Here is a 140,818-nt window from a genome sequence, read left to right on the forward strand (position 1 = left end):
GCATCTGGTCAAGCAGTCTCTCCCCTCCAGGCTGACTGCTGACAAACTGAAATAAATCATTTCCCCCTTTTCTGTTTCTCTCTTTGATGCTTTCCCACCTGTTTTTACTATTTTAGGTTTAGTATCCTTTTATCCAAAGGAAAGGGGTCTTCTGGTGGCATTGTTCACCCATCCCTCTCCTCTGTTTGCCACCCGATTTTCTTCCTCCAGTTTACACAACTAAATTGTTACTTTGAGTCTTCCTCCTGTCACGATTTGAGGAGATGGTATATGGCATATTCTCCAAACAACTGTGCTTGCTCTGCTACCTTAAGACAGACTCCCCTGAAATTTACCTAGCCTTTCCAAATCTCCTTCTTCACTACTTCACCCATGAAGACTCTCCTCTCCACTGCTTTCATCATTCAGACTCACCCATCACACTTAATTCTGGTGACCCAATACAGTCTTAAGATTTAAAACACAGAGCACCGTAGATGTGTAAAGGGGATCAGCTTAAGTGCGGATGAAGTAAGGGTGGAAATAGGCAGCTAAATTTCACTTGCTAGAAGCTATAGAAACCTCAGATCCCATTGCCAAATTTCAAAGCCAGGATGATGGACCAAGTTCAAAATCCAAGAGTGGCTAATCACTAAGGTATTCAACAGATGCTCATATAAAGAAGTCACAAAAAAGGGATCCTACTAAAAAAAAGCAAACATTCCTCCTTCATTCTCTAAGTGCCATGTTTATAAAAGAGGATATTTCATAAAAAGCCTGAAGGGATCATCAACATTTACCCTCACTGCATAAATAGTCTTTGAGCTAGACCAGAATGCACCAAATTGAGCTGGCCTCTGCTCCAGTTGTGATGGAGCCATCCTTCGCCCTGAATAAGGTCAAAGCACCGTACAGAACCATCTGAAATTTAAAACACACTCAAACAGCCACAGTGGGAAATAGTCAATCCCTCCATTCTGAGGTTCCAGATTTCATCTCTTGGAGTAACCAAGTTCTGCACTGGCAGAGTAAAAACCAACACTGAACTTCTTTTAGAAGAGAATCTCAAACTTTTTTTTATCATTTTTTATCCCAGTAGCTGGATTTCTCCTTTCAAGGCATCCATTGCTAGCAACATGCCACCAGCGCCAAGGTTGTTTTCCCTACTTAGCTCTGAGTCAATGATCCACTCCCATCTTACTCCTTGGAACAGATATACAATATTTCAATTCTTGTAAAGGTCTTGCAATATTCACAACAACTTGACAAGATGGCTGAACTTTTCCAGAAAAGAGCTTGCTGTTTACTTTTACAGGATGGCGCTTAGAGAACCTCTTTCTGTTCTGTTACACAGTTCCAGAAGGGCAAATGCAACTACAAGTGAACAGTTCAGCTGTCAGTAAATGAAGTCCAAAGCTGAGGAGTGGATATAAACAACAAATCTCCACTGGGAAAACAAAGCACTGTGGTGTAGCCGTGTTAGCTCTGGTTGCTACAAACTGGATTACTCCTCTGCCGAAGGGCCATGGATCTCTATGGTCTCAGTTAGCCCTGCTTCAGCATGCCAGACTTATTGATAAGCACTGTGTCAGTTGGCTAACCTTAATTCAAGAAATGTAAAAGGCATGAGTTGTCAGACTTTCAAACCCCTGCGTTGAATTACATGGGTATACCAAAAAGGTCCCTATAATTTCTATTTGCAGAGTCCACTGCAGTTAAAATCCCAAACAAACCACTTACTGGAAAGGTGGTTTTTGTTGTATAGAAAAGGGTAGGCTAAGATATGGTGATTGTCCCATTGGAAGGTTTGCTTGATACACTGGTAAGATAGGACACACTTGCAGAGGGACAGGAAACTTGCTCGGTTACTTTTTCCTTCAGACAGTGGTTAGGATACTCTGATCATCTGTGTCATTGCTTCTTCATTTGCCTGAGTTGGATCCTGTAGATACAAAAGACAAACAATACTGTGACCCTGAAGTATTTTCCTTACAGCAAAGTACTTCTACTACAGCAGCCAATCCTCGAGGGCAAATATCTCCCTTTGTCCAAAAGAAAAAAATATATATGAAGAGTTACTGAGCCAGAAACTCAGCTTAGTATAAACCAGTGTAGTTTCACTGACTTCAGTGGAGCTAACCCAGTTTACACCAGCTGAGGTGCTGGTTCATAAAACCTACAGGTTAAGAAACTAACTCTGCAAGACTCTTCCAGTCAAACAGCACATCTCCGGTAGTAAATGCAAGACTGCATGATTGGGAAAAGATAAGTAACCTTAGACGACAAAAGTAGCTTTGCCAAACAACCTTTTATTGCCATAGTTAGACAGGTGTGAGACCTGCCAAAATCTCCAATATTCAAAGCCAAGTGATACTGTACCTTCAAGCGGCTTTAGAAAGCCGTTGAACGCAAATGAAGCATGCAGTTAGAACAGTGATTTTCAAACTTTTTCCATTTGTGGACCCCTAAAAAATGTCAAATGGAGGTGCAGAACCCTTTGGAAATCTTAGACTGTCTGCGGACCCCCAGGGGTCCATGGACCACAGGTTGAAATCCACTGAGTTAGAATGTGGGATTCTAATTCAGAGGAACCAGTGAAGTTTTAGGTCCTGGGAGTAAAGAGATATTCCTTAAGGAAGGAGAGCCTTAAGTTAACAGCTTAAATCGCATCTCCCCTTCTCCCTTAAGGAGTAACATCTACATCCCTTTAAGTTTAAAGTGTTGACAGCATTACTCATTCCATCCCCGGAAAATTAATCCTCTCTTTACTACAGACATTTTCCTCACATTTTCTAGGGACACTAGGATAGAAGAGGCATAAATTTACAGATGACAAGAACATTGTATCACACATCATAGAGAATTATGACTTTTAAACAGTACATTCCAGTCTACAGTACTAAATTAGATGAATTTCAAGCAAACCAGCTCTGTTCTTTGACAACAGCTCACAACTCAAGCCAATCATGTACGAGACATGGTTGGGAAGGAGTTGGTATGTACTAAAGAGGTATCTTATCCCTAAAGAGAATGGATCTCTTAGGTTAAAGATACGCTCCTACCTCGATGCTGTAAAAGGCAATGGTGCTTTCTATTTTCTACCCTATTATATTCACTTTTCTGAAAGCCTCTCCTGCTCCTTTCACTTCATTTAAAACAAGCGTGAAATATTAAAGCTGTAATTTTAAAAATAAAAAGAGCCGAACATGCCCACTTCTGAATTTCACACTGCGTGCTCCTTGACTTTCATCCATCTTTCACTACCCTATTGAGGCAGTTGACAAAAGGAGCAGCTGACTGCATCTTTCTGTACAGGCAAACAAATACAGCTATTACATTTCTCTCCATTTATAAAACAAACTTGAATACAGGTTTATATTAAGATTACTATGGCCTAGCTACTTGAGGACATGTTCTATACAGTAAGTGAGATAGGAGACTTTCCACATAAAGCCTGAAATGCGGATTGGGGAAAAAGGCCAGGGGCTTAGCCCAACAAGGTCAGGAAAGCAGCAGAGGGCTACTCGGAAGGCATGTGCAAATTTCAGCCATACAAAGAGCATAGCTGGAAGCAAAGGTTTTTCTCACCTGCATATCCTTTTCCTTCGGTGAGAAAAAACGCCCACCTTCTCCCCGTTTCCTAGCCATGGCATGACGATGTCTAGACTCATGCAAGTATTTCTGCAACAATAAGAAAAAGAATAGCCAGGAACCATTCAATGCTTTCTAGCTCAGTATTATTACTGCAGCTGAGCACTCAGAACCAGTTCCTTCTAATGAAAAATAAAGAGTGCCTTTGAGGAAAGTCAGTGTACTCGCCAGTTACAATACGACCACATATACTTTCAACAATTAAGAGCCAAGGAAGTAAATAGGATTGCAACACATGGACTCAGAAATGGCTCTGATGCCTGTCAAAGACAAAATGTGACAAGGAATACCCATCGGTGAGACAGACATATGTATGTTGCACAAGGCAGGAAGAAGTCTATTAGAATCAACTCCAATGTTCTCCATATCACCCAAAATGTCTTCTATACCCTTATAATGCAATGTCATTCCTCCACACTGTGTCTAAAAAGTAACCTTGGATTATATACTCACCCTCCTCTCTTTGGGGATTTTCCCCTCAGCTTCCAGCTTGGCTCGTGCCTGCCTCCTCTTCAGGATTCGATGGTACTGCTTGGCATTTACATAGAGAGGCTCCTCTTCAAGCATCTCTGCCCCTGGCAATGGAATCCTCTGAATAGCTGGTACTGATCCAGCCCCTGGTACCATCTGTGTAAAGAAGAACACTCTCATATGCATACGGTTCACAGCAGAAGCTACATACACAAAAGGAGATACGATCAGTCCAAAAATATTAATGTAGAAGTAACTGAAAAGATGCATGGTCTTAAAAACAATTGTGTCTGCTCCAAAGTGACGGAGTATCAAGCCAACTGCACACCACTCAACAAACTGTCAGTTACACATTGCCAATGTTTCTGATATTTTGTTGTTTGTATAAAAAGCTAAATGTAAATAAATATTACTGTCTAAAGTTTCTCTAAACAAATGTTCACTTTTGAACTGATTGTTTTGTACCTGACATTTACAGGACGATATGAAAACCTGTTCAGATTCCTACATAACCAGATTTATGGTAAAAGCTGCACGTCGTTTTCCTGTACAACGTAATGTATTATACACATCTCTTCTATTTGTATTTTATTAGTGTATGTTCTACTTGTCTAACTATTTCTGTATGTTTATTAAACAAGTGCTACTTATAAAATGTCTGCTGCCATCTAATGGAGCTGAACAGTAAAACACAAGCCAAGAGGGAATCTCAGCACAAATGCAGTAATAGCATGAGCAGAACAAAGCACTTATTTACCAGAAAAACACATCTATGGGATACTGAAGAATAGCATGTTTTTGCTTGAACCTCTTCAAATTTGTATGTATCTCTAATAAAAGTTCCTTTATATTAAAATTTTGAACTTCTTTGAATTCAATAATAAAATTATAGGGGAGAGGAAGCATGATCTATGTAATAACTCCCCACAGAAATTAAATCCGGGATGGTTCTACAGCTAGATGAGTAAGGCGGCCAACTTCTAGGGGACCCCATACCTCGTGTGTGTGAGTGCTATGTTCTGATTGGCTAGCTGGTGGGTTTTTTTGGTTTGGCTTTGGGCTTTCGTTTTTTTTTTTTTTGTTCAGCCACTCAGGCTGGTGGGGGCAATGAAAATGTTTTCTGCCCTGGCCAGCAAAATGGCTAGGACTACTCCTAGATTAAATATTACAATCTATTTATTCCAGTTTTTTAAAAAAGGAGAGTTATCAGAAGAGGAAGCATGACCTATGTAATAATTTGCCATACAGATTCAACAGTACAATTATTTACTCCAATTTTAAATCCTTATTAAACCAAAAGGAAGTCCTAATTACAACTAATTTCTGAGAAGACTGAGCATATTAGGTGAAGCTAACATGAATCTCAAGCCGCAGTTCGAAGACAGAAAACTTAAAATTTAACTTGTAAAATGACAAAAAAAGTGAAAAAACTTGGACATTCCATACATACCATAACCATTCCACCTGAATTGACCACATTTCCAGCAACTGGTAGCGTCACAGTTACAGTCCCTTGCCCACTGCTAGTTGTATTGGTGTTGGCTCCTGCCTGGACAATTTGTGCTCCTGCCAAACTGGCTGCTGGGATGGTGATCATGCCTGTAACAGGGACTGTAACTTTAAGAAAATAAAACACAAAACAAAAACACGCACACAGAAAGAACGAAGGGAACACAATTAGTCCCACTTCTATTTTCATTCACTCGCTCTTGCATAACGTACAAGAGGATGGCAAAAAAATGTGACAAGCAAACTACTAACCAAATCCCATCATCTGTCCTTAATACACAAATGCACTCAACTTTTCAACGTGTTTATTTGTCACATACATTGGAGTCACAGCCCATATTGGAAGCCATTTCTCTGCAAGCTCAAAAACGAAATGTAGATGCTTGCACTCTCCACTGACAATTTGTCAGGAACCCAAAGCTCACATTCTATTTAAACATTAAACCTGCAAGTGAAGAACTGAGTCTTATTCCGTAATCCCATTTGCACTTTCCACACCAAAGAGCTTTACATTTATATTTGCAGATTCCTAGTAACCAGCCCTGCAAAGGGCTGGGGAGGGGAGGATTAATTTATCTGCTTCACTGTGGTCTGGGGAAAAGGATTTCTGTAGCTATTTAAAAAGATAGCTCTACAAATGTGAATCTATATGGTCAATGTGAAAAAAAAATCTCCTGCGCTTATTTGTACATTTCAAACTCTGCATCACAGCTGGTACAACACATTCTGTTACCAGCAATATAAGGCACATCAGAAAAAAAAAATCTTACTGATGTCAAGAGTAGTAAAAACCTACAATTCCAACTCTAAAGACAGACAGAAGGAAGAGGAACAAAAACTTTTGCTCTTCCAATTGTCACGGTGTTTCTCAACACTAAGCAGCCAAGAAGAAATGAAATAGTATGTGTCTCTCTGGAAACTTTCACTGTAACTTAACAGAATGTGCTGCCCTTTATAAGCCAAAGTTCACACCTTGTTGAAGAATAGTTCCATCAGCATTAACAGGCTGATAGACAATGGTCTGGCCTTCTGCTGTCTGTGCCACCTGCTGCCCTTGAACTGCTATCTGCTGCTGGGTCTAAATGGAACAAAGATCATCACAAATTACAAATTGCTGAGAAGTTAAAGATTTCCATCCCTGTTAATGTCCATATTGAACCCGAGAACGTGAGTCTCCTTTGATTTTATTACGAATACTCAGAATAGAACTGTGTATTTACACGCCAATTTCAACTGAAGAGTAAAAGATACTTAAAATATATACAAAACTTGTACTTAAATTTGTTGTAAGGAACAAGAGAAATGCGGGACTAAATTAACTGATCAAATCCGTAGATGCATCAAGAACTTCTTGTGATATTATTGTGTAATAGTAGTAGCAACCGCAAGTTTTTCAAAAGTTCACAAGAGACATCACAGAGTTTAAAAAGGGCAGTTCTACATACACAAATATTTTTAATACACTGGGAGTATTTTTTTTTTTTAAAAGATCTAGGTCTCATATTTCATGATCAACATGTTAAACGGATACTCAAGTAACAGTAACAAAAAAACCCTGTTCCTAAATAAAAAAGATTTCACAAAAGTCTAATGTAACTATAACTGTTGAAAATTTTTTGGGGTGAGGAATGTTAAATTCAACAGTACTTTTCATTTTAAAACATTCCCATTCAGGAAATCCCAAATCAATAATGTACAAATAAGAACAAGTTGGTGAAACTAAGTGACAAATACGGTTATTCTGTCCCAGCAAAGCGATTTGCAAAAAAGAAAATAGCATAAAAGGTGAATTTATTTCAATATCAGATGGTTCTGGAAACTAACTTTCTAAAATTTTCTCCCTTATTGTAAGCCCATTACAAATCCTTTTCATGCTGGTGCAGTTACCTGTGTCTGGCCAGCAGTAACTGCAGTCTGTGGCTGCTGAATAATGATCTGCTGGGTCTGGCCCTGTTGACCCTGCACCTGCACAGCCTGCCCACCTTGAATCTGAATCTGACCTGGCTGGACCAACTGAATCTGTGGAAGGAAGAGTCAGAAAGGAACATTAACTAAACCTGTTAGTTTTTTCCCTTTGGCCTCGGCATTATCAAATCATCTTCCAATAGTCATCTACTGCAGCCATTGGGGAAAAACCCCACTAACTTTCCTCTTTTAATGGAGAGGGTTTGTTTTAATTTATTCCTGCCCTGTGACATAGTAATCACTAATGCAAGGGAGGATAAGACTAAGCAGAAAGAAGCAAATATACATGCTCATGTCATCATGCCCTGTCAGCTCTCCACTGTTTACTAAATACAGCATAATCAGAGAGAGAAATACACTAGCTTTGAGCATGAGACCAGGGATAATACTTACCTAAATCACAGGAGGAATGGGACTTTACGGGTTTATTAAGATAGCTGTAAAGTATTACAAGTGCTAATTATCAAGCACATAAAAGTAGCCTGGTATTACAAAAGTGTAAGACTAACCTTGCAGAGAAGAGATACTTTCCACCCCTCTTGGTGCACCTCTCAGGATAAACTGGAATACCATCAGCCCCCATTGCTGAAAATCCCAATTACACACTTTCTTCAAATATATAGGCTGTATAGAGTATGTTACACTGAGGAATGGTAAGTGTTTTCCTAATAAATAGTGCCTTTCAGCCAAGTATACTGAAGTATTTCACAAGTCACTAAATAACCCCATCAACACAGCAAGTTAGTGGCATGGCACAGACAAAAATTCTGCGATGCCAGACTCACAATCCCCATGCTCTAACCACCAGACGACACAAACAGAGGAACATCTTTTGCATGAGTTGCTTAACTTTTCCACCCTTTGTTTTTGAGGAACACTTACCAAGGCCGTGCCTAAAACCAAATGATAGTTCTATCCAATGTGTATTACTGAAAAATAATCCTATCCCACCAAGTACTATTACTCTCCGTGAAGCCAGAGGTTTTAAATTCTCCTCCAGCCTTCATACATCGGAATAACTGAACTTCATGTTAGTCCTGAAGCATTTTCAAGGAATCCTATATTTTTATGGGACAAGCACATGAGTAGGCATGGAACTGCTGTGTGTTACAGCTGCCAGGAACCAGAAAAAGCTCTGGCTGCATTTCAGGGGACTGTGCTGAGTATATTTGCAGCACCCATTGGAAATATACTTGAAATAGAGAAGAAGCTTCACTTTTAATATTTGGTTGTGACACAGAGCCTCATGGGGGACAGCTGGCAAAGAGTTCACTGTTACGTAACAGCAACTCCTAACAGGACTGACAAATGCACTTACACCTAGCACCTGCTTTCACAGTATTTATCCATAAAGAATGGCATGTGAGGTCTCTAATAAAACGTTTGTGTCATACTGATCCTCATAATCATTGCATGACATATGTATGAATGATATTTAAGGAGTTGTGTATACATATTGAAAATATGTTTTGAAGTCTGTCGCTGACCAAAGAGAAAAACAGGTTTCTTCAAGAAAGGAGGTAAGAGTATATCTCTCTGTCAAATATAAATTAACCACTGGAAGCCAACACAATGGAAACCCCTTTTAGATATGAAGTCAACATGGACACAAGACACTGGAGACAGAACCGCAGGGGGCTGTCCTGTCTCTGGGAGCAAACAATGAACTTTGGGGCAGACAAGGGAAGGCAAAAAGACTATCTTGCACCTGGGGAAGTACACAGCCAGTGCATCTACATTCATGAAAACGGGATCTCAACCAGGCTAGGCTGAAATGCTGCAGAAGACATCTGGGGTGAGAAACTTCCTTAGACAGAACCTTAGCTTGCTAAATTAAGTTTAATCTCTAGAAAGTGAGTGATGACTTGGTTTTATACGTAACTGGTTTCCATGATGTTTACTTACTATCTCTTAAAATTTAATCCTTGATAATAAATTCATGTACTGTCATCACTATAAATACAAAATATAACTCCATGCTGTAGTATTATACAAAGAGCTGACGCTGGGTCGAATCATTCAAGCCGTACACAATTGCCTTTGGGGGACAGCTTACCTGGAACTACTATCAGGGTTCAGTCAATAAGGGGCTGCATACTACAGGGGGAACACTTCAAAGTGGCTCAGAGATTGGGGTGCACCTATTATTAACCTGCATGGCAAAGTAAGGGCTGGCATAGCCCTGCGGAAAATATTTAGAGGCTAACAGACTGGAGGCTTCAGGTACCTGGCACAAGTTAAGCATATTCAATTCTTCCTCTCGCGAGAGGGAGGGAGACGTAACAAGGAGACTCTCAGTCCTGGGCGCCTCAAGAACTGTCACAGTGGTTCATACAATGCTCACTGGGGCAGATCCTCAGCTGGTATAAGTTGTCATGGTTCCCTTGACTTCAAAGAAGCAATGACAATTTACACTAGCTTATGATCTTCCCTGTGACAGCCATAGTTCATTCCTTGACCATTATGATTAATGAAATTAAGAGTATACTGACCTGCTGCAATCCTTGCGATCCAGAAACTGGGACTTGCATGATGGTCTGGCCCTGGCCCCCGGGCACAGCTTGCACCATGATCGGCTGGCCGGTTGATGTGATCAGCTGACCTCCGCTTACTTGTACCATTAATGGCTGACCCTGGACCTAGAGAAGGGAAGAAACAACAAACAAAACAATGAAACAAAGTCAGATGATAAAAAAACCTTACGTGAAACTGATAAATAGAGGGCTAAATGTTTATTTATTTCAGTGGAAGGGCCATGAAAACTAAATAATAGTCTCTAAATTGTTTTTATGCACAACTTCCAACAACTAAAATTTTGAAGTGTCTCCATCTTGTGTTGCAGAATTTAGTAAGTTGTCCTTTTCTGCTACTGCCTAATCAAAAACCACAAAGTCCAGATACAATGAAGCATGTACAATATTTATATAGTACATCTGGCTAAACTGTGCATACACTAATATAGACAGCCTGAGAACTGGAACCTTTCAAAAAAGAGCTCACAATCCACAATAAGTTTTTGTATTTCATTAAGATGCAGATGAGTAAAGGCTCCAATATAAAGCTACCTTGGCAGGTGGGGTTCAAGAAATTACATTCTCATTGCATCTTAATTTCCAGATGGATATAGCATACAATGTTCTTGGAGCATCTTCTTGTGATCATAAAGGGAAGTTGTACTTGTACCAGCAGGAAGTATGGCTCAGAAAGGAAGAGTGGATGAAAATGTGAACCAGCAAGTCTTGGACTGGTGAAGGTTTCTAGAACAGACATAAAAGCCCTTACAAATATTCTTTGGGAAGAGGCCTTGGGGAGAAAGGAAGGCAACGGAAAACTCCATTCAGCTACATTTATCTAGCAAGAAGGAAAAGCCATCTGCCCAAAAATATGCCATTTGAAGAGCTGAATAAAAGCCACATCTTTACGTCTTAAGCTTGGAGTGGGAGGCAATGGACAACAGGATTATTCTTCACTGCACTTAACATATTTCGTAGTGGGGAAGAAAAAGCATAATAGAGCAACCACTGAACTCTAATTTCAGTTAACATGGAAACTTCAAGGGCTTTCAAAGGCCAATGACCATCACCTCTGACTTCTACCTCCAGATCTCTCTTTTTTGACACTTCTATCCCCCGGCTTTCAACTAATTACAGTGCAGGAGACCAATCTGTGACTGAATCATCATCAGTAAAAAAAATTTCAGAATTTATGAAACTATCTAAAATAATAAGGTCCCTTAAAGGAAAAAGCTCCACTTTCTATATGCTGAAATGCATTAGTGGCTTATACAATGACACACCCATCAGCAACCCTAGGTATGTATCAGCAGTCAAGCTCCCAAATAGGATATCCTGGCTTCATTAAGTCATCTGATAGTCCTACTACTCAGTCTCTTCCACCCACTGTTCCCAACATATAAAAAACCACTTTCAATAATGAGAAGTGAACAGTATGCATTACAATATAGTGAAAGAGATGCAAGCATGCATACAACAGCCACAAAGCAGCAAAAAGTAATTAGCAGATATGCTTAAATTGAAATAAAATGATATCATCAATCTAGGATTTTTGTTAATGTATTTTTAAAAACGCAAGCGAAAAAGGAGAGATGAAAAGCAAACTTTTCCGCAATAGGACTGTGATACAATCGAGCTTGAAGAAAGCCAATTCTACCAGCTCACCCTCTTTCACATTTTAGCTCACATCAGGAAACCACTGCATATACTTCATTATTCGCAGGACTATTCTGACCATCCAGAGCATTTTTTCTCCAAAGAAAAGAGGAAGACCCCCCAGCCCCACAAAGACCCCCGACATGGGTCGAAAAAGCTGTATCAATCTTGCAACATCTACCATCAAGGGGTTTTTCATCCCTTTAAAGACCTGCCACACAAACCAATGAGATGAAGCTTGTAAGATGTGGAACATTTCACATGAACAGAAATCAGGGTTTGAAATAACCTGCATCCCTTCCCAACTGGTAGTGGGTTTTGGTAGTAATTAAGATGCAATTTATGGATCTGCTCGTGTTGTCACAGTAGAAATACGTGGTCAGTAATTATCTCAATCCCATAGCAGGCAAGAAAATCCTCAGTTTTCGTTTCTAGTCAGAAAAAAAATTCTCTCTTCAACCCCACTTTGGCTTCTTTCCACAGAGAAGCCACACAAAAAGTCTTCATAATCACACCAGCAGAGAGTTTTCATGAATGGATCAGGGTTTGGCTGCATGCATTTTAGATCCAACAAACAGCTCTAACCGCTTCATTCCTTTTATTGAATGAAACTGCAATTGACATATGTCCCAGCTGCTACAGACCAATGACACTGCCACTAATTCTGTCCCTATTTCAAACCCTGGTAGAAACAGAGCATTAGAGATGAGGCGATGGGGAAGTTCATGCAGTGCGCACATAGACACAATTAGAGAGATCACCACTACCTGGAGGGTCTGGACTTGCTGGCCTGAGGCAGTTGCCACCTGGGCCTCTGTCTGCAACTGGACAGCAGTGACACCACCCTGCTGCTGGGAACAGGAACAGGAATAGCTTGAAACTTAACAACAAGGAAATGCAGAGCTCAAGACAAGAGAGAACCTTACCGATGGGACAGGGAGAACTTAAAGTTCTCATATCACTTGTTCTTGGAACACAGGAATGCTGAACATGCTCACATTATCTTAGGAAAGGAATACCAGCAAACCCGATGTGGGCTCACTGGCAGGAGTCAGCAACAAACAAAACATAACACAAGTGACACTGTCAAAGTATTTTTCAAAATTTGAAGTCTCTATTGTTTTTTAAAAATTATCCCATGTTTATTTAAGTATTTTCCCTTTAATTGCGCATACTCGTTATTACAGAAGTGCAGCTGCTGTCAGACCCCGACTCTCAAATAAGTGGCTCCAAAGTCCTTTATGCAACAGAAAAGGCACAGCATGAACAGCAGCAAGGTAAGTTTTACATACCCAGCCCATGTGCTTGAGGGGCAATCTGAAGAGAATAGTTTAATCTCTAATGACCCATCCTATCTCTAACCTCTTAGGAGAGATTCCCAAAAATAATCAGTGCCAATTGCAGTAGTGGTTTGTGAGACATGGACATCCATCCACAGAGAATTAGACTAAGACTGAACCATTCACGTTTTGTTAAAACCAGCATTCAAGGATTCCTTTTCAAAACAACCACCAGTACTACATTAACTTTGAAAACCAATACAAGAAATTAAAACTAGGTCAAGGTTTGGTCATACTGCCTTTTGCAAAGTGTTACAGGGCAAAAGATGACAAATCTTTATAATTACAAAATGTCAATCTACCAATCAAAAGTGTCTGATTTTAGCCATCTATCAGCATCAGCTACATGGCTCTCAACTTTCCACAATTTATTTTCTTTATAACTTAGTGATGGTCTCTGTAAGGGCCACGCGCTGTTCCCACTGAAGACAAAGTCAATTTCCACAGTGGAAGTAGGGCCTGGCCTGAAGTGTCTGGTATTTACACTGCTTGACAACCAGCAACAAAGTGCTATTTTAAATTGAAAGTGTGATTCATATTGTCTCACTCATGTGCATAGCAGAAACAAACTAAAGAGCTCACTTCCACTGTCCCAAACACAAGCAAATAAGGCTTAAACACAGCTAATCCACATAACCAGCTTGAAAATTCATCACAATATGAGGCTAGGTAAAGATAATATTTTAAAAGCATGTCTAACACTTTCATAAAAGCAACTCTACATGCCTGAACATTACTGTACACAAGCCAGAAGTTAGTTTTTGGCAGAATGATTCAGACAGAAACAGTCCAGCAAATGACAGATTAACCAGTACAAAGCAAAAGGCCTTTGTTGCAATTACTTTGTCACCCTGATCTTTCAGTGGGACCAGGAAAAGTGATTCACATGAACATGATTGTGAAAGGAAAGCTAGAGAAATTCTCAAAGTTTGCTTGAGACAATCCTATTTCAACCCTTGAAGATAAACACCTGTTTGTGGACATTCAGTGCTTAAATTTACATTGTTTCATTTAAGATCTTAATTTTTATTATTTTTGTTCATGTCAGAATTTAAGGATAAAGTCCCTAATCTAATTCAGCTTTGCATTGTATGTATCAGTTGTTTCTATTATTTTATTTAATATAAATTACAATTGCTAATATTCAAGCACACTCCAATGATACAATGAAACTGCTGAGCAAGAGATAAAGACAGTCAACCAGCCATGCATCCAGTCAATCTCACACAGCATCTTGATACCCCGGTCGAACTGTAGAGAGCATGACACGCCTTGTAACAAATATCAGGACCTCTAGCTCACCCTTTAAGAGAATTTTTCCATACCTGCTGCTGAATCTGTCCAGCTTGCACAACGATCTGTTCTGTGGAACTGTTGCTGTTTGCTGTGTACTGCTCCATAGTGTCTCAGTTCCAATCTTGTACCCAATGCACCTGTCTGGATATCTGACAAGACAATAAAAAAATGCATCATTACTGCCCCAATGGCTCAAGATCAGAATCAGTTTACAGCAACTGGAAAACAAGCCATCTAATGACATTTAGATGACACGCCTTAACAGTAAGAACATCATTGTTTCAAGTAAAGGACCTACATTACGTCATTTTCATTTGTAGTAAGAGACCACATATTTTAATGTGAAAATTATGTATTTTCCAAAACTCGTGTGTAAAAAGAGGCAGCATCGTCCAACGGCTTGGGAACCAGACTGGGATTCAGGAGAACAGGGTTCTATGCCCAGTTCTGCTGCTGATCTTGGGCAAATTATTCCACCTCTCCCATGCCTCTGTTTCCCCTACTACAATTTGTCTGTCTTGTCAATCTAGATTGTAAACTCTTGGCCAGGGACTGTACCTTACTATTTGTATAGATAGCACTTCGCGCATGGGGAACTCAATCTCAGTTGGGTCCTCAATGCACTACCATAATATACACTAATTATAATTAATAAATAAAACACTGCAGTGCAGAAGAGTTTACTGTAATCATCACCTGACCACCAAGCTACATCTCAAGAATTTCATAGATTTTCAGTTAGAAGATGATGTAACATGAGGGGCTGAAATACCCTGTGCTCTTAGGAATGAACAGTTCTCCCCATTTCTTTTCCTGCTTGTCTTTTAACTTGAAAACAGACTGGTTCTCCCATAGCTTTCCTTTTCCTGATCCCTCACTCCAATGCACAGCGGAGAAAATGCTGAAGTAAAACCATTCGTTCCACAGCTCTCTTTATTCTCATCTCCATTTCTTCATTTCCTAGTTGATTAGCAAATGAGGAATTCTGATCTTCACTTGTAATGAAGCATTTGTTCTACTCTACCATTGAATAAGTCACTGCTATCCAGTTTCATAGCCACCCTAAATTTTTCAGCAACTTTAAAAAGAAAAATAAAGGAATTAGATTTGATATCTGCACAGGATTTAGTCACAACACCCACTGACTTCAACTAGCTCCGTCATGTAAGAGACGAGGTGGGTAAGGTAATGTATTTTATTGGACCAACTTCTGTTGGCGAGACAGAGACGCTTTTGAGATGCACAGAGCTCTTCTTTAGGTCTGGGAACTTTAGTTAGATTCCAGATCTGAAGAAAAGCTCTATTTAAGCTCAAAAGCTTGTCTCTTTCACTAAACAGAAGTTGGCCCAAGAAAAGATTAACTCCCACACCTTGTCTCTCTAATATCATGGGACCAATATGGCTACACCATGTGTAATGCGACTCAGTTAACACTGCAACGAAAACTTAAACCGTTATAATTCCTGGCCTTTATGTTTATCTTTGCAACCTAAGACGCATTAGTTGTTTTGCATTTATCATAAAGACCATTGCAAAAAGGCTTTTTATTGATTTACTCATCTTTCAAAATAGACTGATTGCTTCATCTATTTTTGGTTAATACAAAAGAAAACTGCAATGTAATCTAAGACTTAGTTAGCTCACTCAAATGAATATAATCAACATGCATCAGGCCAACAAAAAAAACCTATGTGCAGTATGCACCAGACAGACTACGTGGTCTAAATGTGGTAACAATTTGCTTATTCCCTCTGTCAAAAGCTTTGTTTGGAATTAAGAAATAACACTAGCCCCTCTGACCAGAGCAAAAATCTGAGTCATAGCACAGAAAGATACAACATTTTGCTGCAACTGTAACTTTATCTGTCCCTGGCCCAGTTAGAGAGAAAAGGTGGGTGAGGTAAAATCTTTTAAGGGGCCAACTTCTATTGGTGAAATAGACAAGCTTTCAAAATACGCAGAGATCTTCTTTGGATCAGTAGTGTTTTTCATGGCCCAGCAGAATAAGAGTGAATTTTGGCATGGATTTCAAAACTAGACATAAATATGGTTGCATTTTAGAAAGCCCAGCGAACAGATAGCCAAACACTTTAAAATGAGGACCTAAGTCAGACCACCTCAGGCTGTGTGCTTTTCTGATCTCATGAACTAAGCAGGGCCAGGCTTGATAACTATCTTGGATAGAAAACTAAGGAAAATCCAGGATATTGCAGGAAGTGGTGGTGGCAACATGACCAGTGGCACTGTGACTTCAAAGAGCATTTAAACCTGTCTTCTGCTTAAAATGTAATGCTGAAATCCTGATTACGTGGCCAGAAAAAATTCCCATCCCCTTTTGCAAGAGTATAATCATTAATACTGATACTAAAATGAATTTCTAGTTGTTAGTTACATTCTGCCTACCAAAAGTTTTCCCTCTAGTTTCAACTGCATACAGTATTCTTCACTTCTGTCCTAAATGCTTGTGCAGTATCACATGAAACAGCTCCCACATTCCATCCTTCAAGGTGGTATTTCAGCAGTGAGTGCCTGCCTGTTATATAGCACATAAGCCAAGCGTAAGCCAAGCACATACTCACAAGAAGTTCCTTGGTTTCATCTACTCTACAACCAACCTTTAAGCAGAGACCTATTATACACTAAGATCCAAATGCCAGGCCCCTTCTTCAATACCTAAAGTTCTGGGAAATTTCTTCTCAATCCAGCTTTTTTGGGTGTCAGAATAAGAGAAGAGAATGAGGTTTTAGACATGCAGGATCATGACTCAACCAATGGTGGGGACAAAAGATCTACTGAGGAGGGGAAGCAGCACGGGGAAAAAAAAAAAAAGACTACTTTTTTTTGTTTTTTAAATACAGCTTATTTGTCCATAGACACTCATTTAACATTTTGTTGCCTCATAAGAAGGAACAGAGAGAATTTTCGCAAACCAGAATTAATTTTTAAAGATTAATGATTCTGTATTATGCTGCATGCGCCTCCTTCAAACTGCTGGCCTGACTGGTCACAAATCCTGTATAACTTGGGACTAAGTTATTTTCTACACTAGAAACAGTTTGTTGGTATAACTATACAAGCAGACACTCCTCGCGTAGATACAGCGTATACTGACAAAAGCACGCTTTTGCTGGTATAGTTTATATGCCAGTTCCCTGAACGAAATAAGCTATACTGGCAAAAAGTTATTTTGACAATATAACTGCATCTACACTAGGATGTTTGCCCATATAAAATGTTGCTTAAAAAGCCCCCCACACACACCTAAGCCACATTACCATACCAGGCAAAGTTTCTAGCGTCAACATGGTTTAAGTGAAATGAAATGAAATGATGAAATCAATTATACCTCATCCTGTACTTCAGCAAGAACATACATGACTAATCACATCCACTCTCTCCAAAGTGCATCAGTGAAAGTCAAAGAAAGAATTCAGCCAAAAATAGCAGCTCAGGAGAGTCATCTCGTGTTATTCTGCAGCAATGGGGACGCAGCGGCCAGTTTTCATGATTAACCTCGTACAGAACCTGCAAGTCCGGGTGCGCCTCCAGAGATTTTCAGTCCAGTTGAGCATTATGTGCCATTTGTCTAGAATGGGCTTTTAACTGTGGTGAGCTGCCGACAGCAGGATTTTCTTAGCCCGCAGAGCGCTCGGCGCTGATGAGGGGAAGGAAATGGCAGGGGAGCCCCTCTATGGGACAGAGGGAGACAAGCGCCAAACTGCTCACCCCAGCTGTTTTCGCTGCACGGCTGTTCTCCTCGGGGAACGCGGGTCGGGCTGCTCTGTACTGTGGGGTCGGGGATGGGGTGCACGCAGCTCCTAGCCCCCTGGGGAGACGGGATGCACACAGGGTCGTGCCCCTCATGCTGGCCACAGCTGCACGGGGGAGGGGAAACCCTGGCGGCTCCCCCCGCCCAGGCGCGGGCTGCAGCCGGCTCAGTAGCTCTCCCCCGCGGGGGCACACGCAGCTGGTCTCCGCTGCGCGAAGGGGGAAGGACGGGGCGGGGGGGGGGGGCGGGCCCTCGCCCACCCCGAGGCCCATGTGCCAGGGAAGCCAGCGGGGACCCGCCAGAGCCCCCTCCCCGGCTCGCCCAGGGCGGGGCCCGCGCAGTGGCGGCTCCCTCCGTGGCGGCCCCTTCTCGCTGCACGGAGCTCCCCGGGGCACAGGGTCCCCAGCCGGGGGACGCCCCAGAGCCGGGCCCCGCCGCGGGCCGGGGCGGGTGCGCCTCCCTCTCCCGCGGGGGCAGAGCCCGGCCGCCCCCTCCAGCCTGGACGGCGACCCCCAGGCCGCGTCCCGGGCCCTCCGCAGGCGGCGCGCCCGCCCCAGGCCCAGCAGCCGAGCCCCGTCCCTCCGCTCCCCCAGTGCCCGGCCAGCCGGCCCTGCGAGCGGCCTCCTGACTGGTCACTCGGCCCCGCCAATCCCGGCGCTAGGGCCGGCGCTCGGGGGCTCCATATTGGCTGCTCGCACTCACCGTGCCTCGCTCCCCCGGTTCGGGTCCCGCTCTGATTGGCTCCGCCACCGGCCCCCGAAACCCAATCAGCGCCTCCACTCAGCCGCCGCGCAAAATGGCGCCCAACCCTGAACAAAGAGAGGACGGAACTCAGGGCGCATGCGCCGAATAGTTCCGCCCGTCGCTCCTCGGCAGGACACGCCCACCCGGCCCGACCTAGCCGAAGCTCTTACGCGTGCGCTAAAAAAACACGTTGCCGCTAGGCAAGGCCGCCAATAAAGCGCACGCGCGGACAGACACCTCCTGCTTAGGTCTTCTGCGCATGAGCACATTGGTAGGTAAGTTCTGGTCTGCTCTGCTCTGCACCGCCGAATGTTCTGGGCTGTTACCATAGAGAGGGTGCTCCGCCACTCAGCCTAGATAGGTAAATGGATGGAGGTTGCCATCTTTGATGTCCCACTAGACTGTACCAATGCGTGGGGGGGCTGTTTAGGAACTGGGTTTACCCACGTCGTGGCCTGTCGTTTGGGCTCAACTTGCAGAGGTGTGTCAGGTGCTGGGGGGGGGGGTCCCGCGCGGCGCGGGGGCCGCGTTGAGGGGGCTCTGTGGTGGGGCCCGCGCAGGGGGTAACTAGGGGTTGTCTCTGGTGGCCGGTCGAGGGGCTCCCTCCCCGGGGGGGGGCGGCTGTGGAGGGCCGGCCGCGTGGGCTCCCTCCCCTGGGCGGGGGGTGGGGGTGGGGCAGCTGTGGAGGGCCGGCCGCGTGGGCTCCCTCCCCTGGGGCAGCTGTGGAGGGCCGGCCGCGTGGGCTCCCTCCCCTGGGCGGGGGGTGGGGGTGGGGCAGCTGTGGAGGGCCGGCCGCGTGGGCTCCCCCAGCCCTCCCTACCCTGGGGTGGGGCAGCAGCTGTCGAGGAACTCCCTCCCCCAGTGGCTCTAGGCCGGCTCCTTTGGCTTTGGTATGCCCTGCGGTGGGCCTTGAGCATGGCATTGTGTGCGAGACTCTGCCTGCTCCCCAGCCCGAGCAGCCTGGAACCCGGGGGTCCTTGTACCTTGAGCCTGCTTGATGCAGGCTGATTTTCTGGGGGGGCGTTCTTCCCTCTGCTTGCTTCTGCCTCGTGGGCACGCCCTCTGGGGGAGGTTTGCTTCTTGTCCTGGTCTCCCATATGTCGTCCAGCCTAGTTCTGTATACTTATCGCTCATCTTGAAAGGCTTAATAATCCTGTTTCTTTTCTTTAACCTTCTTGCAGCAGACGAAATCCTGGAAATAACCTCACGTTGGCATGGCCAGTCCCCCCTCCAGGGATCGGGCAGACAGAGTATGTAGAAAACTAACTGTTTCATGCAGGTTCCTGCTATTAAATACCCCTGTTTTTAGTGACAGTTTCCTCCTAATAAAGTTTTCCAATTGGCATATGCTCTAGAGTTGTGATGTAAGAATATTTGGTTCTGGGGCATGGCTATTTTTGGGAAGTGGCAGTCTGACCACATCAGTGGTTACCAAACAGTAGATTGTGATCAACTGGTCGATCCTGGAACCTCTGACAGCCAATCGCAATCTCCGGCCACTAAAAGTCTGGCGGCACAGTTGGGCTAAGGCAGGCTTCCTGCCTGCCCTGGCACCGCACCGCTCCTGGAAGCGGCCAGCATGCCTCTGCGGCCCCAGGCGGGAGTGCAGAGGACAGGGGGTTTTGTGTACTGCGCCTGCCTGTAGGCACTGCCCCTGCAGCTCCCACTGACCACAGTTCCCTGTTCCCAGCCAATGGGAGCTGTGGGGGCAGTACCAGCAGGCAGGGGTAGCATACAGACCCAGGTATGCCCCTCCAGGGGCCATAGGGGCATGCTGGCGGCTTCTGGGAGCGGTGTCGGGCCGGGGCAGGCAGGGAGCCTACCTTAGCTCCACTGAGTCGCCCAACGTAAGTGCCACCCGGTGTGAGCCTGCACGCCTCCCTCACTCCAATCCCCACTCCCTCCCATAGCCAGCACCCTGTACCCCCCTCCTGTACCCCAACACTCTGCCCTAGCCCTGAGTCCCCTCCTGCACCCAAGCTCCCTCCCAGAGCTTGCACCCCTCACCCCCTCCTGCACCCCAGCCCCAGGCTCAGCCCAGAGAGCCCTCTGACACTCGAAACCCCTCAGTCCCAGTCCAGAGCCTGCCCCCACACCCCGACCTCCTGCCCCAGCCTGGTGAAAGTGAGTGAGGGTGGGGGAGAGCGAGTGATGGAGGGAGGGGGGATGGAGTGAGCAGGACGGGGCCTTGGGAAAGGGGCGGGGTAGATCCTGGGTTGCACTTAAATTCAAAAAGTGATCTTTTGCTTAAAAACGTTGGAGACCACTAGACTACATTAAGGAAATTTGCACTAGTTTAACTATATAGATGTGATTAAACTGGTGCAGACTGTTACTACAGAGGCGCAACAAAAAGCGGTTCTCAAACTGTGGGGCTCAGACTTCGGCTTTGACACACACACCCCCTCCGAAACCCAACCCCACCCCACCCACTGCCCAGGGCTGAAGCCCTTTGTCTTTGGCCCCACTCCCACCCAGGGCAGCGGGGCTCAGGCTTCACTCCCCTCTCCTAGAGTCATGTAGTAATTTTTGTTGTCAAAAGGGGGTCGCAGTGCAAAGAAATTTGAGAACCCCTGTGCGACATCAACCCAAAGCACAGTTTAGCCTAATGCTGTTTACTTTAATAAATTACTGAATTAAGCTGCCCCATTCAATATGTTTGCACTAATTCAACCATACCAGTCCAGTTTTCTTTAATTTAGACTGGTTTTTCATAAAAACGAACTGATCGCACATCATGTAGGTTTTGCAAATGATGTGTAGGAAAGGCTGTGCAGCACTTAGCTAATCTTCATTCATTTGTAAACACTCTCAGTCCAGTCCCCTATCCACTGTACCACCCTGCCTGGGTTAACTTTTTTTTCTTTTGAGATTCTGCACATTGAAGGTGGGCCAAAGTTTATTTCTCTCATTCAGCTCCTATTTGTTTGTTCCTTTTTCAGATCAAGTACATAAAAGGGGACCTTTTTACCTGCCCCAGAAGGGATTCATTGGCTCACTGCATCAGTGAGGACTGTCGCATGGGCGCAGGGATAGCTGTCCTATTTAAGAAAAAGTTTGGTGGCATACAGGAGCTGTTGGATCAGCGTGAGTGATATATGTGGGGAGGGGAGGCCACGTGCAAGCCCGAATCTCTAGTAGTTGTTAGAAGAAGGAGTTGCAACTGTAGCACTGTAACGTAGATACTTTCTGCAGCGGTGGAAGCGGGATTTCCGTCACTATACCTAATCCACCTCTCTAAGAGGTAGACCCGAAGGCGCTGGGCGTTAGGCCGACCTAATTATGGGGCTCAGAGATGTATGTTTTTCACACCCAGAATGACATAGCTAGTAAATTTAATTTTTTAGTGTAGACTAGACTTTAGACCCTGACCTTCCAAGCTAAAGCATGTGGATGGACCCCTATATGTGTGACTTCAGGATGCCGATATCACCATATGTGGAGTGACTTGCATGATCGGGGCCTGAATTTACATCTTTTGAAGCATTATTTTTGTGTTTAATGAGACATTTGTAATGTCTCTGGATCCAGATTGTCCCAGGGGCAGCTTCTGGGTGTGTCATGCAGAGAGGGAATACTTTGTATTACTGTTGCTAGGGGTTGTGAGGACACTGAACTTAATTAGATATGATAAAATCTTAGGCCTTAATTCTGTAAACACTTACACACGTGCTTTAACTTTAAGCATTCATTGACTTAAGGACTATTCTTATGCACAAAGTTAAGTATGGGTAAATGATTGCAGGATTGGGCTTAGGTGCCAAATGCGTTTGTAGGATTTACTGATCAGTTATTTAATTTTTCCAAAGCCAAGCAACTGCTAGTGTACAGCTTATTTATATGCAAAATGGAGGGAGGGTTTTCTTTCCTCAGCCACTTTTGAATTTAAAGGGACCCCATTAGGTTAAAATCTAATGAGATTAAAAAGCGAAGGTGGTTTTTTTGGTTTTTTTTTAAAAGTGGCTTCAGCCATCATGTCTACTCCTGAGTCATCCTGTTAATTTTTATGATTTAGCAATCACGGTTTGCCATGTTTTTCCTCTCCCCAGCTGCTTTATAAAAGATCTATACAACAATAGGAGAAACTGACCAATTAGCCAGGGAAAGTGGTGTAAGTGACTATACACAAAGTTCTGTTCCATCCACAAAGTAAACAAGCTGAAAAATAAACACTTTTGTCTCTGATCTTTTAATTATTTGTAAAATAGGTTTGTTTTAGAAAATTCTTTATAACATATGTGAATTCATTTCTAATCTATTCAGCAGGAGTTGGGAGAATCAGCAGTGAATTATAAAACTTTAAACAAAACGAATGTCAATGCTGTGTTTCACATTTGTTTCAGAGAAGAAGTCTGGAGAGGTGGCTGTTCTGAAAAGAGATGACAGATATATATATTACCTGGTAAGAGAGGGATGAGAGTCAGGCATTTGTCATAACGGAGCCCCACCTCATTTGCATTGACTGGAAGAGAGGTTTTTCTCTAGATTCTCAACAGACATCTCAGCCTTTTAAATAAAGAGACAGATTATGAGGACAAGCCAAGCTAGATTTTCCTTTCAGAACTAAACTCAGTACAGCTTCCTAACAACAAGTAATTGAAGTACATTTGAACAGTACATTTCATTTGTGGAAGTTACTGTCTGACAGTTGTTCAGTAGCCTTTATGTGCAGTGTTGGTGTGCTGGCAGGGTAGTGGGGAGATTCTTGTGCTGTTGCCCTCCTGCAGTTCAGTGTTTGGATGGCTCAGTCTCAGGAATGTTGATCTGGTCGCCTTCATAATTTGCTTTAAAATGTAAGAGCATACAAATGCACATGCATTTTGATATTTTTTTAGTTCACTGAACTAACTCCTAAAATTTACTTTCTAAATCCTGGGTTGTGATTTCTCCACCTTCTCTCTCTCAAACTATTGGTAATACCCATTGACATATATCCTGCTGGTGGCCTGAAAACTGGGCCCTTGGTTGTTACACTTGTGCTGAAAAAGCCTCTCTAGCATGCTCCAGTAGGAAGAGTCTGCTTTTCCACTCCCTGCTTGAAGTGTGGTGTTTATGCTTTAAAGAGTTTGTTTGAAACAGGAGCTGCTTGTTTTGGTTTTTTTTTCAACAACTTCCCTGAAAGTATCATTATTCAAAATATAGGTCAACTGCGTGAGACAGATGTAAGCATAACCCCAGCGTTTGATAATGAGAGATTGCGTTTTATCTTTGGACAGAAAAATTTTGAAGGAAAAGTGTTTTTCTCCAAACCAGATTATTGCCTTTTAGAAATGCAGCATTTAGTGTCCTGACCTGCTGTGTCATGTGGCAGAAATTGCAACTAAATGTCTACATGGAAATGGTTGTACATCTTATATTGAAATAAGTAGTTGAGTCCAGTCACCATATACTAAGACGTAGTTGATTAGTAAATTGTGGCCTGGATTTTGGTAGAGGTAAGGAGAAAATAGCTTGTACTATTGTTGCTAATGCACTGTTGAACTTTTTAATTTGTACACAGATTACGAAGAAGAAAGTCTCCCACAAACCAACATATGAGAATATGCAAAAGAGTTTAGAAGCCATGAAAACTCACTGTTTGAACAACGGGGTTACTGACATTTCTATGCCTAGGTAAGGGAATCAGATACTAGAAAGTAAACATTTCATTGTCCCTTGGGAAGAATGGATATTTTAGGAAGTGACCATTTACTGTGAAATAGTCACATGCCCACTCTTAATATTGTTATATTCTGTTGGGGTTGTACAGCTGAAATCTGATCACCAATGAAGTGAGTTCTGTGGCCAGCAAATAGGCCTAGTTATTTCCACGTTTTTGACTGCATTAAGTTAATGTCAGATAAATTTAGTTACTGCTATGTAAATTGTAGCCGCTTGAAATTGCTGAAATATCACAAGTTGCAACATAATGGAGAATGGGTCACCACACCTTATTCAGCAATATAATATTGAATGCCTGTATATGTCTAGCTGGGAACGAATCCCATCGTTAATTTAAAACAAGCCTGGGACTGAACTAGGATGGAGAGAAAGGGGCTTATTTCACCTTTAATTAGGGTCCAATTCTGCTGCAGACAGAATTTACACTAATTTAGTGGTTTTTATTTGTAAAGGCTGCAGGACAATGTGCGGAGATTCCAAGATCTTCTAAGGGAATCTGGAACTTTGTCCCATTTCTTACTTCTGCAGTGTGTAGAGACTGCTGGAGAACACTTTGCCTTTGGGACAGCATATGCTGTATTTACGTTCTTTAGATAAATTAAGATATAATGGAGAATGTGAATTTGTAGTATTCTGAAGCAGAGCATCTATAACTTACAGAAGTGCTGAATCCTATTGAGGAAATGCTTGATAAGTCTAGGTCTCCAAACAGATTATCACTGCATGTTTGGTCTTGTGACTTACTCAGATTGCTGGCTCACCAGTAATTGTATTCATAACTTACCTCTTATCCTTCCTTCTAGCACCAAATTTGCTGCTTTTTCACACCGGTCTTGTGAAATCTTACTTTCAAAGGGACCTTAAAATCATAGTTACATAGACAAGGTCCTAGGCAGTAATTTACTCTGTTTAGTTAACCTTTGTACAGCATTTTGAAGATGTGCAGTACTCAGGAACTGTTGTGTATTGTTACTGCTTTGTTCATGTTTAAGTTGGCTGTCCCACAGAGAAATGCATGAAACAGGTCATCAGATACCTTCTCAATAAGGACAATTGCAAAGTGATCCTTCCTGAGTGGAGTAATCAGTTACACACATACAAAATGGGCAATGATTGCCTAGGAAGGAGTACTGTGGAAAGGGATTGTGGGGGGGGTATTAGTGGACCACAAGCGAGTCAACAGTGTAACATTGTTGCAAAAAAAGTTATCGTTCTGGGATGTTTTAGCAGGAGTGATGTAAGCAAGACACGAGAAGTAATTCTTCAGCTCTACCCCGCGCTGATTAGGCCTCAACTGGAGTATTGTGTCCAGTTCTAGGCGCCACATTTCAGGAAAGATGTGGACAAATTGGAGAAAGTCCAGAGCAACAAAAATGATTAAAAGTCTAGAAAACATGACCTCTGAGAGAAGATGGAAAAACTGTGGTTTGTTTAGTCTGGAAAAGAGAAGACTGAGAAGGGACATAAGTTTTCAAGTACATAAAAGGTTGTCACAAGGAGGAGGGAGAAAAATTGTTCTTAACCTCTGAGGATAGGACAAGAAGCAATGGGCTTAAATTGCAGCAAGGGATGTTTAGGTTGGACATGAGGAAAAACTTCCTAACTGTCAGGGTGCTTAAGCACTGGAATAAATTGCCTAGGGAAGTTGTGGAATCTCCATCATTGGGGATTTTTAAGAGCCAGTTAGACCAACACCTGTCAGGGATGGTCTAGATAATACTTAGTCCTGCCATGAGTGCAGGGGGCTGGACTAGAGGACCTCTCGAGGTCCCTTCCAGTCCTATGATTCTCGGCCCATGTGAGAGAAGTGTTTGGTTTGGTTTTTTTCTCACTTTACTTAGGCAAATGAGTTGTAATTGGAGTAATTTCACTTTCATATTCATAGATTTTAATAAGAGACCATTACATCAGCTAGCCTGACCTGCTGTATAACATAGGCCAAAAGAATGTCACCCAGTTATCTATCTGTTGTGCCCAATAACTTGTTTGACTAAAGCATATCTTCCAGAAAGGCATCCAGGCTTGCCTGGAAGCCATGAAGAGATGGACAACTTCCATCTCCCTTGGAACTTCCCTTGGAATTTTATTCCAATGAATGATCACTGTCACTTGATTTTATTTTTATTTTTAAACGCCTTATTTCTAACTCCAACTTCTGTGGTTTTAACTTCTGTTGGTTTTTGCTATGCCTTAAAAAGTACCCAGTATTTTCCCCTTGAGAAGGCACTTGCACCCTCGAATCAAGTCCTTTCTCAATCTTTTTGTGCACTTGTTTGTGAGCTTTACAACATACTCCGTCAGAAACAGCTCATCACAGCCACTTTGGTGTCTTTGTTTTCCAGGATCGGATGTGGACTTGACCGTCTGGAATGGGATAAGGTTTCAGCGCTACTTGAGGAAGTGTTTGAGGACACGGACATTAAGATCACAGTTTATGCTCTCTGAACAAAGAGGCCTTATGGAGATGATTGTTGATTTCCCTTGCTGTAGATTCAGGTGGCTTGGGAATTGATTTAGAGAAAAAGCTGTGTGTGAAGCAGAGCCCATCTCCTCTTTGGGGAATAATTTACCATTCGGTTTTTCCCAATGGCAGGCAGTTGCTTCCAGAGAACCGGCTGGTTTGGAATGTGTTGATCAGAGTTCCAGAAGTGAACTATCTAGTATAAACCTTCAGGGTTACATATATCCCTCAGGGATCCTCGCCTGTGAGTCACATAGCCAACCACCAGATGTCACTGTTCCTCCACCCTTCAGAATACCCATCTGCTCGTAAAGAAATCTTTTTCTTATGGTGGTAGTTTGTGCGTGTGGAAGTTTGAGCTAGTTTGGCACTTCTTAAAATATTCCAGATCTTTGAATTTAAGAGTTATATGTATCTGTTTAGTGTTGTTTCAGAATAATGAAGTGAATAATTTAAAACAGTACAGTGTTCAAATCAGACGTGCAGATTTCTTCTGTTCTTTGAGTTATTAAAAATTAAAGTATTATGTTTTGAAAAGATAAGTGAGGTTCCATGCTTTTATCAGGAGTGTCTCTCTTAAGCATCATGCTATCACGTCTCAAGTATGTACCTTTTTAACTCTTGCTGTTGAACCAGAGTGCAACCCCTATGTAAACCCAACTACACCTCTACTCCGATATAATGTTGTCCTCGGGAGCCAAAAAATCTTACTGCATTATAGGTGAAACCGCGTTATACCGAACTTGCTTTGATCCATGGAGCGCGCAGCCCTGCCTCACCGGAGCGCTGCTTTACCGCGTTATATCCGAATTTGTGTTATATCGGGTCGCGTTATATCGGGGTAGAGGTTTACGTTTACATTTCTCTCTGCCTTCTGTAGGAAGGCTGAAGTTCTCAAGGGAACATTAGTGTATGGGGCAGAGATTCCTAGGAAGTTCATTTTGCCCCACATAGTACAAGTATCAGCATGCAAGTGTTCTGAGAGAGACCACATATGAGTGGGCTAGGATGAAATAAAGTGGGCTTAGTATTAAATGCATGTATAGGTTTTCATCTTTACTTTTCATCTAAGGTATTTATAGACTGCTAGTCATTGTGGGGTGTAAGTGCCATTCTGTTTCCACATCTAGCATTGCTAAACAGCAATGAACAAAGCATTAATAGCATATTGAATCTAGCAGGCCAGCAAAAGGTAGTCCATTACTTTGTCGTGGTCAGTAAACTTCAGCTGGAACATCAGTCCCCCCATCCTTACAATAACTATCAGGTCTCTTTCTGCAGCATTTGGTTCAAAGGTTATAATTCTGCTGATTTTAGAATCTTATACTGAAGTGCTCTACCATATACTCTTAGTACTTGTATACGTTTTACTTCTGATCCTAATTGATTTATTTTTAGGATGCCCATTACTATAGTAACTGAATGCCGGAGCAGGAATTCTAGCATGAAGTAGAATCCCTAATAGAGATCATCTTTTTATCCATGTAATATGTGGAAACCCTTCTCTGTTCAGAAGCTACTAACAGCTTGTGTTGTGTGGGATTCGTTACATAATTGATGGAGCTCTGCAAATCCCCTTCTCTAATCTTTAAAGATGTTACTCTCCTCCTTTTCAGTTGAAAATGATTGAATCTTTGCAGATCATGAATATCACACTCTAATTGGCTAGAGGGGTCGCAACCTGGTGATTCTGTCCTTTCACTCTTGCGTGTATTTGTAACACCTTAAAAAACAAAGCCCACATGATTTGTTGACTGCCCTTTTGTCCCTTGTAGAGTTGTTTTGGGTATAGAATTGCTGTAGCCAAACACGGAAATAACTTTAAAGGATTGAGTTTGACAAATAGAAGCTTGGAATATTAGATCTGTAAACAAGCATAAATATGTACCAAAAATATGTGCATGGATTTAGGTTTTTGTATCTCATTTATATTTTGTCTAAATCTGGTAACAAACACAAACAGTAAATCATTAGCAACTATTTTTGTCTGCTCTGCACACTGCTGGTTTCTTATCACTATTCATGTCCTTTGTATTGAAGGCTTTGGCTAGGGTTTGGTGCCCGTGGGACACTGACATGTAAAACTGTTGGCCATACTTGTCTTTTTCCACCTCTCTTACCCTCCTATGGTCTGCTGTCCCTTTTGATATTGCTTGGTGCTGGTGATACAAAAACCACGGTGAGTCAGAAATTTAGCTGGAAGTATGAACCCCATCTGATTCAGCATCTTGGCTGACCAGCCTCCCTATGAGCTTTCCACCCATTCTGTGTAGACTTTAACTGGCAAGTCACATGCCCACATTTTTCTGTTCCCCTCACACTCATGCTGGCTCTTGAAATTTCTTTGTACCTGGGAATTCCCTCTTCCTACTGCACTGTACTTTTTCAAGTGTGAAACATTTCATGGGTGGGTTGTAAGGCCATGGTTCTTCCCCATCAGATTAAATGTAGTAGCCCCTGTATGGAGAAGGGGATGGGGGTGGAGTCATGGCTGCTGTGAGTTTCTGCAGGGGCTACCAATTTATTTAACTCCTTTGCCCTTCCCAGTTTTGTAGCATGAGCATCTCATAGGCCAAGGGGAGAAGATAAATACTTGAGGCATTCAGAATGTCACCAGAAGACTCCAGCATATTTCCTGTAACAGTCTAGAACCCCCACATTGAGCTTTGGATTATCTATACATGGTGGAAAATGAATAATTTTGTTTTCTATAGACTTATGTGTTTGTCTTTGAAAAAGGTCCTTGGCATTTATAAGACATACGCTTGCTCAATACATTTATCGAACTTGCAGCTTTGATCTAAAGTGGGGGGGGGGGGGTACGCTAAAGCTGCCCCTGCTCTCTCTCCTGCCAATCCACTGAAGTCCACTGCATTCATATTGTTAAGCACAGCACATAGCCTTCTCCTGTCCTGCTAACAAAGACAGTGCAAGTTTATTTTAAAAATAAAAAACAAAATGCCTAAATGTAGTCCGATTCCATCAGGGCCATGTCTGCTAAAGGTTTTTGTTGCATTCTGCCTGATTCAAAGCAGCTCTGAAAAGCTGAAGGCGTGTCCCAGATGTCCAAGTCTGTCATGCCTGTCTCTCCACTGGGTGACAGATCTCTTACAAGCTGGCCCTGGAGAGATGAGAGAGAGAGACACGTTACCAGCTTCCGATGTTTCAGGGCTTTGTTGCTCAAAATTAGTTATGCACTCTTCAAGCTTTGTGTGTGGTGGAAGGGATGACATACTATAATAGTGCCCTCCTCTGATATTTTTCTAGGGGACTAGAACCACTCCTCCTCTTTCCAGTTCCGTTAGATGTGCAAACATCACCCATCTAGAAAAGAGTGGTACGTTCTTGCTATATCTAATGACCCTCCCTTTTGTTTCCTAATGAAAAGTGATTTGGGGCGGAGGGGTGAAATTCCGAGAGATACTGACAAGTCCCTGCGAGGGAGAGCGCTCAGTATGCCTCTACATGCCCTATAGTGGGGACGATCACACTAATGGATTGCTAGCTGCAGTGGGTAAGGTACTACCTAGGCGAAGTTCATGATGCTCATGTACTGTCAGACCGAGGGGGAGCTGGAGTCACAGATGGCAGTGACAGTACCCTGAAAAGCCTCTTTCTGCCTTAAGATGTGACACGAGTCTGTCTGCCATTAAAGCAAGAAGCTAAATGAGCAAACTGAAATCCTCACGGTCATGGGTGTCAGTGCAGAACCTCTGATAACTTCTCTTCGTAATACAGGAAGTTCTCTTGTATGTCCTCCCAGGGCTCGAAGGCCTTTGCCTCTCCTTCTTCCTGCTCTGCAAAGTTCTGCCAGATATACTCAAAGTCTTGAGGCTTCATAATCTTCAATTTGCATCCAGATGCCTTCAGCTTCTTCAGGGCGGCCTGCATCTCCGGCTCCTCCCACATGAAGAGGCGGCTTACCAGGATGGAGAGGCGTAGGTTCTTGTTCTTCTGCAGTACCTGGGCTATCCGGTCAGCACAGGGCACACAGGGGCTGGAGGAGACATACCAGGTGACGTTGTAGCGCAGGTTGGGATCGCATGTGGGCAAGATGTTGTTGAAGAAAGCATCTTCGGCATGGGCTGCTGCATGCTCATCCTCCAGATACCCCTGAAAGCTCCCCGGCTCTTTGCCTTGGATCTCCACAACGTAACATAGGAAGGTCTTGTTCCTGCCTGAGCTGTATTCTACGTTCCTGAACTGGAATTTGAAAAAGAAGGCGGGGAAGCGTTCCCTATGGAGAGGGGGAGAGCAAGAGAAATGCCTCAGTGTTAGAACATACCCTATAATAACACACAGCCTTTAAACAGCAACTCTCAACCAAAGCTCTCGACAAATGTTAGTCAAGCTGCACGCCCACCCTGCTGCTCTCAGAGTGGAAATAGAAGTACTATCTTTTACAAATGGGGAAAACAAGTCAAAGAACTTGTGACTTGTCCAAGGCTCCCAACTAGTCAGTAGCAGAACTGGAATGAAGAATTAGGGCACTGGACAGGAACTCGGAAGTCTTGGGTTCAGTTCCTCAGCTCAGCCACAGACTTCCTGTGTGGTCTTGGGCAACTCACTTAATACCCTGTGCCTTGGTTCTTCACCTGCAAACTAGGGGCTATATCTCCTGCCTCACCTGGGTGCTGTAAGGATGAAAAATTGTGAGGTGCTCAGACAGTCTATATAGTCATCAAGGCCATATAAGTACATAGATAGGAATAGAACCTTGGGGTAGTGGCTCCCCGTCCCATGTTGTCTCTGCCTGGCTTCTTTGGGTTGTGTGTGACGCATCCGTCCACCCTGCGAATCTCGGTATATTCTCTATTAGAGTATTTCAAGACCAGTCAGCACAAGGAGTGACTTTCTTAAAGCTACTTCGGTGTGTTATTTGAATGTTTCTTTTTTTATTGCTGCAGGAAGCAGGATACAGGGTACAGGTCTGCTAGAGCACTTCAGATCTGAGCTGCACACCTGCCATTCTAATGTGAAGCCTCTCCACAGCTCTGCCAGTGCCCTTTAATGGTAGCCTACAGTACCCTTACAGTCCAGAACTCTGGTCTGTCAACTCTTCTCCATCTAGACTGACTTTCTTCTGAACAGAGGCAGATGACTGGCTAGTATTAGCATATAAATGGCAAGCTTCTGCACACACTGACGCAAGCGTACTTCAGTCCTGGCGGTTAGCCTGCTGTTCTAGTTCTGGTCCTCTAACATCAACCGTGCTGTGGTTTTGTTGAATGTGGATATAGGAGACTAAATCTAGCCCTGGTATAAATAGGTGCGTCTCCCCCTGAAGTCATTGTGAACTGTTCCTCCCCCAGTTTCCAAATTTAATCTCAGTGATTTGTCACCGCTGAGATGAGTTTGCTTGTGGTCGTTTTCCAGAACAGGATGTTCTCTGGAATTGTTTAGGGGAGTTATATTTAGTTCCCTAAAATGTTGTAGCCCTGGTACCTCTGACACTCCCCATTTAAGAGGGGAGGGATGACATTCAAGATGTGACCATGATCTCCTGTTTGGGACCCCATTTTGCTAAGGGCTTACATACACCTAGTCAAATGACAGCCCAAACCCTGAATATTTTATAATGTAACTTAAAGTTCTAGGACTGCAGTTCAAATACTCTGCTTCACATTTCCCAACAGTGCTGCTCCATGGGTGCTAGCCACAGTGCAAACTCTGCTATATACCGGCTGCAGGGGATTAGGGCACTGTGTTCTCTAATCCTCCTCAGAGCCAGTCTGCGCAACACAGTGGTTAAAATGGTGGTGGTTGCCAATGAGGTGTCTGTTGCAATCGCTGGTGGTACTGCCTCAGTGTGAAGAAAAATAGTAAGGTAGACAAGGCCTCTCCGTTTTGACTGAGGAGCAAACAATTCCTCCTGTGTGGAAGATGCTTTGGTGACAGGGCAGTCATAGAGGATTATAAATATAGTGAGGCCAAGCACAAGCTGGAAAATGTAGAACAGGCAGAGATTTGATTCTAGTATTGAAAACCGCTGAATATATTTTCATTCAAAATATGGGTAAAAAGGAAGAACACTTGGGTCCAGTGCCCCTTGGAGTCAATGGAAAGGCTCCTGCTGACTTCAGTAGACTTTGAATTATGCCTTCATTGCCTATTTTCGTGTGTAATCAAAAAGAAAGGGCCAAAAGGATCAAGGGCTTGTCTAGACGAGGGAAATTTGCATTGATGCGGTTATACCAGTTCAAACATCTAATGTAGATACGCTGCCCAAATGTAAGTTCCGTTGTGCCCTCGTGCAATGCGTCTACATTAGGAGTTTTCACTAATACATATCATTGCAAATTTCCCTAATCTAAGCAAGCCCCAACAGACCAAGCAAAGTGACCTTCAAAATTCCTCCTCTTGACAATACTTTCTCCTTCTTTCCCCCTACGAAGATTTAAAGGTACCTCATTAAGAGCCTAACCCTGTTTCTTTGTAAGTAAACTGCAAAACTCCCACTGATTTCATTAGGAGCAGGATCAGACCATAGTGCTTCCCTCGCATGGACTGGGTGAAAGTCCTACTCTCTCATTCCTTGAGTCTAAAAAATTTACATTTGTTTGGTAATAGCAAACTTCATGACTTTTTACCTCTGAGATAATTAGTGACTCCTTTTAAAAATCAAAAGGTTCCACCCAGCACAAGCCATCCTCCCCTTGTTTCAAAGGTTTGCAAAGCCAGAAGACATTATTTTACAAGAAATTAACATATATTTATTTAAAAATTTAACAGATATAATAGTTGCATACAAATTCATCCCTGATATAATTCTGTTGACTTCAGTGAAGTTACAGCAGGGGTGAATGTCTCTTTATCTTTTAATGAGTCATTTAATCTGTGAGGGCCAGATCCAAAAGCTCTTAAAGTCAATACAAAGACTCCTATTGACTTCAGAGTGCATTAAATTGGGCCCTCCAACCAGACCTTAAATAAAATCTCTTCCCTATCATGTACTAGGCTGGCTGGGATTACCTGGGATGTTAAACCAAATCTGTTTTCCTAGCAATGTGGAATATACACTAGATCACTTTATTTCCAGTAAAGAAGCCTGTAAACAAACCTCGAGAGACTATCTAAGATTGTTCATGGCTGGCTGAGATCTTGGAAATCGAAACCCTTGCTCATTATGGGTGCAGAGAGTACTAATTCTTGAAAAGGGATTGGCTTAAACCCATCTCAGTCAGAGCAGGTTGAATATTCCAGCACAAGTATGTCATCTAAACATCTGTAGTGGGAGAACTTAAATCCTTGTCACAGGACTTGTAGTCCCTGTTCTCAGCAATCAAAAACTGTTCGAGTTGTCTCTGACTCTATGGCTGTGATATCTATTAGCAAGTGATTCAGCAGGAAAAGAGAAAACCACATGTACCATAAGATTGTACACACTTTAGACCTCTGCCAGTGCATGGTCTGACCTTTGAGCATTTCAGAAATGTATAATAGTAGGTAATTATGATACTTTGCATTTCTATAGCATCATTCATCTGAGGAGGTTACCAGCACTTTACAAACAATTCGTTAAGCCTCACAATACATCTCTGAAGTAGCTAAGTAAAGGGGCCAAATGGTAAAGAAGTGGCTGGTTCTCAGGAGACTTGGGTTCTAGTTCTAGCCCTGATATTAAGTTGCTGTGTGACAAGGAACAAGTTATTAAACCTCTCTAGGCATCAGTTTCTCTGTGTGTAAAATGAGGATGATCCTACGTATCCATTTTTGAATGAAAGGTGTTGTATAAATGTTATGCCAAACCAACCAATAGAACCCAGGAGCTATGGTCTCTGGTTATATAGGGCCTACACAAAAGCAATGTTTCATGCTTCCTTCACTGGCTCTGTAGCAGCCATTCAGTAACAAAACTGTGTGGGGCTCATTGATGACAATGGCACAAGGATTCTCTACTGGACCTATCCTGCTCTGTCATGACTGGAGCCTACCACAACCAAGGAAAAGGGGAAGGATTTGCCACTGCCTGTCTGTGCTAGGGATTCTCATTTTCTCCCCAGAGGAATGTAGTGTAAATTAATGTATCAGTTTGAATCCCATGAAGTTGTTACAGCCAGCTGAATCTCGCTGTAACATTGAGAAAAGGATTTTAATGTTCTTAAGTGTAAAGAGCGAATCAGGTTGCCAGCCCCATTTGCAAAGCATAGACTTCTTGGGGCTGTAGGGCAGCAGCATCAAGCACTTGGCAAGGGTCATAAAATATCCCTAATCCAAGGTTGACAATTGACATGCTTGAACTGTACACAGTGTAATTGAGCACACATGCTGGGGCATTTGGAGTTGTAAATTCTCTCATTAGCCAGATAACTGGCGCTCTCTGCTGAAATTTTATAAATAACTAGAAAATCCAAACTGGGATCACATCCAACAAAGGCACAAAGAAAAAGATTCCCATCTGCAGTCCCAGGACTTCCAAATACAATATCTTACACATTAGGGTAAGTTTGCTGGATTTTTCAGTTTCTTCTTGAGAGTCCTCTGTGATCTCCCTGTTTTCTTCCTTTGCTTTCCCACTTCTCACCCTTAGGAGCCCAGCACATCAATAATAATCCCAGGTAGCCATATCTCCTGCTGGACCTCGTCGGACAGCAAAAGGTAGATCTTTGGGAGCAATCCTCAAATAGCACAGTGATTAGTAAGGCATAAATACCTTGGGTTTTATGGTCTGAGCTCAGTTCCTAGTGGACGCACAGTTCCCCGTCCACATCATGAAAGCCACCATAACAGCTGGCACCAATTGTTCCATTTGTTGTCAGTCTCAGTACAGAGGCCAAGGAGTAAAGACCTTTGGTCTCATGATCTCACCCTGAGAGCTGGTCTCCAGAACAGAGATGAGACCCACTGGTGGGGGGGTGTTGGGGAAACTTTCACCATTCTTGTCCAAAGTTTACCCCTCCTGTGGATAGTAATGGACAGAGGATAGTCCCCGAAGAAGGGCAATCCAGCTAGGCCTGGAGTCTCCCGGAATCGGCATCCATCTCTCGGTGACTACTGGAAGCAATCCAGGAGATTTTAATAGGATAGTTTAAGAAAATGACATTGTCATGTTGGGGGGGAAAAAAATCTCCCGGAATAGCTTCAGTCAGAGTTGGCAATCCTAAATCCAGCACCTCTGACTGGGCCTCTGTAACAGCCATCCGATGTCACAGAAATAAAAAAGTACCTTTGAGGCCACAGGGCCAGATTCTGCCTTGTCACACACCATGTGCAGTAAGTTCACTAGTGCAAAATGGGTGTAAAGTGGAATGGTAGCATTGTACGCCCACTCAGCATTCACTTTATACTGGTGAATATCATGACACTTGGTAGGATTTTCAGAAGCACTTTGCATTGGTCCAACTCTGCTTTCATTGAATACAATGGTACTGACTTAAAAATCCTACCAAGGGCAAGATGGTGGAGAATTGGGTCCCGAATGTGGCCTGCTATTTTTAAACCATCAAAAATGACAGAAGACTTTTAAAAGACATTGTGAGACCAGAAAACAAAATTATTCTCAGGTGAAATCCAGAGAGAAAAACAAGTATTAGAATTTAGGGATGGAGCAATTTAATGTAATTATTTATATCAGAATATCCATTATAGTCAGCAAAGTGACAAGTCAAAATGGCGTCTTGTTACTCAACATGTTTGCTCGTTGTGTATCTTTGAATCACATCTGCTGATTTTTTGCACCAAAAGCTTTCACTCACTTTAGCCCTGTGTGGAGGCAACACAGAGAAGGGGGAGAGAGCCAGAGTATATCCTGCCTTATGCATCATCATCAGAATTGACAGCTGAGTTCTGATGGTAGAATCTTTCTTATTAGTGATGATATAACAGGGCAGAAAGGCCCCAGTTGGATTTTCAGTTCCCGGATTGAAGTCTGTGTTAAAGGCTGCTGGAAAATAATCACATTTTGGTTTATTAATTGAGCACGTAGGCCTGGCAACCTTGGGAGAGAATAAATACAGAGCTAGACCATAACATTTTTACAATGGCACTTTTCTGGTTAAGCCACACTTTAAATTATGTATGGTTGCCTCTAGATAGTACAGTGCCAGGCATATTAGAAATGCTTAGGGATGGTAGATTAGACAGACAGATTTTCCTAGCCACGCTTTTCCCTCATATGTTATTAATGTATAATCATTTGTCCATTGATTAATCATCATTCCGTGCTTGTATTAGCTGTATGGTTTATTGTATTGGGATCTTATAAGGATCCTCTTGTAGGCTGTGATTTTTCAGAAGGGCTCAACACTCAGAACGTGAGCCAGATTTCCCATAGAGCTCATCACCCATTTAGACTCCTAAATAAGTGGCCAGATGTTTAAAAGACCCCCATGTCCAACATGCTGAGCTGTTTGGAAAATCTGGCCCTCAGTGTCACAGTGGGAGCTGCTGAGTCAGTGCTTAATTTGTGCCAGGGCTGAGCTTGGCGGTTCATAATCATGCCACCTCTGGGCTTTGCGGCATCAGTTATGAATATAAAGAAATGGCTAGGGCCCCGGCACCTCTTTCATTACAAATTAAGTGCTGTGCTGAGTACTTTTGAAAACTGACTGATGATCTGGTAGCTAAATGTGAGCGGGGCTCTTTCGACAGTCTGGCCCCAGGGATGGGTGCTGAGCCCGAGAAAATCTGACCCCTCATTTGAAAATCTAGCCCATATGATCCATAGCGCAGGCAGAACACAGCAGTGGGTATTTTTCAGGGCTGATTCTAGAGTCCCATTATTGGGGGAGCAAGTGGGTATTCTGGGTCCCTATTTAAAAAACAAACAACCTTCCAGGAGTCATGGGGCTCATTAGACCCGTGGGAAATCGTAGATTTTAAGAGTTTAAAAAGTAAAATTTGGCAACCGTGCCTGTATTTTGCTGTGATTTACAATTCATATAAAGGATGAAGGCTCTCCAATCTGTGGCTGTTCCACTGCTTAACGCTGGATTACTTTGTACGTATTTTGGCCTTTCTGACAATAATTTGGAGCCCTTTGAAGATTGTTTGGGGAGGGTGGGTGTTGGGGAAGCTTTCACCACTCTTGTCCAGAATCTACCACTCCTGTGGATACTAATGGACAGAGGATAGTCCCCAAGAAGGGCAATCCAGCACCTCTGTAACAGCCGTGCGACTCCACTAAAGTCAACAGTCTCCTTTGCTTGCCCCTCTCCACCCACCCCATGAGCTCTGGGGCCGGTATTTTTCCTAACCCAGCAACAGAGGAACTTGCAAACAAGACCCCTTCAAGAAATCAATATTTCTTCAAGGGCCCAATTCTTCCACCCTTACACTGAGTAGTACCTTACTTGACTAGTGATCCCACTGAAACCAGTGGGACTACTTGCATGTTAAGTGACTTGTCAGCATTGGCAAGAGAGAATTGGTAGAATCAGGCCCATAAATGTATCCAGTGAGTTACACGCTGATCAGAATCCACCCTACACTTAGGCAGTGAAACTCTCTTCACCAAGCAACTTTACCCTAGCCACAGGTTCAGCTGTAGGAAGAATTGCAACCTGCACAATATAAGAAAAGTTCCAAAAATCCCTTTCCAGACTTGCACTGGCCCCAGATTTCATCCTTATTTAACCAACATTAAAACTTCAGGCAGAGACCTCACCCTGGACAGACTGTGTGAGAAGCTAAGTGGAAATGAGTCATCCTGGCTTTCTTTACTCACTGCCGCTTTAAAACTAAACTCCGTGCACTGAGCTCTCTTACCCTCTCACGATTTCAAAGGGCGGCAGTTTCTCCAGCTCCTTCTTCTTCTCCTCAGGCTTCTCTGCATTTTCAGGCTGCTCCTCACCATTCTGAGTGTCGCTGGGCTCCTCCTGGTTTTCAGCCATCCTCTCGGGTGCTGGTGCACTGGGTTCAGACCACAAGGAAAGAGAGGGAGCAATTTTTCGAGACCAGTGCAGGGAGCAGAGATGGGGGTGGGGGGTGGGAAAGGGAGTTGGGAGTTCCAGTCCTAGACGCAGTTGTTGGGAGCTAAATATGGAACAATGCTGCAGTGACAGTGACTGGATGGGGTGACAGAATGATCTGACAACTCTCAGATATCATCACCCGCCCTCGCTTTTGTGAAGGCCTTTTATCAATCTCCCTCGCTCCCCTTTTGCATTTAAAACAAAGTGACGAATTCACCATGGGCGGGTTAGGGCATGGATGGAAAACCCAGGAAGTAGAAGTCACCTATTTATCCACAGGCAGGACAGAAAACTGGCAGGCTGCAGGACTGGCCTCTTTCCCTCCTGCCCTGAGTTGCCAGCATTCTATCATCCTGCCCTTGAGGAACCACTTCTAGAGTGGGCAGGAAGGAGCAGGAAGAGTCCCTGATTTCTTTTATGTAAAGATCACCCTGGATAATGGATGGGGCTGAGCCACACTTCAATGTGGCCCCCTGCAGACATTACAGCTGGAGCCCTCCCAAGAGCCTGAAAATTACACCCTCTGCAAACCGTGCTTTTGTGGAGCGGGCACTGAAAGACGGGGATCCAACAGGGGCGAAATCCTAGTCTCATCAAAGCCAATGGCACAATCCCCACTGATGTCAAAGGGTCCAGAATTTCAAGTCAAATATTAAAGTCAGCCGTGTACAGTTACACAGAGGAAATATTTGGGGTGTAGGGCTGGGCCAGTTTACACCAGCTCAGGATCTGGTCCTTGTTCCCTACATTTCTCTCTCCTTAGACTGTAAGCTGCTTGGGGCAGAGACCATTTCTTCTTGGATGCGTGGAAATCGCACTGCAAACAAATCATAAATAATTAAAAGACTTCTCAGTTATTCCTTGGTTTGTTTACACCACCTTTGCGAACACCGGATCAGTAATTGCATCGGGTGGAAGGCAGTCTAGAGACTGGAAGTGGGAGCCTATGGTGGGGTTGAGGATCAGGTTGGAGTTTGTGTGTGGGGCCAGGAGGTTGTACTGTAATAGATCAGGAGTAAGCAGCAGTGGGATTGGGAAGTGGGGTCTAGGACTGACATGTGCAGTGTGTGGGAGGTAGAGTATGAGATTGTTCAGGAGAAGTTCTGAGGTGGTGTTTACTGTATTTTGCCTGAACCAGGTTAGCATGGAATCCAGCTATCCTAAAAAGACCACGTAGAATAGCATTAGGGGGTTTATAAAGTTTTTATTGATACAAGTTTGGGATGTCTGTATTGCTCTGCAAAAGTGGGGAACCCAGGGCTTGTTTGGGTTTCTTGTAACCTCTAGAAAGGTTTGTTTTTTTCTGTTGAGGATGGCGTGAAATGTTTCCAAATTTCACAAAAAAATCTCATTCTGAATTTAAAGGGGAAATTGATGCAAATTCCACGTGCTTCTCACTTAATCGAGCTTGAATACAGATTAATCTTTGAAAACAGTTCCTGACATGCCTCTAGGTTGAAAATAAATAAGAAGCATGAAGCTGCTGTGAATTCACATTTTACTCCTCCAGAGCCAGTTGGAAATCAAACCTCCAGCATCTTGACTGCTGTGCTAAAGGTCAAACCCATAATGACAGAGGTTCAGCCAACCAAGCTATTAAATATTAGCTCTGTATTCAAGGAGTAAGTGCTGTAAGTTTGGGGAGGATACACTGCATTCTGCATACATATCAAAGAGGCTGAATTTCTGCTTTCAGTGTAATCTTAATTCAACTTTAACCACGGTGTTGCATTCAGTGCCTCTGTAATTTTATGGTGCCACACATCATGACGGATTTGGACCATTCACACTTGTTCAGTTATTTTTTCTTATTGCACATTGTTCAGTTTTTGTCCCTTTACTAACAATGATCTTTCCTTTCTATAGCATCTCAAAGAATCCCAAGGGTCTTCCCAACTCCCCACAGGCTGCACCACTGAAATGCAGCTACTTCTGGGGCAGAGAACAGCAACCACCCTGCTGCACCAACACTGTTTGCTGAAACTTGGTGAGTGGTAGTTGTTTATTTGATGACTGACACTTCTGGGGTGGATTGTATTGTGACAACACGACACTAAGGGATTTGAGAAGTTCTGAGACAGTCTGTCCATGGGATATATATAATTTTTCCTATGCTTTTTTTTAAAGCTTGGAATACTTTCCTTGGCTAGAGGGTAGAGTATTGTTTTTCCTCTTGACTGGTAACTATGTTCAAATTCCAGATCCCTTGTCCAGTCATTCTCACCTTTGACATTTTGGGGAGAGATTTTGGGGATGGGAATCCTCAGCTGATGACTGACTGCTCTTTCCTTTTCTCCTCCCACCCTCTAAACAAAAACTCCTGTCCTCTCTTGTATCCCCCAACCCACTGCCTCTATTTCTGGGAGATCTCAACAGCTAGATTAATCATGGTGCCACTACTCTTGCAGTCTTTAGCTTTCACTGGCCCAGCCAAACTGCAAAGATCAATGCGAGCTCTCATCTAATCTCCGGAATGTGCTGCTGGGATTCTGGTTCCATCCAGCCTTTCCCCAGCTGCTGCACAGTTCCATCTAGGGCAGTGCACTAAGTAGTCACAACCCCCACCAGTCTGTGCTTGGGCCAAATATGTAAAGGAATGCCAGAGAGATGCTGTCAGTCTGACATTTGCTTTAGAACTGTAGGGGGAAAAGCATCCATCGGTCTGGTCCAGGCTTTTTGACCAATGGATAGCTCCCCAAAAGCGTGTGTGTGTATACGTGCGTATGGGTGCATGCCTAGTGACTGCACATAGTAATGTCATGCTCAGCACAGTAATTTATTTTTCCTTCAGCTAGTCAAGAGAGGGAGACTTGGGCCTGGGTCCAGCAGATGTGCAGTTACTGTCATTACAGGCTGGAGGAACAGGGAACACTGCAGGTCAAGGAGGAGACACGCACGCAGAGCTGTGGGGGGTACAGGCCAGGACAGGGAATGGTTGCTGGACAGTTGTAAGTGGGGACACTAAGGTGACACCCAGTTCTGGATAGCAACTGGAGGTTTGATCCTTTTGGCTTTTGTGGGTTTTGTCTCAGACTTTTAGAGCTTTGCCATTAACTTCAATGGGAGCAGGATCAGTCCCTTAAATTCATCTGACAAACAAAATTCTTTGTCTTTTTTTCCCGTTTATTAATTTCTCATGTGGGGGAAAAAATATAATAAAACACACCCAAACCCTTTGACCTTTCTCCCATTCAGATCCTTTGTCAGTAGCCTTCTAATCATGAGCATTTATTTTCTGAGGTTAAAATGTGTGCACGTGGCTCTTATCCTATGGTGAGCACACAGGGGGCATCATCTACCAATGCTGAAGCCTCCATTCCAGAGGGATACTCGCAAAGGGTCAATTCACCTGTCAGAGAGCCAGAGGGTTATCCATTTGCATTAACAGGAGTCAGGTGCTAAGGGTTTTGCGTCATATTTGCAAGAAATGTGAGAGAGCAAAGGAGCCATATGTCAGATCAGACCATTGGTCCATAACTCCAGTATCCCATCTCTGGCAGTGGCCAACATCTGATGTTTTAGAGATAAACAGCTTCCAAGTCCACACACATAATGCAGCTGGCCAGTTGTGCAATGCCACACAAGTTCCTTCCTGACTCCAAGCCAGGGATCAGCTTCTGCCCTGAAGCATGAGATTTAGTTGCTAGAATTTTAGTTGCATAATTACAAATGTATTTATAATCTGATCATAACATTATCCAGCATTTTGAAGGGGGATTCAGGAGTCTGGGAATGGAGGAGAAGAGACCTGGCTGCAAAGAAGAATCTTGCTAGGGAGTTCATTGCATTCCTAGGCCAGAGAAACATTCCTTGGCCGGATCCAAGAGTGAAATAAGACACTGGCTGTATTAGTCATAGCTGGGACGTGTTCTTTATTCCAAGGTGACAGCTGATGGCAGTAACAAAACATCTCCCTAGATACATTGTTTGGCAGTGATCCTCCTCCTGTTTTTCCAGCTGTAACTACCGTTACTCGATAAATAAATACCCCCCACCGACAGTGATGTGCAGAGCCAGCTTTCCTTCTCTCAGCCCCCTTGGCCCATCAGCTGTCTGCTCCCTGTCTTCCTCCCCTCTTCAAGACCAGGCCTCATACTGCAAAGATTTCCAAAGGGTCCTTGTCATAGATATAGTCTAAAGGTAGGGATAGATAGAGAGATTGGAGGGAAAGAAGGGGGAGCGTTTCCCCCTATAAAACCTTTTAGCTTTGTGCAAGAAGCTGGTCCCAGTGCATTTCTTCGGCTCCACACCAGACAACTGGTATTAATTGTCTCAGGAGAGAAGCCAAGATTTGAATCTAATCTTATCTATTGTCATTTTGATATCGTGCCTATCACCATGTTATCTAGGCATTATATAAAAACCTTTAGATAGATAGATAGATGAATGTATGGCAAAGAGCTTGCACTGGTGTTGTCAATGCTGTACTTGTTGGACCATGTTCTGCTCTCAACTAGGAAGATGCAACTCCCTGTAGTTTCAAAGAATGTTGCACCCACGTAGCAGAGAGCAGAATCTGATCCTTTCTACAGATGCATAGAGTACTTCAGTCTCCAGGGATGTCTATTCCATTGCAGGCTTGGAAGGATTCATTTTTTATTAGTAAACACCAATTTCACCATACACACACAAACCAATGAAAAAACTGCCTCTGATAATAATTGAAATTTACAGATCAACGGAGTAAGAAAAATGCTGCTTGAGCTCTTATTAGTTTAAGGATATTTGTACATTTTGACATATGATGGTGACAATTTGTGTTTTAATGGTTATAAAGCTTTAACTTTCTGAATCTTGTCGACTGCCATTAAATAATTATTGTCTGACCCCCCCCCATTTTCTGACTCCGCCAATAATTTCCCCAACTGTGAAAACTGAAATTCATAAACATTTTAAAAATGCTTAAAAGCCATACAATTGTGCCGCTGTGAAAATGTAAAATGATAAAAATTGAAAAAAACATTCTTAGAAATAAACATTGATATTATCCCGTCAAAATTACAAAACAATAAAATAAAAGTTCGGCCAAGCATATGTAGGTTTCTGTATTGCACTCATCACTGTGTAGGTGAGCATCGTCCAGCAGGGCATTGAACAGTGTGACTACCATCTGTCATGTGTTTGTCCTTTTGTCCTCTCCAGAGGGGAAGAAGTGTGTGCAATGGGTGGAGAATTTTTGTATATATATAAAATACACACACACACACACACACGTTTCAGAGTAGCAGCCGAGTTAGTGTGTATTCACAAAAAGAAAAGGAGGACTTGTGGCACCTTAGAGACTAGCACGTGTTACTCTGTGTTTAGAGAAGTCAAGGTCAAAGAAGTGCACCTTGCACTTGGAGGAGAAGTGATGGGGTTTGTCTTGGTCCTTAGTTCCTATGGGAGTTCATTCCATGTTGGATCATATTAAAGAAGTTCTGTATTAAAATCACAAATGAGTTTGATTCCCCATAGTTTAAATTCCAGGGTATTACTAATTAAGAGGTCTCTTGGTTTTTGGTACTGTTTCTCTCCCTCTGTGTGTGAAACTTGCAAGCTGCTAATTGCGTTAGTACATTCTAAGACAGAGTCTGTTCTCAAAGCAATTCACAGAGCGAGAGACTCCAAGCAATACTCTAACAACAGAAACAGCACCCAGAGACTCCCCGCCCTTTTGTTGTATTAACAATTGTGATTAAAATAGAGAGAGAGGATGTATGTGGATGGATGCTTGGTGTGGATAATAACTGAATGATCAGGGAGGTGCCAGCCTAAGAATCCAGTGTCCATCGGCTGAAGAAGGCGTCAAGTGGAAATAACCAGAGGACCCCCGGAGGGCAGACTGGAATCCACCCAACAGCCTCAAGAATGGGAGACCCAAAGAACAAGATAACATCTGGCAGCACGGAGCCGTCAGGAATGTGCCATCTGCTGATTGATTCAGTAACAGCATGATGAAGCAATTCCCACAGACTGGCCTAGGAAGAAATTCCTATAAAAAGAGACTCTAAAAAGTGAGAACTTTGGGGGTCTGATTCTGCAAACCAACTTCCAGGAGCATCAGATGAGCATCTGACAAGGCCCTGCTCCCTCCTCATGTCCAGGCCACCTGGCTAGTGGCTTGGCATGAGCAACTCTAAGGCTGGTAACTATGATAACAACTTTGCAGAACCTGTGTGTGTGTGTGTGTGTGTGTGTGTGTGTAAATGTGTGTGTGTGTGTGAATGTGTGAATAAATATGAGATTGACTGGAATGTTATAGCTATAACTAACTGCTTACTATGATAACAACCTTGCAGAACCTCTGTGTGTGTGTGTGCGTATGAATGACTGTGTGAATAAATATGAGATTGAATGGAATGTTATAGCTGTAACTAACTGCTTACTATGATTCTTTCTGTATTCACAATAAATGTCGTATTTTGCCTTTTTCCCTTTAATAAGATCCTGCTGGTTTTTATTTTATTGGTATAGCATTTTGGTGGAGAAATGCGAAAGGGGGAATATTGGTAAAAAACCTCAGTTATTGTAAATATTGGTGTGCACATCGCCAGCTCTATTGAGCTAGGCATTTTTGTATATATATAAAATACACACACACACACACACACACACGTTTCAGAGTAGCAGCCGTGTTAGTCTGTATTCACAAAAAGAAAAGGAGGACTTGTGGCACCTTAGAGACTAACACGTGTTACTCTGTGTTTAGAGAAGTCAAGGTCAAAGAAGTGCACCTTGCACTTGGAGGAGAAGTGATGGGGTTTGTCTTGGTCCTTAGTTCCTATGGGAGTTCATTCCACAGGGCAGATCTACACTACTGCTTATGTCGATATAAATTATGTCGCTCAGGGGCGTGAAAATGCCACCCCGCTGAGCGACGCCAGTTCCAGTAGCCTAAGCGCTGTCCACACCAGTGCTATGTCGGTGGGAGGTGCTCTCTCGCTGATATAGCTTCTGCCTGTCACGGAGGTGGAGTAATTATCCTGATGGCAGAGCTCTCACCCAACAGCATAGAGCGTGTTCACCAGACTAGCCCTCAGTCTTGGGTTGGTCCCTATAGTGGGCCAGCTACCTCCCGTGTGCCCCCCCTTGGCCTAGGGTCCTTCTACAAGCATCCTGCCTCAGTTTTCCCTCTTAGACTGTTCAAGAAACTGAAAAACACTTTTGTCCATTCCCATCCCTTCTCGGGTTGTGCTTTATTAAATTAACAAACTTTAAAATAAAGTTTCAAAGTCCATCCAAAAAGTCCATCCAAACAAAAGTTTCTCATGATTCCTCTTCATAGGCCTTCCTGCCTGGGGTCTTTCCTGCTTTGGCAGGCACTTCCAGCCCTCCCTGGCTGGTGTTTCAGTGCTGATGCTCACGCCTAGCAATCTCTAATCCCTGAGCATTGCCCCTTCGTTGCAGCCTTTTGCTACTCTTTATAGGACAGTCACCCAGGTGTGGCTCACTCTGTAATCAGGGATGGCTAGCCCCAGCCCTCCAGCCCTTCAAGAGTGAGCCACCTGGTTACAGTCCTCAAGAAACCTCTTTCTTCTGCCCAGCAAGCTTTACCCTTATGGCAGAGATCCGCTGTGTCGTGTAATACCTTTCACCAGTGGAAAGGACTGATGGCAAGGTTGGATCAAGGTGAGGAAATGAAGTACAGGGCCAAATTTTCAAAAATAGCCACTGATTTCAGGTGCCTTGATTTGTAGATGCTCATTTCACCGTGGGCCTAGTTTTCAGAGGAGCCAAGCACCTGCCGCTCCTACTCACTTTAGTTGGAGTCGTGGGAACGCAGTACCTCTGAAAATCAGGCCCAAGATGGGCACCCAAAATTAGAGGGCCCTTTGGAAACTTTTGGCCCTACTGAATTAAAGGCGTAGAAACCCAGCCTAGTGTCTCCCAGGGAGGAAAAGGGAGTCCCTGCTGTATTTGAGATGTGGCTTCCTCCATAACCTTTCTCATGGCCAGCCATCTGGCCCCATCCTATTGGCATATCACCTCTTTCCCTCCCTGTGGAAGACAAGATTACCATATCAGCTCGAGCAGGGGGTGAGCAGTTTCGTTTACTCTAACCTGTGCATTGAGGAGCTTTTTTCCACAAGGTTCAGTGGGTTCCTTGGAGCCTTTCACAGAACTAGTGCCTAATGCCATTTCCCCTTCCTTCTGAGTTCCGTGCAAAAGCCATGGGCTCTAGCCAGGGTTCCTTGAACCTTTCCCAGCCCTTTTGCGAACCCAGAACCACAAACAATGGATTTTTTTTTTTTTGCAAACAAAAAATCTTGGTTTTATTAAAAGCAAATACGTCTCTACATCTGCAGTTCAAACTACACTACCCAAAATAATGCCCTTCACCCTGACAATCAGCTGCCTGTAAAAAGATCCATTAAAGAGATCCATACATGGTTTTTATTTCTTAAAAAAAAATAGTAAATCCTCTCTCTAAACAGGGAACATCTAATGCCTAGACAGCAGAAGGAAAGATCAGAATGGGGGAGGTTGGAATGGACCTTCCTCTAATAGGGCTGCCAGCCCTCCAGGATTGTCCTGGGTTCTCCAGGAATTAAAGATTAATCTTCAGTTAAAGATTATGTCATGTGATGAAACCTCCAGGAATACGTCCAACCAAAACTGGCAACCCTATGCTCTAAGGGTGTGTCTACACTGCAATTAGACATCCACGGCTGGCCCGTGCCAGCTGACTCGGGCTCACAGGGCTTAGGCTAAGGGGCTGTTTAATTGCAGTGTGGTTCATTCCCCCCTTCCACCTCGCAGGGTCCTAGACCCCAGGCTCTAGTCCATGCCCAAATGGCTACACTGCAAGCACTTTCTCACATGAGCGGTCCTTATGGGCCTATTTGTTCCATGAATCAGGCACCACTTCCACTATCCTGGAAAATGCCAAAGTGGTACTGCCTGGGATTTTAAAGGAGTCAAGTGCTCAATTTCCACTGAATTTCAATGGGATTTAGGCATCTAACTCCCTTGTGCACCTTTGAAAATCCCAGCTGCTGTCTGGTAGTTTAAGGCACAACATTTAGAGGGGTTGGTTTGAAGGTTTTACAAAGCATATTAGCAACATAAATGTGTCAGTCCATGTTTGGGGGTTGTTTTATTTCAGTGAATGCAGAGTGGGGGGAGGGTTTGTGGGGAGGGGTATTTTGGAGGTGGGACAGATAAACATTTCCCTTCAGTACAGTTATTTGTACTCCAGTCATTGCAGCATTGTACAGGGGCATGAGAACCAAGAAGCACAATAGACTAAAAGCGGAAGATGAACCTGGCCATTTTCATTTCGCCGGCAGAGAGAAAGGCAGGTAATGAGCTAGATGGTGAGAAGTTAATGGCTAATGGTAAAAAGTCCAAACTGAGTCCTATGCAAAAATTAAACAGCAGGAATGGCAAAAAGCTATTAGGTTTGTAAAAATTGTCCTGTTTTAATCATCTCAGGTGTTTTTCGTCACACAGGTGAGAATTTTTTTGAATGTATGCGAGCAAATTCTGCTCTCAGTTGCACTGATATAAATCCAGAATAACTCCATTGCCTTTAGTGGAGTGACTCTGAATTTACAGTGGCATAACAGAGCAGAAATTGGCCTATGAGATTTAACTTGTGTCCCTTTAAGGCCACCATACAGCTGTAACCCCAAAACCCCAGCATTGTTGGAGAAAAAGAGAGGCAGGGGTTCTCAGGTTAAAGGTGTATGGTAACCTTAAAGGGACATCCCATTGCATTGTGCAAAATTTTCCCCATGCACCCTTTGCAAATGATATGTATGTTCAAGTACCCATCTTAATAAAATTAACCACCCCCAGGCTATCAGCTCTTGGTCCACCACATCAGGATGGACTGGTTTCATAGAATGACTTTATTTCACCAGCTTCTCTTTGTCTTAGTCACTCTTTCCTTTTTCCTCCTCAGGATTGTCCCTCCAGATGCAGAAGGTGAGAGAAGAAGCCAAGGTCAGCCAGGCCAGGTAAGGCACCATCAGCATTGTCGCCATCTTGTTAATGGGGTACCAAGAGTACATGGTGCCAAGCACCAGGCCGTATAGGCACAGGATGTCCACCAGAGCCTGAAGAAGAGAGAAGGAAACGATTGAGGCATCGACCACTGGGATCGTATTCTCCCTATGCACTGTAAGAGTAACACTTATCGAAGGCAGTCCAGCGAGAGTAAGGCTGTTATAGACTCTCCTGTTGACAGTGTATTTTATAGCCTGATAAGCCATCCATGAATAGTGTGGCCCCCTTGAAGTTCATGGCCCTGCCTCTGGTTGGACTAGGGTGTGACACTCAAGGAGGCTTATCTCTCGCCGTAAATTCTTAACAGAAAAATGCAGCAGCCAGAACACTGGCTCCCTAACCGCCCTGCTTTTCGGGTCAGGAATGCGAGGGACTGATAACACGGGTTAGAATCAAGTGCGGTGTGAGCAGATGCAGAGCTCTGCTAAGATGCCTTTACAGTTGACACAGGGTACAGCACTACTTGGGGCTCGCTGTGGACCCTCCTAAAGGCTCCAAACCAGTGGCGCAGGACACAGACAACACAAGACAAATATGCACAGACACGTTACCAGTTTTAGCTTATGAGCTCCAAAGAATAGGGGAGTCCAAGCCCAGTTCAAGGCAAGCTGAGCCCCGTAGAGGCCCAGTGGGATGATGGCTTTGCTGTTGAAGCCCCTTAAGTCGCTCCACACCAAGTATGAAGCATAGCTGTGAAGAGGAAAATCACAATTAACATTTTGCTGTCCCACCTGGCTTCTCTCCACGATGCTGTGGGATCAGGCACTATTCTATTCTACCGGATTTTGCGCCATAGAATTCTTATTACTGGAAGACAGCTCCAAGGGCAGATCCCACCCTAGCCAAAGGCAGCTCTTATGGCTTGTCTACACTGGGTTTTGAGGGTGGGGGGGCAGGGTTGCACCAATGTAGCTACACTGATGCAACCCCTAGTCTAGACATACCACACTGATGCAAAAGTGACTTGCGGTAGTGGGTTTGCACCAGCGCAGCATTGGTGCACCTACATATGTGGCCTGGCATCACCTCAGACTCATGATCTTTCTTATCTATTTAGGCAGTAAGTTCATCTGGCAGGGAATGTCTCTGTGTATGTATACAGCGCCTAGCACATTGGGACCCTGATCTTAGCTGGGTTCTCAAAGTTCTGCAGTTGTCATCGTGATCCTCAGTGCAAAATAAACCCAGTGTAGACAAAGTCCCCGGCAAAAATAAAAGTTCCAGGTGGAGGCGATGAACTCAGCTCAATACCTAGTGGGGTGTTATGTTCCTCTTCTGAAAATAAACGTCCCTTTCCTGCCCACTTGGTCCATGAGAAGGAAAGCTCCAAAATGAGCAATGGAGGAGAGTGAAGTAACGTCTCCCCTAGAGATAAAGACCCACAGAAGCAGAGAAGGAGTAGTACACGGAACCTCACCCCATGCCTGTGTACAGAGAAGGAGTAGTACACGGAACCTTACCCCATGCCTGTGTACAAGGTAGTCCACATGACCGGGAACATTTTGTTGGGTGGACGCCAAGAGGGTTTCTTCAGGCTTTCAAACCAAGTAGGCACTTCCTTTCGTGTCAAGAACCAGCCGAGAAATCCCCCAATATGAGGCAAGGCAGAGAACCCAAAAGCATGAGCCCACATCCCTCCTTACTGGATTGAACTGCACTTTGGGTGGCTGGTCTGGGCCTTTTGTAACTGAAAAGCAATAAGTGAGCATCATTTACAAAGGACATTGGTTATTTCCATATTGACCAAGACCTTTCCATATTGACCAAGACCTTAGCTTTACTCTAATCCCCACTCCCTGTCATTGCACTGGCTGCTGCAATTTCATTATTTACCTAACGTGGCTGCATTGAAACCATCCTTAGAAGACAGGACTGAAGACACTTTTCTCAGTGCTTGTCGAAATGCCACAGCTCACAGAGTGGGCAAACTCTCCTGCATGTATGCTGCTAGACCTCTCAATGCAGCTATTATCTCTCTGCTGCATGCTGCTCTCAGTAGGAAAAACAGGCAGTTTGTCGTGGGACCTCCATTTTCTTCTCTCTTCAGCTAATCTCTCACCATATATTTGTATTTTAAATAAACATCTGTAGTGAGCGTTTTTTCATCACAATATTTCAAAGTGCCTTACTAACATTATTTAATTCTTCTTGCTCTCCTGAAAGGCAGAAAGGGATTCTTATCCCCCCATTTCGAAAAGGGGTAAACTGAGGCACAGAGGGGTTGATTGACTTGTCTAGATCATACAGTGATTCCCTTCCAGATCCAGGCACAGAACCAAGGAATGTCGAGTCTCAATCCCCTGCCCTAGCCATTACACACGCCCTCCCTTTTTAAAGACAGTCGCACAGTCGTTACATGACTATGGGCAATGTCTAGCATCAAGGCTAAGTGTTCCCCAGTCCTCAACATGCTTCTCACTCTCAGGGGCAGATTGATATGTGCCTGTCTAGCCTCTCAGTGGACCAACCCTTTTCTTTTTGGATCCATTCATAACTTTAAACCCAATCTCATTAATCTGCAGGAATATGTGGAATGTTCTTCCTGGCAGTAAAAGATCATACCTATCATGCTTAGCATCACTGTGGGAGTCTGAGCAAAAGACTTCAAAAAGATGGTTGTCTTTGGTAATGTAAGGGAGGGCAGGGGAAGAGGTTCAGAATACATCTTTCAGAAAAAAAAGTCCCTGGGCAGGGGTGCTGGAACAATTTCTATAGTGGGGGTACTGATGATGGAAACCATGTATTTGGTGTTTGTTATTACTACTTCAAGGCAGGGGGTGTGGCAGCAACCCTTGCACCCCTAGCTGCAGCACCACTGTCCCTGGGAATCCATCTATTCTGTTACTTTGCACTTGTCGGGGGACATAGATCAGGAGAAGAGCACTGACCTGAACAGTCTTCTCAGTTTCGGACTTTGATCCAGAACTAACGCTGACAGCCCATACTCATTATTAATATTATGTAAGAAAAGGTCATCTTAAAAACCCGGAGCCAACAAGCAAAGGTCTGAATCAGTGTAAAGACCAAATACACACAGGCGTCATAGCAAATAAACAAGACCTTTACCAGACAGTTTATGGACCAGAAAACCTGCCTTGCGCTGAGCAAAACAAGAGGAGTTGATCCTAATTTAAAATTATATAAGGGCACAGGCTGCATTTCAATTTCTCTGCAGCAGAGCAAATTGTTACTGCCAGGGTTTGCAAAACAAACAAACAAACACTGGAAATGCTAGGCTAATTTGTTACAGATTGCTGAAGTAACTAAGGGGTGAAACAGACACTTCATTGTTATAACATTCTAATTTGAAACACAGCTGCTGATACTGACAAGGCTAAATCTGTAGGAACAGCAGCCTTCACTCACCTTCTCCCAGTTGATTTTCCCCCTTCGCCAGGAAAACACAACAAGCAAACAGATGGATTTCTGAGGCCAGCCTCTGGCTCTGTTCCTGCTTCTACACAATGAAGAAATTGTCATCGGAGTTACGTTGAAGTAGCACAGAAAGGGGTGCGTGTGTGTGTGGAGCCTGTAGTCTGAAAGAATTATTGAGGATCCCTTCAGTGGTGTTTGTGTAACTGTCTGCAGAGGGCGGATCCAACCTGTCAAATTCACACACACTCAGGCAGTATGTGAGAATCTACATCTCTGCTTGATCCGATGAGGGAATCCCTCTGAGAGTCAGTGTGTGTGTGTGTGTGTGTGTGTGTGTGTGTGTGTGTGTAAGAGAGAGAGAATGTGTTTATTCTGTTTGTGTATGTGGTGTGAATGCGTTGTGTATGAGAGACCATGCGTAGAGTATTTGAACATGCGTGAATGGTGTATATATGAGTGTTTGTGCATGTAAGAGTGTGTATGTGTATGAGTGTTATGTGAAGAACTTGTATGTCGGTGAGAATGTGTCCTGTATGTGGGATTGTGTATTTGTGTGCTAGTGCATTAATGAGAGAGACAGATGGCCCGATCCTCATCTGGTGTAAATTGGAGTAACTCTATGGATATCAATAGAGCTATGCTGATTTGCACTAGCTCAGGAGCTGGCCCAGTGCAAGTCTGTCTTCTCTATGTACAACAGTGTGTGAGTGAGAGAGAGAACATACTCTCTGTGTGTGAATGGGTGTCTGCAGTTTTAATCATCCATGTGCTGTATATCAGAACTTTCATTAACCAGAGGCTCTCTGTGATCTCCCTTCCACTTCCCTCTTAGCCAAAATTGGCAAAAGCCTCTTGAATCTAAAGTAAAGACATTACAATGCACGTTAAATGGCAGAGGGAGGGAGGGAGGGAGAGACCTAGAAATCATTAGGAGGCTGCCTGCAAGGGATGGAGAATTAAACACTAATTCACTTCTGCTATGGGTCATTACCTGAATTTCATGGTCTGAAGCAATGTTAATGTCTCTTGGGGGAGTGTAATATTTCCATTATAACGCAGACCCAGTCAGATCCTTTAATTTTATTGCACTCAGAAGGAGCAGAAGAAAATTACTGTTTTGCGAAGGGTAGGGAGAAACCCAGACTCTTAGCGTACGTCTACACTGTGCGGCACTGAGTCTCAAAGACCAGGTCAGATGACGCAGGCTGCGGGGCTAAAAATAGTGGTGTAGATGTTCAGGCTTGGGCTACACTCTGGGTTTTTAAACCCTCCCCACTCACAGGGACTCAGAGCCCGGGCTCCAGTTGGAGACCAAATATCTACATTGCAATTTTATAGCCCCGCAGCCCGAGCCCCATGAATCTGAGTCAGCAGACCTGGCCCAGCAGTGGCCGCACCATGGGTCTTTTATTGCAGTGTAGTCATTCCCTTAGCTGCTGTAAATCAGCGTAGCTCCATTGAAGTGTTGTGTTTCCATAGGGTAATTAAATTATCACTGTAAAATAAGACATGCAACACATACATTAATTGAACAATAGCCACTTGCATCTCATTTTTGGATCCCACCCCGATGAAGATGGAAATGGAAAAGCCCATCATTCAACAATGCTGCTATTGTGCATGACAGAGCAGTTTCTAGTGCGATCAGCTGGTTGGCTGCTGATGTTCCAGTCGAGTAGGAATAATGCAGATCACTGGCTCATGCTTCCTTCATGACTACGCTGGAAAGTTCTCTGTCAACAATTTTTAGCTGCCAGTGTTTCCTTCCCAGGGACAAGGTGCAAAAAGATCACTGTTCAGAGTAATCTGCTACTTGATGGATTTCGGTATAACCCAGATCATACCTAGGCCTGGGTCTGTCAAATTCCTAGCTCATTTTACAGATTAGGATGCTGGTGAAATTAAATATTTCATCTAAAAAATTAATGGCCCAGTTCATGAGAGCCCTGGCTTCACTGGCACAGAAGCTATAAAACCTCTGTAACTGGCCATGGAGAATTTCCCTGTGTAGGCATATAGCTGGCACAATGGCACTATGTGTACGTATGTAAGAAGTAAGTACGGCACGGCATGGTATTGCCACCTTTACTTCTTCGCTGCTGCCTGCAGAGCTGGGCCCTCAGTCAGCAGCTGCCGCTCTCCGGCCACCCAGCTCTGAAGGCAGCAGCGCAGAAGTACGGGTGGCCTGGTAGGGTATTGCCACCCTTACTTCTGCGCTTCTGCTGGCGGGGCGCTGCCTTCAGAGCTGGGCGCCTGACCAAAAGCCGCCACTCTCCGGTTGCCCAGCTCTGAAGGCAGCAGCACAGAAATACGGGTGGCAATACAATGACCCCCCCACTAAAATAACCTTGCGGCACCCCCTCCGCAACTTCCTTTTGGGACAGGACTCCCAATTTGAGAAACACCGGTCTCCCCCATGATATATGTATAGTATAGGATAAAAGCACACAAAAGACCAGGTTTCATGGGGGGAGACCAGATTTCACGGTCCGTGATGCGTTTTTCATGGCTGTGAATTTGCTAGGGCCCTGTTCATCAGTCAGTTTAAATCCTCAGCTAGTGTGCACAGAAACAGCTCCATTGACTTCTACAAAGATATGCCGATTTATACCAGCTGAGGACCTGGTCCTGTGCATTTGGGATTTTTACATTTCTTTCCCTGCTGTTAGTTTTTCTTTCTCTCTTTGACACCCTCCGCCTTTCTGCCAGAGAAAGGATCTTGGGCAAGTCAGAACAAGGTACTGTTTACAAAGCAGCCTTTGTCAGTGAATTCGACTCACAGCAGGTATGAGCCAGAGACAGGGGGTGTAGACAACATTTTTTATTTGGGGGGAGGTTAGTTAAAAATAATAAAATAATAGCTTATGAATATCGCTCTAATGAGCAGTTTTGTGCAATCACTAAATGGGTCCTTGTTTTAAAAAGTGTGCTAAATAAGCTTCCATTCCAAACTCAATGTTTCCTTTGTTTATTAATGCAATCCTTAAGTTGTTTTAGAGGCCTAAAGCCCCACTGAGTGCCCAGCTGTCAATGTCCTGAACAAGAGGCCTTTACAGGAAAAAGCAAAGCCATTCTGCGTGTTTTTGCTGGGCCCACAGCACACCCACCCAATTGGTCCATTCAGAGAGAATATTTCCCCCTCGTGTTTTATGGCAGCATTTGCAAACTCAGCCTCCTACATTGTACCTTTAAGTGCGCTACATGTAAACAAGCCTTTGTACCAGCCTCCAGCATTTGGGATGGGCACTAAGCAAGTCAACATTAATTAAAGGAAGCACCAGCACTTTAAGGTATTGCGGTGAGTAATCTTATGAGTTGCATCACTGGAGAGGAACAAAGGGAGGGTGGAAAGCCAGAGCCTGATAGAGTCTGATAGAATCACTGCTAAATACTTAGCCCATCAGCATTGCTGTTTGTGATTTGCAGGGGCAGTGGCCCTGGGACGGCCAGAAAAGATCTCCCTGGTGCTAGTCTGGGACCTATTGGACTCTCCCCAGCTCTCCGGCTCAGAGGCCCTCATCAGTCCTCTTGTTTACTGCAGGCCCCATGGGACCCAGATTTTCCAGAAGCCCTGCTTGCTGGTGTTCAAGCACTGTTCAGGGAACGCGACCCAGGCCCGGGCTTGCACCAGTAACACTGATCTCCTCAGCAGCAAGACCTGGCATCCCGTCTGGGTCAGGGAAGGGATGAGGGCAGAGACCACCAGTGATGAATGCAGGATACACCTCTCTCACTTCAGGTCAGTGCTTTTCTTCTGCCTTCCCAAATGTCTGCTTTGCATCACCATACTTAGCATCCCAACCAGCTTTCCGATCTGTGGGACCAGTTAGGAAGCAGTGTTATCTAGAGATTAGAGCAGGAGATTGGAACCTCAGGACACCTGGATTCTAGCCTCAGCTTTCTCACTGACTCGTGGTGTGAGCTAGGGCAAGTCATTTCCAGCAGCATTTTCCAGGAGGGTGTCTAAAATCAGGCACTTAAATCCATATTCAGAGAGTTGAATTAGTGGCCTGACTTTCAGAGGTACTAAGTACCCAGAGCTCCCATTGGCTTCAATGGCTCAGCCCCGTTAGAAATGAGGCTGCTTATCCAGCTGTTTAACTGGCCTTGTACCTCAGTGTAACTCTATATAATGCGTATTGTGGTGCTTGGTGCTTTCCTGAGACACACTTCAGAGCAATAAGAAAGTCTCCCTCATGTGCTGGTCTGTAAGGAATCTCACTGCAGGGCCCGGAACCTGCTGGGGCAGAAAGCAGCTGCTCCTTGTGGGCTGGAAGGCCAGGAGGAGATGCGATCCCTATGGGGATCATAACACTGACCTGCCTCACTCATGCCGTGGGAGGCTGGGCTGTGAGTTGCTTTGAGATTCCCAGCTGGAAGACGTGTGGTTCTGTTCATAATACTGGAGTTAGTACCGTTTCATTGGCATGTCCAAGAGCCACATTTGGTTCTTATAGCCCTTTACCAAAGCCCTGAGTTATCCTGTCCCCCTTTGATTTCAGCTGTCCACACTTTGGCCCTGATTCTGCAATGCAAATCAGGAATAACTCCAGCGAGATTCATGGTGTAAATCCTGAGTGAGAACAGCATCCGAGTCCTTTAGTGCAGGGTTAGTATCCACGCGGAATGCACCAGTGCCCTGATTTAGCACAACTTCGGTCACCCTAGAGCATTGGGCAGATATTGCAAACAGTGTTCTGTGACTCTTCCTCCCAGTTCTTATACACACTTGCTTTGCCCGGGTTCACGCCTGTCTTGTGTTCACTTCCCTCAAATAGTCTAGCGAACAAGTTGACTGTCAGGGATGTCCATGAACAGAGCAAATTTCAAGCAACTATCGGGCAATTCCCAGAGAGGGAATTGTGAATTTGTAAAATACAAGTGTAACACACCCTGCCACAATGTAGTGCTGTCTCCTTTCATAGAGGTTTATGAGCCCATTACTGGGTTCGTGCTAACAGAGTTGGATCTTTTCGCTCAGGCAGGACAGGCTCATGCTTTTAGACCCAGACCTCCAAGGTTCAATCCCAATCCAGGGGCATCGGGTCACATTACACAGGTATGCACCTTGACTACCTGATACAAAGAGTTATGCGCATCCAATCAAAGAAGAGGAAGATACCATGTGACCCATGTAGCTATTCAAAAAATTCTAAATTTTAAATGCTTCCAAGAAGCCACCTGCAAATCAGCAACACAGCAAGAATTAGTCAAGGACACTGTTCAGAGAACGTTAGATAAAACATTAGATAAAACGTTATCTGCTTACAGATGATTCATGAGGAGGAAAAGCAAAATTGGTCTAATAAATAATCTGTTAAGAATTATTCTTCCAGTTTTATCACTAATGCACTGTTGCTATAGGGTACATTAGGGATCTTTATTGTGAATCATTGAGTAATGCAATATTCCTATTTCTGCTGAGAGATCAAAGTCCATGTATCTCAGTGCTCCCAGTTCCCAGGGAATCATAGGTATCAGAGACAGGAAAGAAGTGAGATTGGTGAATCCATTGCTGTGCATGAGAGAGGGAGCAGGTACTAGATATTACACTGAATCTCAGCCAAAATGCTGAGGTTTTTCCAGGCAGGTGACAAAACTACAAGTGTCAAGCAAAGAAAACTCATCTGTGACTTGAGAAGTTGTATTTATTTTATTGCTGTTAAATAAAATTATGATGACAATAAAAATCAGTGCAGCATTCTTGGCTCGTGCCAGCTCTTGTTTCACTTCCCGGTAACTAACCAGAAAAGCCCACAGACTTTGACCTGTGATAGTGCCTAGATATGAATGACTGGGGGCTGAGAAGAGTGCATTGCCAAATGTCATGCCCAGGGAATATCTTTCCATGCAGTTCACTGGGTCTTTGGAACAACCAGAGAAGGGACAATTGTGAGAAAATTCTGACTGTGATTTACATGGAGCCTGGTGCTGGCTAAGAAAGGACTTTGAGAGCCAGGTCCTCAGCTGGTGTAAATCAGTGTAGCCCTACTGAAGTCAATGGAGTTGCATGGGTTTACACCAGTTGAGGATCTGACCTCGAGAGCATAGTGAGTGCTGTGTGGATCCCCATGCACAATCAGTCGTGCTCAGAGTCACGCACCTCACTGCCAAGTTTCAGTGCTTTGATTCAAGGAACCTAGGGACCAAACAGGGCCTTTACTAGTGGAAGTCATGCTAGGCATCATGCTGAACCAGTGTCATTTTAGAGCTTGACTGTAACCACTTTGCCCATTGCAGGCTGGAAGAACATGGATGACAGCAGCTGCCAGTCCATTCCTCACCTCCACATTGGGCACGGAAAATGCCCGTTTCGCTCCTTTTGTTTCTGGAGGAAGCAGGTAGCTTCCGGTCTGCAGCAGTTTGCCTGACTCTGTGGTTTCTGTCAGTGTAACTGCTCTTGGCCATTTCTCATTCAGAGCAGCCCGTGGAATTAAAAAGTCTCTTTGAAGGGTGTCACCTAGTGGTTAAACCAGGGGGCACTGGAAAACCAGACTCCTGGGTTCACTTCTGGGCTCTATTATTATTTATTATTTGTATTGCTGGAGTGCTCAGAGACCCTAGTAACACACCAGAACACCATTGTGCCAGGCATTGCACAGTAGAACCCAGAGTTACGAACCCCTCGGGAACGGAGGTTGTTTGCAACTCTGAACTATTCATAACTCTGAACAAAACGTTCTGGTTGTTCTTTCAGAAGTTTACCACTGAACATTGACTTAACACAGATTTGAAACTTTACTGTGCAGAAGAAAAATGCTGCTTTTAACCATCATAATTTAAATGAAAGAAGCACAGAAACAGTTTCCTTACCTTGTCAAATCTTTTTTTAAACTTCCCCTTTATTTTTTTTAGTAATTTACATTTAACACAGTACTTACTGTATTTGCTTTTTTATTTTTTTTTGTCTTTGCTGCTGCCTGATTGTGTACTTCCGATTCCAAATGAGGTGTGTGGTTGAGTGGTCAGTTCGTAACTCTGAGGTTCTACTGTATAAACACAGAACAAAAAGACAGTCCTTGCCCCAGGGGTCTAGGAACATTATCTAGTGGGTATAGCAAGGGACTATGAGTCAGAGGACTGGTTTTATTCCCATCTCTCTCATGGACTCCCTTTGTGACTTTGGGCAAATCACATCTGTTCTCTGTGCCTCAGTTTCACCGCTTCAGAATGGGTGCAATAAGTACCCACTTCCCAGGGGGTTGCCAGGGCTAACGAATGAATGGCTGCAGGATTAAAGGCATTGCAGAAGGGCAAAGTATTTAATATTTGCTAAGCAAGGGAAAAAAGAAACAGGCTCAGGTTTCTTTTCTTTATTATGACGAACGTTAACTGTTTAGTTGGGGTTTTATTGAGATCATCGTTTTTTCTGAACTGCTGTTTTGACTTGTTTATTTTCTTTCCATTTGAGCCAATCAGAATGAAGAATGGACAGCACTGACCAATGAAGTCATTGTTACAAGGCACAGATAGTGTGAGTTCTAGACTTCGGTCTAAATAGCTACTCTTCCTGCTCAACCCAGCTACCGACCTAATCTAGCTACTGAACCTAGCTACCTACTTCACCTGTTTACCCATCTCTTCTGTCTACCTGCCTGTGTACATACACAGTCCAGCACCCGCCTACACAAACAGTCTACTGAACCTAGCTACCTACCTAATCTGTTTAACCTAATTTAATCTAGCTACCTAGCTACTCTGTCTACATGCTTGTTTACACAACCCCAACTAATCCCTGCCTTCCTACCCACTTAACCTATCTACCTACTTAATGTACTTCCCTGTCTACCTTTATACCTAATTATCTCTTTACTTCCCTCATTAATACTGTTTACCTACTTACTCTGTCTACATACGCTATCTAGCTAATCTACCTACCCAATCTATTCTGGGCATTTATAATGTGCCCATCACTGTAGCACCTGAGCAGCAATATCTGTATGTGCCAATCTGTGTTATACCTGAAGCACTGAGCCTCCCCATGCTGAGGGGGAGACGGTTTTCCCTGTCCAGCATGCACCAGCCTGAGGTTATTTCTCTGTGCTAATGAGCGTTAAGCTTCACTGTTTTCTTTCACACGGCCCATCTGACCTGCTGAGACCCAAAGATGCCATTTCCAGTGAGAGATGGGTCTGAGTAGCAATAGTTCAGATCTGTTCCAAACAGCCTCAAAACTCAGGGCAGCTCAGATCCAGAGGTTTTGTTCGGCCCATGATAGAGCTAAGAAACTAGTCACAATGCCCAGATCTGGGTTCAGACTTGCCCAGCATTCCTGGTTCTTGGATCTTGAATTCTGGCCCAGGCCAGTGTCTGTTTAAATTAGTCAAAAAAGAATCATTAAAATGATGTGACCTTTTATTTCTGTTGGTAACTTAATTCAGCTCAAGAGAAGAAGCCCAAGCTAGTGTTATAAGCAGGAGGCAGGATGGATTACAGAGACAGTTGACTTTTTTATTAGGGCCATTTATCTTTTGTAAAATTTAACCTTCCCCTGAACAAAGAAAGTGAGCGGTGGCAGGGTAGCATGTGTATATTAAACATGTCAGCTAAGTCAGTCGTTCAGAATGAGATCGCATGACCAGGAATACATTGTAACCTCACTTGGGTTTCACTGTGATGGCTCTGAAGTGCCAGTCTGGCAGCTCTGCAATAAAGGTATTTATAGAAGATGGGAGCAGGGGCTGGGGGATATTGTAGCCGCGAGGTTTCTGAAGGCTGTTAGCACTGGGAGGAGCCTGAGCCCCACTTCTCTGCACCAGCAATTGTTAAATGGAGCCCGGAGCCCCCTGATTCCCAGGGATTCATGCCATGCTCCACCGGCGGAGGGGATTGGCTTTCCCACCGGCTGCACCGCCTCACACTCTATTCCTTCAGCAGCACCCAGTCTTTATTGCCTACTTTTATTACAGGGGTTCCAGAAGTAGGATCCCTAAATCCAGGCCCCTGTAACATGTTTCAGTGGGAGCTGGAGTGAACAGGCTTTGGTGCTACAGTGATGGGTGCTATAGAAAACTCAGAGACCGAGAGATACCCTTGCAATGTCCAGGGGATGGGGAGGTATTGAGCAGCTCTGATTCACAACTAACCTGGCAAGAGGATGGTGGCCTTTGTTTTATATTCAGGCTAGACAGTTGCATCCAACCTCAGTGCCCAAAGCTGCGAGTTTTACGCTTCAGTTGTGCCCACCATACCCTGGCATAGTGCAAACTAAGGCCAGCTTCAAATCTGGGGACCGTATTAATTGTATGCTCTCCCCACTAAACACGTGAGTGTGTGTGTGGGGTGGGGGATGTACAAAAGACTGAACAATCCTGCCCCTGGAGTAGAGAAACAATCCCACTAGCCATGCAGAACTTCGTGAAGGGTTGGTAGCAGCGCTCAGTGCAGGTGTGGGAGGAATGTCCTCCAGTTGGCACAGGGGAACAGCATTAGCTGTAGAGGCCCAGATCCTCAGCTGGTGTAAATCAGTGTCTCTCTTTTGAAGGCAGTGGAGCTATGCCGATTTACACCACTTGAGGATCTGGCCCTGTATGTAAGTGCAGGATGAGAGCGAGGAGGAAGTCGTTTCTGGCACAAGGGCAGGCTGCATTCACGATCACTCCTGGCCCTGCATCAGGAGCCACACGTGTGAACTTCCATGCACCCTCATTCCCAGCCCTGACTCAGCAGCGCGATATTACCAGCCGGGTACAAAGTCCTCCCATAGGCTGCTTTCGCTGACTCAGTCGCCACTCTGAAGCTGTTAGCGCTCTGGGGCTGATTTTGATCATAGCCCCATCAGCGTAAGGCCACTGGCTGCAGCATATTGGCACTGGTGTGCACGAAGCAGACACAAGCTCTCTGCCATTGCACCAGTAATCTCAGAGCCAGGATGTGAGCCAGCCCTGGGAAGGCTGTTCCCCAGGGCACGCATGCACAGTTCAGCGAAATGACTCTTACTCTGCCCTGTCTCTCTCATTTTCCCCCTTGCTTCAGGGCCTGGAGACGAAGTATGTGGAAATCTTGAGATTCCAGGCCCCAGGGAGCGGCTCTCCGGTGACCAGAATCTCTTCCACCCCTCACTGTAACAGGCAAGTATGGGGTCTGCTGAAGAGAGGTGATTTGTACCTTACTTCTAGCGGCTGCTGGGCTGGGAGCAGTCTCCTTCTACCGAAAGCACTTCTGCCCCATTCCTTACAGCAACTCCGACTGGGGGAGGCAGGGACCGTGGTAGTCATGAGTTTCCCCTCCTAGCCTGTATCCCGCACTGGGTGACATAGGCTGGGACTGGCATATCTGAAGGCACATACCAGCCAAAGTTCTAAGGACCCATGAACTCAGATCAGGAGACTTGCACTCCGTAGCCGCGTGGAAATCACTGGTGCAGAAACAGATCCATATCGATGGAGCTGGGAAGCAGTATCCTCCGTCTCAGAGGCGATGGTCCACCTCAGTATTGCCTGGCCCACAATGGGCACAAGTAGTGGGTTCCATGAATGGTCCACCTCAAAGGGACGTGGTGGCTTCTATGACCGAGACAAGCCAGAAAGCTAGAGCTAAAGCAGTGCCGGTGATGGGCTGGGGTGCAGAAGAGTCAGTTCACTGAGCTAGCACCAGGCCTTCAGCTTCAGTGATCCCACCTGGCTGGGTGATGCTGAAAGAGCTGTGTGTTTTCTCCCTTCCAAAATCTCCCGCGAGCATTTTGAGCAGCTACAGGTGCTGCTGGACCCAAATAGCATCAGTGGGAACAACTGGTGCAAGCTGGCATCCAGGCTGGGCATGTGCGGGATGAAAATCAGATAACTTGCAAGACTCATCTCAGGTTAAAGGAGCAGGATGGGATGGGGGAGAGAGGAGACCAGGTAGGACCAGGTCTCAGTGAGGGCAAGTACAGTACAGTAATACTGCGTTTGTGTTAAACAGGAAGGCAAAGGCCCTGTATTTGGATGCTGTTCTGTAGTAGTTTCATAATAAAAGGAGAGGTAGGGAAGGGGGCAGAACTAAACAGCAGGAGCCCAGAGATCTGGATTTGATATTCAAGAAAAATAATGGGGAAGACTGTGTATAGTAAATAGTTAAAGTACCTTATAAGTGCTAAGTACCATAATTACAGCCCCCTGTGGCCTGTTCCATCCTACCTCCCATCACTCAGCTCCACCATGTAACCCCTCTCTCTCCACCATCATTTCACGGCTATCAGCTACTGGTAGATATTATTGCCAACCAGGCTAGCTCTTCACCAGGAAGCCAGTGGCAGCTCTGGGTCTTGTATGTGTCAGAAATGTCCCTGTGTGGCCTGCCGCCGATAACACTGGCCACTTGGAATGATCCCCCTTCGTGTTCCTCTGTCATTGGTTTTCACCAGCAATTTCCCTTGTTGATTGTCTTGAGTCAGCAAGGTGTGGTCCTCTCAGAGATAAGATCCCCATCCTCCCAGCCAGTAGAGCCGAGGGGGTGATGACACAGCACATACTTATGCAGCTGTCCTTGGCCAGGCAGAGGGGGTGTCCTTGGGAGCCAGAGAGGGTAGTGCACCAGATCTCAGCCAGATGGGAGACTGGGCCCGGAGGACATCTCCTTCTGTCTCATTCTAGGCTTCAGTAATTACTGGAATCCAGAGTTCACTTGGGACTGAGCACCTGCAGCTCCCGTTGAAGCCAAGGGTAGCTGTGGGTGCTCAGCACCACCGAACATCAGGCCCTATGTAACAAGTCTGGGAACAAGAGAGCCCGTGTGATGTTCTGGACAGGCAGGCAGAGCCTGAGAGGCTGCCCTTACCGTGAGATGATGGAATTGCACTTTGGCTCCTTCACGCTGCATTGCTGGGGTTCTGGTGGCACAGAGTCCAGCTGAAAGGCCATTCAGGGCAAGCGACCAAGGTGGGAGGGGCACCTACCTGAGCATACTCTGGCATCTGGGCCCCACACCTATAGGGCTCTGTGGGCTAGTCTTGCTGAGGGCACCAGCAGCTCCATGCTCCGGGAGCGAGAGGGGAATTCAAGGGCTGATTCAGGAGTAATGCCACGGTGGGCATGCATCAGGAGTAATGCCACGGTGGGTGCTCAGCAGCTCTGAGAACCTAGTCAAGATTGCGCATCCAAAACCGGAAGAATATGGAATCATTAGCCACTGTTAGAAAAGGTGGCTGTGTGCGCCAGGACCACTAAATGATCACTCTGTGTGGTCTGTTTGCCCCCTCCCCAGGCCAGCTTGGGGGGATTTCACCTTCCTCTGCAGCGTGTGGGTCACTTGCCAGGATTCGCTGGGTCTCTCTCCATCATTTCCTTGCCATTGCAGGGCCTTGAGCACTGGTGCATCTCAGTCCCTCCTATTCTCTGCCTGTGGCACAGAACAGCCCAGTCTCCTGGGGGCTATAGTATTTTGGTCTCACATCTGTGGGTGGGTTTAGTGTGCGAGTGCTGGGTGATATTGGTGGCCTGTGATGTGCAGGTCAGACGAGATGTTCTGGTGCTCCTTTCTGGCCTTAAGCTCTATGGATTTCAGTAAACACTTTTTCCGGACAACAGGCAGAGTGGTGAAGACACCGACTGGAATAGCTACTGCTTCAAGCTGAGTGGAAAGTTAATGATGAAATCTGCTTTTCCCAGCAAAAGCTGTGGCGGAGAGTTTCCAGGCAGTCCTAGAGGACTTAAATGCGGTTTTATTTAATGAATGTGTCTAAATCCCCTTTGAAAATCTCAGGCCACGTTTTGTCCTGAGCAGGCGTTGCATCTGTTTCCTGTGATTATTCACAGACTAGTTCAGAGTCCCAGCTAACTTGGGCAGCTAGGATTCTGCTTGGAAAGTCAGCACGTGAAACAACACTAGCCAGAAACCTGGACTATGAACTGACGGATCCTCGGCCTGATTCTCAGAAAACAAGTGAAGAGATGCACCAGAGAAACAGGATTTTGCAAGATCTGAAGTTAATAATTATTCCCACAGTGGACCTGCCTGTTGGCTTCCCCACCTTTCATCTGCTTTTCTGTCAGCCTTGTGGAAGACTGGTTATACTCTGGAGGTCAGCCAGCTGACTGGAGGGGAGAGAGGCTAGACTTATCACTCCAGTGCCCTGAGTGGTTACCCTTCTGACTGGAGGTTCCCTTGTGGTGGGAGAGGAATTTGATCTCCCCTGATCAGCTCCAATGCTCCTTGACAAGAGGAGGTTTGCCACTGACTGCAAATGGGTGTTGGATCAGGCCCCATGCTCCCGTTTGCTGCTGGGCTACGCAAACACGCAACCACTGGCCTCCCCACTCGGACCGTTGTATAGAAAGAATGACATCCTTGGTCAAGTTGCCATGGGAGAAAAGTTTTGGCTCAGAAATGAATCTCTCTCCCGTTTAATTGTGATTTGAACAGTTCGCACTTGTATAGAGCTCAGAGCGCTTTGTAAGGGCAGGAGAGATTTATTTATCCCCATTTTATAAATGGGGAAACGGAGTCACTATGGGGATGTGACCTGCCCAAGGATAGAGGGAGTCATTGGTAGAGCTGGGAGTGGAACTCAGGTCGCTTGAGTCCCAGTCCTGCACTAGCCACTGTCTCCATTTGAGCCTTGTAGTTCCCCACCGTCTCCCCGATTCTGCTTGGTCCAAATGCAGTCATGTGGAAAGCCTGGATGTTCTGACTGGTCTTCCTTTCGGCAGGTATTTTGCATGCCAGCAAAGCCCTGCGGCTGCCATCTTAGAGGTCTTTGAGGAGCAGAATGGGAACCTGAGGGATCTCTACAACATCATGGTGGCCATGGGCAGGTCGGACTGCGCCTTGGTCATTGAAGGTTTCCTGAATGGAACAAGCAGCGGGCACTGTTGCACGCTGGCCACCAGTGCCCCTAGCCAGGCAGGCATAGACAGACCTTGGAACATGAATGGCAAGAGCACGGGCAGCCCACAGCCTGGTCCCCTAGGACAAGGATCCTGCCGTCGAGAGCTTACGAAAGGAGAATGTCTGAGCTGCAGTGGCTGGTGCTCCCCAATCTGCACTGGCTTTCCCCTCCACTTGAATTCTGGAGGCAGGCTGCATAGATGCTAAGGGGGACTCTGGAATGAGCTGGAAGAATCTCACCCCTGCACCATTGCGAGCAACAGGAGCACAGAGAGCCCTGCAACTCCCTCCCTGTTGGCTAGACTCAGCTTCTCCATGCACGGACACTTGTGCCCCGTTACAGCCTGTGGTCACTCCCCAGCCATCCTGGTTCTTCCCTGACGTCTGGGAAGCCTCTTGTGCTCTCTCCCAGCCATGTGGTTAGTAGGCATGCTTGAGGGGGACGTTTCTGAGGCTTGCCAGTGAAGCGAAGTGTCCAAGGGAGGGCACCAGACTCATGCTTCCAGGCAGCAGAAGGGGGAGCGGGGTACATAGAGGGCAATCTCTGTCTGTCAAGGGGAGGGACGTCGTCGTTCTGCTTAAAGGTGAAGAACTGCAGCAGCTCTTGTGTTTGGGGGACAGCGTGAGACCAAGCATCCTCTGAGCTGGGACCCCTCTTCCTCGCTGGGTATGCATCCCCCTTGTGGGCTAGCTTTGCTCCTGTTAATGGAAACAGGAAAGCTCCTCCCAGCTTTTCCAAGGCAGTCCCTTAATTTGACAGCACTGCCCCATTGGGGGTGGCTCGGGACATTGTAACTGCTACCGCTCAGTAGCATCAAGTATGCAGCTTTTGGGTTTTTTTGGAAAGCTGGTACTTTGTGCAAGGGTCTCTCCCTCAGTGAGCAAACGGGCTTGCTGTGGAGCGGAGGAGATGGCATCCTAGCCCATGCAGCAAGAGTAGGGAATAGACAGAGTCTGGCTCTAGTAAACACGGCCTTCTAGAACCCTAGCTGCAGGTTGCCCATGTCCAGTCCACAAGCTGCAACTGCCTTGCTCAACCAGGCATCCTTAGGCCCTCATAGGCTTGGCTAGGCCAGCGCACCCTCGGGGAGGGAGAGAGAATCGTTATCTCCCATCTACAGTTAGAATCTGGGGGAGAGTAGGGACCTGAACCCGAGTTGCAGGCTAACACCTGAACCGCAAAGGCATCCCTCCTCCCACTCTGAGTTGGCAAGAGCTGCGGAAGTGGACTAGAACTCCTCTAAGAAAGCCTCACTATACATATGGATGTATGAGACGTGCGCGCACACACCAGTGTGAGGGAGACCAGTAAGTGCACATAACTTTTATTTTGGAAAAAAAAAAATAATTTTTTTTAAAGACTATTTGCAAGGAAATGGTTTTCCAGGAAAACAACCCAATGTGTTCGACACCTCTTGCCCCTGAGCTATTATTAAAGATGGTTTACATACATGGGGGGGATCAAAAGGGGATTACCCATGTCTTCTTCAGGGGTACAACCACCACCATGCTGAGGGAAGATACCGCAAGCTCCTCGTCATTTGAGGCGGCATGATGTGTGTCTTACTGCTCCCCATGTACTGTATCCCCTTATCCCCTCACTGGAGGTCCCCCGCTACCCAGTCATATTGGGGCAGTCAGGAATCACTGGAGGGCTCAGAGGAAGTGATCTGTGGAACAACAGGCTTTCCAGGAACCATTAATAAAGCAAAACAGAGTCAGTAATAGCTACAGTATGGCTTTCAAGTATACATGTAACCCCTCCCCCCATCCCACACCCACAAAGTTTCACAGCGGGCCGCCACCAGTCTTGATTGTCAAGGGACAAGTCCCCCTCTAGGACAGTGTTGAGCCCTTCCATGCTCTGCAAGCCAGACTGGCAGGACATTACGAGCTTCTTCCTGAAATCCGCCTGTCACTGCGTTTTCCCCCATTCTCGGCCGTCTGGAATTGGGGATGTGGCTGCAAGGAATGGGTGAGTCAGATGTGATCTGTAGCTCGAGCTAATGCCCTTGAACTCCTGACCCTCTTCACACATCACATCGAGTGCTCTGATTTAGCTTTCACATCTCCCCGCTCTTCTATTTTTGTTTCTACTCCAAACAAGAGTTCTTGGGCCAGATGCCTAGCGCCACTCCGCTCCCTTAAGACCCTTCCTCGGGAGTCCCCAGCAGCCACAGAGCCAGCCCTTGCCACAAAAGGCACATCAGGGACAGGAAAGGGAAGTGAGGTAAGCATGGTAGCTCTGACAATCCCCAGCTGATGTATGGCCTCTATGGGGACCAGAGCCAGCTGGCACAGTCTGGGGGGGATGGGGAAGCTGCTCTAAACTGCTCTGGGACCAAGGCAGAGAATCAGGGAGCTATAACTGGCTTCCTGCCAGCCACCTTTCTGCTGCCACTGAGGCTTACAGCTTACGCTGGGCACTGTGATGGCTGGACATTCAGCAGGAAGGGGTGACAGATGGGAACCCTGTGGGCATGCCGTACTAAGGAGTCCATTAGAGGCATGCGGGGAGGGCAGATTACTAGGCACAGCCCCTTGGGAGAACCAACCCCTGCCTAACCTCCAACAGTCAGTAAAACCTCATGGTCACTGGTACCAACGGTTGGGGCTAGAGCTGAAGCTGGGCAGGAAGGATTGTTCCTCAACCACAGTCGATCTCCTGCTCAAATGGCTTTTCCCCTCTATAGCTGGCTGCCAGTTCAGCACCTGATCAACACCCAGCAATCTGTATTAATCCCTCCCGTCCCACGCCCGTGTAAGAACTAGATCACTGCCCAGCATTCCTCTTCCAGCACCCACCTGTCTCCTCCTCTCCTCCTGAGCCCCTCACTCGGGTCCAGAATTTTGCCTGTCCCCACTGTGGGGACGAGCATGCTGTACTAGGTATTGCTTTTGTAGTGGTTTGGCCACAAGTTAGTATCCCATGGCGAGGAGCATTACAGTAGGACTCTGCAGGGAAACCCCTGCTGTTCAGTGCAACAAACACCCACATTTTCTGACCAGGAGCAAGGAGGAGATACGGAGGCAGGCTGTTAGCCTCCAGCGTACACTCAGACAGTCCACTTCATCACCACCCATCACGGGCATCTTTACACGCTGGCTGCTTTCACCACAGGTTTGTGGGTTGGGATTATTGCAAGGACTGTAACCAAGTTCCCCCTTCGTAGGGTTTTCATTTCCTTAGAGCAAGGAGGGTTCCTTTCAAGGAAAGAAAAGAAAAAAAAAAGGGGGGGGGGGGGGAAAGAACTGGTGGCATTGTTTAACCCAGAGATTGAAATGCTCTGTGCACAGCACAGGCAGCCAGGGGTGTCATTTGCTATAGGGTAAGGGGGGCAGTTCCCTCCCCTCCTCCAGATTTTTCATAGGTCTGTATGCCCCACCCCATCCCCCAATCCTCTCAACTTTGCAGGCTATAATATAATCACATATAATGGTCTATATGCTGACACAACTTTGCCGCACTGCCTGCCTCTCCCCCTCCTCCCCCCGCCATTTTTCTGAAATAACACCCCTGCAGACAGCCCAGCTGCAAGCTTCCCTTGCTGAGACAGCTAATGAGGGCCAGTGGTGGTGGAGGTTAAGGTAGACACCTGTCCACAGCTCTCTGGACTGAGCTCACCCACTTGTTCTACAGTTTTTTGGTCCTCTCTCTTCTGCGCTGGTGTCGAACCTGCAGGGCGAAGGAGAAAAGGCTATCCTGGCCCATTCCCAGCCCTGCCCCCAAAGCATCCAGTGCCTCCCTGACCAGCAGCCCAATTAAAAACAGATGAAAATGACATTCTTATTTCAAAGCAGCTCCCAATGGGTGCTGGGTTTAGCAGATGAAACATGGGGCCAACTGAACCAATGTAAGACACTGTTAAAAATCACACAGCAGTTTCCCCACTGGATTCTCTCCTTGTTCCAAGGTAGGTTCCAAATAAACTTAAACGTAAGATATCCCTTCTCTGCTCCTCTCAATGCCTCTGGTAGCTGGCTAGCTATGCAACAGTGCCAGCCAGAGACTGAATACAGTACTGCAGATCAATCATTCATTTAGCAGCTCCTTGCCCTATTTGTCTCATCTCCCAGTTCAAACCTGCCTTCTGTCCACTTAGAAATTAGTGCTAGCAACAGGGATGATTGTCTAGTAAGGTTACGGGGGTAACAAGCAAATGCCCCGAGACAGTCCTTGCAGTGGGTTGAGTTTGACGGGGCCCAGTTGAATATTTTTGGAGGTGGCAGAGAATAAAAGTGGTAAACAAAGCAAAGGTTCAAGTTTTAAAGGTTCCCTTCTTGGGTCCCATATGACTGACTCCACTGGGACTCGATCACTTACCATAAAGCATCTTATTTTAAAAAAAATCTATTAGCCTTAAATCTGGTACCTGGGAAATTGGTTGAAACAAAAAACAGATAACTCACACATCTGGCAGATTCACAGATCGCAAGGGCAGAAGGGACCACTATGGTAATCTCGTCTGACCTCCTAGATTGCCCTAGCCATATAATTTCTCCAAAATAATTTCTAGAGCAGATATTCTAGAAAAAAAACATCTAATCATGATTTAAAATGGTCACTGATGGAGAATCCAGCATGGCTCATGGTAAACTGTTCCGGATCAAGATGATAAAGTCTAACCAGCATGGTTCTTACAAAGGAAAATCATGTCTCACTAACCTACTAGATTGCTTGGAACTTATCAACAGAACCAGTTGACATAATTTATTTAGATTTTCCAAAGGCCTTTGACAAGGTCCTGCACAAGGGGCTATTAAAGAAACTAATTAGTCATGAAGAATCATTGGCTTGGGTCAAAAAGATTAACAGCAGGGTGCCTGAAGGTGCTGTGCTAGGGCTGGAGTTCAGTGTCCTCTGGAAGAAAGGGTGAGCACTGCAGTAACAACATTTGCAGATAATACCCAGTTATTTAGGTTAGGCGAGACCAGAGAGAACACTGAGGAATTCCAGAGGGACCTAATCAAGCCCGATGAATTGGCAACATGATGGGAAGTGATGCTTAGTGTTGATCAATGCAAAATAATGCACACTGAAGGGAGGGGAGGGGGGAGAAAGAGCTACTCATACAGCTTACAGGGTTCCAAATTAACTGTATCAACTCAGGAGAAGGGCCTGGATGTCACGGCTCAGTGAGACCTTCACTCAATGTGCAGCTGGTGAAAAACGGCGAACAAGATGGCAGGGTGTATAAGGAATCGGATGCAGCACGCTATGGAAAATATTCTGTCTTTAAAAATCTGTGGTTTGCAGATACTGTGTAGTACGTGGCACCCCATTTTCAAAAGGATATTGACATAACAAGAGGGTGGGGACAGGGTCCAGAGTGACCTAGATAAATTGGAGGATTTGGCCAAAAGAAATCTGATGAGGTTCAACAAGGAAAGAGCCCAGCGGAGGGCAACAAAAATGATTGGGACTGGAGCACATGACTTACGATGAGAGGCTGAGGGAACTGGGCTTGTTTAGTCTGCAGAAGAAAGAGTGAGGGGGGATTTGAGAGCAGCCTTCAACTACCTGAAAGGGAGTTCCAAAGAGGATGGAGCTCAGCTGTTCTCAGTGGTGGCAGATGACAGAACAAGGAGCAATGGTCTCAAGTTGCAGTTGGAGAGGTCTAAGTTGAATATTAGGAAACACTATTTCACCTGGAGGGTGGTGAAGCACTGGAATGGGTTACCTAGGGAGGTGGTGGAATCTCCATCCTTAGAGGTTTTTAAGGCCCGGCTTGACAAAGCCCTGGCTGAGATGATTTAGTTGGTGCTGGTCCTGCTTTGGGCAGGGGGTTGGACTAGATGACCTCCTGAGGTCTCTTCCAACCCTGATCTTCTATGATTCTATAGGAGGAGGTTCAGAGACAGGTGAAGAAAATGGTCAAGGGCCTGGAAGAACACTCATATGACGGGACGTTTGCTACCATTTTACCTTAGAAAGGAAAAGAATAAGAGAGGACAAGTATATAAAATAATGAATGGTCTAGAGAAGGGGAGCTAATGTTCTCCTTTCTTGGAACAAATAAAAGCTGTGTCATTCTAAACTGATAAAAGGAAATACTGTTTCCATATAAAGTATAATAAGATAGAGGAACCAATGCAGATGTTGCTGATGATTAGCATTTACCAGGATTCAAAGAGGGTGTGGGAATTTAGATGGATAACAGGAACAGCCAGAGTTATCACAGTTAATGCTAACACAAATTTCAGAAGGGATATTAAACCTCATGCTTCAGGGTTAAAGCCAATCTCTTAACTATTAGGGATTAGGATGAGGCCTTCATGGGGGCAGATTACCCCACATTTTCCTACGGCGGGCTTCTTTCACTTTCCTCTGAAGCACGTCTGAGCCAGGTTACCAGACTAGACAAGGGTCTGATGCACTCTGGCAATCCCTACGAGATCCGCCACTGCAACTGCCTAGAAGAGTAATCACAGCATCCCTTTACCAGCCATCCCAGCTGCCTCCTCCCGTCCTACTCCAGCAAGCTGTGCACCGCAACCAGCAAAGGTTCACGACACAGGCAAGAACGGAAAAATCCCTGAGAACGCTTGAGATACTTCTAGTCTTATTGCTGCTGCTTCTTCTATCCAGTCTCCAAGATAAACTTAAGTAGCCTTGGCCCCAGCTACAGTAGCCTTTAGACAGGAGCCAGCTTCAGGGCACTGAAGCCATGTATGAGCTGAGACCTGGCTCTCCCACTCTCCTGCTCCCTCCCCACTGGCTGGCCGAACAGCGCTAGAAACAGGGTTAGCAGGAATTGGGTCTGAACCCAGTCTGGGGCCCAGGTGGACACAGCCTAAATCCAGTCACAGTTTGCAAGCTTTACACAGTAACCAGAAGTGGGAAGCACAGATGGACCCAAGCCTCAAGGCTCAGAGCCAGATTTAGAAACTCCTGCACTCACCGCACAAAAGCTCAGGGGATTTCAGAGCGTGGACTCTGCTTTGCCACCACTCTGAATAACAGCCGACAGGGAGCGGTTTACATCTCCAATCATGCACAGAGATACAGAAGTCAGGTAAGAGGGGCCCCGCCAGACGGATTCTCCATAAAAAAGTTTATGTTTGGATGAAGACCATCGTCTGCTGTGCCTGTAAGCCAAACACCACAGACTTGGGATGGTGCATCGCAACCCAGGACATTCACTCCTGATTTACCCCAGGATTTTTAACCTGACTGTATTTTAGTGTTTGAAAACAAGCCGTTCCTTTATACATCTGCTGCCACCCTGAAGTTCAGGCTTCTGCATTCCCCTAGGAAGGGCTGGCAACCAGGACAAGTAGCACAGTCCTAGGATGCTGCTCTGTTTAGGTGTCTGTGATGTTCCTGGGTGGGGGGAAAAAGCACATCTCCAAATTCAGGTCCTGACAGGATCAGTCTGTCATTTTGTCTGGGGGCAACTGGATTTCTAGTCATGACTGTCACATGCCAAACAGTGTATTTGTTTAGAGGTGGACAGGGATGCTTTTTAAAAGCAACTGGGAAAGCTAAGAATCTGGGGCTTGGTAGGCTGGGAGCAAGAGAAGGTAAGAGCAAACCCTCCCTGGACTCTCCAGCACTGGCTGACCCCCTCCAATGACTTACAAGCAGAGACTGTAACGCCTGTGGCTGTAATCCTGTTATGTGAAGGCCGGCGAGATCTGGGCTGAGATCCATTAGAGGATGTTCCGTGCCTTTCCTTGGGAGGGCTCTTGAGAATGCCACTGAGTGGATGCGGGAGACACGTGCATTACCTAAACAACATGTTTGTTCCTCTAATGGGGCTTCTACGGTCTCTGTACACTGCAGAAGCCTGTAACCCTCACCCATCGCTGCATGCTGGGAACGTCATTGCACTGATGTTCCTGACTGAAGCATTCAACCTCTGGATGAGATCATCAATCCCTCCCCACACCCCAAAGCCCCCCATTAATGCCTCTCTGTGTAGTTCTTGGCAGTCTCCCCACAGATGGCAGTCTCTCCGTGGATGGTGCTGTCTCAGAAGAGGAGTCGTCATATCCAAACTGCTCTCCCTTGTTTGTTCCCTGAGCCCCTCTCTCTCAGGAGATGTCTTTATGACGGAGTGGACTATTGAGAGAGAGTTTGGCCGGATTACCGGCCTCGGCCTCCACTCCAGTCATGGGCTGAAGAAGCGTCGTACCACCAAATGACCCAGCAGGACCACGACCAACACCCCCATCATGTACAACACGTAAACGTTATCCAACTCCAGTGCTGCCACCTAGCAGGAGAGAGAAGTGGCAGGTGAAAGACACAGCAACAGGATGATCCAATTGCACTTGTGTTGCTGGCATGCCTGGCACTCAGACATCACCTGGGTTGCTTTTTGCACAAACTTGGCAGCATTGGATTCATTAAAATATGCTCGTGCTCCGTCCTGCAACTGAATAAACCAGATTCTGATCTGATTTACACCATGGTAAATCCACAGTAACTTCAGATCATTATCAGTGAATAAGCTTTTACATCTCCCAGCCAGCTCTTGGGTACACACAATAGGCATGCCTACCGCAGCTAAGGGGTCCAATCAGCCCTTTACTTTCAGTGCAGCAGTTTCGATATAAGAACGGCCAGACTGGGTCAGACCAATGGTCCCTCTAGCCCAGTATCCTGTCTTGTGACAGTAGACATTGCCAGACGCTTCAGAAGGATTGAACAGAACAGGCAGGGATCCATCCCCTGTCATCCTTTCCCAGCTTCTGGCAATCAGCGCTAGGGACATCCAGAGCATGGGGTTGCATCCCTGACCATTTTGCTAATAGCCATTGATGGACCTATCCTCTATGAACTTATCTAATTCTTTTTTGAGCCCCACTATAGTTTTGGCCTTCACAACATCCCCCTGGCAAGGAGTTCCACAAGTTGACTGTGCATAGTGTGAAGAAGTACTTCCTTTTGTTTGTGTTAAAACTGCTGCCTACTAATTTCATTTCCCCCTTCTCGTAACACAAGAATTAGATTCTCTGTTTCTTGTGTTACGAGAAGGGGTAAATAACACATCCCTATTCACTTTCTCCACACCATCCATGGTTTTTACAGACCTCTATCGTATCCCGCCCCCATTAGCTGTCTCTTTTACAAGCTGAAAAGTCCCAGTTTTCTTAATCTCTCCTCATATGGAGGCTGTTTCATATTCTTAATCATTTTAGTTGCCCTTCTCTGTACCTTTTCCAATTCTAATATATCTTTTTTGAGATGGGGTGACCAGAACTGTATGCAGGTGTGGGTGAACAATGGATTTATAGAGTGGCATTATGATATTGTCCATCTTATTATCTATCCCTTTCCTAAGGGGATATGGCTCTCATCTCTTCTATTATCGGACACTCACTAACATGGCAGGGGAAGGACCTCACTCAGAGCTACACTTTCTACGCTGCACTCAAATTTGGAGTGCCTCATTTTTCAGATGTCCAGCTTTAAACAAGCAGGGTGTGATTTGCTGAGCACATTCAACTCCCACCGGAGACAACAGGAGCTGTGGCTGGCTAGACCTCCTAAGAACTGGGTTGCTTGTACACACAGGGAGGGTGCTTAGGATACTAGACTAGGGGTGGGGAAACCCCGGTTCAATTCCCTGCTCTGCCACAGGCTCCCTGTGTGACCTTAGGCAAGTCATTTAGCCTCTCAGTGCCTCAGTTTCCCACCTGTACAGTGGAGATAATACCACTGGCCTGCTACACAGAGGTGTTGTGAAGATAAATATGGAAAAGTTTGTGAGGTGCCCAAATATTATGGAGATAGAGGCCATGTAAGTACCGTAGATAAACAGATACTGGTGTTTAAGTGTGGATTAAGTACCTAATTTTAGGTTCCAAGTTTGAATATTTTGGCCTAACTCCTGAAGCATCCGCACAGCTGGCTGCATTCTGAGGCCTCCCCCTCTGCGTCACGGTACCCCGAACTGGTCAGAGCTCAGCGGCAAGCTCCTCTGACTCAATTTGACCAGCAACACTGCTCACAAGCCCAGCTAAGCGAGGAATCACGCTGACCCTAGCTCAGCCCAGGCGCCCGGCAGAGAAGAAAAGCCAGGCTCACTTACCCATCCTCCTTGGTCGGCAATCCACTGGGCGATCCGGTTGCGGAGCACGAATTCTGCCACGTAGCGAGCGATGCTCCGGAGGAAGCCGGTCACCCCGAGCTGGTACACATGAATCGCCATCCGGTAACCGAACCCCAGCAGCGCAATCACCCTGCCCCAGTTAATGCCGCTGTCAAACAAGCTGTAACAGAACCAAACCTCCTGGTTAAAAAAAAAAAACACAACACGCTGGCTCTGGCACTCTGCCGCCCCCTGTTGGGCTGCTCCGTCCATTCACGTTACCCTGCAGCTGGTGGAATGTCCAGGGGTTCACAGGCGTGTCCTCTGCACACCTGGAGCACTCTGGGCCCTCAAGCTACATCCTACCCAAAAAGAAAAGGAGGACTTGTGGCACCTCAGAGACTACCCAATTTATTTGAGCATAAGCTTTCATAAGCTACAGCTCACTTCATCGGATGCATAGTTTTCCACTTTATGCAAAACTTTATGCATCCGATGAAGTGAGCTGTAGCTCACGAAAGCTTATGCTCAAATAAATTGGTTAGTCTCTAAGGTGCCACAAGTACTCCTTTTCTTTTTGCGAATACAGACTAACACGGCTGCTACTCTGAATCCTACCCAAACAAATTTAGTAACAGCTTAGTGGTGAAAAACAAACACAACTAACTGCATAGTTCTGCTCTCCCACACGCTCAACCACAACCACTAACAGTTTGCACTCTGTGAGCTGTAGCTATCCTGGAAGGAACACATTCGCCCTGGGGCTTTATCTATGCAACAGAGATATGCAGGTTTGAACCGGACAGTGGCCCAGGCGTATTAGGACATGATTTTTTCTTCGCCTGGATGCATAAAAATTAAATACCTCCCACAGGGCTGGATTCTGATCTCACTTTAGCCTGCCAGCTCTTTAGGGCAAGGATGGACTTCCAACATATATCCATGCAGCATCAACCCAATGGGGTCCCAGTCCTGATCTGAGCTTCCAGGTGCATACAAACAACTGCCGTTTATATGGGGTTTCGCACCAGTGTCACTATACTGAGTTACTCCTGATTTGCACCAGAGTATGTGTGACAAGAATCAGGCCCTGGGTTTTAACCTGGGTGCCTGTCATGTCTATTTCTGTTCGCACCGCTGCAGAGAAACTGTTCTAATGCAGGTATCTGTCCCGACCCACAGCACAAAGATAAGGCTCTTCAGAGTGCAGATGGGGCATGTCATGGAAAGAGGCGAGTTAGTGGAGACGGAGGAAGGAACAACACTGAAAAGGCAGGATGGAGAGTTAGTGACAGAGGTTAATTTACCTGTTTGCTGTGCGTTACCCGCCTCAGGATGGCAAAGCGTGGCTTCCCGAAGAAAGGGAGCAGGAAGAAAGGACAGAAGAGACAGTTAGGCAATGTACAGTGTGTGCCCGGGGGGAAGGCTAGGAGAGGGGCGTTGGTGTGGAGCCTGTCAGCGTCAAGACACTGGGCTATTATTTGTACAAGGCCTGGCCTAACGAGGGAGGAAGTGGACTGGGAATTAGACTGGGCCTCAAGTTTCAATCCCCAGCTCAGCCTTAGGCAAATTGCTTCATCTTCTCTGTGCCTCTGATCTCCATCTGCGAAACAGAGCTAAGCCTTCCCCCCATCGCAGGGGGCCTGCAGGGATAGAATCCATTGGTGGTTGTGAGGTGCTCGGATACTGTGGCGATGCAGGGCATGACAGTACCTAGACAGAATGAGGTCATGACCTGGCTAGCCTCTAGGGGCTACCACAAAATAGGGGAGATAGCTGGCGGGCAAGTGGGAGGGGAACCACAGTCTCCACAGGGGCCTTTCCCTGCTGCCACCAAGCTTTGGGTTCACCAGACATAGAATCATAGAATCATAGAATATCAGGGTTGGAAGGGACCCCAGAAGGTCATCTAGTCCAACCCCCTGCTCGAAGCAGGACCAATTCCCAGTTAAATCATCCCAGCCAGGGCTTTGTCAAGCCTGACCTTAAAAACCTCTAAGGAAGGAGATTCTACCACCTCCCTAGGTAACGCATTCCAGTGTTTCACCACCCTCTTAGTGAAAAAGTTTTTCCTAATATCCAATCTAAACCTCCCCCATTGCAACTTGAGACCATTACTCCTCGTTCTGTCATCTGCTACCATTGAGAACAGTCTAGAGCCATCCTCTTTGGAACCCCCTTTCAGGTAGTTGAAAGCAGCTATCAAATCCCCCCTCATTCTTCTCTTCTGCAGACTAAACAATCCCAGCTCCCTCAGCCTCTCTTCATAAGTCATGTGCTCTAGACCCCTAATCATTTTTGTTGCCCTTCGCTGGACTCTCTCCAATTTATCCACATCCTTCTTGTAGTGTGGAGCCCAAAACTGGACACAGTACTCCAGATGAGGCCTCACCAGTGTCGAATAGAGGGGAACGATCACATCCCTCGATCTGCTCGCTATGCCCCTACTTATACATCCCAAAATGCCATTGGCCTTCTTGGCAACAAGGGCACACTGTTGACTCATATCCAGCTTCTCGTCCACTGTCACCCCTAGGTCCTTTTCCGCAGAACTGCTGCCTAGCCATTCGGTCCCTAGTCTGTAGCGGTGCATTGGATTCTTCCATCCTAAGTGCAGGACCCTGCACTTATCCTTATTGAACCTCATCAGATTTCTTTTGGCCCAATCCTCCAATTTGTCTAGGTCCTTCTGTATCCTATCCCTCCCCTCCAGCGTATCTACCACTCCTCCCAGTTTAGTATCATCTGCAAATTTGCTGAGAGTGCAATCCACACCATCCTCCAGATCATTTATGAAGATATTGAACAAAACCGGCCCCAGGACCGACCCCTGGGGCACTCCACTTGACACCGGCTGCCAACTAGACATGGAGCCATTTATCACTACCCGTTGAGCCCGACAATCTAGCCAGCTTTCTACCCACCTTATAGTGCATTCATCTAGCCCATACTTCCTTAACTTGCTGACAAGAATACTGTGGGAGACCGTGTCAAAAGCTTTGCTAAAGTCAAGAAACAATACATCCACTGCTTTCCCTTCATCCACAGAACCAGTAATCTCATCATAAAAGGCGATTAGATTAGTCAGGCATGACCTTCCCTTGGTGAATCCATGCTGACTGTTCCTGATCACTTTCCTCTCATGTAAGTGCTTCAGGATTGATTCTTTGAGGACCTGCTCCATGATTTTTCCAGGGACTGAGGTGAGGCTGACTGGCCTGTAGTTCCCAGGATCCTCCTTCTTCCCTTTTTTAAAGATTGGCACTACATTAGCCTTTTTCCAGTCATCCGGGACTTCCCCCGTTCGCCACTAGTTTTCAAAGATAATGGCCAAGGGCTCTGCAATCACAGCCGCCAATTCCTTCAGCACTCTCGGATGTAACTCGTCCGGCCCCATGGACTTGTGCACGTCCAGCTTTTCTAAATAGTCCCTAACCACCTCTATCTCCACAGAGGGCTGGCCATCTCTTCCCCATGACAGACAGCAGGAAGACATGCCTGCTGTCTTCCCCTTCACGCCGGGGTAAGCCACCTCACCTGTGGCCAGGCAAGCAGTAGCAGCTGAGAGGTGAAGCGCTTTCCTCTATCTCCTCTCTGATATGGGAGGGACATCTAAAGGGCAGGTGGGGCCACTGGACTGCACGGAATCCAGCACTCTAGGAAGCTGCCCCGATCCCCCTGCATCTCTGCAGCCATTTCAACACAGCATGCATCAGTCAACGCGCCAAGTGCGTCGGGCTGCTCTTGAAATCGGAAGGTTTCCGGGCACTGCGGGTCCGTTGCTCGGTTTTAGACAGAGGGAGCAGGCTTCTCCCCTGCGTCCAAGCTCTTCTCAGCATAAGGGGCACCGGGAACCGATGAGAGGGTCTATGCCAGTCCTGGTGTGAGTTACAGCAGCCTGGGAGACTGAGGACTGTTGTAACAAAGTGGAGCTCTGCCCTTCCCCCTCCACAGGGGTGGAGCATGCCCAGCCCAGGAGCCAGCGCCACCAGCTTTATGCCAGCTCAGAGTTCACACAGGGATGGTCAGTTACAGCCAGAATCCAGCCCCTTTTGCACAGCCTGAGGAGCTGGGAGGATCACATGGGAAGATCTCGCCTTGTGCGTTTTCTGCACTACCAGACCAGGCTCCCTCTCCACCCACTGACCTCTGAGAGAGACTCTCCTCCCGCCGAGAACGAGCAAGCTAGATGATCAGAGTCCCAACTCCTCAGACTCTCTGCTTTCACTTTTCACACACCCACACCCCAGAGGACGGACAGACAACACCTTCCTTAAGGGACTGTGGAGTAACAAGGTCTGCATGGTACCTAAGGTCAAAGGCTGGACTGAGCTGGTTCAAGGCTGATTGTCAGAGGCACTGAGCCCCTGCAGGGCCTGCTGCCTGAAGCTGTGTTTGCTTAGCACAGACTGGAAATCAGGCCCTGCGCTTTTAACCGTCAAGCCTTTCTGACTGTGAAGAAAAACCTTCCCAATGGGGGCTGACGCAGGGCTGCCCAGGAATGAAACAGTGACTATATTCCCCTCTCGTGCTGGTTTTACACCAATGTAACTCCAGACATTGGTAAACTCCCTCCTGATGTCACAGAGAGGAGAGCCAGGCCCCACAGCTCTGCCCACTCAACCGGCGTTTAGTTGTCATGATTAGGCTTGAGAGTGATGGGGTAGATTTTCACGACAGGAGGCCAGCAGGCCATCCATCCTTCTGCATGCTCACTAGCACGTGCAAGGCCTGCCAGTGCATTTAAAACGGGACCGAAGACCCATTTACATGCTGCCAACATCTGACATGGATGTACAATGACAGGCGCAAGAGCAGACAGGCGGAAAACACGGGCTTATTTTAGACACTGCTTCATGAAACGCCAGCCTTCCATTATGAACTGGTTCACGGCTGATACCAGCTTCTCTGGGGCTGTGGGCTGGGCTTGGGGGCAGAATTTGGGTGCCAGCTGTCCTGGCATTGTGGGCAGAGCGAGGGTAAAACAATGCCAATTTTCGCTCCTCTGATTTTCACCCTGCGTGCCAGTCGGACCCACTCTGCGACATCACCAGCGTTCCTTGGGAGTGCAGGGAGCTGGCTGCCTTACCTGGAGGCTATCTTAGTGAAGTACTCGTAGGCATTGTCCTTCGTGGGCTGCAGGGTCTTCAGCATGTTCCGGAACTCTGCGTCATACCGCATGTTGATGTCATCTCCGATGATGGCCAGGCGCCTACCCACCTGGTTGCTGGTGCTGCCAAGAGGATGGAAAGCATTAGCGATGGGCCCAACTTCCACGCAGGGCCAGGAGGATGCAGGGTCAGGCCACAAATAGGGTGCGAATCCCACCCTGAACATGGATTGTGTTGGGGGACGTACGATTCAGCCTGTAATGGGAAGAGCTTTACCTGCCCGGCTCCTGCTGGATCTCTGCAATCTCAGGGTCCATCGGCACCTCCCCTCCACCCTCTTCCCTCTCCTGCTGGTAGCGGTAGAAGGCATAGCTCCGGAACACCTCCTCGGTCTCCTGGGCCACCTGATCTTCTGAGGGAGAGACAAGGATTGGCAGGGTCAGGCGGGCAGCTCCCTGGGGTGCGCAGGAGTGAGGAAACCACTCCTTATCTTAAAATACTGGGGAACCTGTGTGGCCTCCCCCATATCCTTTGAGACAGTGTGTCCCCACGGCACTAACCCCTGTTCTGCTGCATTCTCCGTCATTCTGATGGACCAAATGACCACTGTGCTCCTTAGGCAGCACGCCCTTCGCACCAGGGACTGGCTCTGCAGATTGGTCTGCACAGGCCTGCTGTGCTTTGGGGGCTCTACAAACCAGCAGAGGAGCCCTCTGAGGCTTGAAGCACTGCCAAATGCCACGTGAAACACCAGCCGGGCTTGCCCTCCATGCAGAGCTGCACCAGTTTGATTAAATTAAACCAGTGCCAAAGGCAGTCGGGCTGCCCTTATTCTGGCCTGACCCAGTGTTGTTTCAGTTTAGCTGAAGTCAATTAGAAAGGGGTTTAAAATGAACTGAAATTATAATACTCAGATATGCTTTTCATCTCTCTCTCTCATACAGAGGTCAGTATTATCATCCCCGTTTTACAGATGAGGAAACTGAGGCACAGAGTAGGGACATCACTTGCCCAGGTTCACCCAGCAGGCCACTGACACAGCTAGGAACAGAACCCAAGTCTCCTGAGTCCCTGTCCAGTGCACTCTCCACTGTCCCATACTGCCTCCAGTAATAAAGCCACTCAAACTGAAATAAGCATTTCCACACAGGACTTTGTACCCATATAACTAAACCCGTGCCATTTTTTAGTTAGACAAGGCCTTAGCAACAAGCCTCGCTACAGGATCGAACGAGGGCTGAACTTGGACCTTGGAGGGTACGTATCAGTGGCAAATAGGGTAAGAAAATTAGAGACGTTCAAAACAAAACAAGTCGAGGGCTAACTGGGAGACCCTTAAAAACAGGAGGACTCCCATGTCAAAGATACAACCACAGACCATGGGGCTCCCACCCAAAGTTACATGCAGAGAGCACGCTCCAGAAGGAGAGGAATTCAAACAGATACGATGCAGTCACATCTCGGACAGCCTGTTTTTTGGCCGCTTGACTTGAGACTTGGATTTTTCAGAAGTGCTGAGAACCCATAGCTCGCTCTGATTTCAACTGCAGCTGCAGGTGCTCAGAACCTCTGAAAATCCCGGCCCCAAGGTGTCCGAAGTCAGGCACTGAGAAAAGCCCCAGAGGCTGCCAAAACAAATTAAGTGGTCAACTTCAAAAGTGTTAGCTTCATGCTTTATTGCTTTTAAACAAACATGCACCCACACAAACAAACCAAAGCAAACTTTCTTATGAGTGGTTTCAGAGTAGCAGCCGTGTTAGTCTGTATTCGCAAAAAGAAAAGGAGGACTTGTGGCACCTTAGAGACTAACCAATTTATTTGAGCATAAGCTTTTGTGAGCTACAGCTCACTTCATCGGATACATAAAGTTTTCCACTAACCAATTTATTTGAGCATAAACTTTCATGAGCTACAGCTCACTTCATCAGATGCATAAAGTTTTCCACTTTATGCAAAACTTTATGCATCTGATGAAGTGAGCTGTAGCTAACGAAAGCTTATGCTCAAATAAATTGGTTAGTCTCTAAGGTGCCACAAGTACTCTTTTTCTTTTTTCTTATGAGTGGCTTTCGGAAAATGAGACGTATTGGAGAATTTTTATCCCTGGGGAGCGATGCCAATTCTCATGATTTTATCACAGGTTTCACAATAGTTGATGTCATTCTTAAAGACCCAGCTGCTGGAGTCAGGTGATGATGTAAAAAAAAATAGTTTATGGCCTTTGTGTTTGTGGAGAAAAGCTTGAAAATGCAGATTCCTAACTGTTTCAGAGAGCTAGTCAGAGAGTTTATGGCCAAATGGGAACGCGAGATCATGCAGTCTGATCTCCTTTGTAGCATGGGCCACCAACACACCCTGCACCCACACACTGACCAAACAACCAAAATGAGACCAAAGTATTACAGCTCCCAGGAGACTAGACTATTATGAGCCACAGGCAGAGAACAGGAGGGACAGAGGTATATCAATGTCCAAGGCCTCGACAATGGCAGCGAAAGATTGAGAGATGCCCAGATAATCCTGGCAGATAACCTGTGCCCCATGCTGCAGAGACAGGTGAAAAAAACAACAACCCAAGTTCACTGACCTGGGGAGAAATTCCTTCCTGACCCCACATATCAGTTAGACCCTGAGCACATGAGCAAGAACCAACCAGCCAAGCACCCAAGACAGGGGATGCTCAGTGCCACCTCAGAACCGTGGCTCTTCCAGTCCAATGTCCCATCTCCAGCTGTGCCCATCTCTGGTGCCTCAAAGGAAGGGGGAACCCTCCCAGAATACACTGGAGTGTGGGGAGCAAAATTCCTTCCTGACCCCTGCTCAAGTCTGGCTGAAACCCTGAAGCATGAGCTTTTAGGAACATAAGACATAAACCAGAAGTGAGCCCGAGGGCTGCTGAGTGCTCCCCACACCATCACAAACAACCCCATCATAAAATCACGCTCATAAATTTGTCCATCTCTCTCTTAAAGCAAATTAAATTGCTTAGCCCTTCCCCCTTCCCACTAAATCTTAGTGGGAGCCTGTCCCAGAACCTCACCCTTCCGATGGTTAGAAACCTTCTTCTAATTCCCAGCCCCAGTTTGCTCATGGCCCGTTTACGTCCATTTGTTCTTGTCCCAAAAACATCCTTCCGCTTAAATAACTGCATCCTCCCTGGTATTTATAGAGAGTAATCCTAGCGCCATCGGCCTTATTGCTACATTAAACAAGCCAAGCTCTTCCAGGCTCCTCTCATAAGCTAGGCCCTCCATTCCCCTGATCATCCTAATAGCTCTTCTCTGCACCTGTTCTGGTTTGAATTCATCTTTCTTGCATCGAAAACTGTACGCAGGATTCCAGACAAGGTCTTACCAGTGCCTCATACAAAGGCATTAATCCTTCTCTTCATGTAGCTTACGGTCAGAAAGGACCATTAGATCACCTAGCCTGACCTCCTGCACATCACAGACCATTGCATTTCACCCAGATATTGCTGTAAAGAGCCCAATAATGAGTTAAATTAAAACATTTCAGTCCTCCGAAGTCTAAACCATCATGTGCCACTAGCAGAGAACAGGAAAGACTGAGGTACATTGATACAAGAGCCCATTGCAATGGCAGGGAATAGATTATGTGAGATGTGCCAAGTTCAAACACTGGGAGGCAAATGAAAAGAATTCAATATTGATTAGTTTTGAAAATCTCATTCTGGTTTTTTTTTTTTTTTTTGGGAGGGCAGAGGCCTGGCACAATCGGGTCCTGGTCCAGGACTGAGACTCCAATGCCAATAATAATTTTTGAACACTTGAGGTTGGCCATACCGCCCATATATATGCCTTGTTGTTCGCAAGTGTGAATGATTCAATGTGAATTGTTACCGGAATGCTATAAATATCTGGCATGTGGGAGCCAACCCATCAACCCAGCCCGGCATCTCTCTGCAGCCACTGCAGGATTGTTCCCTATGGGGTATTTCCTAACAATACGTCCGCTCTAGTTATAAATAGCCCGAGCAATGGGGCTGCCACCGCTTTCCCTGCGAGGATTCTTGTGCAGTTGTATAGGTCCGCCAGGTGATTGTGGACAACGAAGGCTTGCCTAAACCATTTTCGTGCGGTCCCTTCTTATTTAATCACTTGCTGTCTGAGCTCACTTACACCAGTTTGTCTGGCAGCTACAAAAGCCATCTGGGTTTCTGTGTCCTTTGCGTGACCTGGTGACAATAACCGGAAGAAAGCCGTGCTCTCACACAACATTGCTTCAGATGCTTTAACCACTAAATTCCACACACACACTCACACCATGTGGCTTCAGCAACATTTCTAGCATCAAACCAGGGGCAAAGAATGTTTCCTTCTCATGGCTGAAATGTCTCTCTGGAGCACTCGAGCCAGGCACAGGCCTTGTTCTGACCCCTCTGCACAGAGGTGACTTTTAGTGTGACTTCAGGCCAGTCGCTTGACTCCCAAAGCCCCAGAGAACTGCGCTGCTGCAAAACAGGAACCTCGCTGAAACCCAGGTGATGCATCTGAAGCCGAGCTGCCCTGCAGAACGGCTGCTGCTCACCCTCCCAGACATCCCCACCCCTGCTCTGCACCAGCAGGAGTCCAAACCCTCTGCTTTGATAACAAACAAAGACAGGAGAGATAAGTCACTAGCTCGGCAGGATGGGTCTGAGGCTCAGCCGGAAGTAGGGGGCAGGGGTTGTTTTGGATAAGCCTGCGATTGTTTCTGGACACAGCCTCTTCTTCTCCAGAGTCAGGGTTGTAAACAGCTCTCGGCTTGGAACGCCAGGTATTCTGGGCTCAACGCATAACATGCGGAGCAGTAATGTCACCTGGCTGACTGTGCAAGGAAAAAAACAAAGCAGGCTCCCACACATGCTTAGGAAGTGAGCCAACTGGGTAAAGGTGGCTGGATCCACAGAACAAAGGCTGGGGTAGCGTTTCCCTGCTGTTGCTATCGTGGGTTAAGCTCCATCAGCCGCAAGAGCACCAGTGCAGACAGGCAGCTAGTGTTCTCTCGACATTGATGGCTCCCATGCTGGAAGGAAAAATCTAGCGGACACGAGACCTGTGTTAGGGCTTGTCTCCTCTTGAAAATTTACCATAACAGCTATTCCAGAATCAGAATGTCCCCATGTAGGGAGCCCCCAGCTAAGCATGGCAGCTCTTAAGAACCGGTGGTAATAGACACCTTATAAAGCCCAGTATTACATCGATCAGGGTCCCTATGGTTGACCCCAACCAGCTAATCTGTGTTAAATTACAAATTGCCTTGTCTACGCTATGGTTAAACATTTTAAACAGCACAATTTTTTGCCTACTGAAGACAAAGGTATTGGCTTAATTAAGACTATTCACCTGCTTAAATATAAAGTACGTGCATAGCATTTGTAGAATCAGAGTCTAAATGTCGACACAAGGTGCAAAGCAGTGGAGTACGGGGCCCATATACATTTAAACTCAGGTCTGGGCATGGGCCATTCATATGAGTTTCAGAGGTGCAGAGCACTTGCAGTCCCCATTGACTTCAGTCCCCGTTGATTTGTGGGTCCTTAGCAAGTCTGAGAAATCAAGCCCAAGATCACGCCAATAACACAATTATGGCTGGGAACTAGATAACTGGGTAATTGACTAATGGACAGATGGATGCAGACAGTGAGTCAGAGACATGGTGAGGTTACATAAACTGTAGGTTGTGTAAATAAATGGATGCGGGCGGGGGTTGGGGGGGGGGGATGACAAACACATACACACCCTGATACTTTCTGGCATTGTTTTTGATTCAGCGAGAACAGATTTATTTGGATGTAAACAATTCCCGGACTGTGGCGACGTCGAAGGCAGGGGTGCAGTGCTGGCCAAAGGGGAACTAGAAAACGAAACTGACTGACTCACAGTTTCAATGAAACACAGAAAAGTAAATAAGCAGCATGAACAGCAAAGAGGAGACAGGCTAAAAAACAAAAAACCACTTTCTGTTTTAAAAGCCCCAGATGGTAGTGCTAGTAACATAGGGACAGAAGTATTCTGGGACAGGGCCCGTCTTTTTGTCCTGTGTTTGTACAGCCCCTAGCTGGTCCAGGATTGGGGTCCTAGGTGCTCCAACAGTATAAATAATCTTTTTGAAATACATATTTTTCAAATGCTACCCGTCAGCTCTATCATTTGGAAATCTCCTCCACCCTTAAAAAAAAAAAAAAAAAAAGATAGGCCAAGTCATGACCCGCTCCCAGTACATTCTGAGTCAGATTCTTGGCATGCAGTTGCTCTGCACAGAGTGCTACTTAGAGGGGGATTGTGCAAAGGTGGCTTAAAACTCAGCTCCCCTTCGCACTATCCCCCTTCTAGTGCAGAGCCAGCCTGCTTTACTTCAGCTGGCTACCTGTGGATCAAACTGCAGCCAGGGATCAATGTGGCGTGGGGGCATCCTGGCCACCTCCCTTTCCCTGTAGCCAAGACCCCTTTTCCCTGCTATGCCAGCAGTGGGGAGCGGGAGCAGCATAAAAGCCCCTACGCTGGCTCTACGCCCCACACCTTGCACTGGGGTGATCCTCTGGGGCAGCTTCAAGGCTACAGTCTGCCTGCAGAGTGGTGCAAAACAGATGTTCTGCGAGGAAGAATCTACCCCATTGTCTTTTAGGCCATGTCGACGCTACAGACCTGACAGCGGCCCAGCTGTACCGCTGCCACTGTAAAGTCTCTCCTGCTTTATGCCGCCAGGAGAGAGCTCTCCCGATGGCATAATTAAACCACCTCCAAGGAGCCGTGGTAGCAATGGCGGCAGGAGAGCAGCAGGGGCGAGGGATAGCTCAGTGGTTTGCGCATTGGCCTGCTAAACCCAGGGTTGTGAGTTCAATCCTTGAGGGGGTCATTTAGAAATCTGGGGCAAAAATTGGGGATTGGTCCTGCTTTGAGCAGGGAGTTGGACTAGATGATCTCCTGAGGTCCCTTCCAACCTGATATTCTATGACATGGTGCTGTCCACGCTGGCGCTTTTGTCAGTGACACTTATATCAGTCAGTGGGGTGCGTGGTTTTTTCACACCCCTGACCGACAAAAGTGCTAGTGTAGACAAAGCCTTAGATTGTAAGGTGCATTTGTTTATACAAAGGCTGAAAAGCACTCTGTTGTCAGAGCGCGGCTACAGACCAAATTGTACTTGCTGCAGCTTACCTCACCCTGACAATGGATGCAACACAATCAGATACCAGCAGACGCTAAAAATCCCCTAGCCCACGCAGCTGGTTTTTGTCACAGGGTCCCAAACCCATCGAGCAATTCCCATCACATCTGAAAAAAGACAGGGCCCTTTTCTGGTCTCACCCTGGCTTTACAACAAGGCGGCTCCAAAGCCCAATTTTTCAAGGAGCAGAGTGTTGTGCTGTGCCAGATGCACACAGGGTGTGAGGCTCTTACAGCCCCTGTCTGTTTAGCTTAAGGTGTAAAGCCCTACATGTGTAGCTCTGGAAGTCCCCAGTTCAATCCCCACTGCGGAGCACCGGCAGCTCCCATTGCAGCGGGATGGTCAGCACCTCTGAAAATCCAGGCTCCCCCTGACTTCAGCAGCGTTACTCTTTGTCCAGAGTAGAGCACTGGACTAGGACTCAGGAGAGCTGGGTTTGATTCTCAACTCCGCCAGTAGCCAACTGGATGGCCCTGGGAAAGTCACCCCACTGCTCCGTGCCTCAGTTTCCCCATCTTTAAATTGGGGACAATGATGCTGACCTCCTTTGTGAAGTGCTTTATTATTAATAACCCTGGTTTAAGTGAAATTAGAAGTGGGCCATCAGTTTCATTCGACATCATGCCAAATACATCTCAGGGGGTACCGAGTAAGAGTCTGGCAAGTATACAGTGGAAGGGGTTTCCCTTCTAATGTACTGGATGGAACCGTCTCCTCTGGCCTAGCTATCTTAGTGAGCGAGGGCCAAATTGTCTTTGCCATAAGGGGAAGTGTGTCCTGTATGCTGGCTCTCCCTTGGTGGGGCAGCAGAAGTTGGGACAATATTTGCTGCATCTTGATATCTTAAAACCATCACTGTGATTTTCAAACTCTGCTTTTTAGAAATCTGCGCAACACCAAGGGAACTAGATAGCGCAGGGGGCTGGAAATGTAATGTGAAGGTGAAAGATTGACTCTAGCCCACATCAACAGTAATGTAAAGTAGCTGCCAGCTGATAGATGTGCAACGGTCTGTGTGAAATGAATTTGGTAGGTCTCAGTTCAGTTCCCAGTGGACAAGCGTCCCCATCATAAAACCCACCACCCACCAGGGGCACTAGCTGACTCCTGATCAGGGGCAATCTCAGCAGAGGCCAGGGATTGAATGAGCTATGGGGACTGATCCATCTTCTCACTCTAGAGGAGATTCCTCCAGGTCAGGTCAGGCTTGAGTCATGCTGGCATGGCAATGCGGGACGATAGCCATCCTTCTCCAGAGCTGCCAGGCTGTCACAGAACTGCACAGCAAGGAGTAAGCAAAGCCCTGGGGCTGCAGCCCGAAAGCTCACCTTGCTCTGTTCAACCTTTGATTTCAGTTTTGGGTGGATATTTTTCAGTCCCCACGCGGCCTCTGACTCAGGCAGGTCACTTCCCCTTGCGCTGAGGTAGGTGCTAAGTGTTTACTCATTTGCCTCTGCCAGTGAGTTCACCGCAGAACAAACCGACACAGGAAACAGCATGCATTAATATTGCTGCAGAGCGCTTGGACGTAGAGTGGGGTGCACGGCCTGGGGGAGGGGGGAAATCGGTTGTATTACAGCATGGTAGTAGATGGGCCCCGTAAATCTTGCCTGGACATGCTGCTTCCCCTATTGACAGGACAGAAATAACCTGCTTGCTTGTGCATCAGAGAACTGGGAGTTGGGGGAAGGGATAGCTAGCCCCACAGCGCTGACACCTTGGCCAGATCTCTCTCCTTTGCCCAGCAACAGACCTCCATCCACTCCAGAGGGTGCTCCAAGAGAGCACCATGCGGTGACCTATTTTGCTGTCCTTCGCAGGCTAAGAGAAAGAAGGGACCATCAGATGGCTCATAAATAAGGCTGCGAGACTGTCACAGAAGTCACGGATTCTGTGACTTTCCAGGACCTCCATGACTGCTGCAGCGGCCAGTGTGGCTGACCCCAGGGCCGTCCCGGGGCCAGCCACCCCGGGGCCAGCTGCTGGGACAGCTGCAGTGGTCCTGGAGGCTGCCTGAGCAGTGGTCTCTGGGAGCCTCGGAGCAGCGGGCGGCCGGGGGTAGTCAGCCCCCACCACCAGAGCAGGGGCCAGCTGTTGGTCGCCGGGAACCCCCGGAGCAGCTAACATTTAGTCAGGGATATTTATAGTAAAAGTCATGGACAGGTCACGGGCCATGAATTTTTGTTTATAGCCTGTGGCCTGTCCATGACTTTTATTAAAAATACCCATGACTAAATCTTAGCCTTACGCATAAGCAGGATCATCGCCCCGAGGCTGGTTTCCACAGCATGGTCACGTGAAGGATAGGTATTTGGGCCATTTTCCAACCACTTTTAAATGGTCTTTCTAGACCCAGGTATGATGTGGGTGGGCTTCAACCACCACATCCAAAGCATCAGGTCCCAGCTATTCCTGGAGGTGGGATGCCAGACTAGATAAGAATAGCCCCTTCCATCCAAGGATCCCAAAGGGTGTTACAGACATTAATGAGTTATGCCTCACCTCTCCCAATGGTTTGCATATTACCTTCATTTTACAGATAGAAAAACTGAGGCACAAAGAGGTCAAGTGACTTGCCCAAGGCCATACAGCAATTTGGTAGCAAAGCCATGGCCAGAACCCAGAAGTCCCAACTCCCAGCCCTGTGCTATACCCACAACATTGTGCTTGCAGATGGATCTATGGCTGATTGGATCTCTGATCAATCATTCCAACCTCTGAGGCAAAATGGTTAGATTATACTGACAGTTGGCTGGCATTTCTGCCTTTGCAAGGTGACTAGTTCATTCCCAAACCTTGTGTCCCACCCGGCAGCCACAACCAGTGCAAGCTGGTATGGGTCAGCCTGTCTCACAGTCACACAAATGACCAGACAGGAACAGACCCAGCCAGCCTGGCCTCTTCCTGCATTTTCCATTGCTTTCTATAGGAGCCAACAGCTTTCATTAAAAAAGTACCCACCTCCCATTCCCACCTCCTTCCATGGCGGGGCCAGTCCTGTGAATCTGGGAACAGTCTATAGTTTAGACTGGACTTTCTCTGCCCTGTGCTGCTCGCTCCAACCCGCTCCCTCCCCTTAGCTTCACACCACACCTGCCCCTCTTACCCTCTTTTCCCCTCCTCTGTACTCTTCACCCCCTTCCCTTCCTTTTTCTTTCCATTTAGCTGATCCCCTCCTAAGTTCCCCCCCACCACGGAATTAACATGCCATTTACCGCCATCACATGGTTCGCTCTGCTTGTGTGTTCTGCTCATTCGCCCACCTCTCTGTTGTGTCTGCTTAGACTGTAAACCGCTCAGAACAGGGACAGTCTGCTACTCTGTTTCTAGAGCACCTCGCACAATGGGGCCCCCCTGTTCTTGGCTGGCCCTTAGGCACTAGCATAATAAACATGATAAATAATAAAAAGAACGAGGAGTACTTGTGACACCTTAGAGACTAACAAATTTATTTGAGCGTAAGCTTTCGTGGGCTAAAACCCAAAGCTCATGCTCAAATAAATTTGTTAGTCTCTAAGGTGCCACAAGTACTCCTCGTTCTTTTTGCTAATACAGAGTAACAGGGCTGCCACTCTGAATGATAAATAATAATGTTCATGACCTATTCACCCAGCCTCGCTCTAGCTAAGTTATAGCTGGATCTACAGCCATCTCTAGCCCCTATCACTCTAACAAGGCGCTAATGTCAAAGCCTCCCTGGGTACATTTAAATGCAGATTTGACAAACACAGTCTGGTCAAGGGGAAAAGCCACCCCTTGCACAGAGCTGTGACTTGCTCGGGGCCCCACAGGGATTTGGCAGAGTCCTGGTTTCCTGTTTTAAGCCCTAGACACCAGTGCCTCCCCAGACCTTAACTACAGATACAGATTGCTGCACCAGTTGCATATTACGGGCTGCTGTGGTGCTCCTGTCCCCAAATCTAAGGTGATACCTTAGCCATGGGACTGCAGAAGCCCTTTGAGCCAAGATCGGCGCTTTGATCTTCCACACTGCTGCCTGATGGCGCATCAATTGAATTGATTCATTTAGGGTATATTCCTTATTTCATTTGACTTCCCACTGCTTATATCTATGGAGTATAAATATAACTTGGTGGGAAAATCCTACAGAACATGCCTATTGGGTGTGTCAGCAATCTGATTTGCAGGGCTGGAAGAAACATAGAAAATCCTGTTCAGGTTTTGGTCCCAAGCCTGTAGAATTCAGGAGAATATTAACCCTGATTTGACCACCAGGTCATCATCTCTTTTTAACCTTTCTGCAGGTGGCCTTGTAAATGGGGAAGTCATTGAGTCATTGCAAGTCTGACAACAATACCACATTAACAACTATTTATACAGATCATTTCACGTTCAGTGCAAGGTCCTATTGCCAAGACTTAAAAAGTATATAAATTAAGGACCCGATCCTGCAATCATTATTATATGTATATTACTGAGCTAGTATTAAAATAGACAGACATAAATTAGGAACTTTGGACAGTAAGAGATGAAACAATTCCCACTTTGTCTAGATGGGGTCCAGCAAATTGCATAGCTGACTAGGAGTCCGGACACCTAGGATCTATTCCCACCTCTGCCATTCACTCACTCACTGAATGTCCTTGGGGCAAGTCACCTCAAACTTTTGTGTCTCCGTTTCCCAGCTGTAAAATATGGATAATGATACTTACCTTCCTTGGTAAAGTGCTTTGAGAACTCCATAGAGGAGCTCAATAATAGTACACAAACAACATTTTCCTCAATCATTTCCTTGGGGGAATTGAAAGAAAAGGGAGGAGAGAAAAAAAGACATGAGAGTAAGAAGAGTACACATATAATCCTCGCAAGCCCACAAAAGAACCTAATTCTAGCTCATCTATCTAAGCCACTATTACCATAATATCTGGGCACCTCACAGTCTTTACTGTATTTATCCTAGCAACAGCCCTCTGAGATAGGCAAGTGCTATTGTGTTAGGTATTACCCTATTATGACACAGAGGGACTAAAATACTTTTCCAAAGTCTATGGCAGGGCAGGCAATGAAACCGAGGTCTCCGGACTCCTAGGCTAATGCCCTAACCACTGGACCATCCTTCTTCCCTGGTACAATATCTCGCTCCCATTTACGCAGGATCCTTTCCATATTTCCTAGCTTGTTCCTCTTCTTCACCTGGTAGTTGTAGCAAGTTCAGGTCTTGGGCCTTTTTTAAGCAACCAGTGATGTTTTTACAACATAGGGGACATGCCAGGAGCAACCCAGGATAGGCAAGGATGCTGGAGCCCTGATCATGCCCTAAGAGACATTTGGTAGTGCAGGAATAATTCAGAATGATCCTCTGGGGGGAGTTTTTTTTTTCCTGAGCAGCAGATAAATCCTTTAGCTCCCTATCAACAGTAAAAGAAAAATGGACAAAGAACCATGAGGAAAATCAGAACCCAAAAAATTAAACCAAACCAGTCACTAAAACTTTCATCCACCCAGCGACCCTGCAGCATGCCTCTGAGGGAGACACATAGCTCCATTTCCATTGACGTCAATGCAGTTTTTGCCTGAGACGGGAACTTAGGTTAATTTCAAACACTAAGTTATATGTGGATGTAAATATAGACAGAGTTTCCTCTTGACTTCACTGGGAGCAGAGCGAGGCCAACACTGAATCCCACTCAGATTGCGTGTGTGTGTGTGTGTGTGTGTGTGTATATAACACATGTGGTTATAGTTTACAGCCTGATTCTACAATTTTTATTCAAGCAAAATCCCTCTGGCTACAATGCGTGCTCTGCATAAGGACTGCCTTGATTTTATTTTATTTTATTTTAATACCTTACAAACTTCGGTAAGGCAGGGACTTCCTTATTATGCGTTTGTCTAGCACACAGAACAATGGGATTCTGAACCTAGCTGGGCCTCCAGATGCTACCGCAATGCAAATAATAATATAATCGTGACAGTAAAACAGCTCTGAGCTGGATGTGAACTGCATAAACAGTTAGGTGTAGTTACTGAAGTGGTGTTATTGACAGAGCTGCAGTGACTCATGCTTATTTACAAGTCTACCTGTAAAACAGGTTAAAGAGTCACCCATGCTTAAAAGGTTGCAGTGCCGAGGAATTCTATTCATTTGGGACAGACATGAGGAGCAGATCCTTTCGATTTGTTTTGGTCTCGGTTCTCAGAACATTTTCAATGTTTTGCCCCATAAATCTGCTACTGTGGATGTGACAAGCCACCTTTTGGAAAGTCATCAGGGTTCAATTTTACCCAACAGCTGACGTTCTCAGACTCAAGTCAACTGCGCAGCCATTAAGCATTGCCTGGCCTGGCGCGGGTCTCTTTCACGTGGAGTACATTTGGCTATAGGAATGGGAGGAGATAATGGCAATGAAACTAAGCAAGAGCTGTGCCAGCTTCCCACCCATCACTCTGCCAAGGCACCTCAATCCTCTGCATCCCACTACTATTGCAGTCCTGCCTCCCCCCCACCCCCCGCCCCCAACGCATTTCAATCCTGACCTGCAGCTCCCTTTGCTATTCCAGTCCTGGACTCTCACTCACTCACTCACTCTCTCACACACACACACACACACACACACCCCTGCCAGTGCATCTCACTTCTCTCCTGCAGCCCCCTGGTATTCCAGTCTTGGGCGCGTGACAGAAACACACACACGCTCCACCAGTGCACCTCAGTCCTGATCTGAGCAAAGACTTGGCCGGTGTTGCCCACAGACTTGAAACCAAGTCCCCAGAGATTAAACCTTGACCGGCCCATGTACCTCTCCCTCTCCACTTTTTAAAGGAACCTGACAGGATACAAGAATTATAATCAAAACAGAAAGGAATTTAAAAGAGACACATTAAACCCGAGTTTGTAATAGAAACCTTGTTACCTGAATTGAGTCTCAGCGACTGCCTACGCCCCTCGCTGCCCCTGCGCCGATGAGGGTCCGGTGGGTCGCTGCTGTTCCCAGAGGCCATGGTGGAGGGGAGCTTGGGGAGAGGGGATCAGGTTTACCCTGCAGAGGGAGAAACAACGGTAGGCAGGGTGAACCGGGATTGCTCAGTGAAGGGCTCTGGGGAGCTGCAAGCTGTGACCAGTCTGGTGATGCTAGAGGAGACAACTGAAGACTCAAGGTCTGTTCTTTGGCCTTGGATCCTTACACACCTCAAGGGACAGTCTTAGGCCCCAAGATAATTCTTCTATAGTTCACCTAGAGTTTCTCCTCTGAGCACTTGGCCTCCCGCCTTCCTATTTCTGCACATCTGACACCCTCCTGGCTCCTCCCCACCCTATCCCACTCTCAAAAATCCCCACCCACACCAAGGTTCCTCGATCTCTCTGGCTGGATAGCATTAGTTCCCTCAAACACATCCTCAGGCTCCTCCTTCATCTACAGGATCACTCCCACGCCCACAAGTCTGGCAGCTCTCCCTCCCTGGCCTTGTCGCACGAGGGAAATTTATCATGCTCAAGACAATGAGGTTCCCCTAGCACTCTTGTGAAGCACCTCACGACCACACAAAAAGGTGCTCCTCCACGGGCTGCATGCTCATCTGATACCATCTGGACTGAACTTGCCTTCAGCGAGGCGAGTTACCATTCCAGTCTGTACCATTTAGTCCCAGTGTGGATGGACGTCACTGGTGTCATCCCACAACTGGTTCCAACAGTCCTACTTCTAGCGCACTGGTGACCTTTCAAAATCTGCTGCAATCCATTGCTTTCGGGGAGCTGTGCCATAGAAACTGGGGGACAGTTTCCCAGAAGGCACTGCAACCGCAACGATTTAGAGCGGTGCGAGCGCAGATGTAGGGCAAGCTCTTAAAATGGTTCTGCACAAACAGCTTGGATGCACTGAACTGGTTCAGTGCCCTAGTGTAGACATGGCCATTGTATCCCCAGGAGAGGTTGGAACAGTTTTCACCTCTCAGGTGCACTATGCACCCAAACAGTGTGCCTATCCTCGGTCTTATTAGGTCCCCATTTCTCTTTATTCTGGAGCTACTATTTCCTCCTGTTCATCATCTCACAGATCCTCCTAAAAAATAACTACAATTAAAAATTCATTAGAACCCAAATCCCTGAACGCCCAGCCATCCTAAACCCAGGCCTAAATTTTACAGCAAGTGCAAATCTCTACTCACAATGCTTAGCATGTATACAGCTCATTATCGACACTTTATGAACCTGCCTGCCAGGTGGGTATTCACTCAGCTTTTGCAGTGGGCGAAACTGAGTCACGCAGAGGGTCTGCCTGCAGTTGCATGGTGAGTCGATTTCAGGGCTGGGAAGAAAACACTGCTAGTTCCTAGTCGCCTGCTCAGTCCACTAGTGCAGGGGTTTCCAAACTGTGGTCCATGCAGCACTGGTGGCACGTGAGCTTGTTGGAAGTGGTACACTGTATCAGGATTGTCTATCCCTGGAAGTCCTGGGACTGCGGCCAGCCAACCCGTTCCATGACATGGCTCTTTTTAGGCAGGGGAGCAGCAGACTAATTGAGGAAGCGGGGAGGGGCAGGTGCTGATCAGGTGTCTACCTCCTTAACATGATAAAACCCAGCTGTTAGTGACCCCCAGGAGGAGAGAGGCACACGGCTTGAAGAGGAGAATTACAGGGGAGCATCAAGTCAGGAGACAGGCTCCCTGGGATGGGAACTAGAACCAGAACATAGACTAGTGGGCTGGGGGAGCCTGCCCGAGTCACAGCCCACCCCAAGGAGGCAGGTTGTGGAATTCCCTAACCAAGAGGAAAGAGTTGTGAGTCCACAACAGAAGGCCTGTCAGAAAGATTCTTCTAAGAGGCCAGGGTCTTTAGTGGGACCGGCAAAGCTCCCTGGGCAGGGAACTGGGAGCCTTCCCAAGATTCGCCCACCTCCCTAGCTCCCCTTTGAGGCTTTGTCTACATTGGCACTTCGTCGGCAAAACTTTTGTTGTTCGGGGTGTTAAAACACACACACCCGAACGACAAAAGTTTTAGTGACGAAAAGCGTCCTTCTTCGTTTGCAAGAGCGCTCTCCTGCCGACAAAGCCGCTGCCGCTCAGGTGGGGGTGGAAGTTTTTTGTCAGCAGGAGAGCTCTCTCCGGCTGACCAACAGCAGCTACAATGCAAGTGCCGCTAAAAGCCTCATAGTGTAGCCATAGCCTAAGCCTTCCCTGCCCATTTATTTACTTACACACACACACTCTCCCCCACCCCCCTCACCTGACCCTAACCTCATTAGACCTGGGCAGAAAGTGGGTTTTTTCCATCTTTCCAGGATTTCAGAACTTTCCCCCAGACAAACTGAACTTGTTTTCAAAATAATAAATACAGTAAATAAATAAAAGTGACTCACCTGCCCTAAAACAGCCAAGAGCACAGTGGTTAGGGCACGATGGGTCACGGGCAATCCTAGTTCAAGTTTGTGATTTCCCCCCCTCCATCCTCCCCCCACCCCTGCTCCTACCCCACCCCCTAATTTTATCAGAAATTCCATCCTGGACCTAGAAACTTGTTCGTTGCTGTGACAAGTCTTGGGTCTGACACATTTTCGTTGGAAAACATCACAGCATTTCGGTGAAAAACTCCCAACCTGCTCTAAACCTCATGTCCTCTAACCCTCCCAAATGGACTCCCCTAGCCAAACTCCCTTCTCTTCTAATTCCCCCAGGCAGATCTCCACCAGCCACATACAAAACTCATTTGAATAGGTGTCTCTTAATTAACGCTATTAAGACCTAAACCAATAGGGCACCAAAAGGATTAAATGTGCACGGGGTACTTCAAACATCAGTTCTTCACAACGGTGTCATTTGAACAATAAAGTTTGTGAACTACAGCACTAGTACACACTTCTGGACCAGATTCTCAGTGGCTGTAAATCAGGGTTGCAGTGTCTTCAATGGAGCTACTCTACTGTATTTTCCACTCCATGCATCTGATGAAGTGGGTTATAGCCCATGAAAGCTTATGCCCAAATAAATTTGTTAGTCTCTAAGGTGCCACAAGGACTCCTCGTTGTTGAGGCGTACAGTAGCTGAAGATAAACATTTGGGAAGGCAGTGTGGCCTAGTGTAAGTTGTACCTCAATTAATAATATATGGGTTATTTCTGTCTGGTATTGGTTAGCCATGTTAAATTAGTTTTGGTTGGAGCCCTTAAAGGTGTTGGATAATGATGCACTGCCACAGTTAGACGCCGCGCAGTGTAGCCAGTCCAGGGCTATCACTCTGTTTTCCAAGCCTTAGAGCATATTGTCTCCAGAGGCAGAAGTCCAACAACAGAGGTGTGAAATACTGTCCATCATTCACCACAACGAGGTGACAATGGTGGGGGGCAGGGGGAGGGACCTAAAAGAATGCACAGCTTACTTATCAACAGGGCTTAGGAAATTGCTGAATGCTCATTTGCATCTCAATGCTCAGAAGACAATGCCAGCTGACAGGTACTCCTTGCTAGGTGTCTTGGGAACAAACCGGAGGTTTGGACTGTGCCTGGAGGGTGACTGGTTTCAGAGTAGCAGCCCTGTTAGTCTGTATTCGCAAAAAGAAAAGGAGGACTTGTGGCACCTTAGAGACTAACAAATGTATTTGAGCATAAGCTTTCATGAGCTACAGCTCACGATAGTCTTTCCTGTACGCTATCCCCTCTTTTCTCCTCCGTCCCCCGACTTCAAATGTGCCCAGTGAGGGTGGTTCGATTGTGACCCAGGGGTTCCTCTTGCAGCACTTCTCCAAGAGAGCAAGGGAGAAGGGAAAGGCTGTGTAGGGGTTGGAAGGATTAAAGCTGGGGTTCAGAGTACAGCATGGGAGGAGGGCTGGCCTCATCACCCCCTCACAAGGGTTAGACTCCCTAATCCTCTGCCATCTGGCTGTAATCCTGAGAGACTAACCTCCCGCTGCTGGTTTCTGCTCTGGAGCTTGGGTGGAGATGAAGTAGGTTGCCTTCGAATTTAGAGTTCCCATCTTCTGAGTGAGGAAAACCCTCAGTGACCTCCCTCACGCCCCAGCCAGTTCTACAAAGGTTTATACGGTGCTTTTATCGTGCTTTTTCATGTGAAGGGCTCAAAGTGTTTCACAAGGGCACGTGAGAATCATTATCCCCCTTTTATAGATGGGGAAGCTTAGGCACAGAGACGGAAGTGATTTGCCCAAGGTTACAGGGTCTGGCAGAATGAGGAATAGAAGCCAGCAGTCCTGACTCCCTGGCTCTAGTCTAGACTAGCAGTTCCCAACCAGGGGTACGTGTACCCCTGGAGGTACTCAGAGGTCTTCCGGGGGCACATCAACTCATCCAGCTATTTGCATAGTTTTACAACAGGCTACATAAAAAGCCCGAGGAAAGTCAGTACAAAGGAAAATTTCATTCAGGCAATGAGTTGTTTATCCTGCTCTATACACTATACACTGAAATATAAATACAATATTTATATTCCAATTGGTTTGTTTTATAATTATATGGTAAACATGAGAAAGTCAGCAATGTTTCAGTACTAATGTGCTGTGACACTTTTGTGTGTTTATGTCTGATTTTGTAAGCAAGTCGTTTTTAAGTGAGGTGAAACTTGTGGGTACGCAAGACAAATCAGACTCCTGAAAGGGGTACAATCGCCTGGAAAGGTGGAGAGCCACTAGTCTAGACCTCGCTCCTTCCCCTCCTGGAAGAGGGCAGGAAGGAGAACTTCCTGTGTGGCTCTCAGTTAACATTGCTCCCTGAATGGGTAACTTGTTTCACCTCTCCAAACTGAGTTAGCTTAGGGCAGGTCTACACTTAAAACGCTGCACTGATGCAGCTGCACCGCTGTAGAGCTTGAATGAAGCTGCGCTAAACCGACGGGAGAGAGCTCTGCCATTGGGGTAGTTAATCCACCTCTGTGAGAGGCGCTAGCTGTGTGGGCAGGAGACGATCTGCCACCGACATCGCACTGTCTATGCTGCCGCGTAGGTGGGGATAACGGCGTCGCTCAGGGGCTGTGGATTTTTCACACCCCTGAGCGATGTAGTGATACCGAAGTAATTCCGTAGTGTAGACCTGCCCTTAGTGCTAATGGGGGACACATCCTGACGGACTTGGTGAGTGGAAACCCCAGGCCAGGGTGCAGCTTGTGCCTGCCCCTTGGCAGATTGCTACTGAGCAAGAACTGAGTGTCACGGCAATTCTACCCTGCTGGTATCGAGGGACACCCTCTTCTAATCCTCCCATTGATTCATGCATCATTAGTTGCTGCTTGGATGCTACTCCGAGACATGCACCCTCTGAAGGGTCTTAGTTTAAAGCAGTGATGCTCAGACATCAGTGGTTCAAGAGCCACATTAGCAATCAACATTACCCAAAAGAGCCACCGTCGTGTGAATTCATTCATTTGTTACTCTAGTACTATAGATCCATATTTAAACAGAGGGACAGGGGAAATAGTTTAGATAGTCTCACAGCAAAATGACCGACCAAGTATTATTATTTCCTCAACTGCAATTGGTTAATAATATAGTAAAAGCCTCCTGACTGGTCAATCATTAAATCACTTGGTGTTTTAATATCATGTGTATCATTTAATACCACAGGAGATGCATTAAAGAGCCACGTGCGGCTCATGAGCCTCAGTCTGAGTCTCACTGGTTTAAAGGTTCAGTAGGTCACAGGATACATGAAACACCCAATGTACAAGAGAGGCAGGGTACATTGGACAAAGCACAGAACTAGGAGACTTGTGTTCTATCCCACACTCAGCCACAGATTCACCTTGGGCAAGTCATGTCCCCAATCTGTGCCGGAGTTTCCCCATCTGTAAAAAGCGATAATGAAACTGACCTCCTTTGTGCATTGTTTTGAGATATGTACCATCAGTTTAGATCCAGTTGCAAAATGGGAAAAACTTCCTACCTGTCAGGGTGGTTAAGCACCAGAATAAATTGCCTAGGGAGGTTGTGGAATCCCCGTCATTGGAGATTTTTAAGAACAGGTTGTCAGGGATGGTCTAGATACTTAATCCTTCCTTGAGTACAGAGGACTGGACTAGAAGACCTCTCGAGGTCCCTTCCAGTCCAATGATTCTATGGGGAGACTTGGACTGTAAGGGCTTGTCTACCTGGGAAACTGAGCAGTAAAACTATGCCAGTATAATTACCCCGCTATAGTTATACTGGTAACTCCCCGGGTGGACTCTCTAATTCCAGAGTAATTAAGTGTCTTCTTCCGGAATAGCTTTAGCTGCTTCCAAAGCAACATAAGTTAAATCAGAAAAAGCCACTCTCACTCCAGAATTAGACTGTCCCCATGGGGAGTTTTGCCAGTATAACTATAAGGGTGTAAATTCACACTGTACCTTACACTGGTATAACTTCCCATGTAGATCTGCTCTAAATTCCCTGCTCCGTGTAGCAGAGACCAGCTCTCCCTCTATGAACAAAGCACACCATTAATGCTCAATACATAATAATACTACAGCTTGATCAGAGTGTGGAATTTTACCTGGAGTTTATAAAGCACTTTGGCACCTGTGTGATGACCAGGGCTTCTTAAAACCAAGTTTAATATTCTACAGGAACAAAAATTGAGGGGAAATTCCTCAACCATCTTTTCATTCTGTGTTTGTACCGCACTTCGCAGAATGGGGTTCTAGTCCATGACTCAGCCTCCTAGGGATGCGGTGGTAATAAAAATAACAGGACTTGGAAAGAACAAAGGACCAGATCATCAGCTGGTACAAATCTATGTAGGCCAACTGAAGTCAATGAATCGAACCTAATGGACACCCAACTGCTGCGCTCACTCCAGATTGGTTTAACTTTAAATACCGAATCACAGAAAAGCAGAGCTGGAAGGGACCCCTTTGTTTATTTGTAAGTCACTCTGGTTCAGGTGCAAGGGTAGGGGCTTGCTGGTTGGTGGATCTGGCCATATTCGAAGGGTGACCCACCACTGGTAACACCTGCAGCTTGCTTGGTGCAAGTCTTAACCACAGTTTCTAGCCCGGTCCTGAACACTCGTCATCCTTGTCCATCCTTGCAGCTCAGTTATGTTTAGTACCCGTCCAGCTGTAGTCATTGCCAACACCCACCATTGGCAAGGGGGAATTCTTCTAGTGTAGAGCAGGTTTCTGCATCTGAAAGATTCTTAGTCTCAGCTTGTCCTCGCTGATGCTATTTCTGGGTTCATGACGCAGTTGTTTGCTCTTATTTTTCATGTTTACCCTTTGCAAAACCTACAAGGAAGTGAGCCCCTTTTGTCAAGCTGGTTCCTCTTCTGCTTATCATTTCTAAGAAGGGAAAATTTCAGTTTCTTTTTTTTTTGGGGGGGGGGAGGGGCTTTTCCCATCACATGACATTTCTTACACAAATCCCTTCTCTTCCACTCTAAAGTCAAGTCGTGCAGGGGTGTGTAAGTCACATTTCTCAAACTCATCGGGAACTACCACCTGCCCCTCACCCATTCGAAACACCAATCCACGGCCAACTGCTGCTAATGCGCATCTTCCCCAATGGCAGCAAAGAGGAACGGATTAAGATCTGAACGAGATCTTAGGCTGACCAGGGTGCCAAGCACCAGAAGAGCCTCCTCTCCTTCCACGTTTGACCACTTCCAAGCTAATCTGGAGTCGGACCAATCTAATGGGGACCAATCCCTATGGCCCTGAGAAAGAGTAGAGGAGGACCTGCCACCCACGTTTTCAAGAGGTCCCTAGGCTCCCAGGAACAAGGGCTTCAGTCACCTTGTGGCCCAAAGAGGCCAGGAACGGGGTGGGGGGGCTGAGAGTACGATTCCCCCAGCATCCATGGGCACCAGGTTTGTATAATTTTTAGTGGTGCCCAGAACGGGTCCAAGCAGAGCTGTCCCATCCATAGGACTGACTTGGGCAACCCCCTTGGGCCCTGCACTTTGGGAAGCCCCATGCTTCAGGGGGATGCGGGGTCCAGGGCCGCCTGGGGGGATAGCTGGGGGCCTGCCGCCAGCAGCAGCAAGCGACCCGGCCCCAGCCCACTCCGCCACGCCGGCTCCCGATGTTGCTCGGGGGAGGAGGGCAGAAGCCAGAAAGAGGCGAGGCAGGGGCGGGGGGAAGGGGCGGAATGGGGGTGGAGGGGGGTGGGCTGGGGCCGGGTCAGTTGCTGCTGCTGGCCCCAGGCCCCCTGTTAACCTCCCAGGCTGCCCCTGAAGCTTGGGGCCCCCCAAAGCGCAGGGCCCGGGGCAGTTGCCCCGGTCCGTCCTATGGACGGGATGGCTCTGATTAAATATTAGCCCAAACAATGGTGGAGCCGGGCCCACATTCCTGAATATTGGTGAAGCCCGGGCACCACGGGCTCATATAACTCGCCGCCTATGCCAGCTTCCCCAGGATTCTGGTTTGCTAGGAGCTGTGTTTAGCCTTCATCTACTACCGAGGTATTAATCACCTCCCAGCTCACCCAGGCCTCACCTTCACGAAGGGTTAAAGCCACAGTGACATGTGGGCGTAGCAGCACCTCAGAGATGGCAAAGCAGCTTATCTTTATTGCCGACTAAAACAGACCTTTGCCTTGAGTGCATTTCCCCTCCCGCTCCTCCACTTTGCTTAAAGGTTTCGGGTGAGTTTCCTGTTCTTCCTGGAGCGCATGTCCCTCACTTGCCTTCCCATCCGCCAAACCCACTCAGCACCTTTCCCTGAGACCAAATCCCGTCAGAGGCTTCCCCACCCACCTCAATAAAAGGTGATGTGGAAATTCAGGCACTGGCCCTGTGTCGAGGAGAAAGGCCAGCATGGAGGTGGGAAAACATTGCATATCACGGGGCAAAGGGGGGATCCGCAGAAGCACAGAAGGGGAAGGAGAGGCAGAGAGACTCTGAGTAGCAGCTGTAGCTCTGAGCAGAAGCCGGCTCACCCTCTTCTGTGGGAGCAATATAACTGCCATTCGTGTGTTGTACAGTCTGATGCTGTTTCAGGAAGTGCATACATATCTCCCGAAGGAAACATGTTCTAGGCAAGGCCTTAGCCCACACAAAGGAACTTGGGGCAAATTCCACCACTGGATGCACAGCGGGCAGGACGGTAACTAAACACTTGCATGCAGTGTGTGTGTGTGTATGTACAGCACCTAACACCCTGGGCCTCGGGGCAATGCTGCATTACAAATGAATACTCCTACTGCTAATATTATTCCGGGAAGCACAACTCACAGCCACAGGGCTGGCAAACTAGGGTCACCAGGCTCCATAGCTCCTGACCCCAGAGAAGTAACCACCCCAACAACTTCCCCATTCCCCTTTACGACCTGCTCTGACAGAAAGCCACACATCTGCCCCCTCTGCTCCCTTCCTGTCTGCACGCACAGGCCAAACAGAGAGTGCTGCTGGCCCGTGCAGCTGGGGGCCCCCCCGCACTGCCACCTGGGAAGGTGCTGAAATGATTCATTAATTTCAAAACCATACACGTGACTAGTTATGTCTGGTAAGTCAGCCTGGGAAGACAGTGCCCGCGGCTGCAGAGACACGGTGAGCCAGGGGACTGCAGATTTCTGCAGCATTAACCCAGAAACGCATCCCAATCCAAATCCAAAAATCGTTCGGGTGTATTTAAGCCTTTAATCCACCTTCATTTACTTGTTTTATAAGAAAACACTGTAGGGCTGTCCTGATTCACTGCTGTAGGTTGTCGTGTTTTGGCATGACTATAAAACACTGGAGAATATATTTTAACAAAGGGGTTCCACGCCCCCTCTTCTGGCAGTCAACTTACAGTGAAATCTTTGGCCCTGATCCTGCAAATACTTATTTACACATTTAACATTAAGTACTTGAATGGTATTAACTCATCTGCTCATATGCCTAATTCAAGCATATTTTGTTAACCTCTGAGGACAGGACAAGAAGCAATGGGCCTAAATTGCAGCAAGGGAGGTTTAGGTTGGATATCAGGAAAAACTTCCAAACTGTCAGGGTGGTTAAGCACTGGAACAAATTTCCCTGGGAGGTTGTGGAAGCCCCGCCATTGGAGATTTTAAAGAACAAGTTAGACAAATACCTGTCAGGAATGGTCTAGTTATTATGCAGTCCTGCCATGAATGCAAGGGACTGGACTAGATGATTTTTCAAGGGCCCTTCCAGTCCTACACGTCTATGATTAGGGCCCTTAATTGTCCTGACCAGTGACAGAGCACTGTACATTCCCAAGCCCTTTCTAGTTAACCCTCACAACCCCAGGGGAGCTCGTCAAGTGGCATTAGCCCCATTTTATAGGTGGGGAAATGGAGGCCCGGAGACGGGCGGCGACTCGCCCACGGTGCAACTGGACCAGCTTGGCGTGCCTGTTTTCCAGACCCCTGGGCTAATCACTTCTCCCCACCGCCCGCCCATGTGACACCCCCCCCCCAAACCAAACCAGCAGGACCTGCCAGTGATGCCCCCAGAGCTGTCACTGGCCTCGGGGCTGCGCCTGAGTGCCCCCCCCCCCACGGGGGAGCCCTGCACCCTCGCCACGCAAGCTCCTAGGCGCCAGGGGCTGGATTCCTGCAGATCGCAGCTGTTGCTTTAGTCCTGTGCCCCCCCCCCCGGGGAAACAGGCGCCGCGAGCCCTGCCCCATCCCGGGAGCTGCGGTGTCCCAACCCCAGCGGCCGCCAGCTCGCTGGACCCCTCCCTTCCCCTTTGTCCCGCTCGCGGCTGGGATGCTGCGCCCCGGGGCGCTGGGCTGGGAGAGGGGAGGAAGCGCCCGCGCGGCTCGTCCTCACCCAATTCTTCCTCCCGTCTCTGCACCGGAGCCTGGCAGCGCTCAGAGCGGGGCCGATGCGGCTGGAGCGGCCCCTGCGCGCTAGTTCATCCTCCCCGGCTTCCCTGCCCGCTTCTGCGCCGGCTTCCTCGCCCTAGGAAAGGGGTGTGGGGGGGGGGACACCGATTGCATGCGAAAGGAAGGAGTGGAGAAAACGAATCGACCATAGATGCAAATCGGGAGACCGCTTCAGCTCCCTCTAGAGGCTCCTTCTCGCCCAAAGCTGCTCACTGAGTCCTTCCAGAGCTCCTTCCACCGTGGCCGTGCGGATTTGGGACACGGGAAGGGGGCTGAATCAGCCACTACGCTCACAGGAACCTTTCTGGGAAATAGCTTTCTTCAGGGAAAAGCAAACACAACAGTATCATAGAATATCAGCGTTGGAAGGGACCTCAGGAGATCATCTAGTCCAACCCCCCTGCTCAAAGCAGGCCCAATCCCCGATTTTTTTTGCCCCAGATCCCTATATGGCCCCCTCAAGGATTGAGCTCAGAACTCTGGGTTTAGCAGGCCAATGCTCAAACCACTGAGCTATCCCTCCCATGCATCAAAAGAGGAGAAGCAATTCTTCTGCTCTACTCCGCACTGATAAGGCCTCTGTTGGAGTATCCAGGTCTGGGCACCACATTTCTGGAAGGATGTGGACAAATGGGAGAAAGTCCAGAGGAGAGCGACAAAAACGATTAAAGATCTAGAAAACGTGACCTACAAGGAAAGCGCGAAAAAATGGGGGTTGTTTGGTTTGGAGAGGAGAAGTCTGAGGGGGGGACGGGACATGATAACCGTTTTCAAGTATGTAAAAGGTTGTTCCAAGGAGGAGGGTGAAAAATTGTTCTCATTTACCTCTGAGGATAGGACAACAAGCAATGGCCTTAAATTGCAGCAAGGGAGGTTTAGGTTGGACATTAGGAAAAAGTACTTCCTGTCAGGGTGGTTAAGCACTGGAACAAATTGCCTAGGGAGGTGGTGGATTCTCTGCAATTGGAGTTTTTTAAGAGCAGGTTAGAGCAGGGGTTCTCTGAGTCAGGACCCAAAATTGGGTCGTGACCCCATTTTAATGGGGTGGACATGGCCAGTATTGGACTTGCTGGGACCCAGGGCTGGAGCTGAAACCCAAGCTCCACCCCCACCCAGGGTGGCGAGGCTCGGTCTGCACCCCCCCACCCCCAAGGTCATGTAATAACTTCGTTGTCAGAAGGGGGTCGCGGTGCAATGAAGTTTGGGTTAGACAAACACCTGTCAGGAGTGGTCTAGTTATTACTTAGGCCATGTCTACACATGCGCCACATGGGATGAAGATGCTGTATGCCGACGGGAGAGCTCTCCCGTCAGGATGAAGAAACCACTTCCACGACCGGCAGAAGCTATGGTGGCTGGAGAAGATCTCCTGCCGACATAGCACTGTGCACAAGAGTGGTTTATTCACACCCCTGAGTGACATAAATTATGCCGAGATAGGCTGTAATGTAGACATAGCCTAAATCCTGCCTTGAGTGCAGGGGGCTGGGTTAGATAACCTATTTGAGTCATTCCAGTCCTACACTTCGGTGATTCCTATCTTGGCTCTGCATGGACTTCCTGGGACCACACTTGCCCCTGGATGTGAGAGTGTGCTAAGTGGACAAGAATGCAAGGGACTGGAGGGAGGTGAGAAGACAACACCAGTGAAAGAGTGTCCCCAGTTGTGGATGGGGAGGAGGTAGAGAAAAGAGGAGCAAAGAGTAGGGGAGTTGAAATCTTGGAGGGTGAGTTTGCTGTGAACCTGAGGAATATCAGGAAGCTGTTGGAAGGGACAGAGTTTGGGGAGTGATATGGTTGCTAGACTTTTTCCCATATATATTCATAGGCACCTAGCAGAACAGGGCCCGGATCATGGCTGGGGCCTCTAGGTCAGCGGTTCTCAACCAGGGGTACATGCATACCCCTTCCAGGGGGTACATCGACTCATCCAGATATTTGCCTAGTTTTACAACAGGCTGCATAAACAGCACTAGCGAGGTCAGTACAAACTAAAATTTCATACAGACAATGATTTGTTTATACTGCTCTATATACTATACACTGAAATGTAAGCACAATATTTATATTCCAAATGATTTGTTTTATAATGATATGGTAAAAATGAGAAAGGCAGCAATTTTTCAGAACTAGCGTGCTGTGACACTTCTGTATTTTTATGTCTGATTTTGTAAACAAGTAGTTTTTAAATGAAGTGAAACTTGAGGGTACGCAAGACAAATCAGACTCTCGAAAGGGATACTGCAGTCTGGAAAGGTTCAGAGCCACTGTTTTAGGTGCTACCTCAATACAAATAGCTAGTAGCTAAAAGCCTGTACAGTGGCTGTGACAGATACGGCAACTTCCTGCAATAACTTGGGGAGATCATATTGTATTAAGTGTATGAGCAGTTTATGTATCATGGTGGGCCACAGCTGCCCCACCAAGTGAAAACAGTAGGAGATGATTCCGGCAAATCACTGAGATTATAACACCCCAGAGAGGTACTGCCTCCTAGGGACGCTCATATATTCTGGTTCAAATGGGGTTCTCCAGGGACCACCAGGTAAAGAAAGGACTTAAACCGAGGGCTTCATTCTGGTCCCTGATCTAAAGACTGATATGAACTTCTAACCACAGGGAAAACCCATTTGTGGGGCTTGAAGGACCGACACCAACCACCAGGGCCCTTGGTTGGATTTGGGGCTGATCTCTGGTAGGCTTTTAGCATGCATGTAGCTTCTTTACTTGTTTTGAAATGCTTTCTCTGTAATGCTTCCACCTTGACAACAAATGTGTTTGCTCAGAAGGAGCTGTGTGGTACCTTGTAACTGCAGGCAATACACTGGTCCCAGCCCTTGGAGGGAAAGGAACGCACGGGTGCTGGCCTTTTTCGGCAGACTGGCTTGCTGGGGATATCACAGTGTAGAAGATAGGGACCATTGCAGCCTTAAAACCTCGGGTCCAGAGGGAGTGAGACACAGGTCTCTGCCCAAGAGGGGTAATGGCTGGGAGCCAGAAACCTTTAAGTTGAAGCCCTTGAGAGGGACCACAGAAGTTCGCCTGCAATGGTGACAATGCCATGGGTGTAGTCCATAAAGTCACGTGTGTGTGTTTGAAAAAAAGAAAAGCAAAGCTGAAAATGGCTGAAACTTAAAGATTGGATGGCAACAGACTGCAAACACCAGCGATGATTGAACCTGGTGACGTTCTGTACAAGAAGAGCTCTTGGCCGTGCATGTAGCCGCTTCCCTCCCTTCACACTGACTCAGACATTCTAGGCTCCAGAATGATGTTTAGGGTTATTGTGTGTGCTGACTCTGTGGGTGTGTTGATCGGTATGTGTGGGTTGGGTTGTTCTGGGAGAGTTGTGTGGATTTGTGCAGGGGGTAGCTGAGGGATGTGTGCTGCAGGGAGGGGGTATGAGTGTTTGGGGGGCTGTCTGCTGGTTGTGGTGTGGTGTGGGTGGTTGTGTTGACTTGTGTCTGGAGGTGTTGTGCTGGGAGATTTGTGCTCATTTGGGCAGGTGGCAGCTGGGTGCACAGGTATGGCATTAGGGCCAAGTAATCCCCATCAGTGCAGTCTCCCTCATACAACCAATTAAATTGTTGCGTGCAAATTAGCTGTAGAGTAAGGGTGACCAGTTGTTACCTTTGTACAATGGTCTCTAGATCTCTTGGCATGTTGTAGATTCATGCATGACTGTAGCTGTGTGCTGCACGGGTGTAATTCAAAAGGTCAAAATGGCTATGAACTTAAAAACTGGGTGGTAACGGACCGTGGAGACCAGGGATGATTGAACGTGGGGATATTCTAAGCAAAAAGGGCTCTCAGCCATGCTTGTAGCTGCTTCCCGCGCTTCTCACTGACCCAACAGACGTTTGAGGCTTCAGCTTGACACACAGAGCAACATTCCTAGAATCATATACAGATAAAGGAAATAAATGGGGGGCAAAACGAGAATAATAAGTCACTTCGGGGGAGATTTCCACCCCAATAGGGGCTAGATCTTCACCCAGAAGCTCCCTTTTGTTACACTAAATTGCTAGATATTTTTGGTTCCTAAATGAGCACTGAGCTCTTTTGAAAATTCTAGCCATATGGGCTGGTGGGGGGGAGGGAAGTAAATTAATAAAATCTAGCCTAGCCCTTCTGGTGACACAGCGATGTCACTAGGGATTTCGCTATTCATTTTACATGGACAGCGCTCGGATGTGGAGGAGCAGCAGCATGAAGAGTGACAGATAATAATAACTGATTCCTGTATATTATTATTGTTTATTACAGTCACACCAAGGAACCCCAGTCATGGCCCAGGACCCCATTGTGCTAGGTGCTGTACAGACACAGAACAAAAAGACGGTCCCTGCCCTTACAATCTAAGCAATAGAATAGTCGTTATTGATAGATTATCTGCATCCCTTCCCTCCCCCATGGAACTCTAGAACTCCTGGGAGTTTCTGAACTGTTGCGGGGGGGGGGGGGTGAGTTTCAATTTGAATCCTTGGTTCTAAACTGTTGACAAACCTCAGCCCAGCTGTCCGGGTGACCTCACCAGATCCCCTCCTGTGGCGGCCGAGAGAGATGGATCCTCTGACCATTCCCCCTGTTTCCAGCAGGCCCTCGGTGCTCCAGCTTGTTAGGAACCTCTTTGGGCTCAGGCAGAGCGCACAGGAGGGCCCAGAAACCAGAGCAGACGCACAAGAGCGGAGTAACGTTTGGGACCGAGAAGAAAACAGCTCCCTGGTGCCTGCTGGGGCTGAGTCTGAGACCGGCCAGCCAGCGGGCAAAGAGCTAACTGGCGACCACCCAACCGATGGGCCCCATGGAGATGCAACAAGCGACTGCATAGGGGAGATCCATGGCGAGCTGAAGGATATCAGTCTTGGGGGCACCCCTTCCAGCCGTGGCAGGAGATCCCCTCCTACGCTGGACCACAGTGGCATGGAGATGGGAGACTCCGGTGACTGGGCCTTGTCAGACCTCTCCGAGAGCGGGAGCTGCATTGGCGCCAGGGTGGACGAGGAGGAGAAGCAGAGCATGGGAAATGGAGCAACAGGGGAGGCATGCGGGCAGCGCTCTGGGACAGGAGATGCGGGAGGAGCATCTGCTGAGAGATGGCCCTTGGGGAGGTAAGGCATTGATGACACAGATGGCTGATGGGACGTAGGGAGTAGGGGTGGGGCGGCAAATCACATAGGAGCGAATGAAAGACTCGGAAGCACTATGGGTAAAGTGTAACTCCAGTGGCGTGAGTGGACCGAATCCAACCCCTTCTGTTTGTGATTAGTCATAAGAATATTCAGGGTCGGGGGAGGCAACTTTGCCGTGCTATTTCCTGAGCACTAGTGCAGTGTAATAGCGTTGTCTTCACATGTTGTTGATTTAACTTTTCAGTGAGTTCACTTTCTATTTCCTGGTTTCAAAGGTTTGAGTGCAGCTGACCTTAACATGCTGGAAAGGCACAAGGCAGCTCCAAGCAATTTTATTTCTGCATTAACAAGTTTGTCGTCCGTGGCTCAGCCTAGCTAATGGCAGATCTGAGTTTTAGGCCTGATTTTTTTTCCTCTTAAAACGGCCCATTAACACTGGTGCTGCTCTGCCAGTGTGCACTGGCTGCTGGTGTTTGACCACTCTGCTGTCCAGACCTGCTCTGAGCAGCTATGCTAGCAACTCCACTGTTACTATCACCATGGCAAGGGGGAGAGATGTTAAGATAAATATCAGTCTGGACACAGCCTTATAGAAGACGCACTCATTGCTCAGTTACAATCCTATGTTTCTCTTGTGTGGCTGTCCTTAATCCAGTTCAGGGGCTGGAAACAAGGAGGAGAACTTGTATCAACTGATCAGCCAGCTCTTCATGGGCCACCCCAACCTGCTCCTTGGGCCACAGAAGAGTTGTGAGAGATTCTGCTCTAGGCCTATGAGCTTCCCAGCAATTCCACCCCGGAGGAAGCTACGATTCAAACAGGCATCTCCTCTCACTAGTAACATGATACATCTGCAAATGGGTGTGGCTGGAGTGTGTGTGAGGGCGGGGGCGGGGGGGAAGAGAGAGGTATCAAGAATGCCAGGAAATGGGTTTGAAAGTGTTAAGTGTGAAGCGGGGAGAGGTACTAAGACCACTGGGAGATGGTGTTGACAGCTGAAGGTAATTAAGATCATCAGATCTTTGAGATCCCATCTCTTATGTATCGACTGTGAATTGTGCTGGAGCTCAGCAGCGTCCAAGGTCGCTGCATGATTCAGGAACTTGGTGCTAATGCTGCTTGGACTAATCTTCATTGCAAGACTGAGCTATCTCTTTTAACCGCCTCAGATCAGAGATCCCACGCACCCTGGCCCTGATTCTCCATTGCCCTGGCTTTGCAGAGTCCTGTACGCCAGTGCAAGGAGGGTGGCAGATGCTCCCAGATCAGAATGGCAGTGTTTTATACCCACTGTGGACTGGTGTAAATGGTGGGGTGCAGGACTGTGGAGAATAAGGGTCCCTGATTGTCACAATGCACAGGTGACCTTAGAGCTGATGTGGAAAAATGTTGCCCTGCAAAAAGGAGCCTGCACAACAACTGAGAACTAAGACCCAGGTCTACACTAGAAAAGGTTTGCTGGTGTAGCTACACTGACGAATGCTCCTAGTGTAGACGCAGTTCATACTAGTAAAGGATTAGGGCTTTTGCCAGTATAGAAAAGACACCAAAAAAATCACACCCCTACCCACCATTTCCCCTCCTATGCTGGACCCCAGTGGCTTGGAGACGGGAGACTCCAGTGGTTTTGTCAACACTTCTGTGAGCCAGTGGGAACCAGCAAAAATTTCTAATGTAGACCTGGCCGAACTCATCAGTGGAGCTGTAAAACCATCAGAAATGGACTTCTTTCTTTGCTTTTTTATTATTGTTGCAAGGAATGAATTATCTCCCAGTGGCCAGTGGAGTTGTTTCCTTTTAGACCATTTGCTCTAACCATACCTACAGCAAAAGTAATATTTTTAGCTTCCTTATTTAACCAGTATCCCTTTCTGGAGCAATTCGCCCACATTTCCGCTGACCTTTCTTTTCCTTCCATCTTGTTGTGACAGTTCAAAGTGGAGAGCTTTCAAATCAATGCCAAATGACTGGGGTGGGGGGTGGAGGGGGAATTCCATATAAATAAGTCATCTTGCTATTACTGAATGTTTCATGAGCGCCCACCATTTCTCTGGCTGCTCCCTTCTTGTACAGCAGCTCAGCTCGATTGGCCTTCCGCCTCCCCTGCAGAACTCTGGGGCAGTTCTGAATTCTGGAGGCAGCCATATTTCAATGGGAATCCCTGGTTCCAAACTGTTGAGAAACCCCAGCCCAGCTGTCCGGGTGACCTCACCAGATCCCCTCCTGTGGCAGCCGAGAGAGATGGATCCTCTGACCATTCCCCCTGTTTCCAGCAGGCCCTCGGTGCTCCAGCTTGTTAGGAACCTCTTTGGGCTCAGGCAGAGCACACAGGAGGGCCCAGAAACCAGAGCAGACGCACAAGAGAGAGGGGACGTCGGGGACCGAGAAGAAGACAGCTCCCTGGTGCCCGCTGGGGCTGAGTCAGAGACCAGCCAGCCAGCGGGCAAAGAGCTAACTGGCGACCACCCGACCGATGAGCCCCGTGGAGATGCAACAGGCGACCGCATGGGGGAGATCCTTGGAGAACTGAAGAATAGCAGTCTTGGGGGCACCCCTTCCAGCCGTGGCAGGAGATCCCCTCCTACGCTGGACCACAGTGGCATGGAGATGGGAGATGCCGGTGTTTTTGTCAACACTGCTGTGGGCAAAGATAAAACAGCCCAGGATCCGTGCAACAGAATCTCTGGCAGGGAAGCAGAGAGGGTGGGAGAAGCTTCTGGTGACACAGGAACATGGGGAAAGTAAGTTTGGTTGTTAGCGACACAAGGCCGGATCCTGGCCTCACTGAGATAGGTGGCCAAACTCCCAGTCCCCCTCCCACACAGATCTGGGGGACCATTAAATGGGACAAGCATTCAGCCTTTAGATAGTGGAGAGGGTTGTGGGTTGTCTCAGAGTAAATATGAATTTGTTGTGGGCCCATATAGACAACGGGAAGCCTGTCAGATCCTGGGCAATGGTCTTTTTGTAGGGGGCCACTAGTTTGGGTTTTACTGAAGATCACTAAGCAAGCAGCATCTTATTTGCTCTTTACTATTGCATTTAAGTGAGCCTCTTCGTCTCTGTTGTCAGGCCCTGTCACCCACAGCAATAGGCTGTCAGCGCCAGCACAGAGTAGCTGGGCTATACATCCTGGGATGTACAGTCACTGGGCCCCACTCCTGACCTTGTAAGTGAAAGGGCCAGGTTCTGCTTTCAGCTATGCCAGTGTAAATGTGGAGGAAATCCAGTGTAAATGTGGAGGAACTCCAGTGGAAATCTGAACTAACGCCACTGAGGTCCATGGAGTTGCTTTGCACTTAACCTGGTGTACATGAGCGATCAGCATTGTGGCCCCTTCCAGTCCTTGGCCTCTTTAGGTCAAGTCCTTCAACAAGTGGGACAATCAGTGCCAGTTGTGCTGGTGTTTTAAATGTGATTCCGCCTCTTCGCTTTGAACTGGGCGAAGGCCTTGTTCTCGTGGTTGGAGTGAGTGAGCGAGCGTGTGGTCACTTGAGTGCCATCCTGTTCATGAGCACCCAGCCATGCGTAACTGTGTTCTGGGTTCAGGGCTGGGATCTCACAGGTTCCGCGTACTGACAACGAAGGAGTCAGACCGACTGCAGGACCCCTGGCACTGACCGCCCAGGACTTCTGTGCCAAGGAAGAGAGAGAGCACCTCCTGAAAGGTGAGGAATGGTAGAGAGGCTGTAGATAAAGGGAATCCCTCCTGATCCATTTGGGAATTACGTCTCTTGAGAATTGTCAGGTATTCTGGTAGGTAGACGAGGTTTCCAAATACTTCGGTCTAGTCCTTCACATCCATACTGATCCCTGAAACTTGAGAACTCAATTACTGTAGGCACTCTGTGCTGCATTGGGAAAGTCTCTGGGCTCGGTCCAATGGACATGGAGAGCAGGTCTCAGCAGTGGGGAGGAGAAGCCACTGTGGATGGGTCAGAAGCAGAGTAGAAGCCCTTTCCATAGCCATGAAGAGTCCAGCTGAGAAATGCACTTTGATCCAAGTGCATTTATGTTCCTTATCACCACAGTATGTGACCACCCTTTATAACCCATTTTAGTTCATTTTATATGCTGTCATCTGTTTAAATACCAGGGGCTGAGCTCTCTACTGGCCTAACACCATTCACTTCACTGGAGATATGCCAACAAAGGGGTTGGCGCTTGATCATATACTGTATCTGGGACATGTATTACCCTTCCATATGGGATGTACGATGAGACTGCTCAGAGGATTCACTGCTTTATTTGTGGGGTTTTGTAAACAGAGGATCTAAATGGAGGATCTCCGAAGGCAGAGCTGTCTCCATGGAACAAACTCATCAACATGTACAAGCAGAGACGGAAGCTTCCTGTTCCTAAGGTTGGTTATATAATACAGAGCAGTGGGCTAAACTAGCGGTGAGGTACTTTCGCTTTTACTTTACAAGCAGGGATAAGCGCTCACCCGTTCGGAAAAGGGACTGTAAAAAGGACAGCCTGGGGCTCTCCTTTATTCCCTCGTGCTGGTCCCAGATATCGTTTGCTCTGCTTCCAAATCAAATCAGTGATTTTTGCATTATATTTTTGCGACTGCTAATGCTGTAAACCCAACTGGGATCAGAAAATCCTGCTGGGTCCTCTCTGCCTCTTTCATCCTTGCCCCTAATCATAGAATCATAGAATATCAGGGTTGGAAGGGACCCCAGAAGGTCATCTAGTCCAACCCCCTGCTCGAAGCAGGACCAATTCCCAGTTAAATCATCCCAGCCAGGGCTTTGTCAAGCCTGACCTTAAAAACCTCTAAGGAAGGAGATTCTACCACCTCCCTAGGTAACGCATTCCAGTGTTTCACCACCCTCTTAGTGAAAAAGTTTTTCCTAATATCCAATCTAAACCTCCCCCATTGCAACTTGAGACCATTACTCCTCGTTCTGTCATCTGCTACCATTGAGAACAGTCTAGAGCCATCCTCTTTGGAACCCCCTTTCAGGTAGTTGAAAGCAGCTATCAAATCCCCCCTCATTCTTCTCTTCTGCAGACTAAACAATACCAGCTCCCTCAGCCTCTCCTCATAAGTCATGTGCTCTAGACCCCTAATCATTTTTGTTGCCCTTCGCTGGACTCTCTCCAATTTATCCACATCCTTCTTGTAGTGTGGGGCCCAAAACTGGACACAGTACTCCAGATGAGGCCTCACCAGTGTCGAATAGAGGGGAACGATCACGTCCCTCGATCTGCTCGCTATGCCCCTACTTATACATCCCAAAATGCCATTGGCCTTCTTGGCAACAAGGGCACACTGCTGACTCATATCCAGCTTCTCGTCCACTGTCACCCCTAGGTCTTTTTCCGCAGAACTGCTGCCTAGCCATTCGGTCCCTAGTCTGTAGCGGTGCATTGGATTCTTCTGTCCTAAGTGTAGGACCCTGCACTTATCCTTATTGAACCTCATCAGATTTCTTTTGGCCCAATCCTCCAATTTGTCTAGGTCCTTCTGTATCCGATCCCTCCCCTCCAGCGTATCTACCACTCCTCCCAGTTTAGTATCATCCGCAAATTTGCTGAGAGTGCAATCCACACCATCCTCCAGATCATTTATGAAGATATTGAACAAAACCGGCCCCAGGACTGACCCCTGGGGCACTCCACTTGACACCGGCTGCCAACTAGACATGGAGCCATTGATCACTACCCGTTGAGCCCGACAATCTAGCCAGCTTTCTACCCACCTTATAGTGCATTCATCCAGCCCATACTTCCTTATCTTGCTGACAAGAATACTGTGGGAGACCGTGTCAAAAGCTTTGCTAAAGTCAAGAAACAATACATCCACTGCTTTCCCTTCATCCACAGAACCAGTAATCTCATCATAAAAGGCGATTAGATTAGTCAGGCATGACCTTCCCTTGGTGAATCCATGCTGACTGTTCCTGATCACTTTCCTCTCATGTAAGTGCTTCAGGATTGATTCTTTGAGGACCTGCTCCATGATTTTTCCAGGGACTGAGGTGAGGCTGACTGGCCTGTAGTTCCCAGGATCCTCCTTCTTCCCTTTTTTAAAGATTGGCACTACATTAGCCTTTTTCCAGTCATCCGGGACTTCCCCCGTTCGCCACGAGTTTTCAAAGATAATGGCCAATGGCTCTGCAATCACAGCCGCCAATTCCTTCAGCACTCTCGGATGCAACTCGTCCGGCCCCATGGACTTGTGCACGTCCAGCTTTTCTAAATAGTCCCTAACCACCTCTATCTCCACAGAGGGCTGGCCATCTCTTCCCCATTTTGTGATGCCCAGCGCAGCAGTCTGGGAGCTGACCTTGTTGGTGAAAACAGAGGCAAAAAAAGCATTGAGTACATTAGCTTTTTCCACATCCTCTGTCACTAGGTTGCCTCCCTCATTCAGTAAGGGGCCCACACTTTCCTTGGCTTTCTTCTTGTTGCCAACATACCTGAAGAAACCCTTTTTGTTACTCTTGACATCTCTTGCTAGCTGCAGCTCCAGGTGCGATTTGGCCCTCCTGATATCTTTCCTACATGCCCGAGCAATATTTTTATACTCTTCCCTGGTCATATGTCCAACCTTCCACTTCTTGTAAGCTTCTTTTTTATGTTTAAGATCCGCTAGGATTTCACCATTAAGCCAAGCTGGTCGCCTGCCATGTTTACTATTCTTTCGACTCATCGGGATGGTTTGTCCCTGTAACCTCAACAGGGATTCCTTGAAATACAGCCAGCTCTCCTGGACTCCCTTCCCCTTCATGTTAGTCCCCCAGGGGATCCTGGCCATCTGTTCCCTGAGGGAGTCGAAGTCTGCTTTCCTGAAGTCCAGGGTCCGTATCCTGCTGCTTACCTTTCTTCCCTGCGTCAGGATCCTGAACTCAACCAACTCATGGTCACTGCCTCCCAGATTCCCATCCACTTTTGCTTCCCCCACTAATTCTACCTGGTTTGTGAGCAGCAGGTCAAGAAAAGCGCCCCCCCTAGTTGGCTCCCCTAGCACTTGCGCCAGGAAATTGTCCCCTACGCTTTCCAAAAACTTCCTGGATTGTCTATGCACCGCTGTATTGCTCTCCCAGCAGATATCAGGAAAATTAAAGTCACCCATGAGAATCAGGGCATGCGATCTAGTAGCTTCCGTGAGTTGCCGGAAGAAAGCCTCATCCACCTCATCCCCCTGGTCCGGTGGTCTATAGCAGACTCCCACCACTACATCACTCTTGTTGCACACACTTCTAAACTTAATCCAGAGACACTCAGGTTTTTCCACAGTTTTGTACCGGAGCTCTGAGCAGTCATACTGCTCCCTTACATACAGTGCTACTCCCCCACCTTTTCTGCCCTGCCTGTCCTTCCTGAACAGTTTATAACCATCCATGACTGTACTCCAGTCATGTGAGTTATCCCACCAAGTCTCTGTTATTCCAATCACGTCATAGTTCCACGTCATAGAATCGAGATTCTGCAGTCAGGGCCTAGCAAGATTTCTAGATTATGCCCTTGAAGTTCTTGCTAGAGATGCCCTAAAGCCTCTGCCGGGTTAGGTAACTGCAAGCTGAGTAGTCCTGACAACACAGCTGGCCTCCCTGATTGCAATACGGAGGTGCCTTGGAGGCACTTAGAGCTGTGAAGGATGAAAAAATGAATGCTAAAACCTAAGTAGTGCAGTGTAGTGGTTAGAGCAGGGAACTGGTATTCAGGGCCTTTGGCTTCTATGCCCAGATCTGCTACTGACCCTCTGTGACCATAGTCAGTTAACTTCTCGAGGCATCTGTAAGATAAGGATACATATCACCTGACAGAGGTGTGCTGTGAGGCTTAATTCGCCTATCGAGTCCTTTGGATGAAAGGAGGTATGTCCACAAAAGTCATTTTGCCTTCACTGACAATCCCATTGAAAAGGCACCTGCAATTTCCTAATTAACATTCCAGCCAGTGCAAGAGGAGACACAATGACTCAATCTGACCCTTCTCCGAGGCCTTCAGTTCAAAGGGTGGCCAAATTCATAGCACTGGATGCTGTACGGTTCCCACCGTCCGGCATTACCTCTGTTAAATGTCATAGCAGGGCAGTCTGAGTGACACCAAAAAGGGTTCTGAGATGGAGGCGAGTGGTTCGGTCTCACACAGATAGACTATAAATGGGTCCAACCGAGCCCCATTTCTCTACTGCAAGGAGTGCTACATTTGACCCTCCAGGCCCCACTCTTACTCAGACACTCAAATATGCACTTCTCTGTCTGGCTAGATTTCTAGGTGCTATCTGTCTTCAGCACTTATACGGCCCCTTTATCATAGTATCTGGGCACCTCGCAGCACCTCTGAAAGGCAGAGCAATGCTACTACCCCCTTTTTATAGATGGGGAACTGAGGCACAGAGAGACTAAGTGACTTGGCCAAGGTCATAGAGGAAGTCTGTAGCAGAGCAGGGACTTAAACCCAGGTTTTCTCAGTCCTGGGCCAGTCCTCTAGACACTGGGCCATCCTTTCTTTGCTGCTGCCTTCCTCGATACTGTCTGCAGTACAATATGTTTGGTCAGCCAAGAGACTTTGTCACTTTAAAGCTGACCCAGGAACTGGTAGAGCTACAGGAAGTGAACTCAGGGTAGCTGAGGAGTTAGCAACTCAATAAAGCAGTTGTGTATGAGTGTTTCTCCGCCTAGGTGCGGAAATGTCATAGCATTTGGGTGCAAGACAATGAAGAAGTCAGGCCCCATCTCTGCTGCAATGTGGGTTGTATTAAGACACCATCTTCAGGAAATGATCTGTTGGCCAGTGACACACAGCATGGACAGGGGCAAGGTTTTTAAAATGGTGCAGGGAAACTGTCCTAGATCAAAGGATTTTTGTTAGATTTCCCCTGCCCACGTCAGCCAGCAGAACCACCTTACGGGATCTGAAGCTGTTTGACAAACTGGGGGAGGTAGGAATGTCCAGTGGTGAGAACAGGGGACTGGGAGTCAGAAGACTTGGCTTCTGTTCTGAGCTCTGTCACTGACGCTGTATGTGACCCTGGGCAAGTTGTTCCCCCGCTCCCCCGTCTGTGCCTCAGTTTCCCCATCTGTAACAGGGATAATAACATATTCTACACGATAAAATCTGTTGAGATCCTTTGATAGAAATCTCGATATAGAAGGACAATGTGTTTGAAGGTCAGCTTCTGAAAATAGTTTCCCGACTTGATTCAAACTGCAGTGTCGAGAGTGCCTTGATGCAAGTCCCTTTTCTCTATTCTCACCTGTCCTCAACCTCCATTTTCCTGCACTTCCATCTCCAGGAACACCCAGTGCAGCTGGAAATGGAAGAGGGAGCCACTCTGAATCTAACTGTTTATGAATTTGCAACACCCGAGCCTCATCTCATCTCTTCAGAATCCTCTGGTACTGCCCTGATCTATAGGTGAGATCCACCACGCTCTTCGACAAAGAAAGGAAGCATAAACACAACCCCAATCAGACACAGTCCAAATTCTGTCTAGTTTCACAAAGCCGAACTGTATTTAAGAATTTTTTCAGGACAAGCGATGCAGTTACCAGTGCAGTTGAGAGAATGTGTTGAACTGGAAGCCGAAGCATGGTCATACTCTCTCTGACCACTAGGTGGCACCGTGGGACTTAAAAAACCAAACCCAGAGATGGGCTGAAAATGTCTTCAGTACAGCTGAGTGGTGTGCCTTTGAACAGGGTCTCTTAGAGAGGAGGAAATTGATCTCCAAACGCACATGGGCCAAATCATCTATTTCCCAAAATAGACTGAATAAATATTTCCCCATGTACATTAGTGAATAAGCTATCTTGGTGTTCAAATACACTGAATACAAGACAGTATAATAGAAAACATTGTGATGCTGTCCTGGCTAGCTGCTTGGAATTTATTGGCAACAACAGGGCTAAAGGAAAATCACAAACTGAGAGCAGCAGGGATCCTGACCCACATTTGAGCAGTTCCCATTCCATCCAATAGAGGGCAGCAGTTTACACACACACACACACACAGACACACTCACAGGCACATACTTGTCTCTATAGGAAGCAACCTAGAGGTAAATAGCTCCTGTATCACTGAGCTATGCTAAAACCACTGATCTCATACCGTGGGCAGCACATTAACCGTGAGCTTGTACTTTGGGGCTGGAAATGCCTCTTTGTTCTGTGTCTGTACAGCACCTAGCACAATGGGGCCCTGGTTCACGATTGGGACTCTAGGTGCTACCGCAGTACAAATAATAAATAAAAATAATTAAGATGTTATTGCAAAAAAGCCAGTGCTTTACCAGGCTGCACATATATAATTCCCCTTTAATATCAGCCTTGGTCAGACCATAGGTATTTCTGTCCTGTGCAGGGTGCTTCTTGATAAGGATTCATTTCAGACAATGGATGAGGCAGAATATACTCTAGCTCACTCTCCTATAACTGCATCTGCAGGAGGAAAGGACGGTTTGTGTTAGTCAAGTCACATGCTCTGACTTGATACACAGGGCATTGATACAGTTAGTAAGAAGGTGCCATTTTTTAAAGTCACTGATGACAAGTGCTTTAAGAGGAGTCCGGGTGTACTTCATTCCCAGATCTCCGGCTCTGAAATGAACTGGTCGCTCTCAGACATCCAGAATGTATAAACCATGACCTCATGCACATCCTGGCATTCTAAGCAGAGGCCAAGAAATAAGTGGGTCAGAGAGAGCGAAATCCCTTTTTGTCCATTGTGGGGATCTCAAAGCTGAAGTTATAATTGCTGTGCTGTATCTAGGCTCTGGATGAAGAGAGGAAATCAGTCTCCAGGCCCAGCACTTTTCACTTACACTAAATTTGCCTAATCAGTTAAAAACACAACAGACCCAGGCCTCCCTCCTATAATAGCTGCGGTACGGTGTGCTACATTAGTCAAGGGATCTCTTTGCCCACGTCCAGAGAATCCAGCCGAAGCCAGGCTGTGCTTTTCAGGCATTTGGAGAGCATCACTGTTACCTGGTTAGAACAAAAGAATTTATAAATATGTTTTGTGATATTCTGTTGTACAAACAAGGGAACAAAGAGGGGGTGTCTGCTGCCACGTGGATCTATTGTGTGGCAGCTAAAGCCATGTATGTTCCAAGTGTCCAAGTCCTATAGAAGTTCTTTGTACAGCCACACAACAACTGGGGATGGAAAAGGCCTGCTGGATCATTTATCCATCTCCTTTCCCCTCACCTCCCAATGCAAGATTGTTTGCTATAGCCCATTCCCCAGGGCTTTTGTGTGTCTGTTTTGAAATGTGCCAGGTATGGGTCTCCCACCCCTTCCCTTGGGGGTTGAATCTAACATCTAATGGAGCTTCCTTTAAATCAAGCTAAATCATGAACGGCTACATCTTTGTGGGCTGAGAAGGGTGAAGTATGGGAACCATGTAAACCTGCTGCCTAGACTCCTGCAGACACACAGAGTTCTCGTCTCCTCCACATGGGCAGCCACTGGGGAGAGGTCCTACAGGCCCGTAATGTGGGAATCTCTTTGTTGGGCTAACGACCCATTAGCTCCTGAGGGCTCTTGCTGATGCAGGAGAGGTAGTTAGTTCAATTGCTCTCAGGCTGTGGGACAGTCTGACCTTACTGTTTAATAGGTGTATTGTCTGTTAAGTGTTGTTTTATCTATGACCATTATCAGAGAGCTGGCGCATGCTCAGACACTGACTAGGGAGCTTGTTTCTGGGTCTGCTAGCTGGCAGCAAGATTAGAAAGTCTGAAGGTGTAGAATGGGCTTGGGACTTACCCACTTTTCAATGGAGGAGAAACATACTGGTGCACAGACTGTGGGCCCAGTTCTGTTCTGAGTCACAGCAGTGCACATCCAGAGTCACTCGCTGGGCTGCAGGGGAGAGATTCTGGTTCTCACTGCTCAGGATCAGAATTTGGCTCTGTGCCACTTCTATTCAGCGCGTTCAATAGCTGTCACATTTATTGCTGGAGGCAGCATGTTCTAATGACTGTGACAGGGGATGGAGTCAGGACTCCTGGGTTCTAGTCCCAGCTCTGCCACTGAGTCGCTTTCTTTTAACCTCGTCCGTAAACTGGGGATAATATTTAGTTTGCAGAGGATTTGTGAGGCTTCATCCACTAAGTGTTTGGACGATGCTAGATTAGTGCAAAGTATTATTCCTAGTTTCTTGAGCACGTGTGGGGTAAATTCCAGTGATTGTCTCTCCTGATGAACTTATTTCTCCAATCCAGGTTTCCCAATGACAGAGCTGGGGAAACTGTTGGCCACTTTGGGAGAGCCCAGGGAGACCTGAGGACCAATGGACTGGAAGCTCCTGAAGCAGACTGAGGTCAGTCAGGAACAGAAGAGCAGTCTGGACTGGGCCACCGAGTTACAGCCCCCAGGAGCGCTGTGAGATTGGGCACTGGTGCCCTGCACGTTCCCTTTTCTTACGGGGCTGCTGTTTGTCGATCCAAGTTACACTCTGGTGGTAAACGGCTCCTCTGTACGGGGTGTTTTGAGTGTTCAAAATGCCAGCCCCACGCCTAGATCTCCTAGGCTGGGTCTGCACTGCAGATTGCTGGCAGCGGGGTGTAAGTTATGTGTGGCTCCAGGCCACGGTGAACAGTAGGCTGCTTCCGCACGGTGGGGTGTCACTATGTGCCTCAGTGAAAGGCTCTAGCAGAGGCGAGACAGTGGGAAAAGGCTCCTTTCCCCTCTTCCTCCCCGCTGCCAGAGCCTTTCCCCACTGCTGGAGCCTTTTCCTGCGGGGGGGGAGACTCCGGCAGAAGGGAGGCAGCGGGTCGCTGCGCTGCTAAAGATAGCGGTGTAGATGGGGGAGGCGCTGCTTGGCTTGCAGAGGGCCGCGTAGAGTACGTACCGTCTTTACTCACCTAAGCCGTACCTCACCGTCTACACCGCTGTTGAGAGCCATGCCGGGGAGCTGCTGGGGTGTGTACTCTACATGCTGCCATAAACTGTGTGCAGGGTAGACACATCCATAGAGTTTAGGGGTGGAAGAGACCATTAGATCATCTAGTCTGACCTCTTCAGGCCATTGTATTGCACCGGTTCCCCGGGGAAGCCCCAAAACTTGGGTTAAACTGAAGCATTTCAGTCCTCAGCAGACTACATTGTTGCATGCCACAGGGCAGAGGAGAGGCGAGAGCGAAGGCGGGGGATTGATTAGGTGGGATATGCCCAGATGGCCTGTGCTCTTCTGGTTACATCAGCTGACGAGGCGGCAGGACTCCTGGGTTCTATTCCTGCCTCTGCTGCTGTTGACTGTGTGACCAAGGCTGAGTCCCGATGGCCAAGGCTTTTGAAAGAAGGGGACCTCAAGTTAGGCTCTAAGTCTATATTTAGCCACCCAAGTAGGTGAGCTGATTTTCAATGGTGCTGAACGCCCAGCAGCTCCCACTGAAGCTCCCATAGGAGCTCAGCACTTTGAAAATCAGGCCACTTATTTAGGTGACTAAACGTTGGACTCAGGAACCTAAGTTTAGGCCTCAACCACCCGTGCCTCAGTTTCCCCATTTCTCCAATGGAATCTATAACAGTTGTTCTTCTCAGGCGTGTTGCTGGAGTTAGTGCAGTGTTTATAAAATGCTTAGAGATCCTGGGAGGAAGTTCAGCATGCTATAAAATGATTGGTGAAAGAAACCGCCAGTCCCCAGGAGGAGGAAGAGTGGTGACTTTTCAAACATCAGTCTTAAAAAAATGGTACTGTGCTTGTGGTTCCATATCACTCCCATAGCCCGAGTCCAGCGCTGGTGCGAGGCCGGAGCCTGTAGGGATCAGCAAGCTCCCTTACAAAACGCGGACAAATGGAAGCAGGGACAAAGCTACTTCCTCCCTACCCCATGTGGGAAAAGCCCATCTGGAATGCAGCAAAGCATAGCGCAGCCCTCCGCGAAGCAGCTGGGCTCCTGTGCCCACTCCCCGGCCCTGTGCGGGTGGGTGGGTGTGGAATTCTTTGGAGGATTTTGTTTCTCGCTCGATCAAAGTGCAATTGTTTGTCTTTTCTCTGGTAGCTGCGTGTGGGGGGTTGGGGGGAGGGGAAGCGCCCAATTATCATTTTAAAAACCTCGTGCGGAGGCGGCTGCTTTGCCTTGTCTCATCCAGAACGTGGCATGTAGGGGTTTTTTCCCCGCACACGAGCCTGGACACGGCTGGCTCTCTGTGTGATGGGCGGGCAGCGGCAGTTTGTATCAGAGCTTGTGATGGCACCTGGGGACTTACTGCTAAGGATGATTATAGCTTCTTCTGCCCCTCCCCTGCCCCAGCCAATCAATGCTCTTCCTCCCCTCCTCCGAACTGTGTTCCCGGAGTGCGGGTGTGATCCTGACCCTGTGCACAGCCGCAGCGCCTGTCCTCTGAGGCTCTCGGAGGGCTCTACACGCAGTAATTAAGCCAGCGAGGTGGATAGGTGTGATCTTCGTTTGCAGATGGTAAACTGAGGCACAGAGGTGAAGGGCTGGATTTCCAGGGGCCCGGAAGCCAACAGGGACCCGCCGGTGTTGGCATCTCTGAAACTGAGGCCATATAGCGACTACGGCAACAAACTGAGTCAGTGGGACTAGAACCCAGAGTCCTTCCGCACCCATTCTCACCGTCAAGGGCGGAGCCAGGGGCAAGCGCAGGAGGGGACGAGCGTGAGCACCAGACCAGCCAGAGGGAGAGGAACCCTTGGGCCTCGTCAGTACTAGTAAATGTAGGGCCCATTTGTCAGCAGTGGTGCTAGCATTGGGACAAGCCAGTGAAGTCCAGGCTCCGCGCCCTTTTCTGGCCCCGGCCTCAGGGCCCCGTGCTGGGAATGCCTGAGCCCAGTCTACACTGACACTCGTGCCCCTGCTCGTAACAGCTTCTGATGTGAAATGGCAACGAATGGAAAGGGAAGTGAAGAGCCATGGGGAAGGGGAACAACTCTTCAGCTGGGGGCTGGAGCGAGCCGGAGCCAGTGAGGTTCGGGGAGCTGGTGCACATGGCTGGACATGCAGAGGAGAAGGCTCTTGCACCTGTAATGCAACGATTGTGGGAGGGGAGCGTGGAGGCCATTGGCGGGTGAGCAGAAGGGGAAGGGGAGAGACTACAGATTCATAGACTTCCAGGCCAGAAGGGACCAGTATGAACATCTCGGCTGACCTCCGAGAACCTACTTCAGTAGAGACTGACCATCCCTCTTCCATACACATGAGACTGGCCCTCGGAGCAGGATTCACTTCTCAGTTCCCTTGTGTGCCAGGAGCTGGTGGGATTGGGCAGCAGGCAGTGATATTGGTCAGACAGCTCTGCATTCGCCAGTGTGATTTAGTAACACGCTTTCTCTCTGCCCTGGCCAGAGCCTGCTCCTAGAAGAGATGGGACAGTGGCCCCAAGAACAAGTTTATGTTTTGATCACGGTGAGTCTGCAAGCCCCCTTCATCTAGCAGATGAAGATGAAGAAAGAAGATTGAGACCGGTTCTTTGGTCCCCACCAAGCTGGTGTCTGGGACAAAGCCTGTTAGCTGCAAGCTTGTTCCTGTTCCCTCTTTCAGTGTCTATGCCTCCCCCCTTTGAATGTTTATCCCCTTGCCTAGGCTGGCATCCACTGTATTTTTAGAGTAAGTGTTTTACATTGATTGATTGTTCTCAGTTCCCCCTAAGATCACAGACTCCTCCCCCCTTATTAAATGGAGTTCTGTGTTGAATTAATTTCCTTCTTGGTTTTGGGTTTTTTGTTGTTGTTGTTGCTGCTGGTTCTTTGTATACTCCGTGTTCAAAAAATCATTTAGAAAATTGCAGGGAGCATAAAGATGGACAAATCTCTCCTGCCTTCCCCCACTCGTGGCCGAGTTTAGAGAGGAGAATGATCTATTGTTAGGTTACCTAGTCCACTTCCTCACCAAAGCAGGACTGACTAGGGATACAGAGCATCTTCCATTCATTTGGGGAAGGGAAAGAGAGGGAACCCCTCTGTTTGCTTTGGGGAATCTCCCCCGATTGCAGAGTGAGAAATGAGATCTCTTCCCTGGCTCTGTCGCTCACTGGAGAGAGAGATATCCCACCTCCTCCATTTGCTGATGGGTAGCCTGGGTATGAGGGGATGACAGAAACCCATCCCTCTTGTTACGGGGACCCCCGGCTCTGTGCTGGTGTGGAGTCACTGCACCATCAGCGGTGTGCCACAATTGCCTGCCAGACACCCTTACGCACAGGCACTGCGACAAATGGTGGCCACAAACCCCGAGCCTGAGAGGTGGCGGCTGACCTCGCTTCATCCTGCACTTCCACCCCATGTTTGACCAGTGCTGGGCGCTTCAACCAGTGACCTCGGGGAAGTGTTCTCCGAACTCAATGAGGACATTGGGCCAATCCCCAGCTCTTCCGGACAGGCTGTGTGAGCTGAGCTGCAGCAGCGGCTGGCAGCCCAAGGCCCGGGCTAATCTGGGAATTCTATGACAGGAAGCACACGCCCAGCCAACCTGCCAGAAGACAAAGCCTGCAATGTACAAATCAGCTCCCAGGGGTGTTCCTGTGCAGAGCTGCAGCTATTTTTGACTGTTTCCCAGCCCTAGTGCCATGCTGGTTTAGTTCCAGGGGCTCCATGGAGGCTAGGGTACGAAGCAACCATGCACCTGCTTTTGCCACGTAGCTGTGGATGCAGGACTGTTGGGCTCCAGTATGGACAAGGCACCCAGATGGCTCTCCATTTCTATCAATCCCTGCCCCTAAAACAGGGTCCCATATATTCTATCATGCTGCTGAATTTCCCACAGACGCCCTCCCTCACCGCAGAATCGTGTGCCACCATCTAAACTTTCAGTGGTTTCAAAATATCTTACCTAGTTGCTGGGGCCACAACGTACCTTCTAAACCTGCATATAATTCCTGAACCTGCCGACAGCCTGAGACAATGGCTTTGAGAGGTGTGAACTATCCCCGTTCACCACAAGGGGGCGTTTACTCCGGAACCAGGGTCAGCAGTTTACACGGCAGCATGGTTCGTTATTTCACTGCCGATCATTTGCGCAGAACTATCCAGCCAGCATGCAACATCCCACATTCCCAGCCTGCCTTCTGGGGTGCCCAAAGCCGCAGGTAACTTCTGCCCACCTGTCGGAACCTCCAGCCAACACCTCCAGACCAGTTCTGTGCCATCAATGCAACAACCCGCAGCACACGGAAAACTAGCGATTGAAGGACAGAGACAAGGAATTGAATTTGACAGAAACATAAGTCACTTCTACCCTGCCTGTGTTTTGGGTCGGTGAACACCCCCATTTTGTAATTGACCTGGACTTCCAGCGTACTGCACCAGAGCGCTAGAGAATCCAGGTGCAGAATGCTGCGGTGACCACAGGCCCTTAACCCGAAGGTAACCTTTAGGGAGCGACACTGTCTGTTCCCACAATGCTTTCTCCAGGATACAGCTGGGTTTAAGGCCTGGCCTAGCTTCATCTCCAAGGAATCCACCTCCCGCGTTGTGAAACCATTTTGTGGCCGAGCCGGTCACTTGGTTGGAGGCAGAAGTGTAACATCTTCCAAGACAGGCACTGGCCCTTCTGTCTTGGAGAGGCACCTCGCTGGACCCCATAGCCCTCTGTGCAGAGAAGGATGGGGCTGGGATTTATTGCCGCAGCAACAGCTCTCTCGCTGTCAAGTGGTAAATGCAGTGGTAATTAAATGGGAGACTAAGGTGATCAGCTAAGACTGACGTCAAAGGGAAATGGGATGGCTTCATGAATCCATCTGGAGGAAACTCAGGTGTTTACCTTGTATGACTGTGACTTCTAACTCTGGCTTATGCAATAGAGCATGCTCTCAGGAGCAGCTCAGGGCTGGGAAGTGAAGCTGAGCAGTGCTTATATGAAGGCCCTGTAAATTTGGAGTAGCTCCAATCCAGGAAGTGAGGTTAGTCTGAATTTACATTTCCCTAACCAAGATCAGAATCGGTGGAGTTTTAATAGTAATACTTAGCTTGCCCAAGGTCACTCAGCAGGCCCATGGCAGAAATAGAAATAGACCCCAGGTTTCCTGAGTTCCAGTCCAGTGCTCTATCAACTAGGTCACACTATCTCAAACTGCCTTTTAGCCTGACATAAGGCCCACCCCTGTGGTCCTTACATGGGCATAACTCTACTTGCCTTCAGCAAGCCTTTAGCAAAGTATCTCACAAGAGGCTATTGAAGAAATCAAAGTGCCACAGGTGAAAAGCAAAGGGCCGTCGTTGATTAGAAAATGGCTAAAGACAGCTTTGGAGTAACACTTGTCAGGACAACAAGGAGTCCAGTGGCACCTTAAAGATGAACAGATTTATTTGGGCATAAGCTTTCGTGGATGCACCTGAAGAAGTGCGGTTTTTTACCCACAAAAGCTTATGCCCAAATAAATCTGTTAGTCTTTCAGCTGCCACCGGTCTCCTTGTTGTTTTTGTGGATACAGACTAACACGGCTCCCCCCCCGACACTTGTCAGGACAAAAGCTTATAGTTGGGTCCCCCTGGGTTCCACTCTAGGGCTGATGAAGTTTGGTATATCTGGTGTGTATATATATATAAATAACATATATGCCTGGATAAGGGGTGAGCAGTGAGATGGCAGAGTTTGGAGAGGACACACCATTATGTAGGTCAAAGCCAGAGGAGCCGGCGAGGAACGTCAGAAGTTCTAAATAAAGCCAGGTGAATGGACAAGCTGATGGCAGATGCATGGTAATGCACAATGCAGTGACCAACTTGAGTTCATTGCCACAAGATGTCATTGAGGCTATAAGCTCAAAAAGGGATTGGACATTTATATGGCCATTGAGAACAGTCCTGTCTATCTTAAATGGGTTAAAATGTATAAAGGATATACGAATTTATAACAGAAAGGCAGTGTTGCTTAGTGGCTTCAACACTGGACTAGGATCCAGGAGACCTTTGTTCTATTTCTGTGGCTCACTTGCTGGAAGATTGTAGACAAGTCACTTCCCTGTTCTGTACTTCAGTTTCCCCATCTGTGAAATGGGGATATTGACACTGAGCACCTTTGAAAAGTGCTTTGAAAGCTACTGACAAAAAGTGCTAGGTAAGAGCTAGGGATTATTCCAAATCCTCCTGTGTCGGGACATAAACCAACAAGGAAGATTTTCCTGTCAGCAGGTTCCTCCATAATGATTCACTACAGGAGTTCATGCACCTTCCTGTGAAGCAGATGCTGTTGGTCGCTCTCAGATGGGAGGCTGGACTAGATGGACCTCAGGCCTGATCTATTCCTGATGGGAATCTTTCCTGCGTAAAGATAGTAGGATTTGACCTCTGAACTTTATAATATAATTCTACCTTGCTCTTATCGCTAGATCTCCCAGTACTTTACAAAGTATCATTAATCCCATTTCACAGGTAGAGAAACTGAGGCACCCACAGGAAAATCACTTGCACAAGGTCACCCAGCAGGCCCGAGACAGAGCTGGGAATTGATTCCAAATCAAGTGCGCTATCCCCTGGACTATGCTGCCTTCCAGTGAAATTTAGACTCTGAAAGGAATGGTCATGGAATATAATTCTCCAATTAACAATCCCTTCTGCCCTTTGCCCACCTGACAGTCTGAAGGTGCTTGTCATTAACAAAGTGGTACAACGTTTGCTTTGCAAGTAAATGTGTGTCAACTAGTGTGAATGTCAAGGTTTGGCACTCTTGAGCCGTATGTCCTTAGTGGTGTTAATTGGAAGTAAATTTACTGAGTTACTCTGAATTATTCCACCATGAGTGAGATCAGAATCTGGCCCATCTAGTTCACAAGAAGCTGTAAGATCACATCGCATTCCTACATTCTGTAAAATGTATTTTAAGAACTTTTTGTTTACAAACATTCATGTGACACTTGAGAGCAAATCTGGGACATGAACAAATGCTGTTTAATATCCAACCCTCTGTAAACCTCATTTTTTCCATGTGTTGATATAACTAGATTATCAAACGCTGGAGCACACAAAGCACATCTTATTGAGAAGATCCAGGCTCCAGTGGTAGGTGCCACCCTGGGACTTGGGAGACCTGCGTTTAAGGCCCTTTGCTGCCATAGATTTCTTGCGTGACCTAGTGTCATGAAACACTCAGTCTCTTTGGCCAGGTCCTCAAAAGTACATAGGTGCCTAACTCCCATTGAAGTCATCAAAATACCTGTGTGTCCCTGGAATGTGTCAGGGTTCAATCCAGACCAGTGAGGAGTTGTCACCCCTGCAATTTAGGGTGTCATAAGTGTTATTCTGCTGTGGCTCACAGTCCTGACACCCGCAGCCAGCATACAAGTCACATGCTGGCTTGCACTGCCCAGTTACTTTTCGTAAAGTGACCCCAACACCTGCCTCTCCCAAATTTTCCCCAAACCGTCTCCCTGCAGAATTCAGCCGTCTCACTGAACGCTCACAGAAGTTAAGTCCATTGCTCTTTTAAAGAGATAATACACTGCAGTTTATTAGTTTAACTGGGGTTTGACAAACATTCTTATTTCAATCACAGCACTGGATTGGTTTATAGTGTAAAAGTAAAACAAGTTTATTAAACAAAAAGTGAAGTGATACCAAGTATGAGGAGTAAGGATACAAATGGTTACAAAGAAAAGTAAAAATAGGTATCTAAGACTAAAACGTAGTGTCAGCCAGTTACAATCTTTTCCTATGCAGGTTTCTCATCTATATTCAATTCCCAGAAATTTCAGCCCTTTTGGTTGAAGGACTCAACGTTCTGTGATTTCAAGAGGTCCATCCTTACAGGTTTTTAAGGCCCGGCTTGACAAAGCCCTGGCTGGGATGATTTCGTTGGTGTTGGTCCTGCTTTGAGCAGGGGACTGGACTAATGACCTCCTGAGGTCTCTTCCAACCCTAATATTCTATGATTCTATGAGCTCTGGTTCCTTGAATCCCCCAAGTGGTGGACCCCCATGGGGTTCTCTTCCCTGTCTTTTTATACTCCAGTCAACCTTTGTAATGTATTCTTTGAAAAGTAAGCCCAGACCAAGCTTTTCTCTCCTGCTGGGATATAGATGCCATGCTTTCGTCCCGAAGTTCATTGGCCCGGCTTCAAGAGGTAGGAAGGCTCCTAGGGGTGCAGTCTCCATCCCCCTGTATGCAAATGGGGCTTCCATTGTTTCGATTCCTTGCAGCTTAATTGACATTGGAGACAGGTAAATAGCTGCCTTTCCTCCTGTCTGGGAGAAAACCTATTGCTCTCTGTGTTTGGTCACAGACTTTAAAGCATAATATCAGTGAGTAGCCATAATTCCTCACATAGTGTTAATGCAGAAATTTCACGATGATGTTTAATCCACAGTGTGTCAGTTAAAAGACCTTACAGAATACATTTGTGTAATACAGTAACATTGTATAGAATGAGTTGATTCAATTGCTTATCAGTTGAGGTCCAGACCCCCCTGATTATATAGCTAAGAGGCTATCTCCCCCACTACTAGTTTGATGGCTTTGTTTAGCTTGCATAGAGATATACCTTCATTATTGACCAGGTCGGTCCAGACAAGCAAATACACATTTCTTTGTCCAGGACAGACTGGGCTTATGCATTGCTCGCCAAGCACATTTTAAGAACATAATTCTAGCAGGTATTTATAACTCTGTGCACACCCTGTACATACACCATGCAAGAATATTAATGATCAGTGTTATGAGTTTTCCAGTGCTATATTACTGGATACCTTTTGGGGATATACTATGACATCAGTGTGTTAGGTGTGGTGAGTATACCAAGCCCCACAAGAGTTGCTGACACAGAGTAGTGAACCACCAATGGACCTCTTTGTCTCATACAAGAACAAATTTACAACAGCTGAGGATCTGGCCCACTATTTTCCAGGAACATTCCTGCTTCTGTAAGTGTACATCCCAGATTTCCTCTTTCCAAGGCATTAGTGCAGAAATAGAACCTTCAGATTCAGTTCAGATGTGACCCTGATGATGTCACAACCTTAGTCGGTAGCATGACCACTGGCTGCTTTGAAACTGGATGTAATTTAACCAACAAAGGATTCTTAGGACTCCAAGATGGGGGAAATAATGAGCAGATGCACTGTTGAGAAACAAAGATCCTGTTTTCAGGCAAATCCTTCCTGTCGTGCTTGGAATGAAAAGTAATGCAAATGCTGGAGGCAAGCTGCAAAAGAAAACAGACATTGTTGAGTAAGAGCGGAAGAGCTCAATTCGTCTACATGAGTGAGCTTGTAAAATATGCATCATGGCCCTTCTAGAGGCTTGTCCACATGGGATAATAGCCTACTACTGCAGCAGGTTAATGGCACTTCTTCTTTAGAGCAAAAAGCAGAAGTATATGCTTTCATGCTGAAGGTGCTGAATTCAAACCCTGTTGTGGTGGGGCACATTACACCGATACACTCTGTTTTATTCCAAATTTCAATCCACACCCCCACCAACAAGAGATTGATCGATAACATCCACGGCTAGCAGACCGTGAGGCAGAAGCAGGACAGCACCAGAATGTTCCCATTGGCTGAACACGTCCTGAGGGCTGGACATTTGCACCTAGCAACTTCAGAGAGCTGCCTATGCAGACCACTTGGGTAATAAGAGGAGGATGAGAAACAGACATGAAGTTTAACCCTTGAAGGGCTGAGCCTGAGCCATCTCAATTCCAGCCTATTAGCGTCTCACTTCCTGTCGTTTGCCATGAGTCCTGGCGGTCTTCCTGCTCCACCCCTGAACAAAAGGAGAGTCTTCCTTTCTTTTCCCAACTGAAGGCCTTGGATTCTCCTACTGTGGGATCTTGCAAACATAACTCCTGTGCCCCCAGGTGGGTCATCAGAAACAGGGATCGAACCTGGGAACTCTGGATCTCAATGCATGAGCCACTACTGCCTGAACTGAAAGAGCCAGCTCTTAGACTATGTCTGCAATCCTGGCAGCATGCGCAGGACAGGTACCACACATATAGCTACACGCCACAGTGCAGGCTGGCCATGTCCACACTTGTCTCTGTGCAGCGCAGCTACATGCTGCAGGGAAAGGCTCTGGCAGTTCCCCACTTCCAGAGCCTTTCACTACAGCAAGGAAAGGCTCTGGTGGGTGGAAGGCAGTGGGGAAAGGCTCTGGCAGTGGTGAGCACTTCTTGGGCACGTAGAGAGCCCTTCTAGGATATATACTCAGGGGGTAGGACACTTTACTCACCTGAGCCATGCCTCACCATCTACCCGGCAATTTATACCCATGGTCGCTGGGCCTGCCGTGTCTGTACTCTAATGCCACAGTAAGTGTAGATGTTCCTTTAGCCATGGTTCTAGCAGGTACATCAACCTCCATGTAGCTTAGCCACCCCTGGGGGGGGGACAGAGTGCCATAGGGAGTAGATATAGCGTACATAAACTTAGCAAAATTGGGTCTGCTCGATATTTGCATGGGAGACGGCCAAGGAAAATTCAGCATGCTGCTACGGTGTGTGTTTAAAGCCCTAGCACCATCTTTTCTATATTCCTGACCAGAACTGTGGAACAACCAAAGGACCAGCCCCCTGAAAAGCCATCCTGGGTTTTATGATGAGTGCAGTGTGGAATGGGAGAGGACTTTGGGAATTTAATCATTGCCAGATGCACAGCCAAGCGGTCGGACAGGATCAATGAACTTCAGTTATTCACCTCTCAATCCATATTTTTTACACCGCATTCATCACCTGCTGTGGTCTAATGATATCTCACCAGCAAGTGCTGTGGCTTGGATTGGAGCAGCTCCCAGTAATCTGAGACACAACCGTGTTGTCTCTCTGAATTAATAATGAGCTAACGTCCCAGCACAGGGCTAGGGTTTGCGGTGCTACCAGAGGCCTTTAGATGAGATGTTCATGGTAGTCCTGACTGCTTGGGGCCATCAGAGAGAACATGGCGCTTTACAAGTCGGTGTGATTCATGTCCCAAAGTTCGACATTCCAACTGGGGCAATTGCATTCACACCAATAACTGTGCTTCACTTCCTGTCCTAAAGAGTTGTGAGTGCTGCTGGATACCTTTCAAACAGCTGCTGCCCCCTGCCCAGCTGAGGCCAGATTTTCAGGAGCTCGGCAATCCACACTTAGAGCCAGCTTTTCTAACCAATGTTCCGCACCCAGCGTGCTGGGCTCTGAGCCCATCTGAGAAGTCTGCCCAAACGGCTGTACCTTAATGGTAAGTGAAGGGATCCTTATCTAGTGTCGTTTACAAAATGCTTTTGGATCTGGTGGGCTGGAAGGTGCTGTATACGATGTAACATTAATCTGTTACCCACAATCCAGTTTTTAAAAGCCATCCATGGTCCTGTAAATAAAAAACTCTCTGTATTTCCCTTTTTAATAGCCTCTGAACCTACTGTCCCTTCTGTTAGCTTGGGACGGTCTCCTATGTTTTAGAACAGTGATATTCATACCTCTGTGGTTCAGGAGCCAAATTAGGGATCAACATTACCCTGAAGAGACACAACAGTGTGAATTCATGGTTTCATTTACTCTATTGTTCTCACAGCAAATTGACAGACCAAGTTATTATTTTATCAACTACGGTTGGTTAATAACAGAGGAAAAGCCTCCTGATGGGTTAATCACTAAGTCGCACAGTGTCTTAATATCATGTGCTGCGAAGAGCCGCATTAAAAAGCCACTTGTGGCACATGAGCCTCAGTTTGAGTATCTCTGGTTTATCGCACCATCAGAACTTCCTTTGATTGACACACAGCTCTCTGCCCCCGCTCCTCCTGTTCCACGCTGGGCTCTAGGGCTGTTTAGTGACTCAGCAGTTGTGGAACAATAGCATGGTTACCTGTTCCTTTTGCATTAAACGGGAGGTTAAAAAATGTTAATAGCATTGTTCAGTGGGGAGTTAGGTTACAAGATGGAGCCAGGGCATAGACATCAGGACTCCTGAGTTCTACTGTCAGCCTGACTGTGTGATGACAACAGTGCCTCAGTTTACCTGTTGGTACAAGGATACATACTGCTTAAGCATAGGTGCTGGAACTAGGGGTGGGGGGGTGCTGGCTTGAAGTAGTCATAACAACCCAAATACATAGTTTCTGCTTTCAGTAGCCCCCCCCCCCTTCCCCCATAAAAATTGTTCCAGCACCATTGTGCTCAGGGACGCTGGGAGGCTTAGTTAATTGGACAGGACTGGGAGACCCTTGGAGAGAAGATGCTATCATTATGCGGACACGGTAGTGCCAAGCCATGAGTCAGACCCCAACAAACCATGAGATTGACTTAAAATCATAAGACTGAAAAAATAATACATTTTGAGGTTCTTTTAATTCGCCGTATGGTGTTTGAGCCTTTAAATTACACTTGGGGCCTTCAAGCTTTTCTCTACAGCCACAAGGAAATGAAAGTTGAGGCTCACTCATAATCACTTGGCTCTCGGAGGCAGTGCTTTAAAACCAGCCACCACCACAAGTATCATGAGAGTGATTAAATCACCAGCATTGGCAACATCGGGGCTTCTCTGCTTGGGGATGGGGTTTGGATCGGTTTGGTTTCCAGTTCACAGCAAGCTTGACCACACAATAGCCTGGTCCAGTTGGGAGATAGGATTGTAGGATTAACAGCACCTGTGCTTGATTACCTTGCACTCTCACTCCAAAGCAGGCAGGTTGCCAGCCTAGGTTGAAGGGAATTCTGAGCTCATATCTTTGTGTCTGCTAAGCTGAGTTTAAAGCACCCTCAAAACCAGGTTAGAGGTTCTTCTGTGTGGTCAGAAACAGGGAGGAAGGAGCAACAGGGGGCTATAGCCCAGGTTAATGCTACAGTGAAGACATACCTTAGGAGGCAGGGCATAGCCCGTAGCACCACCAAAGCCCGCATCTCCCTTGCTAGTTTATGAAACATGAATTGCCATGGTACAGCAAGATGTCTGCTATCAAGTGGGGCAGATGAGGAGTCGGAGCCACCACAGGCCTGAGCTAGGATCTCTGCACTTCCCTTTTCCTCAAGTTCTCCTGCTTCTCTCTTGTTTGAGCAGGCTCCAGCTGGGAAGAAGAGCCCCTGAGTACATTGGCTCTACCTCCTTAATTAGATGTGATGAGGCCTTTAAAAGTAGTCCATCTGCATTCTGCCTGAAAGGGTTGAGACTACTTCCTGTGGGAGCCAGGTGTGGGGATTTGTCTCACTAGCCAGCAGCCCGTGCCGCCCTCTATCAGGAAAAAGCAACAAGTAAGTGCTTGGACTCAAGGCCAGCCTGGCTGTACAGCATGTACTCCCTGCCCTAGAGAGATGAATAGGTGAGACCCACTGTGCACAGGTGTGAGTATGTTGGTCCCTCAGCCTGCTCCCTTTGCGGGGCTCAGAGCATTGCAGGGTTTTGGCATAGGTGTGCCCTTGCTAAATGGCTGATGCACGTACGTGTGGGGGAAGTGTTTATCTGGGGCAGATGTCTGAGCAGCATTTGTGCTTCAGTCTTGCATGTGGGGCTTTGAAAACTGACCCCTTCCCTGCTCATTTAACTGTGAACAGGGCTGGGCTCTGATGTATCTTGATGTAGAAATATTGGTGCGTTGTTCCAATGCTCTCTATTCCTTACTGCGACTGGCCAAATCTTCTTCCAGGCCTCCCAGAGTAAGGGGCCACCCTCCAGGAGAGGGCAGTGATTCCCAAGTGGCTTCTGTGGAAGACAGGGACTGATATTCAGTGGCCTGCTGCAGAGAGTCCTGTCCTAGACCCATTAATAATAGGGCAGAGAGAAAGCCCTGGCTTGTACTAGTCAATAATTCACTTCTCAGGGGCTGCCATGTGTGTCTAGCTGTTGCATGTGTCTGACTGTAGTGCCAGGTGAGTCTTGTGCAGAGGCAGGATATTAGCAGTCTCCTGTTCCTTGGTAACTGTTTGTGCCCTTTTAAGAGTACCCCAGGTGATCATAAATTGACCCTGTGGGAATTGGTAATAACTTATAGTATGTCATGATCTGTTTTGTGCAAGAGTGAGCTAATTAGTCCTCACAACCTCCTTGTGAGGCAAGTGGTGTTATCTCAGTTTTATTGTTGGGGAAAGTGAGGCATAAAATGGAGAGCCTGGGGTAGGGCCTGACAGCACTGGGACTAGAAGTCAGGTCTGTCTGACTCCTTGCTCACTGCTCATTCCCCCAGACCATGCTGTGGGAGTTCAGCTTGGTGAGGTCAGGCTCCTGGGGGTCCCCAAGAATCATGCAGGTGGGCTGCAGAGTTTCAGAAAGTGCTACTGGGGTCAAATTAGGATCCCATGAAATCCAATAGCAAAACTCCTCCAGCCACACTAGGGCCAGGATCTCTTCCTAAGGCCTTGTCTACACTGGCGATTTGTCCCATGTCAGCTGTCAGGGTGGGTGCAGCAGTGCTTAATTTGTAATGAAAGAGGTGCAGGGGCTCAAGCAATTTTTATTTATTTATTTTTTACTTTCATAACTGAGGCAGCAAGCCTAGAGGTGCCGGGGCTATGAACGGCCAAGCCTAGAGGTGCCAGGGCTGCCCTGGCACAAATTAAGCCCTGGGTTGCAGTGACACAAACCCCTATGGCAGGCCATGCAAGCCGTGACTCTCAGCAGAGTGGCTACCCCCTGCTGGAAATGGCAGTGAGCTCCTCCAACGCAAATGGCCTTGTTTGCGCTGGTGAGATGGAGGCGTATCCCCAGAGCATGCAAGGCCTGCGCAGAACTCCTTTGCCTCTCAATCCCATCCAGCAGTGTGCAACTCCCACACAGTGAGCCAATGCTCCTTTTTCCCCGGTGTGACTCCAGTTTACACAGTGCAAACTCCATGGATCCCAGTGCCATAAAATGGCTGCATCAGCCCATTCATTCCCACAGTGCGTTTCCTTTCATCCCCACATCAAAGAGGCCCATAAAACCGATCCCAAATGCAAATCTTGGCGGCCATGCTTCCCACGGGGCTACTTAACCGCCCTTGTTTCTGGCACTTTGTTGCCTGGGGAAAGCTGAGCTGAGAGGTAATCTGATTTATTTTTTTTATTTATTATTTATTTATTTGTTGAGCTCCTGCATCTTACCTGCTTTCCCCAGGGAGTGAGTTAGTGGCTCAGCCTGCTGGGGGCAGGCCTGGCCATAAGCCCGTCTAGCAGTAACCCGAGCCACTCAGTAGCCCAGCATGTGGCTGTAATTTAAACTTTGTTTGGCAGTCCCTAGTATAAAAAGTTACCAGGGGAGGGGACGAATCTAAAACCAGCTATTTTAGATAAAGTTTTAAGGCCAGAGGGAAGGGAGGAAATGGAGACCTCTTAGGGCTTGTCCACACTTGAAATGCTATAGCTGTAACGCTTCAGTGTAGACACTATGCCAGCAGGAGGGATTCTCCCATCACCATAGGTAACCCACCTCCGTGTGGCTTTTTCACACCCCTGAGTGATACAGTTAAGCAGACTTAATTGTCTAGCTATAGACCAGGTCTTAGCTTTCCCCCTCTTTTTAGGCCTGGTCTACATTAGAAAATTAGGTGGGTTAAATGATGATGGTCGGGGTGTGAAAAATTCACACACTTGAGCAGCGTAGTTAAGCCGACCTAACCCCCAGTGTAGCCAGCGCTAGGTCAGTGGAAGAATTCAGAACGGCCCCTTCCTGAGCTCTGAAGCTGTGAGGTTGGAACGTGCACTTTCTCTGGAACTCTTCCTCCCTGTTATGGGCATGGTGCCCACGGCCTGCACTTATGAGCTGTAGTGGGAGTATACTTCCCATCCATTCTCTGATAAGAAGCATTTTCAATGCTGTGCGCTGAGTGCAATCCAGGCAATGGGGCTGGTGCAGGCCCCTGGGATATAGCGGAAATGCTAATTGACTCGGTAATCAATCTCTCCGGGCACACGGGAGAGCTGTTGAGAGAGGCAGTGTTGTTTTATCCTCCAAGCTGGCCCTGTTCAGTGTGGCACTCCATCATTTTCTTCTTGGGGATAAATTATGTTCTAGAAATGGCCAGTTTTCAAGAGAACTCGGCTCCCACCTAGGCCCCATAATAAGTGGCCAAATTGGCAGCAATGCTCAGCATGGTGGGAGCTGGGCACTTCTGAAAATCTGGCCATAAATGTCGAATGGGTGTAAAACCATCAGGTTATGAGCCGACTGCCTGGGGTGAGGAAGACACTGCCTCTCTGAGCAGGTTATTATGTAATTTTCAAGTGTGCAGGTATCTTGCCTTCCAGTGAAGCATCTGATCCTGTCAGCCATCAGGGACAGGATATGGGCCTATATGGACCCCAGTCTGATCAAGAATGGCAGTTCTTATGTTACGACCACTGTCATTTTATATTTGCATTACAAGAGCACCCCACAGGCCCCAAATAAGTCTGGGCACTGTGCAGTCTCTGCCTCGAAGGGCTTGTAGGCAAATGACAAATGACTTGTGAAGAGTGAGAGGAGAGGGGTACAATCAAAGCCATGCAATTCTTACCTGTATGCTTGCAATCTGTGCGTGTGTGGTGGGAGAGCTAGGATTGGGTGGGGGGAGTGTTACTGGAGGAAAGGAGGAGGTGGCAGAAGAGGCCATGGAAATATGGGGGTGGGATGGAGGTAGGATGTGCAGAGGCTAACAAAGAAGAGGACATGGAAGATGTGGAAGAGAGTAGGAAGGAAGGGGGACCGTGAGGGCTCAGGGTGGTTAAAGGGAGATCTTGATTAGGGTACAGGTCAGTGAATGTA

At 47.0% G+C, this 140,818-nt stretch overlaps 7 protein-coding genes across 23 annotated transcripts; 3 read left to right on the plus strand and 4 right to left on the minus strand.

The window, feature by feature from the left end:
- Positions 1 to 252: 252 nt before the first annotated feature.
- NFYA (nuclear transcription factor Y subunit alpha) lies at positions 253 to 18,982 on the minus strand. Of its 13 annotated transcripts, none has more exons than XM_074936169.1 (10): positions 18,852 to 18,982; positions 14,410 to 14,529; positions 12,512 to 12,592; positions 10,068 to 10,214; positions 7,498 to 7,629; positions 6,583 to 6,688; positions 5,552 to 5,718; positions 4,084 to 4,257; positions 3,568 to 3,660; positions 253 to 1,921 (listed from the first exon to the last, which is right to left on the minus strand). In XM_074936169.1, exons 2-10 carry the CDS (start codon positions 14,482 to 14,484, stop codon positions 1,868 to 1,870), a joined length of 1,029 nt encoding a protein of 342 aa, XP_074792270.1. In that variant the 5' UTR covers positions 14,485 to 14,529; positions 18,852 to 18,982; the 3' UTR covers positions 253 to 1,867. The 13 variants fall into 13 exon arrangements, with proteins under 13 accessions (XP_074792270.1, XP_074792267.1, XP_074792266.1 ...); XM_074936166.1 differs by having other exon boundaries at positions 12,509 to 12,592; XM_074936165.1 differs by having other exon boundaries at positions 12,512 to 12,595.
- A 129-nt stretch (positions 18,983 to 19,111) lies between these two features.
- Positions 19,112 to 27,136, plus strand: OARD1 (O-acyl-ADP-ribose deacylase 1). 5 transcript variants are annotated; one of them, XM_074936181.1, is made up of 6 exons: positions 19,112 to 19,168; positions 20,075 to 20,143; positions 21,836 to 21,980; positions 23,237 to 23,295; positions 24,394 to 24,506; positions 26,897 to 27,136. In XM_074936181.1, the coding sequence occupies exons 2-6, from the start codon at positions 20,108 to 20,110 to the stop codon at positions 26,997 to 26,999; spliced, it is 456 nt and encodes a 151-aa protein (XP_074792282.1). In that variant the 5' UTR covers positions 19,112 to 19,168; positions 20,075 to 20,107; the 3' UTR covers positions 27,000 to 27,136. The 5 variants fall into 5 exon arrangements, with proteins under 5 accessions (XP_074792282.1, XP_074792280.1, XP_074792279.1 ...); XM_074936179.1 differs by having other exon boundaries at positions 19,148 to 19,254; XM_074936178.1 differs by lacking the exon at positions 19,112 to 19,168 and adding an exon at positions 19,239 to 19,374.
- Positions 27,137 to 28,760: 1,624 nt separating this feature from the next.
- APOBEC2 (apolipoprotein B mRNA editing enzyme catalytic subunit 2) lies at positions 28,761 to 39,075 on the minus strand. The gene is made up of 3 exons (XM_074936175.1): positions 38,722 to 39,075; positions 30,704 to 31,252; positions 28,761 to 30,136 (listed from the first exon to the last, which is right to left on the minus strand). The coding sequence occupies exons 1-2, from the start codon at positions 38,844 to 38,846 to the stop codon at positions 30,715 to 30,717; spliced, it is 663 nt and encodes a 220-aa protein (XP_074792276.1). The 5' UTR covers positions 38,847 to 39,075; the 3' UTR covers positions 28,761 to 30,136; positions 30,704 to 30,714.
- Positions 39,076 to 46,004: 6,929 nt separating this feature from the next.
- TSPO2 (translocator protein 2) lies at positions 46,005 to 53,072 on the minus strand. The gene is made up of 4 exons (XM_074936177.1): positions 52,287 to 53,072; positions 50,381 to 50,607; positions 49,472 to 49,610; positions 46,005 to 48,970 (listed from the first exon to the last, which is right to left on the minus strand). The coding sequence occupies exons 2-4, from the start codon at positions 50,551 to 50,553 to the stop codon at positions 48,788 to 48,790; spliced, it is 495 nt and encodes a 164-aa protein (XP_074792278.1). The 5' UTR covers positions 50,554 to 50,607; positions 52,287 to 53,072; the 3' UTR covers positions 46,005 to 48,787.
- Positions 53,073 to 55,902: 2,830 nt separating this feature from the next.
- UNC5CL (unc-5 family C-terminal like) lies at positions 55,903 to 66,320 on the plus strand. Its single transcript, XM_074936276.1, has 7 exons — positions 55,903 to 56,034; positions 58,536 to 58,646; positions 59,707 to 59,767; positions 62,162 to 62,168; positions 62,271 to 62,369; positions 62,973 to 63,070; positions 65,921 to 66,320. The coding sequence occupies exons 1-7, from the start codon at positions 56,004 to 56,006 to the stop codon at positions 66,306 to 66,308; spliced, it is 795 nt and encodes a 264-aa protein (XP_074792377.1). The 5' UTR covers positions 55,903 to 56,003; the 3' UTR covers positions 66,309 to 66,320.
- A 3,202-nt stretch (positions 66,321 to 69,522) lies between these two features.
- Positions 69,523 to 106,220, minus strand: BAK1 (BCL2 antagonist/killer 1). The gene is made up of 6 exons (XM_074936133.1): positions 106,082 to 106,220; positions 95,298 to 95,423; positions 81,529 to 81,664; positions 81,231 to 81,374; positions 76,142 to 76,322; positions 69,523 to 74,320 (listed from the first exon to the last, which is right to left on the minus strand). Exons 2-6 carry the CDS (start codon positions 95,383 to 95,385, stop codon positions 74,216 to 74,218), a joined length of 654 nt encoding a protein of 217 aa, XP_074792234.1. The 5' UTR covers positions 95,386 to 95,423; positions 106,082 to 106,220; the 3' UTR covers positions 69,523 to 74,215.
- Positions 106,221 to 110,700: 4,480 nt separating this feature from the next.
- LOC141975815 (uncharacterized) lies at positions 110,701 to 126,840 on the plus strand. The gene is made up of 7 exons (XM_074936478.1): positions 110,701 to 111,248; positions 113,543 to 114,010; positions 114,819 to 114,937; positions 115,538 to 115,632; positions 120,526 to 120,647; positions 123,457 to 123,554; positions 126,547 to 126,840. Exons 1-6 carry the CDS (start codon positions 110,701 to 110,703, stop codon positions 123,551 to 123,553), a joined length of 1,449 nt encoding a protein of 482 aa, XP_074792579.1. The 3' UTR covers position 123,554; positions 126,547 to 126,840.
- The last annotated feature ends 13,978 nt before the right edge of the window (positions 126,841 to 140,818 follow it).

Source organism: Natator depressus, chromosome 21, assembly GCF_965152275.1.
Source record: "Natator depressus isolate rNatDep1 chromosome 21, rNatDep2.hap1, whole genome shotgun sequence".
NCBI classification, from domain to species: domain Eukaryota; kingdom Metazoa; phylum Chordata; order Testudines; family Cheloniidae; genus Natator; species Natator depressus.

Excerpts from the sequence above, each read along its gene's own strand:
- TSPO2 (XM_074936177.1), bottom strand. The coding sequence starts at position 50,553 with ATGTGGGCTCATGCTTTTGGGTTCTCTGCCTTGCCTCATATTGGGGGA. Across the intron at positions 49,611-50,380 it reads ACCTTGTACACAGGCATGGG|CTATGCTTCATACTTGGTGT; the intron begins GTAAGGTTCCGT and ends TCCTCTTCACAG. Across the intron at positions 48,971-49,471 it reads GAGCTCATAAGCTAAAACTG|GCTCTGGTGGACATCCTGTG; the intron begins GTAACGTGTCTG and ends TCTCTTCTTCAG.
- UNC5CL (XM_074936276.1), top strand. The coding sequence starts at position 56,004 with ATGAATGCAGGATACACCTCTCTCACTTCAG. Across the intron at positions 56,035-58,535 it reads ATACACCTCTCTCACTTCAG|GCTGGAAGAACATGGATGAC; the intron begins GTCAGTGCTTTT and ends TGCCCATTGCAG. Across the intron at positions 63,071-65,920 it reads GGCATGTGCGGGATGAAAAT|CAGGTATTTTGCATGCCAGC; the intron begins CAGATAACTTGC and ends TCTTCCTTTCGG.
- APOBEC2 (XM_074936175.1), bottom strand. The coding sequence starts at position 38,846 with ATGGCTGAAAACCAGGAGGAGCCCAGCGACACTCAGAATGGTGAGGAG. Across the intron at positions 31,253-38,721 it reads CCCTTTGAAATCGTGAGAGG|GGAACGCTTCCCCGCCTTCT; the intron begins GTAAGAGAGCTC and ends CCCTCTCCATAG.
- OARD1 (XM_074936181.1), top strand. The coding sequence starts at position 20,108 with ATGGCCAGTCCCCCCTCCAGGGATCGGGCAGACAGA. Across the intron at positions 20,144-21,835 it reads CCAGGGATCGGGCAGACAGA|ATCAAGTACATAAAAGGGGA; the intron begins GTATGTAGAAAA and ends TTCCTTTTTCAG. Across the intron at positions 24,507-26,896 it reads ACTGACATTTCTATGCCTAG|GATCGGATGTGGACTTGACC; the intron begins GTAAGGGAATCA and ends TTTGTTTTCCAG.
- LOC141975815 (XM_074936478.1), top strand. The coding sequence starts at position 110,701 with ATGGATCCTCTGACCATTCCCCCTGTTTCCAGCAGGCCCTCGGTGCTC. Across the intron at positions 114,011-114,818 it reads GACACAGGAACATGGGGAAA|GGCTGGGATCTCACAGGTTC; the intron begins GTAAGTTTGGTT and ends TTCTGGGTTCAG. Across the intron at positions 114,938-115,537 it reads GAGAGAGCACCTCCTGAAAG|AGGATCTAAATGGAGGATCT; the intron begins GTGAGGAATGGT and ends TTTTGTAAACAG.
- NFYA (XM_074936162.1), bottom strand. The coding sequence starts at position 14,484 with ATGGAGCAGTACACAGCAAACAGCAACAGTTCCACAGAACAGATCGTT. Across the intron at positions 5,719-6,582 it reads TGGAACTATTCTTCAACAAG|TTACAGTCCCTGTTACAGGC; the intron begins GTGTGAACTTTG and ends ATTTTCTTAAAG. Across the intron at positions 4,258-5,551 it reads ATTCAGGTGGAATGGTTATG|ATGGTACCAGGGGCTGGATC; the intron begins GTATGTATGGAA and ends TTCTTTACACAG.
- BAK1 (XM_074936133.1), bottom strand. The coding sequence starts at position 95,385 with ATGGCCTCTGGGAACAGCAGCGACCCACCGGACCCTCATCGGCGCAGG. Across the intron at positions 81,375-81,528 it reads ATCCAGCAGGAGCCGGGCAG|CACCAGCAACCAGGTGGGTA; the intron begins GTAAAGCTCTTC and ends TCCTCTTGGCAG. Across the intron at positions 76,323-81,230 it reads TTCACTAAGATAGCCTCCAG|CTTGTTTGACAGCGGCATTA; the intron begins GTAAGGCAGCCA and ends GTTCTGTTACAG.